General features: G+C 39.2%; 2 protein-coding genes and 1 long non-coding RNA gene across 10 annotated transcripts; all 3 read left to right on the forward strand.

Annotated features, from left to right (window-relative positions):
• The first annotated feature begins 4,210 nt into the window (after positions 1-4,210).
• Positions 4,211-63,978, forward strand: atp13a3 (ATPase 13A3). Of its 5 annotated transcripts, XM_057840433.1 has the most exons (35): positions 4,211-4,449; positions 20,322-20,395; positions 25,476-25,535; positions 26,505-26,579; positions 26,693-26,866; positions 27,935-28,162; positions 28,358-28,428; positions 29,794-29,877; positions 30,074-30,143; positions 30,234-30,368; positions 34,466-34,538; positions 34,722-34,853; positions 34,962-35,144; positions 36,132-36,289; positions 42,291-42,479; positions 43,405-43,466; positions 43,832-43,982; positions 45,506-45,622; positions 45,814-45,831; positions 46,142-46,295; positions 46,463-46,583; positions 46,767-46,891; positions 48,044-48,204; positions 49,453-49,581; positions 49,657-49,736; positions 49,846-49,888; positions 49,974-50,083; positions 50,175-50,271; positions 50,348-50,420; positions 50,495-50,672; positions 55,783-55,961; positions 56,042-56,130; positions 56,206-56,286; positions 56,877-56,960; positions 60,245-63,978. In XM_057840433.1, exons 4-35 carry the CDS (start codon positions 26,526-26,528, stop codon positions 60,431-60,433), a joined length of 3,792 nt encoding a protein of 1,263 aa, XP_057696416.1. In that variant the 5' UTR covers positions 4,211-4,449; positions 20,322-20,395; positions 25,476-25,535; positions 26,505-26,525; the 3' UTR covers positions 60,434-63,978. The 5 variants fall into 5 exon arrangements, 4 of the variants coding, with proteins under 4 accessions (XP_057696416.1, XP_057696415.1, XP_057696417.1 ...); XR_009063790.1 differs by lacking the exon at positions 25,476-25,535 and having other exon boundaries at positions 56,354-56,960; positions 60,245-60,318; XM_057840432.1 differs by lacking the exon at positions 25,476-25,535.
• A 5,059-nt stretch (positions 63,979-69,037) lies between these two features.
• On the forward strand, positions 69,038-95,203 carry opa1 (OPA1 mitochondrial dynamin like GTPase). 4 transcript variants are annotated; one of them, XM_057840436.1, is made up of 30 exons: positions 69,038-69,225; positions 70,805-71,129; positions 71,437-71,533; positions 71,675-71,782; positions 72,680-72,733; positions 73,633-73,709; positions 79,306-79,461; positions 80,634-80,687; positions 82,068-82,172; positions 82,293-82,379; positions 82,604-82,717; positions 83,100-83,180; positions 83,252-83,326; positions 83,422-83,493; positions 84,343-84,442; positions 84,542-84,672; positions 84,801-84,873; positions 84,955-85,027; positions 85,118-85,233; positions 91,238-91,302; positions 91,498-91,574; positions 91,812-91,977; positions 92,206-92,358; positions 92,454-92,562; positions 93,247-93,326; positions 93,999-94,139; positions 94,221-94,337; positions 94,416-94,509; positions 94,601-94,711; positions 95,117-95,203. In XM_057840436.1, the coding sequence occupies exons 1-30, from the start codon at positions 69,164-69,166 to the stop codon at positions 95,179-95,181; spliced, it is 3,138 nt and encodes a 1,045-aa protein (XP_057696419.1). In that variant the 5' UTR covers positions 69,038-69,163; the 3' UTR covers positions 95,182-95,203. The 4 variants fall into 4 exon arrangements, with proteins under 4 accessions (XP_057696419.1, XP_057696420.1, XP_057696421.1 ...); XM_057840437.1 differs by lacking the exon at positions 72,680-72,733; XM_057840438.1 differs by lacking the exon at positions 79,306-79,461 and having other exon boundaries at positions 69,039-69,225.
• An 11,845-nt stretch (positions 95,204-107,048) lies between these two features.
• On the forward strand, positions 107,049-121,205 carry LOC130919361 (uncharacterized). The gene is made up of 3 exons (XR_009063950.1): positions 107,049-107,221; positions 120,949-121,101; positions 121,174-121,205. It is a non-coding gene; the product is annotated as an uncharacterized LOC130919361 (long non-coding RNA).
• The last annotated feature ends 22,974 nt before the right edge of the window (positions 121,206-144,179 follow it).

The following is a 144,179-nucleotide window of genomic DNA, read 5'->3' on the forward strand; positions in this document are numbered from 1 at the left end:
TGTCTTGATGAGAAGCATTGTCTGATGTGCGTCATGGCTCGGTCAAAAGAGCTGTCTGAAGACCTGCCATCAAGGATTGTTAATTTGTATAAAGCTGGGAAAGAATACAAAACCATCTCTAAAAGTCAGGGTGTTCATCAATCGACAATCAGCGAACTTGTCTTCAAATGAAGAGAGTTTGGCACTGTTGCTTCTCTCCCAAGGAGTGGCCGTCCACCAAAGATGACGCCAAGAGTTCAGTGCAGAATACTCAGTGAGGTAAAAAAAAAAAAACCCTAGTGTCTGCTAAAGATTTACAGAAATCATTGGCACAGTCCAATATCTCTGTGAACACATCAACTAATGTTCACAAAAAGGTACTTGGACACTCCCCAGAATTTTTGGCAAAATATTTTGTGGACTGATGAAACCAAAGTTGAATTGTTTGGGAGTAACACGCAATTTCATGTGTGGAGGAAAAATGGAACAGCTCACCTCAACACCTTATACCCACTCTGAAGCATGGTGGAGGGAGCATCATGATTTTGGGTTGTTTTGTTACCTCAGGGCCTGGAAAACTTGCAATCATTAATGGAAGAATGAATTCAAAAGTTTATCAGGATCTTTTGCAGGAAAACCTGAGGCTGTCTGTCAGACAGTTAAAGCTAAAAACAGGATGGATGCTGCAACAAGACAATGATCCAAAACATAGAAGTAAATCAACTTCAGAATGGTTTCAGAAAAACAAAATATACGTTCTGGAGTGGCCAAGTCAAAGTCCAGACTTGAACCACATTAAGATGCTGCAGCATGACTGAAAGACAGCGATTCATGCCAGACATTCCAGGAATCTGACTGAACTAGAGCAGTTTTGTAGAGAAGAATAGGCCAAGATTAGTCCTGACTGGTGCAAGACTGATCTGCAGCTACAGGAAGTGTCTGGTTGAAGTTATTGCTGCCAAAGGGGGGGGGCACAAAATGTTAAACATGATGCTTAACTTACTTATTATCCCTCTTCTGTCATCATTTGCATGCTGTCCTCATTAAAATATGAAAACCTATAACTGTTGGTTTTAGTTAAAGCAGACAGTTTTTCTTTTTGTGATTTTGACAAAGCTCCCGTCACATTTGATGGCGATTTTATGCAGAAATGTGAGAAATTCCAAAAGGTTCAGATACTTTTTCATACCACTGTAATAATATGACTAGAATGGATCCTTGAGTTGGGGTTGAATTTTAGAGTAAACATGGAAGAATTGGAAATAAGTCAATAAGAGTCAAAGTGAGTCCGACTTACTGAGCTTTGCATAGACTATCTTCGATAACAGGACTAATGGGGAATCATATTGTGTTAATTTGGGAACTTTGTCAGAAAACTTTGAAAATTAAATTAAAGTTGGAATTCTTGGAATTTGATAAATATTTTCCAGAGAAATGTTTTAATACATCCCAAGATTAAAAAAAAAAAAAAAAAAAAAAAAAAAATCTAAAATGAAGGATTTTTTTTTTTTTTAATTGGGAGTTTGCTGTGAAGTCTAAAATCTAGCCCTTTCAGGGACAGTGGTCACAACTGTTCAAAAATTGGCACTCAAGACCTTTAATCCTTTAGGGCAAGTTACTATTTTGGTCATTATTCTTATTTATTATTATTATTAATATTTTATTTTAAATATTAGCTATTATTATTATTATACAAGTTATAATGGATCCGTGAATTTTTTCATGTATATATATTTTTAATTATTTCTGTGTTAATAAAAACGAAGTTCATAAAATTAGTATGAATAAAAACTGAAATAGGCCTACACACAACTTACGGCCCCATGTAACTTGCAAAAGTTGCTAGTTTTCCATAGTATTAAATTAATTGCATGCCTTTAATGGCGATAGACATCCAATTAATTTAAACCGTGAAGACTGGCTGTGAATGTTTGTTTCAGTGCCATTGACAGCGCCAGATCCATTTTGACTGGGAGAGTCAGCGTTCATTTGCCCCTACCAGTCCAAACGGAATAGACGTCTAGGGCTGTCAATGGCCCTAGACCAGTGGTGTCCAAACTTTTTGCAAAGGGGGCCAGATTTGGTGTGGTAAAAATGTGGGGGGCCGACCTTGGCTGACGTGCTTTACATATTTATTCAAGCAAATTTTAGGAAGCCATTCAGTGTAGCACATTTGCTGTATTATTATTTTTTTTTTAATTAATAATTTCAACAATCTTGAAATTAGCCTTTGTGACGTTCTCTTTCGACTCTCAGGCATTTGCGAAATACTGCTGCTGTGAAATTAAACTAGCTTCAAGTTGCTTCAATTTCTCGCTGCGTATCTTCCCTGTAATCTTGTCGTACATGTCAGATAGTCTTGTTTGGTAATATCGCATAACATTGAAATCTTTAAAAACAGCGACTGTCTCTTTGCAAATGAGGAAGACACAGTTGTTGCGTATTTTAGTGAAGAAATAGTCCAATTTCCACCTATCCTTGAAGCGTCGGCCGTCACAGCCAACTTTTTTTTGTCGCCATTTTAGAAAATGGAAGTAATGGGTCACACAGGGTAATGTTGCTTAGCCCTTAAATACCTGCAACATGAAACAAATATCAGAGAATCCCAACATTTGAAAAATAAGATCCTTATGAAACCTTATTTCAAATTTGTAAAAAGAAAAGTCAAAATGAATATGTGTAATAAGCGATCTAATATCTATAACCAGGGGTGCGCATAAGTGGTCCGCATGCGCGCATGCGTACTGGACGTAGACAAACGCACTGGCCCTCAACGGCTTCCAGACGCTTTTGCGTACCGATGGCTGACCACTGTATTTGCGGCGGACACGAGAAAATAACTTCTCAAAATGTCGAAGAGGCAGGCCACACTGAGTAATTACTTCCGTGTTCCCCCACCCCCGTCAAAAGACAGACAGACGAGAGAGACGTCACCGGAGCTACCGAAAAAAAGGACTTTTGCTGAAAAGTGGCTACAGGAGGTACCATGACTAGAAGCAAATGATGCTCGCACGGAAATGCGGTACAAAATGTGCCGTGAGAATCCCAATGTCGCCGATAAGAGCAGCGCATTTTATGTAGGGTCAAAGAATTTCAGCCATCCAAACTTTGAAAAGCACGAAAAAAACAGAGCATGTGGCAATTAAGCAAACTATCTATGTCAGACAGGACCACACTCGCCCTATGGACAAGTGACGGAATAGGGCGGAATAAAGGTAATGAACAGCGACATACACTGACAAACGTGTTTTTGCTCGCATTTTACAAAGCTAAACATGCACGTTCAATGAGGTCTTATGAGGAGGACATCCCACTTTTAAAAAGGCTTGGAGTTAATGTGGGAGCCGCATAATGCCCTTTATTTTGAATTGATGCTTTTTATTTCTTTACATTTCACTTCAAAGTAATGGCAATTTTGTTGTGCCAGTTGATGTTAATCAAGCATTAATTGTTAATATAATTAATTAAAGTTAATTGGCTCTAAGTAAAGCTTGTCATAAATTTATCGCATCAGGCGGGTTGGCTCTCAAGCTCAATGAGGACCAAGTCACATCTCCAGGTCCTCCTCTGAGAACCTAGGCAAAAAAATTATGTGCACCCCTGTCTATAACCCATACTAAATCATGTTTTTTTTCTAATGGAACCTGCAGATGCATGTGTTGACTTGCATCCATCATTTTTTTTTCCCAATAAGAAATGTCAAAATTCTAAATCAGTCTCAAAATCATTAAATTTTAGGTGTATCAAAGGTGATAAATTTGGCAATAAAGGGTTAAAGTGCTGCTGCCTTTTAGTGGGTAAATGAGGAGCAGCATTTCGTGTGTAAGCTACTTCATATGCTGGTTGCAGTACTGCTGACCAATTTATTAAGTCTGTGTGCGGGCCAGATGTTATTGATTTTATGACAGAGGCTGGGGGCCGGATGAAAATTGACCACGGGCCGCATTTGGCCCCCGGGCCGGACTTTGGACATGTCTGCCCTAGACGTTGAATGAGTGCCCTGTAAGGATGATAAATTCATAACTGATATAAATAATTGATTTCTTATTGGAATAGGGTAAATATTAAAATTTGAATTTATCATATAAATGTCTGATTTTTTTTTTTTGGTGAAAAGTTTGGAATAGGTCTAAAAAATTACGTACGAACAATGATGACGAAAATAATAAAAGTTGACATTATGCTAATTTGAGACGCAGAGTGCTTGCGTGGTTACCCTTGACGTAACAGACGTCACATCCTGTTGTTAGAGACACAGCCGGTTCAGGCCAGTTCACAACGCGCAAAAGTGGAGTGCCTCGCTGAGCCGAGCTGTCAACACAGCTCCGCCTCTGCATTGGCACTGCGTTCACGCAGCATTTTCTGTCAAACAGCCCCATCTCTTCTTCAACGACGTTTCCCCCAAGATAACAGCTGCTCTTATCTGATGATGACTCGAAGGTGATCTTCAGCGTGTCCAGGTGGTTCTGGGTGAGTCCGATGTTGAGTTGATTGTGGTGGCTCCTGCTGTCATCGTCACACATGTGTGGCACTCTACCGAGCAGTTGCTAAACGCTTAAAGCTAACTGCCTGAGAGCTCTTCATGGCTGATGAAACACTACAACATGACTTTGGTTGGCATTTCAAGTAATGACACGTTGGGCCGTTCTTTGGCTTCGTATTCAAGCTGTTTTTTTGGGAGGTGGGTCACCGGTCTGTCTTCGCCAACATTAGCCAGCTAGCTCGCTAACTGTATAGCAGTGTTTCCCCCTAGTTCAAAGCCCGTTCTACTTGTCACAGGCTTGTGCCAGATTCTGTCAATACTTGTGTATCGTTTATTTCTTCCTGGTGTTTGGAATGTTGACAACGTGAGAATTTAGTTTATGGTTAACTAAAGCAAATTCAAGATTCGAAGATTTATTGTACCATTAGTTTGCTAGCGTAGCTGTCTAAATGATTTAACTTAATGTCACATTATTCAGCATACAGTGTTCAGTATATTACTTTTGGCTTATCCCGAAAGGGTCCCCCCAGCCTACCCACCACATACCCCACGTAAGCCCAGGTCCTGCACCCTCACCCCCTTCTAAAGTGCCCTCGTGTCTTCCCTCACTCTATATATTGACCTTTTCGTCCTCCAGCTCTCATGTCTAGCAGTTTCATAGTCATCGTTTTACCATTACACTCACTATCGCTCATTTAGACATGGATACACCATTAACCGTTACCTGCCATTGACAATGATAGACGTCCAATTGATTTGTACTGGGAGTACTGGCTGTGAATTAGTGTTGTATCGGTCGCGAACGATTCGTTCTTTTTGAACGAATTGTTTTGGTGAACGAGACCGAACTAATCATCATCTGCACTGATTCGTTCTATGAAGGTGGTGCTTGTTCGCTGCGTGGGAGGGCGTTGAGCAAGCGGCAGCGTCTTCTGACATCGCACACGACCAATCAGACGCCAGCCTCATCGCGGGCAGGGGAGGGACCGGAAACAGAATCAGGGCGTTTGTCACTCACGTCCACGTGTGGCCAATAAGCAGCCAGCGTGCAGGCAGGGGGGCAAGACTGAGTTTTGTCACTTCCCGTTCAGTGACTCGGTCCTCCGGTTCCTGACCTAGCTTGCTGCTAACTTGATTTTCCAGTAATGACTATGCGGTGAATGAATCAGAAAATAAAAGGAAATGACTTTGTCACATATTTGTTAACGTGGAGCCTATCAAATGCTGCTCAAACAGACAAAAACACCACACAAATCTAGCGAGCATTGTTTAGAGTAGTACTTTTCTCAACAAACTCGTGACTGCCTATGACGACATACTATCAAATTTACAGTAATTTAAAACACGGGTAGCTACGAGGCAAGCAAAAGCTGAGCTGCGGTCGCGTGACGGCAGTGAAGCGGGCAGAGAACTGTCACTATATGGAGGCTTCATGGCAGCGATATTTACCTCATATGTGCACAGAAAAAAATATTTAGTATGATCACCATAATACTGATTTGCAATGAAACTGTATATACATGTCAATTTTTCCCCGAGTGTTTTATTTTTTTTTTTCGTGTCAGCGTGTCGGGTGTTGGTTGGTTTGACAAATTATGTCAATCCGTCCATCATGTGCTACTCAAGCGCCCAAAACAACGCACGTAGACACGGAGATGTCGCAATATGTCTACATTTTTCTTAACAGACTAATGAGAGTAGAAAGGCGACATCGTAAAGAGCTAACAATTATTTCTCGTCAGCATTTGACGATCTGAGATGCGGGGACGACAGGGGAGCTGACCGGATTATTTTATTTATTAATACCAGTGCAAAAAAACAATATGATCACCATAATACGGATTTGCAATGAAACTGTATATACATGTAATTTTTTTCCGAGTGTTTTTTTTTTTTTTTTTCTTCGTGTCAGGTGTTGGTTGGTTTGACAAATTATGTCAATCCGTCCATCATGTGCTACTCAAGCGCCCAAAAACAAAGCACGCGGACACGGGAGATGTCGCAATATGTCTACATTTTTCTTAACAGACTAATGAGAGTAGAAAGGCGACATCGTAAAGAGCAAACAATTATTTCTCGTCAGCATTTGACGATCTGAGATGCGGGGACGACAGGGGAGCTGACCGGATTATTTTATTTATTAATACCAGTGCAAAAATTCAACACGATCATCTTAATACTAAAAAACAAAAATACAACAGAGCGAGATGTAAATATGATGTGTTGGTCGTTCCATATTCAGAAATTAAACTTTCGATGTATTTTTATTTTCGTGACAGCAAACATGCTGTATATGTATGTGTGATCAAGAACCTGCTAAAGAAAGTCCGTGCGCCCCCGCCCCCTACTCCCCTCACAAAAGGAAAATGTTTAACCGTGTCCTAAATCAAAATGCAAGCACGAGCCATGACTTTGAGCCCATAGAACTAGGACAGACGACGCGGAAGTTCTCCCTCGCTTTTGCAGCAGCAGGAGGGAGACGAGGCTGTCTGTGAAAGCAGAATGATACCGCCTGTCACTCATTTCTGAAACTACGACGAGTGGTCAATGTGGAAGAGAGGGAGGGACCAAGCAATGTCACTTCCCGTTCAGTTATACTGCGAAGCGGTCTTTGGTGATTCGTTCGGCAACGTCACTTCCCGTTCAGTAACCGAACGATTCGTTTGGGCGGGGAGGGAGATGAGGGGGGCGAACGATTCGTTGAACGATTTGTTTGAACGAATCTTTTTACTGAACGAACCGGAATGGATTCGTTTGCTCAAGTGAACGACAAATCTCGTCACTACTGTGAATGCTCATGTTTCAATGTGAGTGACAGCAGTAGACTTCCAATCCATTTTGACTGGAATGGCTGGCAGAGATTACTTGCTGCTATTCTCTCGTAGCAAAGAGTTAATCTGATCTCTGTAAACATTTAGGCTTAGACATTTAACCTAGTCTAATGATTTCGAATCTTATCCAACACCCAATAACTCCAAAAGCAAACCTCGACATCTTCATTTTCACAACCGCCAACTCGGCTTCCTGATTTTCTTCATTGTCGCCATCTCTAAGCCGTATATAATTACTGGCCACACCTCTAATTTATCTGAGGAGAGACCGTTTCAATTACGTAGCACAACTACTGTACTTTCTGCCGCCATTCAAACTATGCCTGCACAATATATCTTTTGAACAGCGCCATCGCAATGTGTGCATGCACAATAGTCACATCGCAGGATGTGCAATTGTTTTTTGTTATTTTTGACATGTAAATGTTTGTTTTACGTCATACAAGCGGCAAGTGTGCAGATCTCGGATCCCTTTTATATACAACAAGCCTGGATTAAACGGCATTATATAAATTAGGGATGTCTCCAATCTGATGATGTGATCAGAAATCGGGCCGATTGCGCTGTTTTTCAGAGGATCGGAATCAGGCGACAAGGATCAGGTTTTTAATTTTAAAAATGTTTGTTTTTCTGCTTCATGCTCGTAGAACTCCACAGCCTCACACTCACCCACCAGCTAAGCAGTGCGACCAAACTGTTTTTTCTTGGTCACCAGTGCAGCTGGCGTTTGGTTCTTAAACTTAACGATGATTGTTAGTTTTGTAGCTTTGATATGGCCAGAGAAGCCTCGGTAGCTCTACAATCAAAGGCCCAAATGTGTTAATCATCGTTAAACTTGCAGCCCAGTTTGTAATTTGCTGTGCCAACTAGACATATGCCGATTACCGGTTTCAAGGTACCGCGGTATTAAAACGTCACGGTTTCAAAACCGCAAAAAATTTCCATCATGCCGTTACTAGGGCATTGGCTATTTTTCATGTCTCACAAATGTAGAAAGCAATTCCTCGCTTTCAGCTGCAAGGCTCAACCCTCCCCACCGGGTGTTGCTCAGTGTGTCAGCTTTGCTATACGATGGCTGGAGGAGGTCAAACTTCTGAACTGTTTCCCCTTCGAAGAAAATGAAATAGCTGGTAAGGGAATACTTCTGCTACGGAAAAGTTAGACGGTCGCGGCTTCGAGGAGGAGGGCCAACCGACATGTAAAACATGTTTGCGGCAAGTGGCTGCCGAGGAGACAATATCTCCTATATGATTTTGCACTAGTACAAAATTAAAGGTTAGTAAACACTGTCATGAGCGTTTCCCACCAGTTACGAGAGTTAACTCCAGCGTGTTTAGTGTGTCTAGCAGTGTTTTTTTTCTCTCTGGCAACTGTGTTGAGAAAGTGTGTGTATAATGTAAACATGATATGAGTCATACACATGTGCTTTTTATGGAAAATAATTCAGTTTTTTTTTCTGATGGTAATAATGTTGAGCTGTGGGTTTAGGCTCCTGTTCAATGGAAAAAAAGTCTTTTTTTTTTTTTTTTTTTTTTTTTACCCAGTTATCTCATAGTAACACATTTTAGAGCTGTAATTACAGTACCGTGATATTTTGGCTTAAGGTTATCATACCGCCAGAATCTCATACCGGCACATGCCTTGTGCCAACTCATTCAATGTGTAAGTGAGAGGCTGTTCTCGGCAGTGTGAGTGAATTTGAGTGGACTCACTCAATGAAGCATTTAATAAAGACATGCATTTTGTACGTTATTCTTGTTTTAAATAATTCACATTATGAAGGTGGCATGGTGGGACATTCCAAATTATCCGTAGGTGTGAGTGTATGCGTGAAGGGTTGTGCCCCTATAGACCCTACCCACCGACGTCACAAAATCACGTGCTCGCTGTATGGTTCCGCCTTCTTGTCCGTCATTTTGTGTCTGTATTATCAATGGTCTCAATTGATCGAGCAATTTATAATGCATTTCATGGAAGACCTGGTGCTTTCGGATGCCGTAAACTCACTTGATGCGTTGCATAAAAGGCGTTATGTGGAAAAGCTTCAGTTTATCCATTCGCCAGATCCATATTTGATGCCTAAATCGATGTTTTTCGACCCGCTGTCTCCGCCGTATTTGCCTGACATCTGCTAGCTACCCTGATATGTACAACTATCTTGTCCACACAAAATCAGCCTATTCTCACGAAAGTTAGAAAAACTTTAAGAGCTTGGAGGCTTATAAATACTTTGTTGCTGGTTGGGTGAAACAGGTCCTCGTCCACGAAAATTCGGCAGGAATCTATCTTGTGCTTGGAAAGGTGAGTTACGAAATGTTCACTTCAAAATCTTTTGTTATTGCTAACATCCACTGTCAAGTCTAATGTATTTCATGTCGTTTGTCAATGGAGTTAGGGCTTTTAATGTTTATATGGTTTAGCGATAGCACTCTCACTACATACATACGTGTATGTTGTCGGCGATTAGCCTAGCAATGATCTTAATTGTGGTTGTCAGCCCAAAACCCTCTAAATATATATTAAATGCATCTTACCAGATATAAAATGACTACTACATAATCTGTGGTAATCGTTTGGAGCCCAGTTTTCTCATCAAATTGCAGCAGCCCATCTCGCTCTCTTCTCTCCGGGTCTCTCGGAATCCGGTAGAACTTCAAGTCTCTCCGTCTTCTCCGTCTATCTTCTCTGTTATTGCAACCGACCGCCACACACGCCTTCACCATTTTGATTATTAATGTTAACGAGCACAAAAACACGTCGTAAATAGGAGGAATGTACGTAGCCGTAACAGGTAAACATGATGTGTTGACGGACAATTGGGCGGCACCAGTCAGGAGGAAGGAGTTGTGACGTCACGTGGGTAGGGTCTATATGTCCCTTGCGACTGGCTGGCAACCTGTTTAGGGTGTACCCCGCCTTTGGCCTGGAGTTAGCTCTATTAAGCTCCAGCACTCCCGCAATGCTCATGATGATATGCGGTTCAGAAGATGAATGATTAAATGTATGGTGTTAAAGGTGATGCAATGAAAAATGTGGGTGCACCTTAAGAAAAAAGGCGCACCAGTGCACCCAATGCCAAAAGTAAGTGTGGAGCCTTGGCAATACATATCGCAATGTTAATTTTTTCCAATATCTTTCAGGCCTGTCCCAAACAGAACTTTTGAGGTTATCTGGTGAAAATTCTTCTAGTTTTAATATCGCAAAGACACAAACTCTCCAACAATTGCAATGAGTTAAAAAAATTTTTTTTTTAAATCCCTCAGGCCTAATCCAGACTTATTTGGAACCCATCCTTCATTGTGGTAATTTCAATAAAACTGCAAAATGTCCATGGTTTAGGAAAAAATATCTAGATTTGGATTGTAGGTCATTAAATCTTTTGCCTGGCACAGCCAGACTATAGACCCTACTCACCAACGTCACAGAATGACGTGTCGCTGTATCCGGCCGCCATATTGTCCGTCATTGTTTATCAGTATTCTCAATGGTTTCAATTTGTCGTGCAATTTATAATGCAATTCATGGAAACCCCGATGCTTTCAGACGCTGTAAACTCATTGGATGCGTTGCATAAAAGGCGTTATGTGGAAAATCTTTAGTTTATCCATTCGCCAGATCCATATTTGATGCCTAAATTGATATTTTTCGACCCGCTGTCTTCGCCCTCTCTGCCTGACGTCCGCTACCCTGATATTTACAACTATCTTGTCCACACGAAATCAGCCTTTTCTCACGAAAGTTTGAAAAACTTTAAGAGCAGCACTCTAAGCAACATTACCCCGTGTGACCCTTTACTTTCAATTTTCTAAAATGGCGACAATCAATAAAAAAAAAGTTGACTGCGATGGCCGACGCTTCAAGGATAGATGGATATTGGACTATTTCTTCAATAAAACACGCAACAACTGTGTCTGCCTCATTTGCAAAGAGACAGTCGCATTTTCAAAGAGTTCGATGTGACGGGATAATGATATTACCGAACAAGACACGCTGCCATGTACGACAACATTACAGGGAAGATACGCAGCGAGAAATTATAGCAATTTGAAGCTAGTTTAATTTCACAGCAGCAGTATTTTGCAAGAGCCCGAGTGTCGAAAGAGAATGCCACAAAGACGAGATTGTTGAAATTATGAATAAAAAAAAAATTGCTAAAATTTGTTTAAAAATATTGTTCTATGTAAATCAGCCAAGGTAGCCCCCCGCATTTTTACCACACCAAATCTGCCCCCCTTTGCAAAAGGTTTGGACACACCTGTTTAACTGATGATCCGTGGACGAGGCCAGCTTCTTTCACTTGTTACCAGCTAAATATTATTCAAAATATAATGATGGTGGAAGAAATAAGCATCTTGAATTTGAAACTGTATGTTGTCGGCGATTAGCCTCACAATGATCTTAATTGTGGTTGTCAGCCCAAAACCCTCTAAATATTTATTAAATGCATCTTACCAGATATAAAATGACTACTACATAATCTGTGGTGATCGTTTGGTGCCCAGTTTTCTCGTCGAATTGCAGCAGTCCATCTCGCTCTCCTCTCCGGGTCTCTCGGAATACGGTAGAATTTCAAGTCTCTCCGTCTATCTTCTCTGTTACTTCAACCAACCGCCACACACGCCTTCACCATTATGATTATTAATGTTAACGAGCAGAAAAACACGCCATAATAGGAGGAATTTACGTAGTGATAATGCGTAAACACGACGACCTGACGGACAATATGGCGCGGAGGCATGGTTGTGACGTCATGTGAGTGGGGTCTATTGTCCCTGTATTTTTCAAACACTGTGAGAAAGGTACAAAGGTACTCGAGCAAGGTACAAAATCAATCGTCCAATCAGATTCGCTTATTTGTGTGACGTGTTCTTAACGAGTAACGTCACTCTTGCGCGCCGAAAGTCGTGTCTACAATAACACAGATGGCGAACGGGAGAGCCGAGAATATGTTCCAATTCGCGGTAAAACCAGTTTTAAATTACCAAAAAACACATCGAAACAAGTCATTGACAACAGTCAACATGGCTCGCGCTAGCCACGTTGAATAAACTTCTCCATTCTCCACTCACGCCAATTACTTGTTGCTTTAACAACGTCTGCCCGTCGCTGATTGGTCCACTCCACTGTCTGTTTGCTGTGGCTTGATCCGCCCTTGGAATTTGATCCGCCGAACGGTCGCCAGACTCTATCGCTGGAACAGCGGTGAGTCTGGTATACCAAGCAAATTAATCTTATGATGAGCCGCTAATTTGAATCATTGCTTCCGCGTGATCTCGTTCCAGGCACACCTCTACACCAAGCACGCTCAGCCACTCTCTTACCTCTATGTGCCAACTAGACTGGCCGTGCAGCCAATGCAATCATTTGACATTGCAACGATGATTGGACAAATGCCCTATGTGACTGCAGTACTATGGAACACGGAAACATTTTTAACAACAATCTGTAATTGAGGTGTACAATTTTCAACTTAAAATTTCCAAATTTCAATTTCAGTTAGAATCAGTTCTGTGTTGGAACAGGTTAGTTCTACTGTAAAAGCGGTTGTTGATTTCCCACCCTGTGTAAATATGCATCTGTTAAATTTACATAACACTGGAAAAAAATGTAATACTTAGGATACTAGGGACATACCTCAGCTCTTAATGCACAAATCCGATTTTTTTTGTGTGTGTTTTTCCGACAAATCGAAATTCATGCAGCAATTACCGGTACATCAGCAAAGAGGCAGGGAGGATGGCAGAGATGGAAGTGTGCATTACAGTTGGTGTCTAGCTTGAACTCTGCTTTTAGGCAGGAGCAAGGCGGGCTTGACCACAGTCATAAAAAAAAAAAAAAAAAAGACGTGAAAAAAAAACAAAGGATAAACTTGAGAATGCTCTGTTTTCTTTCTGTGTACCAAATGAGCAATATTTCAATATTGCTTCCATGGCTGAGTGAGAGTCGGGGCAATGTGATCTTATGTGTGTGCATACTGTTCGTGCATTTGTTCTATCAGTACATGAAAACTTGTATGAATGTAGGAGTAAACGGGGATTATTTATGTCTGTTATGTGTCCTCTATTTAGAAATAAGAATATGGTCACCCTAGAATAACGTAGACCCAGCATGTGTAGTTATTTGTTTTGATGCTTTGATGCTATTGCTCAGCGCGTGTGTAATACTTGAACGGGCTCAATAGAAAAATACAATCTGAACGGAAACGCCAAAAGAACAGAAAGGATGAAAAATCGGAATTGTGCATGAAGACCTGTGGTCTGAACCTAGCCTTAGTTTTGAATTTTGTGTAACAGATTCACAAAACGTGGAGCAAAATACATAGACAAATGTTGTTTTTGAAACTAGGGATGTTCCAATACAGATTTACCTCTGATCAGAATTTTTCATTTTTTTACTGATACCGATCCGTTATCTATTTTCTAAGAGATATCCCCGATCCGATAATGTGGTTGGAAACTGGGCCTGATTGTGTCAGTTTCAAAAGTTCGTAATGAGGTGAAAATTTTTTTTTTTTAATTTTAAGGGTTACAAAGCAGCAAAATCCAGATGTGCAAGGATTTTGACAAAAAGAACAAAAAAATGTTTTGCACTACGCAAAATCGCAACACAGCCAAAAAAACAAAGTAAATACTGCTGGTTGAAGAGAGAGTTATGGCAGCTGTAACAGGAAGTAAATAACATGCTAGAGTTAGACTGCCGGCAATATGGAATTATACATTTGGATATTTTTTTTTCTCAACACATTGCTGAAGTATTGGATCGGGACTGTATCAGCAGAATATTATAATAAATTATTTGGGTTGTATTGACCCCCGTAAAAAATACATAATAGAATGAAGTGTAGACTACTTCAATGCACTTTATGTTGTCCTTTCCAAGTCCTCTATTTCGCATCTGCAATTTGTTCAGAATTCTGCAGCTCAGTTTTTAACCGGTACATCGAGTCGTGAACATATTAGTTACAGTTACTAGTTATTAGAACATATATAGTTTTTGAATTTAGTGTAACGTTGGTGCGGTATGTTGCGCTGGATGGGGCATTTTATATCAATAATGTACATGGGACTTAACAATTGGATGTAACGGGGCACCCATTCTTTGATTGGCAGACAGTTTCAGTTAACAATACCAATAAGCTGGTCTTTGCCAAAGGTTCAAGTTCTTCTTTAAATCGACTCATCAAATTACTGACATTTCAAACAGCCCAAGTTTACCTAAAATTAGTGCAAAGTAGAACATTTTTTGGTAGAAGAGTGGGGTGGGCAGTACTAATACAGGATGTATTGAATACTGTATTTAGAATTTTTGTTTATTTTAATTTTCTTAGTAGTCAATATTTTGCATTATTATTGTTAATTATATTTTTGGAAAACTCAAGGACCAACTGTGTGGGTCAGTTTAGCTCAGTACGGAAAAAAAGCCATCAAACTTTTTTCACAAAGATGGAAGCTTTTCTAAAATGCCAGTATGAGAAGTATCAAAATACTTACTGTAAGTACCAAGCTTCTACTTTCATCTTTGTAAAACAGGTACTGGTAATCCTAGAGCATGTGAATGGACTTAATAACATCTGTTGGATTACTGTATTTTCCCAGGCTCAAACACCAAATTTACGAATTGTTTTCCTTCTGACTGCATCTTGAACCTCCTCCATTTGCAAGTTAGATCAAGCCTAAATATTTAATAATTCAAGCCAAATTAAACGTTATAAATTAAATTCAATTGTCGCTGTAAGTGGTTGCCTACCAGTTCGAAACATGTGATCGACTTCATCAATTCTGTTTGTCATTTGAGGGAGGAAGTAAGAAATGTGTCAGAGGTTCAAGATCAAGATGACCTGTTTTGGGATATATTTTGGGTTAAAAAGGTGATGAGCAATTGTCTAGTCATTTATAATTATAATGAATAAACCATCTTTCATGTATTTACACCAAAACTAAATGCATTATTTGGTTAACTGTTTGCTAATTTATCCGTTCTGTTATAATATTATTAGTAAGTTACAAATCCTTAAAGGTGCCAGGGGATGTCTTGTTTAGTCCATCTTGCAGACGAGGAAGGGTAGAGGTGGTCATGGATTTTTGGTTAGGCCTGTCGTGATAAACAATATAATTGGTCCTTGAAGGGGGCAAAGCTTTGCTATTATGGCCCAAGAATAGGAGGGGAAGTGATAAAGAAAGCACATTGAGTGCACAGCATGATGATAACAAAACGTATTTTCCTCCAAATGCTTCCATGAATTATGGACTTTGTCATTAGGTCATGGCTCATTGTTCACCCTTTCCTTTTTGTATCTCTGCTTAAGAACATTGCAGAAAGGTAGAAGTCATTTTGTGTAAATTGTAGAAAAAGTAAAGAAGGGGTTTTTCACTAAGAAACTAGTTTTGTTGTACTTGCCTGAAGCTGTTAACAATTCAAGGTAAAGCATAAAAAGTATAAATGTCCTTTTTCATCTGTCTGCTGCATTGACTGTTAAAAAAATAAATAAATCGACAAACGCTCAGGGATATCACTGGTAGCGGTAGCCAGCCTCCATTCACTACCCCTTTTTTTTTCCCCCTAAACTTTTCAGTGTGCCGTTGCCATGTTTTTTAACTGTGTTGGCAAAGCTTAAATATGGGGTATTCGGACGGGTTCATCTAGGTGGTGTTATTCACTGCCTCACAGCTACACTGTGGTCAACTGTATGTTCAAGTTAACTGAAACGTAATCCCTCATTGGCCACTTCCAAGTGGCCTCAAGAAATCGTGAAGGTTGATTAATAATAAATTCACGAGTAGACAGTGTGAACTCTGCTCCGGGCCGGGCGCGGGCCCAGAAAGTCATACATTTTGGCTGCATACACACTGGACGACGTGATGCCTTATTCAATTGCAGAAATAAATATGTTCTCTTCAGGAGGTCTTCACCGTCCCCTTTTTGGAGCCAAATTTTTAACATGATAGTTTCATGGGGGCTATCAAGAACGAAAAGGCACGGTATATTCTGCACCTTTGTTCGCATCTGTTGTTTTCATGAACAGTGGTGATGTGTATCAACTGTTGATGATGTATGGGTCGCGTTTATACAGATATGCTTTCATACTGCAAAGGTGTTGTTTTGAAAATTTGAAAAAAAATTCAAACTGGACTTCACAATACGTGAAGGAAAAAAAACTCAAGATACTTGTTGCATACAGGCCTGCTGTGTGAACTTTTTATTTTTTTATTTTAAAATATTATGACTTACCAATTTGTGGGGCCAAGGGTAAAAGTTTATATGTAGAGGCATTTCTAAGCATTGTGAAACTGTAATTGTGCTGTATTTTGGCACATTTTGCAGTGAGTGACTTCTTAAACAGAAGCGCTACAAGTCTATTTCCAGGTTTAAAGTGACAGCGAGCAAGCCATTCTATAACAGTATACATAACTGCAAACTTTTTTAATGGGTTACAACAATACCTAACGATAGTTATAATAGTAACTGTAACTTTGGAAAGTTTTCAGTCATTGAAGTCAAAATGTTTACCAGAGAGAAATGATATGAACCAGACATAATTTATCGTGTGAATGACAATGACTCGTAAAAATATCCTTCTCTTTTATATCACCCACATCACCACTTATATATTTCCAGTAACAAGTTTAGCACCTTAGATTTGTAATACATTTTTAAATGGTAAAGTTGTAGGGAAATTGTGAATTGTGAAAAGATAGTTAAAACTTACTTTAGTGCAGGCTAGCTCCCCAAAGAGTGCCACTGTTTATAAATGTTATTAAAACTGATGCAATGAGGTTGGAGCAAACGTCCCTCCGAATCCAGTGGGGCCGGCATGGTAGGCAAAGATTTTGTTTTGAGCAGCTGTCGGGGTTGGAAGACCGGTGATTGGGGGCCAGTTTTTTTTTTTCCCCTAACTTGCTGCAATTTGGATAGGCGTCATTTCTTGATTTTTTTTTTTTTTTGTTTATTTGTCAGACTACAAACTGCAGCTGAAACTAGTTTAACTTGTTCAGAACATCATATTAGTCATTAGCCTCTTATTTGTTGTAGAGCATGTGCTCGAGATGACACTTTCTTGAGGCATTAAATTCTTAAAGACATCCTTACAACCAGACCGAGGAATGGCTGTTATCCACTCAGGCCCCTTTTCCACTGAGCTGGAACTGGTGCTCGTTCCGTGCTTGTGCTTGAGGGAGCACCGGTTCTTTGTTTAGATCACCCAAGCACGAGCACTAGCCCATGAAAATGGGTGCTCAGTAGGCACCAACTCATTTCTGGGCCAGACCTTATCGATGGGCTCACTTTGTCAGGGGGTTAGGGGCGGGTTCATCGACGGCACATGGGCGTCAGGCAGGGTTGTTGTTCAGTCTCCTTCGGTGACAGCGAAGACTGGCAGCCTGGAAGAGTTGTTCTTGCATTTTGATGTCAAAATACAAACTGGCTAATCAACTGGGCCCATGCGACGACCTTCTCCATCGTTGCTGTGGGCTTCCTTCTTTGTTTTTTCTTCTACGTTTGCGTATTGACGTACTAACATATTCTGGCGAAGCATGACGTGGCCCCAATTTAGATCATTTGCACATGGGAAGCCAACTGGTGTTTGGGAAGCACGCAAAACGAACCAACAAACAAAGCATGCTCACCGGCACCAAACGAGGACTCTCATTCTTTTGGTGGAAAAGGGGTACCTCCTATGGCTTCCTTGAGTTCAGTAGTGGTTTTGTTTCGAGCTCGAGAGTGACCACCATTCAGAAAAGGCTAATGACTGTCATTAAAAGCAAGTTTTCTTTTGTATAGGCCCTGTTCTCGATGCAACTGGTTATATCAGTATGATGCTGGAGTGAAAGATAATAATAATAATAGTAATAATAAATTTTATTTATAGAGTGCTTTTACCGGTGCTCAAAGACACTTTACAGTTGAGATAAAGAAAAGGCTCACAAAACTTGCGCAGTACAAAACAATAAAGAAAAGAATTACAATTTAAAGCTATTTTAAAAAGGTGAGTTTAAAAAAAAAAAAAAAAAAAATGAATGGATGGAATGGAAGATCAGAACAGGTGCGGATGGTTCTAGGGAGTGAGTTCCAAAGTGAAGGGGCAGCAACGGAGAAGGCTCTGTCCCCCCAAGTACGGTGAGTTATTTGTGGGGGAAGTGCGAAAATGTTTACATTAGATGAGCGGAGGTGACGGGAGGGGGTGTGGGGACAGAGAAGGTCTGTGAGTATTGAGTGCTTTGTATGTGAGAAGGATGATTTTGAACTGTATCCTGTGTGAGATGGGAAGCCAGTGCAGTTTTGTGGAGGACGAGGGTAATGTGGTGATGGCCATAACAGTCTGGTACGGCGTTCTGGTAAAAGGTTCGGCGCCGGAAGGAGCCTTTGATCCTGAAAATATGACGGCAACTGTCAAAACCCCATGTTAAACCTGCAAGGCCGACACAAATGCATCGCCAAGAAGAAAATCTACTAATGTCAGATTTACATACACAAGTGTTAACAAAAGCCTCACAAAGTGTTTTTTTTTTTTTTGTTTGTTTGTTTTTTTTTTTTTTTTGCGTAATCCGTTTCAATCGCTATTTACCCATTTATTCCACGGAGTTATGCCCAGCGGCGCTGTCTCCTTGTATCCGAGTCTGAAGAGTTGCGTTGTGTGCATGTGCGACTATGTTGTTTAGTTGGCTGACAGACTGACGTGATCAGCATGGATAGTTACCTCTGATTGGTTCAAATGCATGGAACAACAACAAAGAGAAAAAAGAACAAACCAATGAGGTAACAAACAACTTGTTGAATTAATGCGATAAAAAAAGACTGCAACGGAAAATTGATCATATCTTTGAGAGAGTTGAAGAGGCTTGTTATTTGCTCTGATGGGAAGGTTCAGAACATCTTCCATGTTAGTGCACATTTTGACTTATTTTTGTTTATTTATGCTATGCTACTTATTTATTGCCTTACAATTTTTAAAAGTCAAAGTTTGCGTTCCCTTAAAAATATATTCCATTTCAATGTGTATAAATGTGTCATTTGTACTTGGTTTTTTTAATGTTTCATATTAATGTTATTAAAAAGTCAATGTTTAGTTTGTTTACATTTACCTTAATTTTAGTGTACATCCTATGTTATGTTCTAAAGTAGTTGAGGTTTTGCGTTTAGATGTGAGGAAATGAGGGCACATGATAATTAAGATATGGAGGTTGGGGATACTGGTGTTTTTGCACATCATTGAAAATATCCAATTTTGAATAAAAGCTATGTATGCCTTGTTACACAGTAAGTGTAATGTAGTAGCCTCATGCATGTGTAAAACTTGTTGTGTTCTATTATGTGTTGTTGGTATAACTGTGCCAAAAGCAGTTTTATTTGCATTTCGGTATTTCTTTTTTTAATTAAAAATTCTAGCTCCGTGGTGATCTTTATGTTAGGGAGTTCTGGCAAGACATTCTAGCCACTTTCACCCCTGGTATGATGGCATAATTCCTACAATTGGCCCGTGATTATCAGCGTGACAATTATCGTGCATCCATCCTTGCCACCTTTGTTTTCGACCACCCTTGTGACATAACACACTCAGATAATTGTTAGTTTCTTGTCAATCTTTCAATAAAAAAAATGCACACATGAAGTCCATTTAAAGAATTGAAATTAACACGTCAAAAGAGCTGAATGTTTTCCTGACTGAGACAAGTATTGGACACATGTTCCTTTTCATTGAAAAAAAAAAAAAAACAAAAAAAAAACTTATTACCCAGTACAGTACCTTGTTTTAGCTATGCAAAGTCATGCACAAATAGTGGTTTCCAGCTGAGGCTGAGTGATCTCTGGTAAAAGCAAGTTGGGCAAATCCTCCTCCAAAATTCCAAGTTTTTTTCTTTTCACTATCACATTTTGGTTTAATGATTCATCATTTTTTCTGAAAGGTGAAACACCTATGATTACCCCCATATCTTCCAATATTTCTATCAGCCTTCCTACTACTCATCGCTAGCCACTTGATATAATTCCTCTTCTTCATAATGAAGTTTCTGTTACCTTTTCTATTCCTGCAGGGTTCCAGGTTGGTGTGGTAAGAGCAAGCTAACTGCAGGAGACCACCTGGGGCAGGTCGTCCTAGGTTCTCAAGGTAAAAGTTTACCAACCTCAACTTAAAATGTATGTATTCTTGGGGAAGTGATGAGATGCGCTCATTTTTAAAAAAGTTGTTACAGCACTGTTGAATACAAAAACTTATACTGTAATTTTCGTACTATAAGCCACTACTTTTTTCCCTCAGTTTGAATCCTGCACCTTATGGTAAAGTGCAGTTTAACAGTTTATTGGCTTAATAGGTAACACTTTATTTTGCAGAGGTGTCCCAAGACTGCCATAAGACCGTCATAATCATGACATGACATAGTCATGGACATTAATGAATGTTTATGACCAATGTCATTAAGTGTCATCCGGCAAATTATGACACTATAAATTTGTTTAGCTTGGATCTTATCCATTCAAAGTGAGATAAGTTGCCAGAAGGCGCAAAATGACATCTGCCATAAGCATTCATTAATGCTCATGGCAGTGTCATGTCATAATTATGATGGTCTTATGGCGCCACTGTCAAATAGTGTTATTAAATTCAATAACTAGTAATTTATGAAACAACTGGAACGGTAACTGAAGAAATGATTTGCACAGAACATGAATTATAATTGTTATTTACATCTGTATAAGCAATGAAGCTTTGCAGCCAATTGGTGCAAAGCTTAATGGTGGTTTATTTGATCTTTTGACAGTCTCATGATGCCACTGTCAAAGAAAGTGTTTCTGGTCATCTTTTGGTGTTAATATCCTATAATGCAGTGAGGACAGCTGCAGCTTATAGTCCAGAGCTGCTCATCTAGGAAAAAAATGCCGTTATCTTGTCAAATTTGGTGGGTGGCGGCTTATAGTCAGCTGCACCTTATAGTCCGAAAATTACAGTCCTTAAGCTTTGTTTCGTAAAGTATTTACTGATTTTCCCGCCATTGTCAGCCTGTTGGCAGAACAACTCATTCAAGCTGTACAGCACCTGTTCATTTTAGCTGTTGAATACACACTAGGAAGCCTATTTTTCCAGGTGACCAGAGGTTGCGTACAATACGTGAACTAGCACAGCAAACGTTCTCTCAGTGACATATTTTTCAAACCCGAGGTTTTGGTATAACCAAAAAGAGAATACTCTTTTCAATAACATCTTTTTTTTGTTGTTGTTTTTGAAGCCTTCTATGAAAAGTTAATTGTGGTACCTTCACTCTTTATCTCAGTTGGTTGGAACATAGAGTAGACTTTCAGCACTATCTTTTAAAAAATAAAATATAATGTAATACAATTCCCCAATACTTTTGCTAATTGGAAAAATGGGTATTGAAACAAAAGGTGCAGTCTTTAGATTTGTCATAGTGAGATCTAAATATGTACTCTACATAGAAAAAAGCAAAATTTTAAATTATATATGGCGGAAAACACAGACAAGACTGAAAAAGCATTTTCTGCTCTTGCACTCCTCTTTAAAAGAAACTGTGGTATTTTAAGCCAAAACAACTGTTATGTTTGATAGAACAATATGTCTATATGCTGCCATCGCAGATTCATAGCGCATTAAGCCCCCAAACTATTTTTAATTTGTCCGTTTTACCATGAAAACCCCCGTTTACAGACGGCACACAACCGCTTTTGTTCAACCCAGCCATAAAATGAAGGTAATTATATTTATTATCCAAAATGTCTATCGTATTTAGCTTAGAATCATTAAGTGATCTCATAATTCGTTTAAAAAAATAAAATAAAAAAAAACCACTTTAAAGAATTATTTACTCACATATTTTAAACTTTTAAACAAATTATGTCACAATGAAAAAAAATGGTGTCTGCTCTCCCTTAGAGATAGGTTGGGAGGAGCTGGTTGAAGTGGCTGGGGAGAGGGAAGTCTGGGCTTCCTTGTTAAAGCTGCTGCCCCCGCGACACGACCCCGGAGCGAGCGGAAGATGATGGACGGATGTAAAAAAAGTCATGGATATCTACCGAGTAACTATAGCTAAATTGTATTTTTATTGTTACTGTCGCATTTTCTCCGATATGTTAGATGATAAATAATCGATTCAAAAAAAGAAAAATGGGAAAAAAAACGTTTAAAGGCTTAAATATATGAAAATAAAAATCTCAACCACTCCTTGATGTCTGCGATTTCTGCATCGCGACCCTTGTTATATGACCATGTTTCACCCATAAAATCCCCCCAAAAAATCCAGCTGTGGCCATTCACAGCTGTGTCTTGACACTTAGTGATACATGCTACATGGAGTTTTTGGATCGAAACAAGGTAAGTACGTGATAATATCTCGTTAAAGTCATGGCGTCTGTAATCCTGCTCTCGTGTGCTCTCACCTTCAGATAGGGTTTTGCTGATGAAAAAACATTTTTGTTTTTAAAAATGCCCTCCTGTTCAAAATTTTTATTCCCCCAGAAAATTGAGATTTTAACGATGTATCACACATGCGTATCGGACAGTTTTGAAAGTTGGCCAAATTGGGGGTCCCAGAGCGGAACATCAAGTCACCTGAGTGTTTTCCGCCATATATAAACGTATTTATATCATTTTTATTTATTAACAATGACCACATAGCTTTATTGTTTACAGGAAAAGTGAAGGAATTGTCATTTGTTTCTGTACTTTTGATTAGGAGTCTACACTTCTTTGCTAGGCTCACTGATAAACATACCTGAATTTACAAAGACATCCTTGGAGGAAGTAGTACCAAATAGATGACTTGTTAAGCATAATAACAACAAATGGTAAACCAGCTGTTAACCAGCCGAATATAAACCCTTTTGTCTGTCTGTGTGACTCAGCTTTTGGCAGTTAGGCTTGCAGTTTATTAAACACACTTCTAAATTTATTACAACTTTACATTAAATGCAATTCGAGTTAAAATGTCTATCATAGATTATAATTATAACGGTTTTAACCTTAGATTTTCCTACTTACAGAATCCTGTCATTTCTGTTACTTGGCATTACTTTTCTGATGAATTATGATATATAGGAATACATGTGCACAGTGTTTTTCTTTTTAATTCTTTGCGTTTAACTGATCTTTGAATCTTTGAGTCATATTTATCATTCGATTTTGGAAAAATAGATAAGAGAAGATGTGTTTTTGCCTTGTTCCTGTTAGAGAACTGCTATTGTCCAATACTAGGAAGGGTTTGGTCCAAAGCAAAATATTCCGCTGGATGCCAGACCTCCCACCCATCTATAGTTTGGTTGATAAGATCAGCCTGTGGGCGGGAGCTGCAACAGTGGCCCATTAAATTTACCATGTCATGCTTGGTGACACTTGCTGGTTTTGCCTTTTCATTCTTCATTCAATGGAAAAACAAAAACGGAACTGAGTAACTAAATGAGGTGAACAGTATATATCATTAATAGTGAGAAAAAGAATAGCAACAAATTCTTAGATGGTTAGATTTTTTTGTTAAACAAGTTTGTTTGACATTTAACTAATTAGGTATACCACAAGAGGATGTCCTTCTTTCTCAGAGTCAGCATGTCTACAATTTGCTATCATCAAATGCCAGAACAATTGCCAGATGATTAGTCAAACTCTATACCAGGGACCCAAGGGGCAAGGTGGTCTATTTATCACTAACAAAATTGTTCTATCTATTTTTGGGTCAGGAAAATTAAATTGGCGTTCATATTTATTATCAAGTTTGGAGCAATCTTTAATAATTCTCCAAAACAATAGACATGTCTCAAATGCTTTTGTGATCCAGTAGTGTGATGATAGCAGAGTGACTGGGGACCATTTTTCCACTTGAAAAATTGTGACTTTTGTCGCTCAATATGTCAGAAACATTTTGTTGTTGCTTAAAGTGAAATGTAACAGTTATTAAATCGATTAAAGACCCTTGACTCTAATCGAATGGTGGCAGACTTTGTAATATCAGCAATTACTGTATCGTATCGAATTGGTATCATATTGATTAATTAAACCTATGCCGAAAGCTATCACAAAACCCCTTCTAAATTACTACTGTGTTTTTTTAGAGGTTATAATTTTTGAGGTAACATAATTTTTGCCTCTCACACAACTGGTTTGTTAAACACATTCAATGGTCCCTTTAACATCATTAAGTGTAATGAATCAAACTGTTTCAAACACACATTCACCAGACTCTTCGATATCAGATCCTAAAATAATTTTCTTCAAATTGAAAACGAATAAAATTAACTACACATTTGTAGACAAAGTCAATATGACAAAACCAGTATAACAGGAATTTCACACAAAAATAAATAAAACGTAGCATAAATGAAAATATACTATAAGTCATTTTAACTTTTGCCTTTGACTTCCACCTTGGCAAGAATCACTCATATTTCATTTTCAAGGCAAAATCTATTCCATTTCTCGGTTTTTATGTTAAAGATTCTTATGCTGTTGTCATGCCCTTGCTGAACAGACTTGCTCACTGAACCTATGAAGTTCAATCAAGCCACTGCTCTATATAGTGATACCTCAATAGAGAATGGGACATACTACGTCATTGTTTGGATATGCCGCCATGTTGTTAACATCATGTACTTCCGTTCCGGCAGACTCTACGCGGATTGTAACTTGTGGTAGTCATTTCATTTCATCACAATTCATCATTTCATTTGCACAACTACCTAGTTCGAGTTCACAGCCAAACAAAAGAGAATTACTACCCAAAATGATATAAAGATATACCAAAGATCACAGCAAAGCTACCATCTCAATTTCTCCAGACGTGGCATTTTCTAGTTGTGTTTTAGAATTACTACCTAACTTTACAGCACAACATCAAATGCATTCAGACAATACAACAGATATGGTGCAGCCGTCCAGAAAGTCTGGTCACCTATGGTCAAGAGCCTGGTGTCCAAAATGAGCCTCACGAAATGATAATCCTGATGCACAGACCGTAATTTTCGGACTATAAACTGCTACTTTTTTCTCCTCATTTTGAATCCTTATATTCCAGTGCGGCTTATTTCTTGATTTATTTGAAATAATAGGCAACACTTTAACTGACAGCGGCATCATAAGACATAATTATGACATGACACTGTTATTGGAATTAATAAATGCTTATGACAGATGTCATTAAGTGTCATCTGGCAAATTTTGTCACTAACTCCATTTATGTCCATTCCAGATCTTTTACATCCATTCAAAAGTGAGATCATTTGCCAGATGACCCTCAATGACATCTGCCGTAAGCGTTCAACAATACTTCTGACCGTGTCATGTCATAATTATGACTGTTTTATGACGCCGCTGTCAAATAGTGTGACCGGTTAATATCATTTGGTATAACTATCCTATAATACAGTGAGGAAAGCTGCAGCTTATAGTCTGGTGCCCCTTGTAGTGCGAAAATTACAGTACATGCATTTTATCTGCTATTTGTTTGATTTTTGAAAAATAAAATTGTCTACACTGCCTTTTTCTGTTGAAAGACAAACATATAACACACATTATATGTGTTTTTTGGTTGTTATATTAGGAATTCTTACATAAAGGTGATTAGATGCAAGTTACAATTGTGCCCCCGGAAAAACCAAACTATTAATCAGACAATACACATGCAAACTGAGTCAAAATGCCTGATTGGCAGCTTTGCTACTTCACAGAGCAGGCTGAATGGAGGAAAGTGGGAACTATATGTAATTCAAGTAAATGCACAAAAGTTCATTGGGGGTGTTTTGAGGTCATGCAGCAATTCGTTCTGACCATTATCTCTGTGTGTAGATAATATTTTCTAAAATAGTTAACAAGTTAAAACTTTAATGGGTGCACTAAACCGGTTTTGTTTACATAGGTTTCCGTAACCTTAGATGCCCTTTCACTGAATTTGCTTGTCAATTTGTGTTGAAGTGCCCAGAATGTCATTTTTCCCAAAGTATTTTAGTTGGTCCTTTTTTCCAGCTTTCTGTAAAGTCGTGATTCTCTTTAATATGTGCCTGACTGGATGCAATTTGAAGATTCAATATTTAAATTTCAACTCTTTGCTCTGATTGTGCTGTCAGTGGAGGGTCTTTGGGAAGCTTGTGAGTGTTGGCAATGTACTGTATCTGTAATCAAGTTTGTCGAAATAAAGGTTTAAAATCAATGTTTGTAATTATTTCTATAACAATACAATGTGTGAGAAAACAAAATAAATTGTATGTTTTTGTCTCTGCAGTGACAAAAGAAGGTGCCTTGCATGATGGAGAAGGAAGACTTAAAGGTCATCAACAAGGGTGAAGATGAAGAGATGGTTAGCATCACTAGTTGCTGCAAACAAGCCCAAACTGTTTATGCTCAAACTGTTTATGCAAATTCTTGTCTTACGAATTTTCACACCGTGGCTCCCTTTCTTTTACTTTCAAGGAAATGCAAGGCTACCGTTTGTGCCGCTGGCGATTGGCACTGGTGGGTCTTGGGGTACTCTGTTCAGGGGGCTTCCTACTACTGCTGCTCTACTGGATGCCAGAGTGGTGTATCAAGGCCACCTGCATCCCTACCACAGCCTGTGATGCCGAAGTGGTGTTGCTGCGATCTACGGTTTGTAGTCATTGTTAAGAAAGCACAGTAAGACTTTTCCCTTTGAATGAAATGTGATGTGATCAATGACATCGACCATCCAGTGTGGTTCCATTTGCATTTAATGTACTTTGTGCAGGTATGTCGATGCTACTGTAGTCAAACTTCAATTTAACAGACCCGGAGCTAAGTCTCTGGCTTTAATGGACAAAATCAGGAGAACTACTGGTAGTTTTCGGGCGAAAACTTAAAATACCTGTGTACAGCGAACAGTCTAGTCATTGAATAATTGTCTGCTGCTGTTTGCTTGACGCAATGAACAGGCAGGGCATGGTGCTGTAGCTCCTCTTCAAGCCGCTGTGAACTAAATTGCACACACACAGATGTCTGTTGAGCATTCTATACTGATTTCGGGTACAATTGGTACTTGCTATGCCGTTCCATTTAGAATTGAAACATACTGGAGTGTGAAACTGGTGCATCCACATTTTTATTGATGACAAATTGGAACTTGTTTGAGTCATTTCTATGTGTCACTACTGTGTGTGTATAGAATAATTCCAGATGTGTTTATAGGTAATATAAAAAAACTTTTTTTTTGCCAGGAAGAAAGGTTTAAAATGAAGACGTATACCCCCCAACACTCATGTTAAATCGAGGTTGTGCTGAATTTCATTTCAGTAATATGGTACAATGTAACACATTGCAATGAAATAATTTGCAGTCTTATTTGTTGCCTCAGGAGATGGATACAAAGGAGGTATTGTTTATGGCACATTGAAACAAAGATAAAATCATAAACCTATCAAGGGTAATGAAATGAAATGGAAGTAATGCGCAGTATTATATAAAACTGACTTAACATGTTCCAGTAATCTTTGCAAATGACGTCACATTGGTACTTGTTAGAAAGAAAACGTTGCTCCAGATCTGGATCGAAGTTTGAAGAATTTAATACTTTTAAATGCGCTCATACTTGGCTCCTTTGCCCTTGCACACGGCATTGCACTAGTTCCTAAACTGAAGCCAACAAACATCTAACCTGCAGTCATCGTTCTGTTTGGCAATTAAAGATGTTGTTTTGACCAGGATGAGTTCCGGCGCTGGTTCCTGGCTAAGGTTCGTGTGATTCTAGCCCCAGGAAGCAACCCCTTCCACAACCTGGAGACCCAGACCACCTCCCCCTCCTCTCCTTGCACCCCTTCCTCTCCCCTTTCTTCCACCACATCTATGGCCAATGGAGACACACACCACCCTTCTGATGGGATCCCCACTTGGGAGCTCATCAGAAGGTATGTTGACTACCAGCCCACAAAGGTAGGGACTATTGTCTTCTTGGTCCACTGCATTCATATGCATGTTCTCTGTACGTTATCAGTACAATTTTGATTCATCCCCTCATCCAAACCACTGACACGAGTACGTTTGAATGTACTAACTAATGGATGAGAAAATTATGTTACACAAGCTGTCAATTCATGGTAATTATACTCCTCCTTTTTTGTCTTACAGATTCGTTATTTTACCCTCCATAGTACAAAATATTATTGGAATGACAGAGTTCAGAACTTTGAAGTGCTAACGTAAGTGTTTTTTGTTCCAATGTTGTTGTTAAATGTGGAGTTGCCCAAAGTGATCAACTACATGTAATATATAAATTCCATACTTTGCGTCAGCCTCTAGTTTTACAGGGAACCTCTGATTTAAGACTTGTAGGCTCTAATAATCCACAATTGTTCTCTTTTACTAAAATGTGTTATTAGAAACACACATTATTGCCATTGATTTAAAAATCTATAATATTTAGTACATGTTTTTGTCTACGGAGGGCACCATGTTTTGTGCGCGCAATGCTCGCTGGGGGGTGATGATGCGGTTGGGCTGGACTGGAAGAATAGCTGTGCTAGCTAGCAAGCGATGCTAGTAAGACGACTGGCATAATTTCGTCACATTCTGCTGCTGGTTAGAATGTTTTGTTACAGAGCTATGGGATGAGTTCCCAAAGTCGTACCTGCATCCAATTCCAACTCAACAGCAGTGTCTTTAAACTGATCCTAGGCGGCTTGCAAAGATAGTGATTTGCTGCTATTCAACAGTTTGTACAGTATATCCTTATGTTTCTAGTTGCATCTTTGCCTTGTTTTTTTCGTTTATCTGCCTCTCACCGCGTTTAAAAAATTTTTTTTTTTTATTAAATTGATCCCGACCTACTGTCATTGACCCTGTCTCTCCCTTTTCACGATTGCGTGTTTTTCTGTGTGTTCAATAAACCCCTTTTACGCAATCCCTATGTTATCATTGTCTTCTTGCTGTCCGAAGTGAGCTGCATTTTCGAATTCTGTGGTCAAGCCAGCCGCACTTTCTTTACAGTTACGTTTCCCTATGTGGGTTGCGATTGCTTTATAAGGAAAATCATGACTCCAACATCACATGGAAGCATTCTCCTGTGGTCTACGTGCTGCTCTGTCGCAGGGGAATCCCGCTGGAGACCTTCATTTAATTGCTTTTGCTGTTCGTTTTGTGAAATATCGACAGTGCTGTCCTCCTTATCACTTTTCTGCTCTGGTTCAAATTGGAAGGGCAGAACCGACGACATGTTTATGTACAGTAGCTAATGAGTGACCCGATGGAAGTACGGCAGCGATGCCCAGTGATGTCACCGCCCAGAGGGCATTGCCTTGTTAACAACAATGGTGACTTAAAAGTTAAACTAATGTTTCAAATTTCATAAAAACAAAACTCATTAGGGGAGGAGTTTGAATATCAAATTATTATAACATACTAACATTTATCGTTTAAGAACTACAAGTCTTTCAGTCCGCGGTTCCCTTTCAAAATATGTGTGTCTTTGTTGAATAATTTTAATGATACTGTATTCCATAATTTGCTGTTAAAATGAAGATTTGGTGTTAGTAAAAATTGTGAATTGCTGCAACTTTGTCCGACAGCGGGCTTGATGATCTCCATGTCACCGCTGCCACTCTCCATTCAGAGCACAGCAAAGGCCTAACCAGGAACCAGCAGGAGTACAGGTAAAATCCACTTGACATAAAGGTTGTTTTTCTCTGCATGTCTTGAATATTCATAAACTGGCGCTTACTGTGGCTTCTAAAAACAAGTTAAATGTGATTACATTTGGTCACCTTTGTCATTTTTTTTTTTTTTTTTTTTTTACCCATACTTAAAATGTACATTAAAATGTTTTTTCTCCCCCTTTTTTACCTTTAGAAGACTGTTTTTTGGAATGAATGAAATTGAAGTGAAAGTGCCTTCTGTTTTCAAGCTGCTTATCAAAGAGGTAGGACCCATGAGGATGTTTTAAAAACATTTCAACTGTTAGGATGTCCTAATTTAATAGCTCCTCTTCCATCCCTTTCTTCTCTTACAGGTCCTAAATCCTTTCTATATCTTCCAGCTCTTCAGCATTATTTTGTGGAGTGCCGATGAATATTACTATTATGCTGCTGCCATTCTCATCATGTCGTTTATATCCATAGCTACCTCTCTCTACACCATCAAAAAGGTAAGCACATGAACTTTTGAAAACATGTAACCAAACTCTTTCCAAGAAAAAAAAGTGCGCCGCATTCAATTTATTAAAATATTTGACTTTCTTCCACAAAAATGATGTTAAGTGAGATAATCTACAGAAAATAATTTGGGTCAATGATAAGACCTTGTTTTTTTTTTTTTTTTGAGACAGAATCAATTCATTGTAATTTATAATTATGATTTATTTTTAACTGTCGGCATAGGTTAGTAAAACTCAATGACATGTTCTAATTTATACCAAATTTGTTGGCACAGAGCTCAGTTATAGACCCTACTCACCTACGTCACAAAATGACGTGTCGCTGCATCCGGCCGCCATATTGTCCGTATTTTTTAGACCTATTCTCATTGTTTTCAATTAGTCATGCAAGTTATAGAGCAATTCATGGAAGCCCCAGTGTTATCTGACGCCCTAAACTCATTGGATGCGTTGCATAAAAGGCGTTATGTGGAAAAGCTTCAGTTTATCCATTCGCCAGATCCATATTTGATGCCTAAATCGATGTTTTTCGACCCACTGTCTTCGCCATCTTTGCCTGACATCTGCTACCCGGATATTTACAACTATCTTGTCCACACAAAATCAGCCTATTCTCACGAAAGTTTGAAAAACTTTAAGAGCTTGGAGGCTTATAAATACTTTGTTGCTGGTTGGGTGAAACAGGTCCTCGTACACGAAAATTCGGCAGGAATCTATTTTGTGCTCGGGAAGGTGAGTTACGAAATTTTCAATTCAAAATCTTTTGTTCTTGCTAACATCCACTGTCAAGTCTAATGTATTTCATGTCATTTGTCAGTGGAGCTAGGGCTTTTAATGTTTATATGGTTTAGCGATAGCACTCTCTCTACATACATATATAATATGTAATAAATATGAAGTGCGATAACACTACTCCAGATTGTCCCTAGTTGAATTTATTTTTTGGCTTTTGACCTCAATAGTGAAATTGTAAATTAATTGTATGACAACTGTCTTATTATCCCCTTATAATTATATATTTTCAGGTAGTTCATTCACAACGTCTGAGTGTATGTTGTCGGCGATTAGCCTAGCAATGATCTTAATTGTGGTTGTCAGCCCAAAACCCTCTAAATATATATTAAACGCATCTTACCAGATATAAAATGACTACTACATAATCTGTGGTAGTCGTTTGGAGCCCAGTTTTCTCGTCGAATTGCAGCAGTCAATCTCGCTCTCCTCTCCGGGTCTCTCGGAATACGGTAAAACTTCAAGTCTCTCCGTATATCTTCTGTTTTTGCAACCGACCGCCACACACGACTTCACCATTTTGATTATTAATGTTAACGAGCAGAACAACACGCCATAATAGGAGGAATTTACGAAGCGCTAATGCATTAACATGACGAGTATACGGACAACATGGCGCGGGGGCGTGGCTGTGACGTCACGTGAGTAGGGTCTATACACTGAGGACTTCCTATGGCGTGATATAGCTTCTCAATTTGCAAATTGCATTTACCAACACTTAATCCCAATTCCACTCTTATATAGAAAGTACAGTACGTTAATTTTAGTTCCGTGCATAAAAATAGACTATAATATTCGGTGTAAAGGTAAGTATTGTCTGTAAAAGGAACAGACATACTTATTGCGGTGTAGTTTTATTGCCAACCTTTACTGTATTGCAGGGGTGTCCAAACTTTTTGCAAAGGGGGCCAGATTTGACATGGTAAAAATGTGGGGGCCGACCTAGGCTGACGTCCTTTATGCAGAACAATATATTTAAGCAAAATTTAGCAAGCCATCCAGTGTGTCACATTTGCTTTATTATTTTTTTAATGAATAATTTCAACAATCTCGCAACTAGCCTTTGCGGCGTTCTCTTTCGACTCTCGGGCTCTTGCAAAATACTACTGCTGTGAAATTAAACTAGCTTCAAGTTGTTTCAATTTCTCGCTGCATATCTTCCCTGTAATCTAGTCGTACATGTCAGCGTGTCTTGTTTGGTAATATCGCCTCACATTGAACTCTTTAAAAACAACGACTGTCTCTTTGCAAATGACGCAGACACAGTTGTTGCATATTTTAGAGAAGAAATACAGTAGTCCAATTTTCCTTGAAGCGTCGACCGTCACAGTCAACTTTCTTTTTTTTGTTGATTGTCGCCATTTTAAAAAATTGGAAGTAGAGGGTCACACGGAGTAATGTTGCTTAGCCCAGTACTTCTCAAATGGTGGGGCGCGCCCCCCCAGGGGGGCGCAGAGCGATGCCAGGGGGGGCGCGAGTGACCTCGGGGAACATGCTTTTATTTTTTTTATTTTTTTTGCCGTACTAGAATAAAGTGTACTTGCACATCCACTCCGTGGGTGGCAGTGGCGCTCTCATTTTCAAAGTGCGTGCAGTATTTTTGAAGTAAGCAAGAGCACACGGAAGAGAGTCATGCAGAGCTGGACTCACGCAGCGACCCACTGTCTTCTTCGGTTCTCACGTGTCCGGCCGAGAAGTGCCGTTTTCGGCTTGGGATCGTCACGACCACCGCCCTCACCTACGGTTCTACCTCGGCCGCCGAGAATGCGCTTTTTTCGGGCCGTTTGCCTTTGACTTTTAATATAGTGGGAAATGAGGAAAGACCACTGTTTACTGAGTCTAAAAATGATTATAGCGGAGAAGCCAAATCAGTTAAGACGCCACTTAAAGACATTAGACCTCAATCTCATTGATAAGCCGCTTGATTGTTTTTCAGCGAAAATGTGCCGAATATTGCCAATTGTCACAATCGTCCCGCTTTGTCAGTGTTATATCAGTAAACCAGTGAGCACTGTGGTGAATCAGCGAAAATAAAAACTTTCCTTCTGTCCAAAGACTTTTTTTCCCCCCTTCTATTCAGTTTTGTTTTTCGGTCAAATTTTTTGGCACGTTGTCCTGAAGAGTAAATGTTTCTAATCAATTTGAATTTGTTATTATTTACTGATTTTATTACATTTTATTTTTCAGTATCAAATGGTCAAAAATGTACCTTGAGTGTATTTTTACAGTTTGGATGTGACTTTTTTTTTTTTTTTTTTTTTTTTAACTTCAGGCAAATTGATGCGCGTTAAGTCTTTTCTGTTACAAGCAACACAATGTTAAAAAAGTTATACTTTATTATAAGTTGATCTATGTTACTTTTTTTCTTTAATAGAAAAAAAAAGGACACAATGTTAGGCTGAGGCGTACTTATAATAGTAATATAGACGAATGATACTATTTACAGTGGCGGCAGAGAGTTGGGGGGGCGCGAAACATTTACGTCTTCCTTGGGGGGGCGTAACAGAAAATAATTGAGAAGCACTGGCTTAGCCCTTAAATACCTGCAACATGAATCAATTGTCAGAGAATCCAATATTTGAAAAATAAGTTCCTAATGAAACCTTTTTTTTCAAATTTGTGAAAAGAAAAGTCAAAATGAATACGTGTAAAAGCGCTCTAGTATCTATAACCTATGCTAAATCATGTTTTTTTTCCTCATGGATCCCGCAGATGCATGTGTTGACTTGCATCCATCATTTTTTTTTCAAAAAGTAATGTCAAAATTGTAAATTAGTCTGATAATCATGAAATTTTAGATGTATCAAATGTGATACATTTGGCAATAAAGGCTTAAAGTGCTGCTGCCTTTTAGTGGGTAAATGAGGAGCAGCATTTTGTGTGTAAGCTACTTCCTATGCTGGTTGCAGTACTGCTGACCAATTTATTAAGTCTGCGTGGAGGCCAGGTGTTATTGATTTTATGACAGAGGCTGGGGGCTGGATGAAATTTGACCACGGGCCGCATTTGGCCCCCGAGCCGGACTTTGGACATGTCTGCTGTATTGCATTTAGCAAATAATGCTGAAGACCCCGCCCCCCTAGAAAAAAAATTGCATGTTTAATTGCAATTAAAATATTTATAAAAACAAAAATACCCAATTATATTTTTCCTAATTGGTGCCTCAATAGTTTTAATCTGCCCCTCATTGGTTAAATGCTTATTGGATTCCTCCCTGTGATTACATTTTTTTGCAACGTTTTTTTATGTCATCAAGACATACTGTGTAATTTATTTTATCCTGTCTTTTCCTCTAGCAATATGTCATGCTTCATGATATGGTGGCAGCTCACAGTATTGTCCGTGTATCTGTATGCCGAGCCAACAACGGTTTGTAAAAATGTTTTCTCTATCACCAGCTTCTCTTGCTTCTAATGTTTGAGCATGACATTATTGGGAAAAATTGTAGTACGTGCTGCGTACTTTAAATTTGCTTTAAGTTCCAGATGCCTTTTTTTCTACATCCCTGAAGGAAACTCATAAATGCCTTGTATGCTTTTTCCTTTGTGGCAGATATTGAAGAGGTTATGTCTACTGATTTGGTGCCTGGAGATGTAATAGTCATCCCCAGCAATGGGACCATTATGCCATGTGATGCCGTATTGGTCAGCGGCACTTGCATTGTCAATGAAAGCATGCTTACAGGTCAGAAAAGAAATCTTGATATTTAAAAAATAAGACCCAAGCATGCAAAGAATGCATGAAACATGCAATGGGCTAATGCTGTGCTAATACTGGTTTCAATTTCAACAGGTGAAAGTGTTCCAGTGACAAAGACCAACCTTCCAAACCAGTTGCTTGGGGAAAGTGGTGATGAGCCTATGATTTCTTACAGCATAGATGAGCACAAGAGACACACACTCTTCTGTGGCACACATGTCATCCAGACTCGTTTTTACACTGGCGAATTGGTCAAAGCTGTAGTTGTCCGCACAGGTAACATATCACATTTTTCAAAGAGGGGTCTAACCACTGACGAACGTAAACTGTTCACTTATGTTTTAATATTTTGAATATGTAATTAGGCATGTGCCGGTATGATATTCTGATGGTATTATAACCTTAAGCCAAAATTTCACGGTATTGCAATTACAGCTCCAAAATGTGTGACTGTAAGATAAGAGGGTTTAAAAAAACAATCCATTGAACCGAATTTTTATTTTTCAAAAGATATTAGCATATTGGAACATATAATGTTAGCATAAAATTAAACAAAAAAACCCTGAAATTTTATAAAGAAAATTAGTCCTTTAGGTGAGCGTAAACCCAAAGCTCATCATTTTTACCGTCAGAACAAAAATAATTGAATTATTTTCCATAAAAAGCATGTGTGACATTATATACACTTTCTAAACACAGACAGTTGCCAGAGAAAAAAATCGTATATTATCACCGCTAGACACACTAAACACGCTGGAGTTAACTCATAGTTGATGGGACACTCATGACACTGTTTACTAACCTTTAATTTTGTATAAATGTGAAATCATATTAGCGATATTGCCTCCTCGGCAGCCACCCTCCGCAAACATGTCGGTTGGCTCTCCTCCTCTAAGCCGCAGCCACTGGTAACTTTTCTGTAGCCGAAGTGTTCCCATACCAGCGATTTTGTTTTCTTCGAGGGGGGGGGGTCAGGATTTTCACCTCCTCCAGCCATCGTGTAGCACAGCTGACTCACTGACACTGAGCAACAACCGATGGGAAAGGGTTGAGTCTTAATGCTGCAAACGAGCATTTTTGGGACATAAACATAGCTAATAATTAGGGTCGGTGTGACAGAAATTTTTGGCGGTTTTGAAACTTTGACGTTTTTATACCACGGTATACCTTGAAACCGGTAATCGGCACATGTCTATGTGTAATTCAAATGACTTGTCATGTTTAACACACTACATGTTACGAACTTCACCTCATCTTACCTAGGCTTCAGCACAGCTAAAGGCCAGTTGGTACGCTCCATCCTTTACCCCAAACCCACAGACTTCAAGCTCTACCATGATGCCTACCTTTTTCTGTTGTGTCTGGTGGGTGTAGCTGGAATTGGCTTTGTCTACTCCATCGTCCTGAGCATCATGAACAAGGTAATTTTTGTGAACAAAGGTAGCGCAATCTGGAGTCACTTCGACAAGCCTAATCTTTTATTTATTTATTTCTTTTTAAAGTTCTAAACATATACAGTGTATCACAAAAGTGAGTACACCCCTCGCATTTCTTTTCATGGGACAACACTGACAAAATGACACTTTGACACATTGAAAAGTAGTCCGTGTGCAGCTTATAGAGTTAAGCCCGCAAACGGTTTGCTGAAGACATGTCAACAAAGCACATGGATTACTGGAACATGTCCTATGGTCTGATGAGACGGGCGGGCTTTCTTGTGTACCGTCTTCAGAAGAGGCTTCCTCCTGGGGTGACAGCCATGCACACCAGTTTGATGTAGAGTGCGGCGTATGGTCTGAGCACTAACAGGCTAACCCCCTACCTCTTCAATCTCTGCAGCAATGCTGACAGCACTCGTGTAACGAGTAACATGACATTTTGGAGGGAAAATGACAAGCAGTAATCAATTTGAATATTTAGGGATGTACAGTGGGGCAAATAAGTGTTTAGTCAACCACCAATTGCGCAAGTTCTCCTACTTGAAAAGATTATAGAGGCCTGTAATTGTCAACATGGGTAAACCTCAACCATGAGAGAATGTGGAGAAAAAAAAGAAAATTACATTGTTTGATTTTTAAAGAATTTATTTCCAAATTAGAGTGGAAAATAAGTATTTGGTCACCAACAGACAAGCAAGATTTCTGGCTGTCAAAGAGGTCTAACTTCTAACGAGGTCAAACGAAGCTCCACTTGTTACCTGTATTAATGGCACCTGTTTTAACTCATTATCGGTATAAATGACTGACCTGTCCACAATCTCAGTCAGTCACACTCCAAACTCCACTATGGCCAAAACCAAAAAGCTGTTGAAGGACACCAGCGACAAAATTGTAGACCTGCACCAGGCTGGGAAAACAATCGGCAATAGGTAAAACACTTGGTGTAAAGAAATCAACTGTGGGAGCAATTATTAGAAAATTGAAGACATACAAGACCACTGATAATCTCCCTCGATCTGGGGCTCCATGCAAGATCTCACCCCGTGGCGTCAAAATGATTACATGAACGGTGAGCAAAAATCCCAGAACCACACGGGGGGACCTAGTGAATGACCTACAGAGAGCTGGGACCACAGTAACAAAGGCTACTATCAGTAACACAATGCGCTGCCAGTGACTCAAATCCTGCATTGCCAGACGTGTCCCCCTGCTGAAGATAGTACACGTCCAGGCCCGTCTGCGGTTCGCTAGAGAGCATTTGGATGATCCAGAAGAGGACTGGGAGAATGTGTTATGGTCAGATGAAACCAAAATAGAACGTTTTGGTAGAAACACAGGTTCTCGTGTTTGGAGAAAGAATACTGAATTGCATCCGAAGAACACCATACCCACTGTGAAGCATGGGGGTGGGAACATTATGCTTTGGGGCTGTTTTTCTGCAAAGGGAGCAGGACGACTGATCTATGTAAAGGAAAGAATGAATGGGGCCATGTATCGAGAGATTTTGAGTGAAAATCTCCTTCCATAAACAAGGGCATTGAAGATGAGACATGGCTGGGTCTTTCAGCAGGACAATGATCCCAAACACACAGCCAGGGCAACAAAGGAGTGGCTTCGTAAGAAGCATTTCAAGGTCCTGGAGGGGCCTAGCCAGTCTCCAGATCTCAACCCCATAGAAATCTGTGGAGGGAGTTGAAAGTCCGTGTTGCCCAACGACAGCCCCAAAACATCACTGCTCTAGAGGAGATCTGCATGGAGGAATGGGCCAAAATACCAGCAACAGTGTGTGAAAAGCTTGTGAAGAGTTACAGAAAACGTTTGGCCTCCCTTATTGTCAACAAAGGGTACATAACAAAGTACTGAGATGAACTTTTGGTATTAACCAAAATACTTATTTTCCACCATGATTTGCAAATAAATTATTTAAAAATCAAATAATGTGATTTTCTGTTTTTTTTTTCACATTCTGTCTCTCATGGTTGAGGTTCACCCATTTACAGGCCTCTCTAATATTTTCAAGTGGGAGAACTTGCACAATTAGTGGTTGACTACATACTTATTTGCCCCACTGTACGTAGTTTCTAAGGGGTGTACTTACTTTTGTTGCCCGGGGTTTGGATATTAACCCTTGTGCCATGAAATTTTTTTGAATGCGCGAAAGTTCAAATTACAAAATATGTAACATCTACTTTGAAGAGTGATAACTCAGTCATTTTTCAATATTTTTTTCCCGTCAATGACTCAAAATGTTCATTGGAATCAGACCTATTCATACATATGTAATTTTTAATTTTTTTATTTTAACCCCTCCACTTAGCCCATTCTTTGGGTTTGTGTGGTCCTATGAAGACAACTAACTGTGCTGTATATATATGTAAAAAATAAAGTAATTTCAAATATGTCATATGACATAATTAGAGCTTTGAATATGGCAAAAAGTCACAACAACAAAAACATCTATGCATAGAATGTTTTTTTTACAATAACTGTATAACAGAAAATACCCTTTGTGTGTTGAATTTACATAATATGTAATTGCTTCTTTGAAGAGTGATAACTCAGTCATTTTTCAATATTTTTTTTCTGTCAACCACTCAAAATGTTTATTGGAATCAGACCTATCCATACATATGTAATTTTATTTTTTTTATTTTACTCTCCCCACTTAGGACCACACAAACCCAAAGAATGGGCTATGAAGACAAGTAACTGTGCTGTATATATATGTAAAAAATAAAGTATTTTCAAATATGTCATATGACATAATTAGAGCTTTGAATATGGCAAGAAGTCACAACAACAAAAACATCTATGCATAGAAATTTTTTTTACAATAACTGTATAACAGAAAATACCCCTTGTGTGTTGAATTTACATAATATGTAATTGCTTCTTTGAAGAGTGATAACTCAGTCATTTTTCAATATTTTTTTTCTGTCAACCACTCAAAATGTTTATTGGAATCAGACCTATCCATACATATGTAATTTTATTTTTTTTATTTTACTCTCCCCACTTAGGACCACACAAACCCAAAGAATGGGCTATGAAGACAACTAACTGTGCTGTATATATATATAAAAAAACAAAGTAATTTCAAATATGTCATATGACATAATTAGAACTTTGAATAAGGCAATAAGTCACAACAACAAAAACATCTATGCATAGAACCTTTTTTTTACAATAACTGTATAACTGAAAATACCCTTTATGTGTTGAATTTACATAATATGTCATTGCTACTTTGAAGAGTGATAACTCAGTCATTTTTCAATATTTTTTTTCTGTCAATCACTCAAACTGTTTATTGGAATCAGACCTATCCATAATTATGTAATTTTAATTATTTTTTTAAATTTACCCCCCCCCTCCCACTTAGGACCACACAAACCCAAAGAATGGGTTATGATTTTGAATAATTTCAAATATGTCATATGACATAATTAGAGCTTTGAATAAGGCAATAAGTCACAACAACACCAAAATCTATTCATAGAACTTTTTTTTTTACAATAACTGTATAACTGAAAATACTCTTTGTGTGTTACATAACATGTAAATGCGACTTTGAAGAGTGATAACTCAGTCATTTTAAAATATTTTTTTCTGTCAATCATTCAAACTTTTCATTCGCATCAGACTTAATCCATACATATGAAATTTATTTTTTTTAAATTTTGCCCCCGCACCCCCACTTAGGACCACACGAACCCAAATAATGCGCTATGAAGAATGGCCTCCTCAAAATCCTCTTCCTCCTCTCCTTCAAGTGGCTCATAATCGTCATCAGAGTTGGACAATGCACAATCCTCTGACGCATCATCCTCTTCATTCATTTAGTCTGTGAGAAATTCCTCCTCCAACACCATTCTTCTTGCCTTGCCTCCTCAAGAGAAATTATTCTCGCCATTTCTGCTCACCATCAGTCACAGGGAGTAAAATGGCCGTTGAGCCGTTGGACCCCATATAAAAAGTTGTACACAAACCTGACCATTCACTGAGACAATGGGAGGAGGAACAATTAAAACATTCTACCAGTAAGAGTTGAGATTGAGTAAACAACTGCATTCTGAATAAAAACTTGACCATTCCTGGCTGGACCAATAACAGAAGGAAGAAATTCAAACATTTTACCAGGAAAAGTTGAGATTCAGTAAACAACTGCATTTTGAATTAATTCTCACGCTGCAGAGTCAAGTGCTTTCAGTGCTTTGAAGTCGAACAAGCAACGCGCGCGAACACACACTCACTCACGCGCGCGCACGCACACGCACTCAAACACACAAACAAACAAGTGTTCGTTAGTCCACACACTGGCCCCTTCGATCAATCCATGACCAATGAAAGAGCATGATTTCAAGCAACGTGCATGTGTGGAGACGCACACAACTGCATGATTTCAAATGAGACTAAATTTCAATAACAACTTATAGAATTCAAATTTCCTGCAAAGCAATACACAAAAGTACAAGCACACACACATACGCGCACACACTGGGTAACCTGAGAGTGCGCGTGCATGTACAAACGCATACGATTGTTCGCACAGTTGCGTCATAGTCAACCGTCACATATGTCAACTCATTCTGTCCCATTTACCAAGCAACGCGCGCGCACACACACTCACATATGCGCGCGCACGCCCTCACACACAAGTGTTCGTGAGTCCACACACATCCTCAACATGATGAAAGAGCATGATTTCAAGCAACGTGCATGTGTGGAGACGCACACAACTGCACGTTGCTTGAAATGCTTCAAATGACACTAATCTTTAGTAATAACTTATGGAATTCAATTTCCCTGCAAAGCAATACACGTGACGCGCGTGCACGAACGCTCGCGTGCATGCACGAGCGCTCGCGTGCATGCACGAGCGCTCGCGTGCATGCACGAGCGCTCGCGTGCATGCACGAGCAGGTGTGAGCAACCATCAGCATGGCAATACCAAAAGTAGCGGAAAATCCACCTTTTAAACAGTATGGAGTTTGCATGCAAAATCATTTAGTGGTCTCTTGCGCCACCTGCAGGGTTAGGAGTGTAAATACACGCTATACGCGTCTCACATGTTATTTGACCGTCGTTGAAAGGATTGATACGAAAATCACGGAAATTGCAATGAAATACGTCAGGTGTACAATAAATCAAAATTTATTAATTATAATGGTAGTCAATGGTTACATATTTTGTAATTTCGAGTCACGTGCATTCAAGTTATTTTGCTACTTAATGCAAAGGTTTAGAAATGACGGCACGGTTGCATTTTGAACGTCTGCCTGTTTTAGGAACCTCGGAAATATGTAACAGTCGTACAGTTTTTTTCCCTATGCTTTCTCTTTAATGTAAAAACAAAAACCATCAAAAAATTACATATAATGTAATATTCGGCACAAGGGTTAATGGCTATATTTTGAGTTATTTTGATGGGAAGATGAATTACCTCTATTATATAAGCTGCATACAGACTACTTTTCATTGTGTCAAAGTGTCATATTGTCAATGTTGTCCCAGGAAAAGATATACTTAAATATCTGCAGAAATGCGAGGGGTGTACTCACTTCTGTGATACACCGTACTGTATATAACTGAAACTTTATGTGTGACTGTGTGTGTGTTAGTTCCCTATGGATTCCGAAACGGCTCGAACGATTTTCTTCCCCATCATTTTCAAAATCATGGGGAAGCCCTGATTCTGAGTTTTCTTATGTGTCCATTTAACATACCTTGGCCCCAACAACCCAGCACAAATAAGCCGGGCAATACTGTTTGTGTATATATAATTACACTTTATCAAACAATGGTAACAATCCAAGTAAAATGTTTATCGCACTCACACTTTCTTAATACTGTTTTATTACTAGACTACATTGGATTTGTTGGCAGTAAAACTTGAATAGTCCCGTCAAAACTTGCAATATATTTATGTATTGAATGCAAGATACTAGTATACATAACACGTGGATCTCTCCTGGCTTCCCAGGTGTCAGCCAAGACCATCATCATCGAATCCCTAGACATCATCACCATCACAGTTCCTCCAGCGCTCCCCGCAGCTATGACTGCTGGTATTGTGTATGCCCAACGACGCCTTAAAAATATTGGCATTTTTTGCATCAGCCCACAAAGGATAAATATTTGTGGGCAGATCAATCTGGTTTGCTTTGACAAGGTGGGTACAAAGCCAAGTGTATAATGACTGGTTTGTTGCATCAAACTGTGTGTGGGGGAGGGGGGGGTGTATTATTATACCAAAATTATTTTAGGTTTACCTAACGTTGCAGTGGTTACTGAAATGCTAAAAGTACACTACCGTTCAAAAGTTTGAAGTCACCCAGACAACATCAAATTAGTTGCCAGATGAATGGAAAATACAGTCAAGAAAACTCAAAACCATAACATTTTTTCCAGGTGCTCTTGAAGGTAGAAGGGATTTTGAATAGGGAAGGCTATCATTCCATTTTGCAACATCATGCCATACCCTGTGTGTCGACAGCGCTCGATTGGAGCCAATTTCATTTTTAAAGCAGGGCAATGACCCAAAAGATACCTCCAAATTATGCGAGAACAAGAAGTGCCCACCAAGACTATCCAATTTATTGAAATGATTTCAGGCAGCATGGGGTGAAATTTTTCCTTTTTATTAATCATCATTATTCATAATAATTACCTATTTGTTTCTTACATGATTTATTTATTATTATGGTAATATTGTTATTTATTACTTTAGCAAGTTAGCAGAATAATGAAGGTCAGTCATGCTGTATTTGCTGCAAAAGCATTCATTGATGAGAATGAAGTTTGAACAAATACAATTTTAAATAAAAATCATTATTCCTAACCCTTTCAATGTCTTGACTGTTTTCTATTCATATCGCTACTCATTAGATTAAAAAAAAAAAAAAAAAAAAATCATGGGGAAAAAAATGTCTTAGATGGCTCACAACATTTGAACGGTACTGTAGATATTTTTCAACTATGTATTCTGCCTGACAGGAACTCTCATCTAAAACATATTTTGTGTATCATTTTCATTTTCTCTTGTTTGGTTATTAAAATGTTAAATATCCTTAATTTGTACTTCAATCTTCTCACAGACGGGAACTCTTACTGAAGATGGTTTAGACCTTTGGGGAGTCCAAAGAATAGAGAATGGCAGGTAAGGTCATACTACTTGTTAGGTTTTGTATGTTTATTGCAGGTTTCCTTCTTTCAAATTGTCTACTGTAATTGGCTGTTTTTGTCACTCTCTGCTTTTAATGTGATGTACTTTGAATTACCTTGTTGAATTTTGCAATACAAATTAAATTGCCTTACCTCACTAGATAGATGTGAGTATCTGTAAAGCACTTTGAGTACTGTGATGATGTAGATAAATCGCTGTATTACACACTCAATTTAGAAATTAGTTTTATGGTCCAGAAATTGTTTATTTTCCTTCCAAATTAACTGAGTGTTTGCGTTTTACCAGCATCAAACGCATTGCTGTTGAAAAATTAACCTCCTTGTTTTTTAACTTTTTAGTTTCCAGCAAACAGATGAAAAAGCCTCCAAGGAAAGTCTAGTAAAGTCCCAGTTTGTCGCTTGCATGGCCACCTGCCATTCTCTCACTAAAATTGAGGGCCAATTGTCTGGAGACCCACTGGACCTCAAAATGTTTGAGGCTACTGGCTGGGTGAGTTCTGTACCTGCATAATTATCTACAGAATCCAGTAAAATGCTATATTTTCTCATTAGGAATAAGATTACCTATGGGTACCACATTTCAGACTGGTGCTATTACTGGCTCTTAACTTGAATAATCAAAAGGCATACTTTGAAGATCTGTTTTACTTTGTCACATGGTACACACATACTTCTGCAAACTACAACAAAACAAACTTTGCAAATACTGTACTTACTCTATCTGGTTGCTTGTAAATTAAAATACCTTAATGTGTCTGACTTCCAAACCTGTGAACTTGTGCCACCTAATAACCTCGCTCCATCAGGTCGCAAAAAAGAGCTGATCTCAGATCTGAGATGGTGTAACAATACCATCAGTTAGCGATTTTTTTTTTTTTCATATTAACCTTGCCGACAAGCTTCAAAATCCACGTAGAGCACCCCGAGACATTCTAGCACACTTTCCTTTGAAAAAGCATAGAATACATTAAAAATAAATGTGTGTTGTAGGAGTGGGAACCTCTTGGTACCTCACGATACGATTTGCGATACAAAGCTCACGATAACGATGATATGGCGATACAACGATTATCGATACATGGGTCAGGAAGTCATTCTAGGATATTCTACAAACAACTAATAAATGGCAAAACAAGCTTTTGCTGTGAATTGGAATGAGTTAATCACTAGTAGATGTCCAATCCCTTTGAACTGGGAGGGAATGTTTATTCGCTGCCATCCCTCCCACTTCAAACGGATTGAACATCTATGACCGGTAGTGGCAGCCAATGCCAGGCAGTGAGGTAATTTTGGGCCATTTAAGGTCATTTACCTTTTGATTTTCAGTTACTTCTTGTTGATTTTGGGGTATTTTATGGGTCTCTGCCTGTTTATTTAGAGTTACAGAACAGGAAATGACCTGGGAATCATCCAAATGAATAGACAGTGACTCAAACTCAACAGAAAATGACCTATGAATGCCCTAAAATGAACAGCAAGCGACGTTTTAAATGCCCTGAAAATCGGACAGAATGACTGTGAATGCTCTGGTTTCGAATGAACGAACATTCCAAGTCTATATGGATTGGGCGTGGAGCACAGTCAATGCAGCCTTAGAGTTCACTGAGACACTATTATGGTGGAAGATTTTGGTACCAACATGTTTGTTCATTTTTGTTTTGTTTTTTAGACATTGACACCTTTTCAAAACGATATCTCGAGTCTTGGCAGGAGCATATCGATAACCTTTTGGAATACAAAGTATCACGATATATCACCATTTTGATATTTTGTCACACCCCTAGTGTGTTGGGCATAATGACCTAAGGACCCTGTTAATGCCCTTGGCACTTTATCTGATGTTCTTCTGTTTTGTTTGGCAGTATGTAGCAGTACTCTGTGAATAGCCTACATGACTTTCCCATAATAAACATTCTTACATTGGTGCTTTCTCCAAAGAGGTTATTTACTTCGCATAAAATTGTTGTTTTAATCAGATTTTTAATCAGAAAACATTTTTTACAAAATTATCAGATCCTGGAGGAAGCCACTGAAGAAGAAACTGCTTTGCACAAGCATATCATGCCGACTGTCGTCAGACCCACGAAACAGCTGTTGCCGCCACAGCCCATTTCCCCAGAGCAGGACATGGTAAGTAAGTCATGCAACACTCTCATTTGGTATGGTTGTCATTAAAAAAAAGCCAGACAACCCACAAAAATATGGAAAAAAACAACAGAAACTATATTTTCCTTATATTCTAGTATGACTGACTCTATCACAATTTCAGAAACCGGCTGTTTTTTCTAATTCTGTTCCACTCTGTCCTTTTCACATTTTAGGAACTTTATGACATGCCTGTAAGTAACGTCCTCTTTTCTTTAAAATAAAAAACAAAAAATACTTCTTGATTTTTTTTTTTTCAATTTTGTCTATTTTTCCAGTAAATATTAATCTAATACTGTACTTTTTAAAAGGATCACATTTATTGGATTTTGTGTTCATGCTTTTTGAGATTTGAAGAATTCAGTGAATTTACATATTTTGTATAAATTTCTGATTCTTATCAACCCTGCACGTGTAATCGATGGTCTCTGTAAAGACTTTAACTTCTCCCTGCAATGTCCTAGACAATGTTGAGATTGACTGTATGTTTTGTTCTTTGTGTAGTCCCAGTATGAGATAGGTATAGTGCGGCAGTTTCCATTTTCCTCTGCACTCCAGAGGATGAGTGTGGTTGCACGGCTGCTAGGGGAGAAACGTATGGATGCCTACATGAAGGGAGCACCGGAGGTGGTGGCTCGCTACTGTAAGACTGAAACAGGTGAGAGCTATTGACTTGCCTTTGTCAATGAACAGATTACCAATGAATTACATTGATATGCTAGACTACTGTGCTGTCATTGTGTAATAATTAAGTTTCCCTTTATTTTTTCGCCCAAGTTGAAACTGCAATGCTCTTCATTACTGTAAATCACGGTTTCTTTGTAGTGCCACTTAATTTTGCTGATGTCTTGGAGGGCTATACCAAGCAAGGTTTCAGAGTCATAGCTCTTGCTCACCGTCGTCTTGAATCTAAACTCACGTGGCACAAGGTCCAGAATGTAAGCAGGTATAGTGCTTTTTAACTTGGACGAATAAAATCTTCACAGGATCCTTAAATTTTCTTTTTGTTCGCACTGCTGAAAAATTCCACTTAACAAAATAGCTTGCAATATTTTATTTAATTCAAATTGAACAATGTTGTGGGACTGATTCAAAAGCCATCTTTATTTGTTCATCTTTCATGTACTAGAGATAACATTGAAATCAACATGGAGCTCCTGGGTTTAATAATCATGCAGAATAAATTGAAAAAAGAAACACCGGCTGTGCTGCAAGATCTCCACAGAGCCAACATTCGTACTGTCATGGTTACAGGTAAGAATAAACTGCTGGACAGCAATAAATAATTTGCCTTTACCATTTTCCAAAAAGCAACAATGTGGTTTATTTTTTATGGAAGATGACATAAAACTAGATGCTTTATGACCATTCTACAGTATATTTTTTGGGTGTGTGTGTGTGTGTGTATGTGCATTTTTTTATTTTGTTTTATTGTTGCTTTAGTTTAGGACTGTAGGATAAGTCTCTTTACAAAGGGATAGACTATAAAGTACTACTGCTCGTCTACAAAACACTTAATGGCCTTGGACCAAAATGCATGCTTGATTTGTTAGATTCCTATGAAACATCTAGACCCCTAAGGTCGTCTGGAACCGGTCTCCTGTATGTTCAAGAACAAAAACCAAGCACGGTGAGGCAGCATCTAGTTATTATGCTCCTCACCTCTGGAGCAGGTTACTTGAAGGTCTGAAGTATGCTCAAACTGTTAGCGCCTTTAAATCAGGGCTAGAAGTATTGATTTAGCACAGCATATCCATAACTGTCGAAATGTTTCAAGCTATTTGTTTTCTATTCCTCTTGTGCTTTATCGTCATTGCTTATTTCAATTATTATTAGTAGTAATAATAGTATTTTTTTATTATATCGTATTATATTACATCATATTATTTATTTATTTTTTTTAAAAATTCTATTCGTGATTAAATACCATTTTATATATAATTTCCTATTTCAATGTCTTAGTTTTTACATTCTATTGATTTAATGTGATTATAATCTTCATGTGATGTAAAGCACTTTGAATTGCCCTGTGTTGAATTATGCTGTATAAATAAATTTGCCTTGCCTTGCCTTACACATTACATTATCCTCCGAATAAGGACCCCAACATTGGAAAATGATACCATGGGGAAAAAAGTGTATTATGGGCAGATCAGGTTGTAAGACTCTCCCGGAAGAAAAAGAGTGTGGCTCTACTCCAAAATGTGACTTGACTGTTTTGTTTCAAACAATAACATTATAGTGCATTAAATAATATTTATTGCTTTTTCATCCTGTATGTTGCAAGATTATAAATATTGTCCAAGAAATTTTACAAGGAATCATGGAACTGTCGCCGAAGCATTTCTTTGGTGTAGTAGTTTGTTTCTTGCAATTTTTTAGACTCTTTACTCTTTGCGTTTTTAGGCGATAACATGCTGACTGCCATCTCTGTCGCTCGGGATTGTGGAATGATCCTTCCACAGGACACAGTCATAATTTCGGATGCTTTCCCCCCACACGATGGACAGACTGCCAGAATCACCTGGAGGTGTGCCGACAAGCAAAATGTCGTATCAGATCTGGAGGTGAGGCATTTGCAGAGACACACAAAAATGACCTGCCTAGTCGGACACAAATGTTTTAATTTATCGTCAAGTTCCATGCATTTTCTCCCGCTTATCTGGTCGGGTTGTGGGGCCATCAGCTCTAACAGGGAAGCCCAGTCTTCCCTCTTGAAGGTGTTCCCTGGCTAGCTTGGAGACATTGTCTCCCCTTCTTGTCCTGGGTTGACCCCAAGGCCTCACCAGGGAGAGGTCCAGTAAGCATCTTAATCAGATGCCCAAGTCCTTTCATCTGGCTACTTCTGATGCGGAGGAGCAGCGGCTCTACTCCAAGCCCCTTCCGAATGACCGAGCATCACTAAGGGAGAGCCCAGACACCCTGTGGAGGAAACTCATTTCGGCTGCTTTACTCCAGGTCTTTCGATCACGGCTCACAGCTTGTGACCATTGGTGAGGGTAGGAACTTAGCTCAACCGCTAAATAGAGGACTTCTCCATTCAGGTCTGGTCCTTTTTTTGCCACAACAGACTGATACAGAGTTTGGGTCACTGCAGACAGCGCACCGATCTGCCTGTCTCCAACTCCATTCTTCCCTCACTCACGAACAAGATACTTTAACTCCTCCAGTTGGGGAAGGACCCATCTAACCCGGAGATGGTATTCCAACTTTTTCCAACTGAGCACTGCAGTCTCAGATTTAGATGCCGTTTCTCATCCTGACTGCTTCACACTCTGCTGTGAACTGCTCTAGTGAGAATTCAAGATCACACATGTAGCAAGCAAAACTACATCATCTGCAAAAAGCAGAGATGCAATATTAATGGCAAATCAGACCCCCTCAATGCCTCAACTTAAATATTGTGTCCATAAAAGTTATGAACAGAATTGGTGGCAAAGGGAGCAGCCTTAGTAGAGTCCAACTCTCACTGTGAACGAATCAAACTTACTGTGCGGACCAAATTCTGACACCAGTCGTACAGTGATCAAACCGCCTGTATCAGGGGTCATTAAATATCCCCCACAGAACTCCCTAAGGGACACCGTCAAACGCCTTTCCCACAAAAGTCCACAAAACGCAAGTAGACTGGTTGGGCAAACTCCAATTGGTGCAGGCACAGCCAGGCGCACGCCATGGTGCCCCACCTCTAGTCTCTTAAATTTGTTTTACAAATATCAGTGCTAAGGGACCATAAAATGTTAAACAGTTTGATTTTACTATAATCCAATAAAGCTGCTAAATTTATTCAGCATTTCATTACTATTTTTTTTAAGGATGTAAACATTAGCCTTGGGAAGAGCTGTCATGATGAGAAGCCCAAAGAACAAGAGCGGTACCATTTTGCCATGAACGGAAAGTCATTTGCAGTCATCTTGGAGCATTTCCCAGACATGCTTCCAAAGGTATAAGGCCTTCCTTACCAATGAGACTTGTTGAAGAAAATCAACTGCTAATACTCTTTTATGTTTATCTTATAGTTGGTGTTACATGGCACTGTGTTTGCTAGAATGGCCCCAGATCAGAAAACCCAACTCGTTGAGGCACTACAAGATGTAGAGTGAGTTTATATTTTTACAAAAAGGATAATAAAACTAAAAAGCTGTCTCACAATGTAAAATGAAACATTTTGAAACCCAAGTCATTATTCCAATGCCATTTTCTTACAGCTACTTTGTGGGGATGTGTGGAGATGGAGCAAATGATTGTGGGGTATGTTACAGACCTTTTAGTCAGCGAATGCAAGAGTGACAATAGTAAACATTTTACTAAATTCACATTTTCCCATTCTGTTCAGGCTTTAAAAAGGGCTCATAGTGGAATCTCATTGTCAGAGCTTGAGGCCTCTGTAGCTTCTCCATTCACTTCCAGAACGCCGAACATTTCTTGTGTCCCAAGTCTCATTAGGTATGTTTTAACTTCATTTGTGTACTTTGAAAAGCTTTTTTCCGCTTTTTTGTCTGAGATGGCAAAATTAATTCTTTTTGGCTTTTTACAGGGAGGGTCGTGCTGCTCTCATCACATCCTTTTGTGTGTTCAAGTTCATGGCCCTTTACAGCATTATCCAGTACATTAGTGTCACTCTCCTCTACTCTGTACGTAATGCCTTTCCACCTTATCGGAAAATCAGTCAGTTACTTCATTCAAATCACATGCTCCCTTTCCCCTTAGATTTTGAGTAACCTCGGGGATTTCCAGTTCCTCTTCATCGACATAGCCATCATCCTCGTCATTGTTTTCACTAGTAAGTTTGGGAAAAAGGTTAAGTATCTTAGAAAAGAAGTGGTATTTATTGCTGAATGATTTCTCCCTTTTTAGTGAGTCTGAACCCAGCATGGAAAGAGCTAGTTGCACAACCTCCTCCATCAGGCCTGATCTCCGCGCCTTTGCTCTTCTCTGTGTTGAGCCAGATCCTCATCTGTTTTGGTTTCCAGATTCTTGCATTTATTTGGGTCCAACACCAGCCCTGGTACACAGTCTGGACACCTCTTTCAGAGTAAGAACATGGCATCACTTTTCACAAACAATTAGGAGAAATATGAATTTTAAAGGGATCCACGGATCAGAAGACTTGCAGTTCTTAAAAGATAAATGTTATTATGAGTTGAAATAATTTGATATGGAAAAACCCTCTTGATGTTTGGTTTTTATAAAATTTGTAAAATTAGTTTAACTAGTAGGTCGCCATTATTTTTGACGTCGCAGGTAGTGTTGGGCATCGTTTGAAATTGAACGATTCCGATTCCATGTTTTGATTCCGGTTCTGAACGATCCTTTATTTCGATTCTTTTAAGAGGCAAGGTCAAAAAATCCCGGAAAAAAAGAGGCAGGCTCCCAAAATTTAGAGTTAAAAATGTATTAGTTTATATTAATGTCTTCTGCATGATTTTTTAAATTATATGAATTTTAAATTATTATTTTATTTTTATTTATTAAACTTTTTATTAATACAATTATTATGAAATTTATTAATTATATGAACTTCTCACAGGGCTATTTTTACTTGTATATAAATATCAGTCTTTGAACTTGAATGTGATGGTTTCATTCCACAGGAGTGCACTATGTACCTTAGGTGGGAGCTACGACGAAGCATTAGTATAAATTCTTCTATTGATTATAATTTGAAGATCTTTTAATACTGTTAATTTTAACGGAGGCATCTACTGATTTAAGATGGCCGCTGTTTGCTAACGCCAGCGAGTCTGTCATTTCACATCTAGTTTTCCATACATGTGCTACTGCTGCCGACTGTTATTTCGCATCTACAGTGCCTTGCAAAAGTATTCGGCCCCCTTGAATCTTGCAACCTTTCGCTACATTTCAGGCTTCAAACATAAAGATATGAAATTTAATTTTTTTTCAAGAATCAACAACAAGTGGGACACAATCGTGAAGTGGAACAACATTTATTGGATAATTTAAACTTTTTTAACAAATAAAAAACTGAAAAGTGGGGCGTGCAATATTATTCGGCCCCTTTACTTTCAGTGCAGCAAACTCACTCCAGAAGTTCAGTGAGGATCTCTGAATGATCCAATGTTGTCCTAAATGACCGATGATGATAAATAGAATCCACCGGTGTGTAATCAAGTCTCCGTATAAATGCACCTGCTCTGTGATAGTCTCAGGATTCTGTTTAAAGTGCAGAGAGCATTATGAAAACCAAGGAACACACCAGGCAGGTCCGAGATACTGTTGTGGAGAAGTTTAAAGCCGGATTTGGATACAAAAAGATTTCCCAAGCTTTAAACATCTCAAGGAGCACTGTGCAAGCCATCATATTGAAATGGAAGGAGCATCAGACCACTGCAAATCTACCAAGACCCGGCCGTCCTTCCAAACTTTCTTCTCAAACAAGGAGAAAACTGATCAGAGATGCAGCCAAGAGGCCCATGATCACTCTGGATGAACTGCAGAGATCTACAGCTGAGGTGGGAGAGTCTGTCCATAGGACAACAATCAGTCGTACACTGCACAAATCTGGCCTTTATGGAAGAGTGGCAAGAAGAAAGCCATTTATCAAAGATATCCATAAAAAGTCTCGTTTAAAGTTTGCCACAAGCCACCTGGGAGACACACCAAACATGTGGAAGAAGGTGCTCTGGTCAGATGAAACCAAAATTGAACTTTTTGGCCACAATGCAAAACGATATGTTTGGCGTAAAAGCAACACAGCTCATCACCCTGAACACACCATCCCCACTGTCAAACATGTTGGTGGCAGCATCATGGTTTGGGCCTGCTTTTCTTCAGCAGGGACAGGGAAGATGGTTAAAATTGACGGGAAGATGGATGCAGCCAAATACAGGAACATTCTGAAAGAAAACCTGTTGGTATCTGCACAAGACCTGAGACTGGGACGGAGATTTATCTTCCAACAGGACAATGATCCAAAACATAAAGCCAAATCTACAATGGAATGGTTCAAAAATAAACGTATCCAGGTGTTAGAATGGCCAAGTCAAAGTCCAGACCTGAATCCAGTCGAGAATCTGTGGAAAGAGCTGAAGACTGCTGTTCACAAACACTCTCCATACAACCTCACTGAGCTCGAGCTGTTTTGCAAGGAAGAATGGGCAAGAATGTCAGTCTCTCGATGTGCAAAACTGATAGAAACATAGCCCAAGCGACTTGCAGCTGTAATTGGAGCAAAAGGTGGCGCTACAAAGTATTAACGCAAGGGGGCCGAATAATATTGCACGCCCCACTTTTCAGTTTTTTATTTGTTAAAAAAGTTTAAATTATCCAATAAATGTTGTTCCACTTCACGATTGTGTCCCACTTGTTGTTGATTCTTGGCAAAAAATTAAAATTTTATATCTTTATGTTTGAAGCCTGAAATATGGCGAAAGGTTGCAAGGTTCAAGGGGGCCGAATACTTTTGCAAGGCACTGTAGTTCTGTATACATGATATCAACCGTAGCCCGACGTAATAATGCGACGTATTCTCGCATTTTCTATCCCATCTATCTATCCATCCCATCCACCCACCCACCGCTTAGTCTGGGGTCAGATCGCGGGAACAGCCGAAGACAGACGTAATATAGTGTTTTACTTACCTTTCTGACTGGTTAGGGGACCGGCGCGGCACTCAGCTATGCTACTCGGCATTTGTATCCCATGAAGCCGGAGGTGTTTAATCATACTGGTCGTGCAGCCACCTTTGCATGTTATAGTTGTGTTGCAAATGTTGCACTGAGGTAGCTGGTCTTTTTTTTTTTTTTGTAAAGTTGAGCCAAACTTTTGAGCGCCGGCACACCGTGTCCATGGTTGTAATAAAGTTGCAGTGCACAAACACGCGCTTCTTGTGGCTTCTTCTTCGTGGTTTTTGGCAGCAATTTTTTTCCTCTCGGCGGTCAGGGCATCGAAACATTTAAAAATTTGAACGGTTCAGGGACTATCGGAGTGTTAGAACCGGGTCCCATCGATGCTCGATGCCCAACCCTAGTTGCAGGGCAGTAACGTCACATAGTTACGCTGCCGGGCTTCCAGAGTATGACTCTAGCGACATAAACATGTCATCTGTTTAACCCCTTTCAATTTGAACCCAAGAGGAATGAGCATGACAGCGTTGTCGATATTTCACAAAATGAGCAGCAAAATCAAAATGAAAAGGAAAGACGGGATGACACAAGACTTGGGTAGGGAAAAAAAAGGTGTTCTGCCAAAATGTGCTACACCGGCGAAAGGTCCTACAAGAGGTGAATTTGACACCCAAAGTACTACCGTGCAATTTCAGCTTGTTTTGTGTAGATATATACAGACAGAACATACTAAAGATGCCTTCAAAAAATACTTGAATGCTACATGACTAATGTGGTCAACAGATCAACAATCTGCTTTAAAGCTACCACAGGAAATCACAATGCTTAAGCTGCAGACTGGGCTTAAGTTTATGTGAGGGAATTACATGCAAAAAGTATTTTGAGGCAATGAGAAGGTAATAAGACTCTATAAAAACACAAATATAAGTACTCGTCGCATTTAACCCATGTGCGCTTGTGTTGGACGTCTCGCCACGTAGAAGGAATTGTAGAAGACTGTTAGTGTTCGTCTAGTGACCAACTATGTCATCACCCCGAGCGTCCATTGCACTCATAAAACATGGCGCTCTCCATAAGTCAAAACATGTACTAAATACTAAAGATTTTTAAATCAGTGGCAATATTTTATGTGTTTCTAATAACATTTTTTACTAAAAGAACAATTGTGGCTTATTAGAGCCTGCAAGTCTTTTAGTCTGAGATTCTCTTTAACACCGCTTTAAACTATGATGGAGGAACTAAATACTGTACTTTTCAGACTATAAAGCAGACTGGATTATGATGCCCCCCCGCCCCCTTTACAGGGCCCCAGACTAAATTTTTTCTAGGAGCACAGTGGCCCCGAACTTAAAATTCAGGGGCGCACACTGTTAATCGACATGCAAAGTTTTCCTCAAATTTTCACTGTTTAACTGATACTTTCATAATAATTGCATAAAACTACAAAGTTATGAATCTATATTTTCTCTATCAGGTTTGACATCAACGAGTATACTGCTTCGAAATTAGAATTAGACATTATTTCTGTCGCCGACATGACAACCAATCGGCAAATCACCTACAAGGACACTGGCTAATAGAAAATTGACATCCAGACTTTGTCAGCAAGGAGGAGCGTATTATTTTAGCAGTGTGCAACCAGCACATAACTTGGCTTGCGGCAGGATTTCCGGGACATAAATAAAAAAGCAGGATGGGAAGTTGTTGGTGCTCAGAAAAGACCGGAAATTTATTATATAATAATATTATTATTCCCCCCGTCGGCTTCGTTTGAAATAGTGCCGGCGGGTTTGTTGGCAAGAAAGTAGTCATTTATTGTCCCTTTCGCGATGTCAAGTTTTCCCACACATCGCTACCTCAACCTTCTTTTTCCTCTTTTGTATTTTCCCTTGTTAGACCAGCTCAGTACATTGTCACCATCTAGTGGATTTAACCGTGAAGGAGTTTGTCAGAAAAAAAAAACACTCGAAATGATACTGGTCACGCATTTGCGAGTAGATAAAAAAAAAAAAATACTTGTACTGGCTCTAATTTTAGTCGCAAATGCGACTATCTTGTCACAGTCTGGAGCTGTGCTCAATGAACGAGTTTATATTTTCATACATAAGGCGTACCTGGTTATAATATACACGCATTGGGGAATCATTGCACAGTAGTTCTCATTTGTTTTCTTTATCGTTTAGTATTCTCATTATTGTTTTATTTATTTATTATTTGTTTTATCATTTTGTTTAGGGGTTTGATGAATGAATGAATGTGTGTCTTGATCACTTTTCTGGAGCGGTTTAATATAGTTATGCGCCAACAAAATAGCATTGATGTCATTAATAACAACCAGAAATCATACATCGGGTGCACTGGATCATAAGGTTCATTGTAGATTTTTGGGAAAAAATAAAGGATTTTCAGTGTCCCTTACTGTTCGAAAAATATACAACATATTTTGAAACAGATTAATGTGTGTAACTTTGAGCTGGAAAATCATTACTTATCAAAAATGTACAAAATGGTTATGAAAATGTTTTTCATGCTAAGTGTTGTTCCTTTTTTCCCCCCCAGTGCCTGTAATATGTCGTCACACAGAAATATGTCTGGCCTCAACGACACTGAAATGGATGACCGCAACATCCAGAACTATCAAAACACCAGCCTTTTCTATGTGTCCTGCTTCCAATACCTTATTGTTGCGATTGTCTTCTCAAAGGGCAAACCTTTTAGGCAACCAAGTTACAAGAATTGTATGATCATGCCTTCTTAACAATAGCAAATTTAAAATACGTTGAAATTTTCCTAATGTGTGTTTATGTGCTCCTGCCAGGGCCTTTTGTCACGACTGCTGTGATTTTGTACATTTTCCTCCTGACCAACATGTTCTACCCTGCTGAACCCATTGATGAATTCCTCCAGGTGAAAGCATTAAAGATTTCAGAGGACACTGATAAATGGAGTTTCTTGTTTGAACATTTTTACTGTTCTCTACAGATTGTTTGCATTCCACTAGATTGGAGACTGAAACTCCTCCTTATTATTGTGGTCAATGCTGTCGTGTCTGTTGTGGTAGAGGTAAGAAAAATATGGTAAAAACTGGTTGTTGTTGATTTTCTCCATGAAGTTTTTGTTTTTCATGCAGTGTCCTCATCTTCGTCTCGTTCCCTTGACAGCAGGATTGCTTTAAAAGTTATAAAATGCTCTTTGTTCTTCGGCTCCTACTCATATGTATCAGAAAAATGTTGTTTTGATGAAAGAATTATTTATTGACGTTAAAGTGTATGACAATGGCTAGTCGATGCATTCTTGCTTCACGCAGTGGAGCAGTCTTGACTGAGCTTCCTAACACTTGGCTGCTTTTGCATCCACGCCATGCTTGGCACACATCCTAGATGGTGCTGTTTTGCTAACTGCAATCAAATTTTGAGTAAAATCAGACAAAATCGTTGGACTTTTAATCAAGAATTGTGCTAATTGTCATTGTTTGTGAGATAATACACCCATGCATTTTCCTCCTGTGTTCTTTTCCTAATGATGACATGGCAGTAATTGTAAAAAAAAAAAACTGAGAAAACAAAAATATGAGGCCCTGAAGAAAACAAAATTCAAAAAAAGAAATCAAATTAGCCTTTTTGTAATTCTGTCCCCTACCCACTGCGCCACAGACCTTCATCACTGACTTCATCTTATGGAAGTTTGTGTTCAGCAGAGACAAGCAGGGCATCGCGCCTGCTGCCTCACCACCACAGGTTGGGAATAAATGACCTCTTATTCTAGCCCTTTCATTTTCCGTTTGTGTGGTGTTCCCTCCCCCTTTTATTTTGGCACATCATGATCAATAGTGATAACTTAGTTGTTTAAGTGACCAAGGCTTTTTCCTCCGGGACTTACGATTGCATACCCCACCGCCTTCCTCAGTCTGCTACACCTCCCTTTGCAACTTGCTGGCCTAAAAGCTCTACTTACTGCATTTGCCTCCTCACTCCTACTTCTTATCAGTGCTCATCTATTTATCTTTACCAGTCAGTTACGAATTCCTCCACCTTCGGTGAAATATTTTTGAAGAAAGATAATCAATGTAAAATGTCTAGGTACACAGTATATAAACAACTCATTTACTTAAGATTTGAAGATCTGCTGTGAAAATTCTTTATCTGTTACTCCATATGCTTTTTTTTTAAGTTGAAGGGTTTTGTTGGACGAAAAAGCTTTCACAGCAAGTTTCTTTAATGTCATGCTCAATTTTGGGGAACTGCATGCAAATCTGTTGTATTGAAACAGTACAACTCTTATTGCCCAAAGCGTTTTAAATGTATTTATTTGAAGTTCAGAAAGGTAAATGATTCCCAGTCTGTTTCCTTATGGCTTCTGTCTACTAAAAATACAATTTACCAAATCATATGTTACTGATTGAAGAGCAATACAGTTCAGGTTGGTGACTTTTATAGGTCTTCAAATGATGAAAGAAGATGGAGGAATTTACTATTGTTGATTGTTTGTCAAACAGCATATCATTTCTGTTGGGTGTAATATGAATGAGCAACAGCCATGTGACCCTCAAATGTCATCAACCTACAAATGCATTGCACATCAGTATACTTACCATTTACCATTATGCACTGGTGCATTTCAATAAAGTGTGATATAATAGAAAAGTTCATTTTTTTCAGTACAATACAAAAAGTGAAATTAAAAATATAGAGATACAGTGGTACATGTGTGTGTGTAGTGATACGATCACTTCGACACACAATCTTTTCGTCATCCAACGTAAAATTTGACTCGGCATGTGTTTCTACATCCGACAACATGCTCTAAATGCGATGACCTCTGACAGCACCGCAGTTTGTTTCTTTTCCCGCAAGACAGACGCACGGCGGCATTTTTTCTTGTGAGAGAAATCAACATGCGTTCCAACAATGTTAGTGCAGGTGGTGAAAAAAAAAAAGGAAAAAGGTGATGCTTACCATTGACATGAATATGAATATGATGGATAGTAAAATAAGAGCGTGGGGTGCGCATCAGTGATATGGCTCAACAATACAGCTTTAGACGGTCTATCTCGACGGTCCTCCTCCCTTTGCCAGTCTTTATAAGTTAAGGTGGCAATTATTATTGTGGTAACATCGCCAAAGAAATCGCCAGCTTCGTCAGATTTATCATTTATTCCATCAACTTGTGCAACACAACACGCGTAGTGTCCCCCGCAGCAAGTACCGTATTTTTCGGACTACAAGTCGCACCTGAGTATAAGTTGCACCAGCCATAAAATGCCCAACGAAGAGGAAAAAGACATATATAAGTCGCACCTGAGTATAAGTCACATTTTTGGGGGAAATTTACTTGATAAAATCCAACACATAGAACATATATGTCATCTTGAAAGGCAATTTGATATAAAAATACAATAGAGAACAACATGCTGAATAAATGTACAGTGCATGAACAACGAAATGCGAATATACTGTCCTCACCAGGACGCTACGGCTCAGTCCTGGCTATACAGCGAGGTAAACTCCCAAATGACGAAGTTGGACGTCTGGACGCCCGTATAATTTGCTGAATCAATTTTGTCCTCGATACCAAACAGGTTTGCATCAACGTAAATAAATGATCATTAGGTGCTATTACAGGATTGACATAAACGGTTAGCACGCGTTTGCTAGCAAATGTTCAAACAACCACACAACTGGCTCTAAGTGTCTGATCGCGGGTGGAAAACACACAACAACAGAAAAGATGATACACACAGGTGTTGCCTCTGTAGAGATATTCCTACAAGCATAAACAATGAACGTTGGTTCGCAGCCGATTTTCTCTCTCGTTAACTCACCCACTCACTCGGAGCTACGTAGCCTTCCGTCTTCTTCTGGTGTGAGAGCTCTTCTTCACGTAAACAAGTGCGAATGCGCCCCCACGTGGGCGTGAAAGCGCCACAAACTAAAAGCATGCATTTCAATATAAAAAAGTCAATAATACAATTGAACACACATTGCCAAAGGCAGAACGCGAACGTGGCCATAGCTGTTAAGAGTTATTCAGATTAAAAAAAAGCATAAAGAACATGCTAACAAGTTTACCAAACCATCAGTGTCTCTCCAAAACACCAAAATAACATGTGAAATGATATCATAATGTGTTAATAATTTCACACATAAGTCGCTCCTGAGTATAAGTCGCACCCCCAGCCAAAATATGAAAAAAAAACTCGATTTATAGTCCGAAAAATACGGTAAACAAAATGAAAGTAAAAAGGCTCACTCCATCAAGTCAGCCACGCGATGTGTTCAGGTACACCACGCAAACACATTCGCCACATTAGAACCTGGTTTGTTAGATTGTTACAGGTATTATTACAATTATTATTATTCACATTCATAATTTATGTTTTGCTCTTTGTAATTGATATTTGCTATAGTAACATCAGTATTTATTATGAACTTAGTGTAGGTTTTCGGGCTGTGGAACGAATTGATGGAATTGTAATGTATTCTTATGGGAAAACCCTGCCCGACATACGACTATTTCGACTTACAAACAAGGTCCTGGAACGAATTAACTTCGTATGTAAAGGTACCACAGTACGTCCCAAAAAAAAAAAAAAAAAAAAAAAAATCCTTTCTATTTTTAGATTATTGATTAATATGTAACCTAATTTGTTGAGAGATTAAATTTGGATCTTTTGAAAATGCAAGGTAAACTTAACACAATTAGAAGAATTTAATAGTTTAATCTTGAGTACCCCTTTTTGAATTGAAGTGCTGAAACAAATGAAGTTGTACCTAAATGCTTTGACATGCACCAGGATATTAAAGGTTTATTTTAAACAGTACATTTCTGCTTTGGGCAATATTTGTATAAAGAGTAGCACATTTCTTAGTTTCATGTTGCATGCAAATGAGTATGCCTTTGTCTCCTGTGATTCATATTTTAGGAAATACTCCACATTGGGAGACATTAGCCAAGTCCTACTGTTTGATTATACTTTCTGAAATAACTATTTTATTCATGTGTGGGATTGTGGACATTTCAGAATGGGATTGAGCTGACAGCAGAAAAATGTCTGTCCTGCCCAAGCAAAGTGAACCACAAAGCTCGCTACATGCATCTGGCCCAGGAGCTCAGCGTGGACCCAGACTGGCCCCCCAAACCAACCACTACTACTGAAGCCAAGGCCTGTCCTGAAAATGGCTCCGCTCATCAAAATGTGTGCATTTCCTAGCATCCCTAACCCTTCCATTAACTAAGACTTTCCATACAGGAACTATCAAAGAGAAGAGTATGTTTGCACATTAACTGAAGCACTCGCCTAAATCCGCTTGTCACTGGCGTTGATGATTGTATACTACCGTAGCTCAAAAACTTAAAACACTCAAGCACACATTTTAATGAAACCGTGCAGTTGTCACTTGTGCGCTTAGGGTCGTCATTGAAATAATTTTAACCTAAAGTTTCAGTAAAGCTTGGTGGAGGTCTTCAAACCATGTTCAATTAGTTTGGTGAGTTCCATACACACAGGGCCTATGGTTAAAACCTTGGAACAAGTGTGTTCAGTTTTCATATAGACAACTTAAATGTTATTTATGATGATTACCTCCAGCTGCTGTATTAAGAATCACACTATGATAGAGCCCAATGCCAAATTGGACACTTGGAAAGATACGCCACTGAAGTGCCATTTTTTTCTTTTATTTTTTCCTACTCTTAAATGGTAATTCTAGAAACAACAGTTGATGTTTCGGTCCCTTATGTCATATTGCTCAATTTCAGTTTTGTGACACATTTGTGCTTTTAGTGGCACTTGTATTTTTGTTAAGGCATTAAGTCGCAGACCGCAGTAAATTACAAAAATACTTTTCCTGGTCACACAGTGCTGGTCTAGTCACTTAAGAATAGATGTGGGGGTCTCTATCAAATCTGACCAGGAAGAAACTGGAATTACCTTGTCTTCCACAGTTGATCTTGTCACCACAAATGTTATTTGGCATTTTTCAATAATAGAACAAAGCCTAAAAAAAAAATACACTGGATTATTTTTTACTTGATCCTATTGAACATAGAGGGAGCGTGTCCCTACTGTAGCAATAAATATCCTTTTTCCTACTTTGTTATAGGCCTTTTGTTGACGGACTTAAGATGATTAACAATTGACATCTTGGGCAGTGAGATTTTTGTACTGCAAGTGTGAAAATATTTTGCTTGGAAAAATTAACACATGATTGCCATTTAACTTTTATACTGGCGCGGAACTATATTCGGCACTGCTCAGTTGTCAATTGGCGTGAAAGTGAATGACAAATTCCATAGGATGTCAAATACTGATGGGCTCACATCAGTCTGAATACTTTGGAACGAAATAAAACCAAGTTAAAGAACAGTTACCTTTTGGGACACCCAGTCTTTCGAGTTAAGACGCCTGGCTGTTAGTAAATCATTTTAGGAGCTTGCAAATTGTTTATTGAATCTCATGAAGAACTGTGCATACTGACTAAATCTATTGGCTTTCTGAACAGTTTTCTTGAACCATTTGTGGGTTACTGACAGTGGTAAGAATTGTTATCCGTAATTTTGCGAAATGGCTTTTGCTTTGCTGCTGCTCACTCGCCAAACCATTTTGCTACTGACCTGAAGTGTGATTATTAATACAGTATATTGGAATTTAAAGATGAAACTGAAGTCATCACAGTGGCAAAATGATTTGTTGATTTAGAGACTGCTTGGTTATAAAAATACATTCAGGACGAATATTTTCAGATGTTAGTGACTTCGACCTGTTGCCCCCAAGCAAGGTTAAAACAAGTTTTGTTTTTGTTTTTTAACACTTTGCTCAAATCATAGTAATCCCCTCATGGATGAATCCCTAAATGTGCAATGGTTGTGCATTCTGTATTTCATCATCTCACTGCTTTGAAATGTTGGAAGCAACCCTGATGCAACACTGAAAGTTATTTTTAATCCACATAGATGCTTTAAATAAGGGCTATCTAATATTGTCAATGCTCTTATATTTTAAACCAATGCTTCTCCCAATATGGATCTGCTTCTCTGTAAATAATACCTGTTGCAGACAGTAAATGTTTCTAGTCGTTGTTGCCAACAATATGGTGAAATATTTTATACTGTATCTGCAAACAGTTAGCAATGGAACTGTTTGGACTTTGTCCGTTTCATGCCGCTAATTCTTTGCATTGTACAAGGACAGTATGTTTTTTTTTTTGTTTTTTTTTGGCTTCAGTATTGCTCTTAAAAAGAGAGAAGAAAGCACAGTAAGCTTTTGGCTGCAATATCTAAAGTTCATTCCGAAGTTCACGGATGACTGTATTCTCAAAGTCAAACAAAAATGTAACAGCATTGTGCATATTTTGCTTCGACTTTATGTCACAATACACATGTAGCTTCCATACTCAATGTTTGTCAAGTATGAGCAGTGTTGCAAAGCTTTTCGGTGGCATTAGAAGTGCCAAAGTTGCTCTTAAATGCCATTTTTAATTTGGCAATGTGAGATATTTTGACATCAGTGTAAAAATCATGTGTTATGTATACTTCATCACAATAGTTGGGATTATTGCTTGCAGAAATTTAAAATAAGAGTCCGGAAATTTTGCCAGTTGACCTGATGTGCCCAAACTTTTTGATATTTGGTTAATGGACCTACCACCTGAGGTACAAACATATTGATATAAAGGCAACATGGACAATACTGATGCAAAGCAGTTATTTTATTGAGAAATGTATTTTTATTGATGTTTGAGAAGCAGAATAAGACATACAAGCCTAATGTATATGGTAACTCTATTTGAAATGAACAAAAATTGAATTCTGTCTAATATAGTTTGAGATGTCCTTTTTCTGTGTCTTCATAAAACTCCGAATGTATAATCTAAAAATGTGGATCTTTTTGGACTTTTAAGGGCTGGTGTTATGGTACTTTTTTTATGCAACCAAGTGTGGTTCATTTATACATCCTTTTCTATTTATTTGTATCTTCACTTTCATATCAAGATATTCATTTGCAATTTTACTCACTGGGAATGAATCATGGGCATTTTCTTTCAGTGTTTGATTGCCGTATTGTAAGATTGGAACATGATTGCTGCTGTTGCATGGGTCTATGGGATTTGTGATTTTAAAAAAAATTCTACTGTACAAGTTTAAGAAAGTGGGAAACTGATAAATCAAACCTCCACGAATGGACTCACTTGCCACTGTTCTGTAATTTGTTCTGACTGCACCTTCATGATGGACGTTTAAATTCTTCTACTGAATGTCATTACTTTGGTCAGTGTAAATATTCGTATTCCATGTGACAAATTTGCCTTTTTTGTGACAGCTGTATCAAATCAATGGCTTTATGTAGAGATTTCTTTAACACAGGTACAATAGTATGCTGACTGGTAGGATTAGTCTCCTCTTCATGTTTCGTTGATAAACTGCTGATTGGCATTTAAGTAAACCACTGAGTGAATGTATGCTCGAGTGGATGTTTTCTCAGGGGTATGTGTGTATAGTGAACAAAGAACAAGATCAGAGTTGAAACTTAAAAAATGCAAAAAGGAGGCATCTTTGATATTACTGACCATCTGAACAGCGAATTGGATATGCTATCTATGATTTTTGTTGTTGTTTCTGCACATCAATCGACACATTTGGATATATATTTTTCATCAGCAGAAATGTACATTGTGTTGAAATGTTTCTACTTAATAATTTATTGTATATTTATGTTTTCCCCTGACAATTATATTTTACTTATTTTTGTTTCAATAAATGTTTTTAAACTATTTAATGTTTACAAGTACTTTGTCATTTAGTCCTATGGATTACAAAGCATGACAATTTTAACTATGATTGAGTACATGAGAAAATGTAAAATCTTGAAGTATTCAAAAAACTGATGCTCCTCACAGCCCTTAAAATCCACCTTGTCGTGGCAGGCAAATCCAAGGCGGATCTGGCTACCGAATTATTTTATGTGGCGAGGGAATACTAAAATTGAAACATTTTTATTAAGGAGCACTGGGCGATGTTTAAATATATATTTAATATCTGGCGTCTGATTTCAAAGCTAAGCTCATCAGTTTGTTTTCACGTGTAATAATTTGAGGCTATTCTACATTTATATGGGTTCACAGACAAAGCACCCCTCCAGATAAACCATAACTAAGATGTGGCCCGCAACAAAAATGTCTTGACAATATTGCCTTAAATTCCATGCTTACAGATTCAGAGACCACAATTTAAGTGATTTCAAGTATTGTCTATTTTTACATAATTTGGGCTTCCAACTCATGAGGGAAAAAAAATGAAACCAGAATCTCGAAAATTAGAATACAGTACAGTACAATACTGTACAGAAATCACCATTTGTCTTTCAGTGCCTTAGCATCAATGGCACTGAAAAATGAACATTCACAAGTCTTCCTGGAAGAATGAACATTCACAAGTCTTCCTGGATAAATGAATTGGATGTCCACTGCCAGCAATGGCATGCAATGAGTTTCTGACATGGACTTGTTTCTTCAGCATTGTCCACTAGTTCTCAATGGGGTTTAAGCCAGGACTTTGGGAAGGCCATTCGAAAACCTTAATTCTAGCCTGATTTAGCCATTCCATTACCACTTTTGATGTGTGTTTGGGGTCATTGTCCTGTTGGAACACCCAACTGCACCCAAGACCCAATCTTCGGGCTGATGACGTTAGGTTATCTTGAAGAATTTGAAGGTAATCCTCCTTCATTATCCCATTTACTCTCTGTAAAGCACCAGTTCCATTGGCAGCAAAACAGCCCCACAGCATAATACTACCACCACCGTGCTTGACGGTAGGCACGGTGTACTTGGGGTTAAAGGCCTCACCTTTTCTCCTCCAATCATATTGCTGGGCATTGTGGCCAAACAGCTCGATTTTTGTTTCGTCTGACCACAGAACTTTCCTCCAGAAGGTCTTATCTTTGTCCATGTGATCAGCAGCAAACTTCAGTCGAGCCTTAAGGTGCCGCTTTTGGAGCAAGGGCTTCCTTCTTGCACGGCAGCCTCTCAGTCCATGGAGATGCAAAACACGCTTGACTGTGGACACTGACACCTGTGTTCCAGCAGCTTCTAATTCTTGGCAGATCTGCTTTTTGGTGATTCTCGGTTGAATCACTTGACCAATCTCCTGACCAATTTTCTCTCAGCAGCAGGTGATAGCTTGCGTTTTCTTCCTGATCGTGGCAGTGACAACAGTGCCATGCACTTTATACTTACAAACAATTGTTTGCACTGTTGCTCTTGGGACCTGCAGCTGCTTTGAAATGGCTCCAAGTGACTTTCCTGACTTGTTCAAGTCAATGATTCGCTTTTTCAGATCCATGTATGTATATTTTTGACCCAGCAGATTTGATCACTTTTTCTGTTAACCCATAATAAAGTCATAAAAGAACCAAACTTCATGAATGTTTTTTGTGACAAAGAAGTATCTTTTCCAATCACTCTATCGGAGAAAAATCAGAGTTGTAGAAATAACTGGAAACTCAAGAGAGCCATGACATTATGTTCTTCACAAGTGTATGTAAACTTTTGACCACAACTGTATACATATACTCTAGACTGTTGTATACTTTAGACTGTTGTTTGGGTCTGTAATCACTATTTTTTTTTTAGTTCAATGTAATTTCATTAGTTTTTACTAGCACTGTATTTCTTAATGTTTTAATAATTATTTTTAAAAATTAAAAAAAAATACAATCACTATTAATCATTAAAAATAATACTAACATTTTGTTAATTTAAATACCCAAAATAGTCACTTGCTCTTTAAAGATATAAATTTCTTAAAAAGACTTCTTTAAATGTCAACTTTTGAATAGCTGTCTACTGTAGTAACCACTGTCCCTGAAAAGGTTAAATACATGTACATAATACATTATTTACTTAATTTATATTCTACTGCTGTTACAGTTATTATGTGATCCTTAAATGGAGAAGGGGTTGGTGTAGGAATAAATAAGCAAATGTGACTCCTTTTCGAAGATGTTTATATTTTTCCAAATGTTTTTAATCAATATATGGCGGAAAACACCCAGGCGACTTGAAGTTCCGCTCTGAGACCGCCAATTTGGCCAAATTTCAAAATTGTCTGATATGCATGTGTGATCCATCATTGGAAAGGTTAAAATCTCAATTTTCTGAGGGAAGAACAATTTTGAACAGGAGAGCATTTAAAAAAAAAAAAAATAGAAAATTTAAACAGCAAAACCCTAACCGGAGGTGAGAGCACACGAGAGCATAATTAAAGACGCCATGATTTGAACGAGATATTATCATGTACTTACCTTGTTTCGTTCCAAAAACTCCATGTAGCATGTATCACCGAGGGTCAAGACACAGCTGTGAATGGCCACAGCCAGATTTTGGGAAGATTTTATGGGTGAAACATGGTAATATATGCCTGAAATAAAATCAATCAATATAACAAGGGTCGCGATGCAGAAATCACAGACATCAAGGAGTGGTTGAGATTTTCTTTTTCATATATTTACCCTGTTGAACATTATTTTTTATTTGTTTAGATCGATTATTTATCATCTAACATATCGGGGAAAATGTGACAACAACAAAAAAAATACAATTAAGCGATAGTTATGAGGTAGATATCCGTGACTTATTAACAGACACCAATTTTTTCATTGTGACGTAATTTGTTTAAAAGTTTAAAATATGCGAGTATATAATTACTTATTATACCTTATTATACCTTCTTTTTATGGCTAGGTTGAAACAAAAGTGGTTGCGCGACGTCTGTAAATGGGGGTTTCCAGGGTAAAATGGACAAATTAAAAATAGTTAGGGGGATTGATGCGCCATGAATCTGCAATGGCATTGTTCTATCAAACACAACAGTTCTTTTGGCTTAAAATACAGCATTTTATTTTAAAGAGGGGTCCAAGAGCAGAAACTGCTTTTTCAGCCTTGTCTGTGTTTTCCGCCATATGTATTTTCATTTGTTTCCTAGTTAACATTGTTTTTTGTTGTTGTTGTTGTTGTTTTTGTTTTTTCCCATTTTTCTTTTACTACCATTGTCATGTTTAAAATAAAACATTCATGCATTCAAAAACATTCAGATTTTGAAAAGTGGGGAAATATTTTTCCAAGAGACTTAATGCATGTTGATTACATTTACAACCGTGCCATTATTAATTTAATATGAATGAAAGGTAGTTGTAATTATTTTATATTTCCCATTTTAACAAATAATAATCTGCTTTATTGAGTATTTTTATCCATCCATCCAACCATTTTCTCCCACTTATTTATTCATTTATTTTTATTAATTTAATTTATCGTTCATATATGTCAGACATGTCCAAAGTCCGGCCCGGGGGCCAAATGCGGCCCATGGTCAAATTTCATCCGGCCCCCAGCCTCTGTCATAAAATCAATAACGTCTGGCCCGCACACAGACTTAATAAATTGATCAGCAGTACTGCTACCAGCATATGAAGTAGCTTCCACACTAAATGCTGCTCCTCATTTACCCACTAAAAGGCAGCAACACTCGAAGCAACATTACCCCATGTGACCCTTTACTTCCAATTTTCTAAAATGATGACAATCAACAAAAAAATAAGAAAGTTGACTGTGACGGCCGACGCTTAAAGAATAGGTGGAAATTGGACCATTCTCCAAAATACGCAACAACTGTGTCTGCGTCATTTGCAAAGAGACAGTCGCTGTTTTCAAAGAGTTCAATGTGAGGCGATATTACCAAACAAGACACGCTGACATGTACGACAAGATTACAGGGAAGATACGTAGTGAGAAATTGAAGCAACTTGAAGCTAGTTTAATTTTACAGCAGCAGTATTTCGCAAGAGCCCGAGAGTCGAAAGAGAACGCCACAAAGGCTAGTTGCGAGATTGTTGAAATAATTAATTTAGGGCTGTCAAACGATTAAAATTTATAATCGAGTTAATCACAGCTAAAAAATTAATTAATCGTAATTAATCGCAATTCAAACCATCTATAAAATATGCCATATTTTTCTGTGAATTATTGTTGGAATGGAAGGATAAGACAAGACGGATATAAACATTCAACATACTGTACATAAGTACTGTATTTGTTTATTATAACAATAAATCAACAAGATGGCATTAACATTAACATTCTGTTAAAGCGATCCATGGATAGAAAGATTTGTAGTTCTTAAAAGAGTTATAGGAATTTTATATTAAAACCCCTCTTAATGTTTTCGTTTTTTTTTTTTGTGTGTGTGTAAAATTTGTAAAATTTTCAATCAAAAAATAAACTAGTAGCTCGCCATTGTTGATGTCAGTAATTACACAATGCTACTGGTGCTGAAACCCATAAAATCAGTCGCACCCAAGCGCCAGCAGAGGGCGACAAAACACCAAAAAACACAAGTAACAAGTGGACATGACACTGTACTGTCATTTTAATTTGTTTGACCGGGGCATGTGCGTTAATTGCGTCAAATATTTTAACATGATTAATCCAAAAAATTAATTACCACCCGTTAACGCGATAATTTTAACCCTAAATTAACTAAAAATAATAATAATAATAAAGCAAATGTGACACACAGAATAGCTTGCTAAAATTTGATTAAATATATTGTTCTACGTAAAGGACGTCAGCCAAGGTCGGCCCTCCACAATTTTACCACACCAAATCTGGCCCCCTTTGCAAAAAGTTTGGACACCCCTGATATATGTGTTGCTTTCGAGTACGTTGTACGGTTCAAAAGTTATTGCGTATGGCTCGCGATTCATGAGGAACTATTGTTGTGGTGTTTGTGGGTTCGTGTGTTACGTCAGTGCAAATTTGTTGCTAGGACCGGGATACCGGAAGTGGGCTGTCATTGTAGCCGACAGTGTCCTTTAGCTAACGAGACAGGCGAGTGCATATCTTCTGGAAGATGCATTGGGCTATGCTGATTGTGTGACTTTTAAATGCATCTGTGTCATCTTGCTGGTAACGGCACCATGTTGCGCGTTGGGGGTAAAGTTATTTGGTAAGTTTACGTTTAATGAAGAAAAGGGCAATATTCTTAGTATCAGGCAGTCGTCTATGATCAGGTAAATGGCAAGCAGAACTAGCTTAGCGAAGACTGTTTTAGGAAAGCCATATTATTTTTGTTAGGTTTTCCCATGAAGTCCATGCTCAAGTATACGTTTGTAATCCCCAAGAATACGATTGAATGTCATGATTTAGACGGTGAACTGGCCTTGTCTGGGAAGATTTGGACGTTAGCTCCATCAGACCAGCGGCTAGCTCGATAACGAATGATAGTACTCTTTTTATTGATTGTCAGATTTTCCTCGATTAAATTACGTTGTAATGTATTATTTTCACTCTGATATAATACCATTATGAACAGCAGAATGCATATGTCAATGGTTTTATATTTGACCTATTATGTTTTTGTGTAGGCACTCGCTAATCAGATTCGAGCACCAAATCTGATTAAACACCGGGTTTACAAACTAGTGTCACGGCAGCAAAATTATGACTGCAATGTAATGCCTGCATTAAATACCTTGATACATATACAGAAACTATGTCATTTGATAAATCTGAAACGTCATTAAATGCAGTCGAGTCATTGCATGATCAAGCAATTTACATTTTCCTATTAAAAGCAATGCGAGGCAGTGTTAGTAAATAATTATTTCTTCCCTCTCAATAAAATTAAAGCTTCAGAAAAATAAATAGCAGCTGAGATTGTGAACAGAGTGTGAGATTGAAACTTGCTTCACAGAAAAAACACTTGTCCAAAATACATGTGAATAGCAGCACTTATTTCTTTTTATTTTTTGTGTATTCAGTTATTTGTGTGAGATTAAGTCCATGTAATAGTATTTGGATCATTTATAATTTTTTTCATCCAAATGATTCCACTCATAGCCTACTGTAGTTTAGACAAACACGAATACGTTTTTTTTTTTTTACTTTGGTCATATACTAGTAGGAAGTTGTATAGGTAATTTTAGATTGTCTTCCCATATGTCGTAATGATAGAATAGAGCCTACCATTATTAAGTGAATTATTTTCAGACTTTATCCCTTTTCACTTGCTGAATGTGCCGGTCCATTTTCTCCCCCCCTCAAACGAACATTTGGTTGGCTGATGGCTTGAAGACCCCCCGTCCCACCACAGTGACACACACACACACATACTCACACAGCCCCGACAGATTCATGCTGATAACATGCCGCTGCTGCCTTTCTTTTTTTCGGCCAGCAGCAGCCACTGTAAGTCATGTAAAAAGACGTCAATTTTGTGGATGTGGGGGAAACACCACTAATTTTGCTACTGAAACTTCTACCTGCATCAAAGTTAGCATAATACTAAACTTGCTAACCTGCAAAACTATTGCAGTCAGGTGAGCCTCCACAAGGAACAAAGGGAGTCAAGGTAGCCGTCTCCTATTTGAATCATTGTTTGCATTATGTGCATTACGGTAATATCGTCCCCACCAATGTTGAGACTAAACCTACGCCCTAGTATCTAATCCAAACTTTTGTTTGGTATTGTTGTTTATAAATGATGGCATGTAATGTAATCATGTCAAATTGTTCTTTTGTGTCAGCACGGCTTGCAGGAATCTGGTCCCTACCAGGGCAGGGGTAAGATTTCGCATACCGTTTCAGAAGCTTCACCCTCTGTACCGTGCCATCCACCACCGTTACTATGGAAATACCAACTGTCAGCACCCACCTCACCGCACAGCGTCCCGCTATTTCACCTCCATGTCACGGTTGCCAATGCGACCATCGAAGCCACCTCCAGGGTCAGGGAGCCGTGGTTATCAGCAGAAGCGCAACTTCTGGGTGGCCCGACTTGCTGCGAGACTGCTGAAGCTGCGATACATTCTCCTTGGCAGTGCAGTTGGAGGAGGATACACAGCTAAGAAGGTATGCGGTCTGTTCATGTGTTGAAATGGTAAACATTAGTTATCGCTACTTCTCATCCAGTGCAAGGTTATTGCTTAAAGAAAACATAAGTCCTTTTTTCCCCCCAAAAAACTCCAAACAACTTCGAGGTGTTTAAACTGACTTTGTGAAATGCTTTTGTTAAAATTTGTTAATATACAGCATGTATTATCATAGCAATGCATTAAAACAATACTGCAGGGCATAAGTCCTTCAAAAAAGTTAACCATAAAAGCTATTAATCTTTGTCTTATATGACGCTTGCTCACTTTTGTCAATTTATATGCAGACCTATGATGAGTGGAAGGATATGCTGCCTGATTTTAGCGAATACAACTGGGTTATTCCTGATTTTGTGTGGGAACTTGGCGAACAAATAGATCTCGGTAAGTTATTCCATTGTTGTGTCCTAAAGTAAAAGACAAAAACAGACATAGTCATACAGTGTGATAGTATTATAATGATGGTAAAATTACGCTTACATTTAATGGAATTATTTTCTGATTTGCCAATGTTTTAATCCTTAGATAAATTGGCCAAAGCTCTACCGGAGATGGAGGAAATAGCCAAACTATTGCCTGACTTTGACAAGATAAGAGAGAACTTCACCTTCATCAAAAGCCTACTGCCCTCTGGTGAGTCAAGAAAGCCTCCACCATGGCTTTTTATGAAAAGTCCCAACAAAACTTGGAGGTTGAACAGCCATCATGAATGACGTCATGCAACAGTTCTCCAAATCCTGAAAAATTTGACACTTCTAATGGATTCAGTCTTATGACTGATGGGGAAAAATAATTTGAAAACGAGAATAACTTGTCGTTCAAACAGCGCCACAGAACAAATTGTGTACGACGACTGTATTCGTAGTTTTAAATGCTTAAGTAAGGAGGGTGCTGTGAATGGCCTTGTACAAAATACAACAGAAGTCAGTTATCAAAATGAAATATGAAATCCTCTTAGCGAAAATCACAAAGTGTGTTTGTGCTGTCAGTCATGGGTTTGGTGGCAAACTCAATTTGAAGTTCAATTAGCCTATACGCTAGCTAACTTTGATTTACAGTAGAAGCCTAACTGTAAATCACAACAATGGCTTCCTTTAAACTGTTCCGAGGCCAAATTGTAATCATAAAAGTAATAATAGTATTTGAAATATCTCTATAATTTTTTTTAAAATGTTCCTTTTGGATGGAAATATAAAAATTCAAAATTTTCAGAAAATCACTTGAATGCCTAATGAGAATGGTATTTGTTCTTACCGTAGGTTACATTTAACTGTGGCACAAGTGTCAATAGAGGATAACCATTCTGAAGTGATTAAATATTGGTATATTTTTGTGTTTATGGTATTTTTTTTAACATGCATTACACGATTTAACAATTGCTGAAGCATGTTTTGTTTTGCACATCATCTCAATGTGGCCCTGCATTGATCATCTCCCCTTTGCTTCTGTCTTTCATGATTATTTTGTTTCTTGTGCTGTTCCTCCTCTCACTCTCCCCTGCCCTTCTTTCCCCCTCCACATTATTCGCAGGTGTGAGTTTGGGTAGTGAAGTCAAAGGAGCTTCTGGTCTGCTTCTGTTGTTAGGTGTGTACACCAAAATCTCATTAGCGCTGCCCACCTAACTCTTTTCTTTCTGCTGGTATTTTAATTAAACTTTTTGTGGGAGGGAGGGGCAGAATCTTAGTGCGTTGTGTAGTTCTGGCCATGGTGAGATGTTTGTTTCAGTTTCGCAGCAATCAGCAGTTGTTTTTCCTCACAACACATAATTTGACCATAACATGTCGAAATTCGCAAGCATTGTTTTACATTTACTTTGAAAGTATCAGTCCCGTGATGCAAGTTCTAACAGAACATGGATGGCTTCAATTTATCTGATTAAAATCATTGCAATGCAAATCCATGATGATTTCCCTTTTTTTCTCTCCTCTAAACCTTTGTCTACTATTGTGTTCATACCTCCTTTGACTTCACCCCTCATTATCCCTTGTTCTAAATGTTTTGTTTTAAACTGTTTTCATCTTGCTCTGCTTTTAGTAACGCTCAGATGTTTGGAAAATACATACTTTTCTGTTTTGAAGTTGTTATAATTTCCAACATCATATTAAAACACGTAACTGTGCATTTGCTGTGAGTCATGAAACGGAATGTGGTGTCATTGGGTGTGACTTGTCTATATGCTTACCGGTAACGGCATTCGTTTATTATTAACATTCTATCAGCAATTTTATTTTTCAAAACATTGCTCTCCTATGTTGGTATTCTTTTATCACCTCCAAGAGTTGTTTGTTTTAATTGCAATGTGCTTTAAATATGGTGAAAGTATGTTCTTACTGAATTTGACTCTTGTTCATTTATTTTTTAACACCCAACATTTCCCAAACATCTGACATTTATTTAGCAATCGAGATCGTGACCTGAGAATTGTATGCGTTGGGCAAAAAATTATTTCACACAAACTTATCTGATGCTGTTGTTTCTGTTAGAAACTTCAGGTGAACCACCGTTGAAGGCCACCGACGCTTCTACAGCAGCCTTACAAGATGACAAGCAGTACAAAAAGGTGAGTTTACCACCTCTTAGCTTCAAATGTCTGCTCCCTATGACTTGGTTCTTATTGCAAAGCAGCAAGATAAGCAAGTGAAAAGCTTTCTATTTGTGATAATTAATTTAGCTTCTGAATATGGATGACTGTACTTAGTCAGACAAATGAGCTTTTAGGATATATATGCGCAAAATATTTGTATGCCTATTCTGGGGAATAAGCGGTGTGCACATAGTAATTTTATACCTTTTAACCGATTTTTTAATGTGAAAAACATGTTTTTATTACTTTTATAATGTATGGTGTACTCCGGCTAAACTCAACACCCATACATATATTTTTATTCAATTTATTGTGCCAAAATTGACCTATGAAGGGCGGCCACAGGGCATCCATACTCTTTAGAAAATGGAAAGTTGCATAGACGTGATTAGTAGGGTGAAAAATAGACTTAATTAACCAGGGCCTAAAAATGAAGGAAATGGATTAATCTAATGATCTTGATTATTTTGTTTAATGTTTGTCATGTCAAATGACTTAGGACCGCCAATTACAATTTTTGTTTTGTTCTTTTTTAAATGTGTTTTTATATGTGCTACAAAAGGGTCTGATGCAACTCTTCCTCAAAGGATTAATCTGGAGAGCAATTCTACTTCCCCCAAAACGGTCAGCAGGTGGCAGAAGTGCATTGGATGCGCAAAGCAAGCGTCAATAAATATTGGCAAAGTTGAGTGATGCGGCCAAAATGGATAAGTAAAGAAAAAATTAACACGAGGGATGTTTGGGAAATAAATTTTCATCGCCCTTAAAGTGTACATAAAGTTTATTCATTAGTTTTTAATAACCATGTTCAAATAGATAATTCAATTCATTACCGAGGCTTAAACTGTGTTATAAAGAATTTTTTTTTTACTTTCACATACACGTATGCTCTCATTCACAGATGCACAATAATGATCATGCACTCACACATGCACATACTGTACACACGGATGTGCAGTGTAGAGCTGGGAATCTCTGGGCACCTAACGATTCGATTACGATTAAGATTCAGAGGTTTCGATTCGATTATAAAACGATTATTGATGCACCCCCCCTCCTTTTTTTTTTTTTTTTTTTTTCCAATGTTTTGTACATTAGTTCCAAAACTGTTCAAAAATACTCTCAGTCTAAACCAAACTACTATTTCAGTATCAAGTTAACATATAGCAGTAAAAAAATATACAAAAATAACAGTAAATAAAAAACTCCAGTCCTTATTCTGTATCAGCAGCTTTAAACTACATTCAATGGCGTACCGCAAGCAACACGTCACTTCCGCTCATTAATATTCATGGCATTAGCTACTGTTGCTAAGCAAGGACAAGCCGCCGTTTGTCCCTAATAGGAAATGAATGGAAATCGTGTACGAAGGAGATGTTTACAGCGCTAAACCTACCAATTCTCTCCGAAAATGATGTGCCTGGTGCCAAATTGACTGGCATAGATGTGGAAGAACATAAAAATGTTCAGTTAAAGAGATGGCTTTAGTGTCGAAGGCTGAAAAAGACGAAAAAAAACGAGCCGACCTAAGCATAGCTTTAGCTTTTTTTTATCGACGCGACTGACAATGACATTCTCCGGTTTCAACAAGCTATCCTTTACCATCAACCCTGTCTTTCTTATATATCCTCTGGTTGTCCTACGTCTCTTACCGTTCTTGGGGGTAATTTAGTTAGCTTTGTGTAGCGATCGCAAATGCTACTCAGTGACAGCCAACGAACACTTTTAATTTTTTCATTGATAACACATCTTAATCCTATACTTTATTTACACTTCCCCCTTACTAAAGTTGTTTATATATATATATATATATATATATATATATATATATGAGTATATATATATATATATATATAAAACAGAAACGGTAACAGTGGCAGTCAGATACCATTGTAATTTTTTTCAGGTCATTCATTGTCAGACAGAAGCAGTACGGCACAACATTACGCTAAAAAAATTAAGTAAAAAATATAAAAATGGCTTACCTCTTTGTCCTCTGAAAGACCATGCCAACCCAACATAATGTTTACTGCTTATGAAACGTGAATGGATTCGCCGAGCTGGTGTTAAAGTCCGCGCAAGTTGATTCGGTCTTCACATTTTTTCCTCCCGAGTTTTTGGTTTCCGGGAACTTATGAAGAAAACATTCTTTCATGATCGTAATGTCTAGAGTCGTTTCTACAAGTTCCAAAAAAAGCAATGCGTGATCGGCATGTTCGTTTTTGAAAGATTACCGGCGAAAAGTAGCACTTTTTACGTTGGGTCTATGCGAGGGCGGGTCTATAATGTCCCACTTCCGCTTTACTTCCGCTTTACGATGAGACGTCACGGTCTAAAAATAGCCTGCGTGCGGTACACCATTAATTGAATGTTGTGAATCAACCGTTATTCCATATATTCCCGTTATTCCATATTTTCCCTTTTGTCTACTTTCGACATGTGAAAGTTTTAAAACTATTTTAAAGATAGATTCAAGTCAATATTTTACCGATTTAGGAGTATTTTAGATAAAAAGTTAATTAGGTTTGCTTGGAAGGTTCGCTACAACAGCCTTGCAGGGAAGTGTACTGCTTTAAGTTGGCGGCCGTTTACTAACGCCCGCATTTAGCTTTTTGTAGATGTGCTGCTAACGCTACCGAATCTATATATCATCTAGTCCTATATAAATGATATCTACCGTAACATTATGTGGATGTACTTTGTAGCAGCTTTTCGGCAGCAGTCAGGTATGTTGTTGTGTTTTTTTATTTCGTGGCATGAGTTGAGCTAGAGCCGTGAGTTGAGCATTGGCATTACCCGAGGGGCTGGGTAATGAGAAGCATGATGTTTAGCTACTCTCGCTCCGTTCCTCATTGTCCCGAAGACCGCGCGGTGCGCTGAGTGTGTTGTTCTTCCGCTTTACTAAATTGGCATATTTCAATAATCGGAATTTGGATGTTTGTGAATCGTTCTCGAATCTTCCACGGCCGAATCACGAATAATCTAAGAATCGGAAATTTTGCACACCTCCAGTGCAGTGGTACCTCAAGATACGAAATCCATTTGTTCGGTAGTGGCTTTCCTATCATGTTTTTGTATAATAAATTGCGTCTTACATGTAAATCACCTAATTTGTTCCAAACGCTTCTAAAAAACATATTAAATGTAATAACCATTTTAAATGTCCTCTGACTGCTTGTCTTTATTTGTAATGCTGTGACCAGCTGGCAACCAGTTCAGGGTATACCCCGCCTTCTGCCTGGAGTTAGCTGTGATTGTCTCCAGCACCTCCGCAACCCTCGTGAGGAAGATAGATTACTGTAATGAATTTTATGGAGAGTGATTGTTAAAGGTGATGCAATGAAAAATGTGGGCAAGCCTACATTTTGTGCTGGTGCAGCTTAAAAAAAATGTTAGGTGCACCAGTGCAACCGATGTAAAAAAAAATAAGTGCAGCCTTGGTAATATATATCACCATGTTAATTTTTTCCATGTTAATTTTTTCCAATATCGTTCGGACAGGCTTATCCCAAACAGAGATATTCAAGTTATTTGGTGAAAATTCTTTGTTTTAATGTCGCAATATATTGTGCCCCCCCCCCCAAAAGATCGCAATTAGATAGTTTTTTCCAATATCATTCAGGAAGATTGAACCAGAAGCTTGCCAGAAGCTTGTGGATGGCTACCAAAAGCGCCTAATTGAAGTGAAAATGGCCAAGGGACATGTTACCAAATATTAGCGCTGCTGTATGTATATTTTTGACCCAGCAGATTTGATCACTTTTTTCTGTTCACCCATAATAAAGTCATAGAAGAACCAAACTTCATGAATGTTTTTTGTGACAAAGTATCTGTTCCAATCACTCTATCAGAGAAAAATATGAGTTGTAGAAATAACTGGAAACTCAAGAGAGCCATGACATTATGTTCTTCACAAGTGTATGTAAACTTATGACCACAACTGTATGGTCTTATATTGGCTGATCTTGAAAAAAAGTTCCATCTATCGACCAGCCAATGTCGGTCGATCTTTATAGGAAAGATCATGACCCAAACAGTGAACATAACACTTATCCTATTGTATCAGCTGAAATCGGGCAGTGTTGTAAAAAGTCAATATATTGGCCCAATATACTAGCCGGCCAACAAATCTGTCGAACTTTATCAGAAAGATTGGCACCCAAAAAGCTTACATAAGTTCTTCTATTATATCGGCTATATATTGGCCGGTGACAGATCTTGGAAAAAAGGCCATATATCAGCTGACCGATATATCTGTTGACTTTTTATTATACTTATTGTGCGGCAGTATTTGTTTATGTACACTGCTGAGGATTTTTTTCATCTGGGTCATCTTTGCTTCATCCCATTTATATTATGCTTTCACTCTTCTTTGTCCCTTTTTCCTAGGTGTGTGTTATCCTGTTGTTGAATGTTACTTATTTTTCCCTTGATGTATTTTTTTTTCTTCACCTGCAATCATCTCCAATATGACACAAAGAATAATACACAGTCAACATTCAATACATAGATGATTTTGAGGCGCTCCAAGTTGTCATGCGGTAACAATGTCCTCTTTTTGGAATAGGTTTATAGCACCTGGCTTGATTGTTCAAGTCATCTTAACATGTCTGGTTGAATTATTCCCCAATAACCTCAACCATGCTTACATTAATTCTTTTTGCTTTGTGTATATCATTGTCCAAAAGGTCAAATTAAGCATCTGGTCAACGCATTAAGAGTTTGGTCACAAACGTGACAGCAGAATTGATGTTATCTAATGTGTTGTTTACAATGCCTAGAGGTTGCAGAATATGTTGTCATGTTGGGGATAGAGCTTTTTGAGCTATAGTCTAGTACGGGGTAGCCAACTCTGGTCCTCGAGGGCCCCTATCAAGCATTTTTTCCATGTCTCCCTCCTCCAACACACCTGACTCAAATAATCAGGATCGTTATCAGGCTCCTGCAGAGCTTACTGATGAGCTGATCATTTGATTCAGGTGTTTTAAAGGAGGGAGACATGGAAAACAAGCTGGACAGCGGCCCTTGAGGACCAGAGTTGGCTACCCCTGGTCTAGTATGTCTTTCAGTCTTCATCGAATGACTTGCTGCACTTGCTTAATCATTGTCATCTTCAGCAGTATCACCAACCTCTTTATTTAGAGCTTTCACCCATTGTTTCATTCTGTATGTCAGTCTAACCACAGAAAACACATACTGTTGTATCTTGACTAGCCAACCAACAAATCATTTTATAGTGTTGTAGCTCCTCTGTTGCGATGGGCTACGGCGGTGATAAGAGGACAGAATGATTCCACTTGCTGAGAGATGCGGATTGTGATATTTATTGCTAGTTGCCTCTTCTACAGTCAATCTTGCTTGGCCTCAGATGCACTGATGCACTCAGTTGCACTGATGATAATAGGAAGATGCCTCAACTGTATGATAATTCTCACAGCCTAGAACAGCAGTTCGTTCCAGAATGGTACGCTTTGCCTTTGTCCTACCTTGGGATACAGCAATGGCCTTGTGGGCTGGTTGCTGTGTATATTGCTGCTCCTGCATGTCTCTCATTATGACGTACCCCCGGCAGGGTCTGCTGGGCGAACTTATTCTTATTCAGCAGCAGATCCAGCGGCACGAGGAGGAGGTCCGGCGGGCAGCTACAGCCAATTATGCGCGTTCACCACCGCCAGAGCCTGCTCCCAGTCCGCCTCCGAACCCCAGCCCCCCTCATCACACTCGCAAGGTGAAGGTCCCACAATGCTTGGATCTGCCCATCAGAAAAATCACATGTAGCTATCAAATCTTGTGCCCGACTGCATTCTATGATAGAAAACACACAAAAAAACATATTAGGGCTATTTATGGTCATTGCACAATGCACGTTTTTCATAGCAGTGAAATATATAGATATCTGTTGGTGCCTCATAAATATGCACATTGACTTCAAGCAACAGTTTTAAAAAGTTGAGCTCCACCAACTGAAAAGAAATAGAAGTCATTAGTTGATACAATACTGTAGATCAGATCATCAAATTGAACCAAATAATTCTAATTGCAACATTTCTATCGAAGTGCTGTGCTCATAGTTAATTCATCACAATGTACAGGATATACGTTTGCCCATCACCTACACATATGATTGTCAGGCTGTGCGAGTAGCTTTTTGGCAGACCGTATGTCGAAATTAATAATTTGGGCCCACATGGCACTTTTTGTGTATGGGAGCATGTGGGAAAACAATGGAAAGCCGGAGCATGGTGTGATCTATACTTTTTTAACGTTACACGATGAATGTGATTGGGGGTGCCTTGATGTCAGGAGGTGTGCAGGATTCTCACTTCTTAATGCAAGTACTTCATATTTATTAACATTTTAAACACACTTGCACTAATTATGCATTTCATCAAGACATAACATACTTCGATCGCTCTCTAGTTGTCTCTTTGTCTAATCCCATTCTCTTCTGTGAGCTGTCTCTCCTGATTTGTTGGTGATCATTCAAACAAATCTGCTGCACATGTACCATATTTTTACTCTAATTGGATTTAAATGAACAATCACCCTTTACTTGCCTGTGTGTGATTTTGGGATCTCTGAATCAATGAAAGATCTTGTTGTCGTTTGGTGTGACCTGTGAACGATATTTTTGTATCGCTACTTTTGTATCGCTACAAGCAAATGAAACAGAACACTAGCAGAATAAGGACTGTCCGCCTGATTTTTTTCCCCTTCCCCACTGTTTCTCTATTCTTTATTATACACTTGAATTCTTGTAAATATTAAATTCTGCATGTGAGTCATTGCTGTGTTGGAAATTGTTACATTTAATTTATTGCGGATGTGACGGAAGTTCGACAGTAAAGAATTGCTAACGCAGTTTGTTATTGTTCTTTCTTTGTTTTATTTTAATATTAGTCTTCAGATAAAGAAAAGATCGACCAGCTCCAAGAGGACCTGCTGCGTACCCAGGTTAGGTTACACATAGGCATAAACTGTTCTTTTTAAGGTTCGGTATACAGTGGTATGAAAAAGTATCTGAACCTTTTGGAATTTCTCACATTTCTGCTTAAAATCTCCATAAATGTGATCTGATCTTTGTCAAATTCACACAGATGAAAAAAGTGTCTGCTTTAACTTAATCCACCCGAACATTTATATGTTTTCATATTTTGATGAGGATAGTATGCAAACAATGACAGAAGGCGAAAAAATAAGTAAGTGAACCGTTACATTTAATATTTTGTGGCCCCCGCTTTGGCTGCAATAACTTCAACCAGATGCTTCCTGTAGCTGCAGATCAGTCTTTGCACATTCTTCTCTACAAAACTGCTGTAGTTCAGTCAGATTCCTTATTTGTCTGGCATGAATCGCTGTCTTTAGGTCATGCCACGGCATCTCAATGGGGTTCAAGTCTGGACTTTGACTTGGCCACTCCAGAACATGTATTTTGTTCTTCTGAAACCATTCTGAAGTTGATTTACTTCTGTGTTTTGGATCATTGTCTTGTTGCAGCATCTATCCTCTTTTTAGCTTCAACTGTCCAACAGACGGCCTCAGGTTTCCCTGCAAAACAGCTTGATAAACTTTTGAAGTCATTCTTCCATTAATGATTGTAAGTAGACCAGGCCCTGAGGCAGCAAAACAGCCCCAAATCATGACGCTCCCTCCACTATGCTTCACTGTGGGGATGAGGTGGTAATGTTGGTGACCTGTTGTTTTTTCTCCACACATGATGTTGTCTGTGACTCCCAAACAAATCAACTTTGGTTTTATCAGTCCACAAAATATTTTGCCAAAACTTCGTTTGCGTGTCCAAGTGCCTTTTTGCGAACATTAAACCTATGAAAACCTATAAATGTTTGGGTGGTTTTGGTTAAAGCACTGTTTTTACATCTGTGTGATTTTGACAAATCAGATCACATTTGATAGTGATTTTATGCAGAAATGTGAGAAACTCCAAAAAGTTCAGATACTTTTTCATACCACTGTACATATTGACGAATGATAGTATGGCCCTGACTCATGAATTAACGCATATATAGAGTGCTTTATTTCTTATTTTATTATTTTTGCCCATGCTTTATGAAAACAGTTATAAAATAGAGACTGAATGACACTGATCTAGGGCATATACCATTACGATACTTGGCTACATTAGGAAAGTCAACCGATTGACCAGGTGGTGGTGTTCGGATCAGGGTGATTTCATAAATTATCGGGGATTGATAATCGACCAATCCCAAAAATTTAACCAAAATTAATTTAATAATAATTATATACTGGTATTATGCACCTAGTGATGTGTCCTTCGACTGCTAACACCCGCTGTGTTCTGTCATCTGTTCATAGCTTAAGTACCAGCGCATGCTGGAAAGACTCGAGAAAGAGAACAAGGAGCTAAGAAAAGTGGTTCTGCAAAAAGATGATAAAGGCATCCACCAAAGGAAAGTGAAGGTTGGTTACCCTCTGTAACACCTCTAGAAACCCAGCCATTTTTCAATTTGATACTTATTAAGTCAAATATACATTATTGGAATATCAAAGTAAACACATTTTACGATGTCCTTTTTGTAGAAATCTCTTATTGATCTGTATTCTGAAGTTTTGGACATCCTGTCTGACTATGACACTAACTACAACACACAGGACCATTTACCCAGGGTAAGAAGCATACACTGCTGCAAATTGTGTGAGTTTTCAGTTGGATGTGGCCTCATCACCCAAAGTGCCGCAGGCATATAGAATGTGTATGAGAATTAGAAAACATAAAAAAAATATGTTGTATTAGGTTTTGTGTCTTTACATCAAATTTAAATTTTAGTTTTGTTATGTTGGCAAGGGGAGCAACCTTTTCCTACTTTTCATCTCACTTACTTTCCTTAAAGGTGGTTGTGGTGGGTGATCAGAGTGCTGGAAAGACAAGTGTGCTGGAGATGATCGCACAAGCTAGGATTTTTCCCAGAGGTTCTGGCGAGATGATGACACGCTCTCCTGTTAAGGTAGACTGAACTTTATTGGGATGTGATGGTTTTACAGTATGGTGATATATATTATATAAACAACATGCTAAACAACCAGGAAATTTATGACCTATTATTTAACCATATTATCGTAATTTCCGCACTATAGAGTGCACCTGACTATTAGCTGCACCCCCTCCCCAAAGAAAAAAATCCATATGCTGTGATACGAAGGTATTTCCCCTCCCACAAAAAAAAAAAACATAGGTTTTTAAGCTACCGTAATTAATGGCTAATGGTCCGAAATTATAATTTTTTTTTTTTACTTTCTTAAAATTTGTTATTTTCTGGGTATTGGAGTAAGTTCAGAAATGAAAGTATGGTGGGACCGTAGTTTGTATTTCTCATTTTCTATCTGCAGGTGACCCTCAGTGAAGGCCCCCACCACGTGGCTTTGTTTAAGGACAGTGGCCGTGAGTTTGACCTCACCAAGGAGGAAGATGTAAGACCATTTCTGTACATCTGGCACAATTATTCACAAAATCTAAGCTTTCGTTTTTTTGTTCTGCGCAGCTGGCTGCTCTGAGGCATGAGATTGAGCTGAGGATGAGAAAGAGCGTCAAAGAAGGACAAACCGTTAGTTCTGAGGTTTGTACCTAAATTTTTCATTTGAACTGGACACACGAATTGTTGGTTAACTATGTAAATTTTAAGGTGAATTTGATTGTGTATTTTATGAACAGACAATATCCTTGAGTGTCAAAGGTCCAGGAATCCAGAGAATGGTCCTTGTTGATTTACCAGGTGTCATCAGTGTGAGTAAAGCTGTCTGCAGTCTTTTACTGTCCAAACATCACAAAAACGTTTGTTTTCTACTTATCCTCACTGTAGTCACGGGTTAGCCGGCACCTCTCCCAGCTGACTTTGGGCGTTAGGGATGGAAAACCACAGAATAATTTCCAAATAAATAGATAAAAATAACCATACTCACTTATAGTTTACGACTTTCTTTTTATTTAATCGATTTACAGAGATTTTTCGAAGGGGTCAGTAATAAGATGCATGTATTATTAATCAAAATATATACAGTGATCCCTCGCTACTTCGCGCTTCAAATGCAGATGAGCTGTCCCGAGCCGATCACGTAGTCTCACTCTCGCTCCCTCCCTCTCTCTCCCTGCTTTGTTCGTCAGGCAGTGCACATGCACTGAAGTCGCTTGTTAAAGTTAACGATGATTGACAGATGTTTGTTTGATCTTGCGAGAGACACGGACTTCAGAAGTGGCGCATGCGTCAATCATCGTTAAACAGTTGCTGTGGCAACTCATTGTAAGTGAGCAGCTTGAGCTGATTTGAGTGGACTAATTCAATGAAGCGTTTAATAAAGCCAAGCATTTTCTATTACTTTATTCTTGTTTAAAAATAATTTGGTAGGACAGTAACATCTGAATAAATACATTGAACACACAAAAAAAAATTGGGTGGGGTACGCTACTTCATGGGTTTTCCACTTACTGCGGCGGTTTCTGGTCCCCATTAACCGTGAAAAACGAGGGATCACTGTATTGAAAAATAATCTATAATACTATTATTATATAAAGTATTAAATAAGTAGTTGATTTAAATGCAGTCATTAAAGTTATCTTTTTCTGCATTCTTCTCAGACGGTGACAACAGGCATGGCATTAGACACTAAAGAGACCATCTTCAGTATTAGCAAGGCTTACATGCAGAACCCAAATGCAATCATACTCTGCATTCAGGGTGAGCTGTTATCATGCATTGCAATTAAAATGACTTAATTGAAGCCAGCAGGTAACAGTGAGTAGCATTGTGAATCCTAATGCTAGTCTTCCCATCCAGATGGCAGCGTGGATGCAGAGCGAAGCATTGTCACTGATCTAGTTAGTCAAATGGACCCCCAAGGGAAAAGGACCATCTTTGTGTTGACTAAAGTTGACTTGGCTGAGAAGAACCTGGCCAGCCCGAGCAGAGTAAGATGAATACAGAAATATTTGGTCCGGAACTAAATGCTATATTTTGCTCTTCCAAAGGAGCACACATCGCAAATTTAATCTGAGGCTCATAGATTGATTTGAAAAAATATATTTTTTCCCCACAGATCCAGCAGATAGTTGAGGGCAAGCTGTTTCCCATGAAAGCTCTGGGATATTTTGCTGTCGTGACAGGAAAAGGTCATTTCCATCAGACCGTACATTACTTGAACAAGAATGATAGAAATGACTGAATTTCTCCTGCTGCTGACCCATGTATAGGAAGCAGTGGTGAGAGCATTGACTCGATTAAGGACTATGAAGAAGAATTCTTCCAGAGCTCCAGGTTATTGCGGTAAGTTAAACAATGCAGTTTGAGATAGTTAGATGCCATATTTTGTGACATCCAGTGTGTAGCTTTTAATCACTTGTTCTGCTTCACTAGGGATGGCATGTTGAAGGCCCACCAGGTGACCACAAAGAACTTGAGTCTAGCTGTATCAGATTGCTTCTGGAAAATGGTCAGAGAGTCTGTAGAGCAGCAAGCAGATGTGTTTAAAGGTAGGATCTCTCTTTGGCAGGCAATGGTTGAAGGTTAGCTAATGGATAAGTACATGCAATTGTTATATTTAAAAAGAAAATATCAATAAATTAAAAAATATGCACTCGCATTCAATCGTTTGCTGTTTCCGGGACTACATCATGCCTTAATGATTTAAAGCTACGGTATTAATCCACAAATACACACAGCATCATGTATTAGAGTAAGACATGACAAATGCACACATATGTATTTGGCGAAAAACACTCATGTGACCAGAAGTTCTGCTCTGAGGCCCCCAATTTGGCCAAATCTCAAAATTGTCCTTTATTCATGTGTGATACATCACTGGAAAGATTAAAATCTCAATTTTCTGGGGGAATAAAAAATTTTAACAGGAGGGCATTTTAAAAAGAAAAAAATTTTTTACCCATAAACCCTAACTCGAGGTAAGAGCATGAGAGAGCATAATTGAAGACACCATGATTTTAACGAGATATTATTGCTTACTTACCTTGTTTCAATCCCATAACTCCATGTAGCATATCTCACCGAGTGTCAAGACACAGCTGCGAATGGCCACAGCCGGACTTTTCGGGGATTTTATGGGTGAAACACCGTAATATAACAAGGGTCGCAATGCAGAAATAGCAGACATCAAGGAATGGTCGAGATATTCTTTTTCAAATATTTACCCTTTTAAACTTTTTTTTTTTTTTCCAATTTTTGTTTGGATCGATTATCATCTAAAATATCGGAGAAAATGTGATGGGAACACACACAAAAATACAATTAAGCGATAGTTATGAGGTAGATATCTGTGACCTATTTACTGACACTATTGTTTTCATTGTGACGTAATTTGTTTAAAAGTTTGAAATATGCGAGTGAATGATTTTATTGTCTTTTTTTTTTTCTTTTTTTTTTAAAATGTTAGATATCAATTATTCAAAGGTAAAAATTATAGACATTTTGAATGATAAACATAATAACATTTCTTTTTATGACTGGGTTAAAACAAAAGCGGTTGAGTGGTGTCTAAACGGGGGTCTCCAGGATAAAATGGACAAATTAAAAATAATTCGGGGGGTTAATGTGCCATGAAACTGCTATGGCAGCATATAGACATATTGTTCTATCAAACACAACGGTTCTTTTGGCTTAAAATACAGCAGTTTATTTTAAAGAGGGGTGCAAGAGCAGAAACTGCTTTTTCAGCCTTGTCTGTGTTTTCCGCCACTTACCAGGGTACCCGCGGGTTATTAAAAGTATTAAAAAAGCATTGAATTTAGTTTTCCATTATTAAAGGTATTAAAAGTATTAAATTAGCTGTTGTAAGTCTGGAATTTTTTCACCGTGGTCTTAATTTTCAAGAACATCTCAGTGCAACCTAAATTATATCCGTGACGAAGTTTCTTTTTTTTTTTTTTTTTAAATCCTTTTTTTAAAATCCATAACGAAGATGACGCATATAATTTTTACGATGCACTGCACTAGAAATCGGAATGCAACTTGTGCGTGCCAAACCACCACAACCGGCAAAACGGAGAATCCATCCACCTCTGCATCGGGAATGCGTCCGTTTGTCGGTGGAACGAAAACCCTGCAGGCAGAAGTATTGTGGATTCTGAACACCAAAACAGACCACTATTCATATACTTCAAATGAGTCCATTGGTGATCTGTTTCGGATATTACGTCATTTTTGGTCGGCATCGGCTGTCACAATGTTGGTCATATTGCGTTTTGTTCCAGAGGGAGTGTCCCGATGTCTTAACTGTCTTTTGTAACGAATTTTCAGTTGGCAGAAAAAAAACCACACATCTTCTTAATGTTTAAATAGTCTACATATTTTTATGACCATTATAAATGCATTTACACAATGAAATAACACTGGAAAATTTTGTTAAACATAATGTTGCTCAAATCGTGTTTTTTTTTCCGGAGGGAGCATTCCCGACTTCGTAACTGCAGCCAATTTAAGCTCGTCAAGAGGTCAAATCGGGCCTAAAAAGCCCAGCCCGACCCGAACTGGTCCGCGGGTATTAAAGCCCGACCCGCGTTTTGTGTGATAACATTTGTGACGATGTCTGCATAAAAGCGTGTCTTTTATAACGAATTCTCAGTTGGCAGAAAAAAAAACACACATTTGCTTAATGTTTAAATAGACTACATATTTTTATGATCATTATAAATGTATTTACACAACGAAATAATGCTGGAAAAGTTTGTTAAATATAAATAAACAGATGCGGTTTTGCGGACTCGTAGAGGGGAAGATTAAAAAGGGCGGATAGGCACGCTCTGGCTCATCAATGACCATACAGTGCCTTCTTTTTTTTATCCAAATTATTTTATAACAAGTATTCCTTAGTTTATCATTCATACATCGTTAATATATAGTTATTTCAAAAAGTTAGCGAGAAAGAACCCTGGCCCGACATAATAATTGACATTTTAATTTTGGTCATGTTTTCAGTTTAATTTAGCTGTTTCCAGCTTGCTATGTTTATAATTGCGATGTTTGTTTACCGCTTTTCCTCTTACTGCGAAGAGGGAGGAAGTTACATCGGCCGCCGCTATGATATTTAAGTCATCAACCATCTGCTGTGACCCGGGAATTTAACGCCTGCTTTCACGCACACTGCTTCCCATGTCAGTCGACACGGGAAATTGTTTTCACACACAACTGCTGCACGGTTAAGTCCCCCGATATTCCCGTTGTTTTGGAGTATGTGATATGGGCTCAAGTTACATCCAGAAGAGATACTTTAGGTTGCAGTTTATGGGTCATGCGAAGGCAGTGGACCTGCTTAAACATTTTGGTTTGCCTTTCGAATTAATGTGAATTTCGCCGTTTTAACTCGAGAGTTAGCCATGTTCACTGGGGTCTTGGCAGGTGCACTAGCGGCTAGCCTGTTACAGAAGATGGCTGGTCTGAGTCCTGTCCTCCTTCTCTTTTTGTCCATAATTATTGTGTGCGTGTGTGTGTTTTAAAAAATTCTGACAGACTTTATAATGTTACTTTAAATGTGTTGTAATTGTAGCTTCAATATATGTGCATTCTTTTGTCAAACACACATAATTGAGGTTAAATTTGATGTTCAGTGCTTTATTTATTTAATATGATTCAATATGATCTAAATAATGGGTGCGAGAAAAGTATTAATTTTCAGTTGAAATGGCATTAAAAAAGGTCTTAAAAGTCTTGAATTTAGATTTATCAATCCTGGGGGGACCCTGCTTACAAACTGCATTTGAAGGGCTTGGTGTGGCAACCCTTTGGCCAGAAAATGTGCTCTTAAGGTGAGTGGGTGTGGAGGAAGCACAAACTACTTGCATAATTGGCTGCAGTGTGATGTCAAATTTGCTCCTTTGCAGCAATGTTGTTCTTGGCAGCCCTTTTAATTTTGTCTTAGTCTTTTGGACGAAAATACTTGCTAGTCCTAGTCAAATTTGAGTCATTTCGAAATGTGTTTCAAAAAATTGCATATTCTCTCTTGCCAAGATGAGAAACATCTTACCATGTGTTTCCAAACAAACTACATGGAGTGCAGCCTCGCTTGAAACACATACTAAACTCAAGTGAGGAGAGTGAGGGAGAGGCAATGCACATCTTACATGAGTGACACGACCTAAACACTGCTATAATATAATCAATATTACAACTATACTACAATTTATTTCAACAACAATACAACATGTTATGTTGTAGTCTCCCAAGCAATGTTTTTAGTTTATCGCCATGAAAAAATTGTTCATCGACAAAATATTTTCGTCATTGTTGACGAAAACAAGAATGGTTTGCTCACCAGTTTGATTTACTGATGTGGTGGAAATCACAAACCCCATACCTGACAAACGTCTAGGTCACACACTAACTTTTGGTCTTGCAAGAGGTCATTTTTAAATAAACCGCTAACAGACACACCACAGCCTACTACACTGGCCATACTTTGCCCTATTGTGTAATGCTTCCCGTATTAGCCTTGCCCACCCTGCAGCAATTAGTTGAGACAATCAGAGATTTATGGTCATGCTCCTGCAGCTACCATCGGCCTATTGTCTGCTGTATCGATCCACAAGCCATCAAATCCGCCACAGCCAGCCTCCTCTGTTCTCCACCACTGAGCCCCCCGGCCCACCAGCTACGTTAGCCTAATCTCCAATTTAAATTGGGAGCAGTGCCTTGGCATTGGGTTCGTGTAGGGCTGTGTACGTTCAGAAGTGTTCATGTAAATGAGACAAATCACTGACTTTTGACAAGTGTGTGGAATGGTCTTTGTGTCTCTTGTCCTTAGGGGTGTAGTTTCCAGAAAGTGTGTTATAAGTGTAAATCACCACCAGATTTAAAACTAGTGATGCCGATCGATCGGGTCCGATCACGTCATTTTTAAAGTATGGGAATCGGGAAAAAAATATCGGCCATACCTTTTTTTAATATATATATATATTTTTTTTTTAATTAAATCGTTTTCTAATTGTATTTAATGTTACAGACATAATATGTTACACTCATCCAGAGTCTTTAGTTTAGGCTTGGTAGGGTTATCAAATTGATCCCGATAATGGCGGCAATTATTTTTTTAAAAAATGTGTCTCTTAAAATATTTAACGCAATTAATGCATGCGCTGCATGACCCTCTCACTCATTGTCGCGCTGAATCTGTAATGACGCGGTTTTATCTATATGTAGAGATAAAAGGCAGTGCAAAATGAGTAGAGTGAATTTTGGCAGCCTTTGGAGCCTTTCTGTAATTGGCTAAAGCCTTGCAATCCCTCTCCCTATGATTAGAAATATAATGGGAAGCAAGGTGGCAATTGATCTTTGTCTTAACACCTTATGTTATTTCCCAACGCAGAGAAGATATATCAATTGGTAGCCCTACGCACAGTCATGGTTCCACTTCCCGTCATGCATTTGGGATGGCCACAGTACTTATATTTATATATATTTACTGAAAGCTGAACAAATACACTAGATGGCGATATTTAGTCACAATATACAAAGTCACAAGTCTTTCTATCCGTGGATCCCTCTCACAGAAAGAATGTTAATAATGTAAATGCCATCTTGAGGATTTATCATAATAAACAAATACAGTACTTATGTACTGTATGTTGAATGTATACTGGACTGTCTCAGGAAATTAGAATACACAATATTCTAATTTTTTGAGACAGTCCTGTGTATATATACAGGACTGTCTCAGGAAATTAGAATACACAATATTCTAATTTCCTGACTGTCTCAGGAAATTAGAATATTGTGTATTCTAATTTCCTGAGACTGTCTCAGGAAATTAGAATAATGTGTATTCTAATTTCCTGAGAAAGTCTCAGGAAATTAGAATATTGTGTATTCTAATTTCCTGAGACAGTCCTGTATATATACACAGGACTGTCTCAAAAAATTAGAATATTGTGTATTCTAATTTTCTGAGACAGTCCAGTATATTCGTCCGAGTTTTATTCATTTTTTTCTTAATGCATTGCCAAAATGTATATGATCGGGAAAAATTATCAGGAATGATTGGAATTGAATCGGGAGCAAAAAAAAGCAATCGGATCGGGAAATATCGGGATCGGCAGATACTCAAACTAAAACGATCGGGATCGGATCGGGAGCAAAAAAACATGATTGGAACAACCCTATTTAAAACCAATTTGGACCAGTTTGTTGTTGAATTCATTTGCCTTTATTGCATCAAGAACATTATAGTTAGCCTAATTAACACCACAACATTTCACTAGTCTCAGATCAAAATGACTAAAGTATGAATTAAACATTTTTTAAGCAAAATTAGCATTCCTGAAAACCATTTGAATTTATGTGCAGCCACTTAATAGTTTACATAACATGACACCATCTGCCACGTATATTGACGTACACTATTACATTATATGTTTCAAAGATTCACAATTGTTCCTTGTTAGTCAACTCAATACAAACTGTAATGTGCTGAGGTGTTTAGACTTGAGTTGTAGGTTCATGATTTAAGTATTATTCATGTTTTTTTTGCAGCATCCCGCTTCAACCTTGAAACAGAGTGGAAAAACAACTACCCTCGATTGAGAGAATTGGACCGGGTGAGACAAAAACACACACAATGTAACTTTTAAATATGAGCAAACATTTCTCTGAAATATAACTTTGTGACAAGGATACGACACATGAATATATGGTATGAACTGTCCAAAATACAAAAGAAATAATGGTTTAGAACCAAACTGAATGTGTCTGGTATTTAAAAATGGATGGCTGATATAGATGCCTTTTTGCAGAATGAACTGTATGAAAAGGCCAAGAACGAAATCTTGGATGAAGTCATCAGTTTGAGTCAAGTAACCCCACAACACTGGTAAGATAATTTAACATTCCATTTTATTGAGTCTTTGGAAGTTGACTTTTTTATTTTATTTTTTGAATTCATTTCAGGCAGTTGCGTTCATTATACCTCGCATACTGTTCAATATTTTTCCAACTGGTTTTCATTGCAAAGAACACAAACTTAGCAAACAAAAACTAAAAACTAAACAAACGCCTGAATAGGTGTGGGACAAAGAGAACTTACATTTTACATTTTGTACTTTCACAGGGAAGCCATCCTGCAAAAGAAGCTCTGGGAACGCGTGTCCACACACGTGATTGAAAACATCTACCTGCCTGCTGCACAAACAATAGACTCTGGGACCTTTAACACCACTGTAGACATTAAACTGAAGCAGTGGACTGACAAGCAGCTTCCACACAAAGCCCTCGAGGTATAAACTAACAAAACTCCTTCCTAATGTACTAATTTTAGCAATGACCTATTTAATTAGCAGGTTAATATTTTGATATATTGTAGTTAAGACGCGAGACTGACACATTCGTACATAGATTTCCTTAATTCCTTTCACGGGAATCATCAAATCTATCCATTAAAGCAAATCTATTAAGCTTAGAAACGTTACTTCAGTTTTGATTGACAACGCTGGTCTTGTTTTTAGGTTGCTTGGGAGACGCTGCAAGAGGAATTTGCTCGCTTCATGGCGGAGTACAAAGGCAAAGACCAGGATGACATCTTTGACAAGCTGAAGGAGGCTGTAAAGGATGAGAGCATCAAAAGGCACAAGTGGAACGAGAGGGCCATGGACAGCCTGGTAAACACACTGTCAGCATATTCTGGCTAAGGCCAGATGTGTCAGCTGGCCTTTTATAATGTTCTCACAATGTTCTTATTGTGGTTTGTCATCAGAGAGTGATCCAGCACAATGCCTTAGAAGACCGTTCCATCACAGACAAGCCTCAATGGGATGCAGCAATTCAGTTCATGGAGCAAACCTTGCAGTCACGCCTCAAAGACAGTATGTGCTGCACTTCATGTTGAAAGCTTTTTTTTAATTGGCACTTTAAATATATTTTGATTGTTAAGCAGTAACCATGTATGTCCAAATTTGTTAAATTAAATTACAAAAACAAAAACAGCGGCACAGTGGCTGAGTGGTTAGCACGTCCGTCACAGTTCTGAGATCACGGGGTTCAATCCCGGGCTTCGGCCTTCCTGCGTGGAGTTTGCATGTTCTCCCCGTGCCTGCGTGGGCTTCCTCCGGGAACTCCGGTTTCCCCCCACATCCCAAAAACATGCATGGTAGGCTGATTGAGCACTCTAAATTGTCCTTAGGTGTGGGTGTGTGAGTGAATGGTTGTATGTCTCCTTGTGCCCTGCGATTGGCTGGCAACCAGTTCAGGGTGTCCCCAGCCTACTGCCTGTAGTTAGCTGGGACAGACCCTCGTGAGGATAAAGCGGCATGGAAAATGAATGAATGAATAAATTACAAAAAAAAAATATTGGTCTTTGCCCACATTGCCCATTTGAAAAGCAGTCATCCTGGAGATGACTATCCACCTATATTCCACCTATAGCAATGATATGAGCTGTTGTACTTTTGTGTGTCGTGAGTGCTACTAACACTGAGTATCAAAATGTTCTCTATTTTAATCTTTAATTTTTAGTCAGTTTAATTTATTATTATTATTGTATTTTGTAGCTGAAGCTGTAATCAAAGACATGGTGGGTCCAGACTGGAAGGAGAGGTGGATGAGCTGGAAGAACCGAACACCAGATCAGGTAATATTTCGACTGGGCATGGGTGATATGTTTTACTTCTTTGTTTTTTTAGATACCACCAGATTACCGTATTGGCCCGAATATAAGACGGCCCTGATTATAAGACGACCCCCTCTTTTTCAAGACTCAAGTTTGAAAAATACTTTTTTGAGCACCAAATTAATTTTTATGCAGAAAACAATTACAATACATCTGAAACAAATGATTGTAACAATATATTTGAGAGAAAAAGCATGTTATTTTGCCTCATTCAAATCTTAACATCTGAACATTTAAATATGTAAACTAAAGTGCAATCACGTTTGTAAATGAATGGCTTCTGGTTTTTGAAATGTAAATAAACCAATCTATTGTGATAAAAAAAAAATGTAATAACTGCATTAACCATCAAAGTGAAGTCTAACTGTAACTAGTCTTGAAACAAATCTGAATAAGGAAAAGCATTGCAATAAAATAATGCAAACTGGTTAAACTTGAGAGTAGCTGAGATATGTCATGACAGAAGATCACTTCAATGATATCTGGCGCCATCTAGCGTCGTGAATGGGTATAACGTCTAGACTGCGAATATAAGACGATCCCCAATCTTTCAGTCTTATTTCAATGCAAAAAACACCGTCTTATATTCGGGCCAATACAGTAATTAATTCCTCCTTATCACTTGTTTTGCAGCACATCCGTAATGAAACTAAAACGGAGCTTGAGCGCTTGCTGAAGTTGCATGACGAACACACGGCTTACCTGGCCAATGACGAGGTCACCACGGTCAGAAAGAACCTGGAGGGACGATCGGTTGAAGTAGATCCCGTGCTTGTGAGCTCATCATATTGACATTTACTTTTTAAATTGTTCTACAATGTGGTCCACTGAGTGACTCCTTGATTTTTATTCCAGATCAAAGACACATGGCATCAATTATATCGACGGCACTTTTTGCAAAAAGCTCTGTCCCACTGTAACCTCTGCAAAAGGGGCTTTTACTACTACCAGAGGCACTTCGTTGACTCTGAGGTGAGAAGAACAGAGGAAAGGGTGCTTTAAAGTTGTCATTGTCAGCTTAAGTTATTCAAATTTGCTATTTTTCCCCAGTTGGAGTGCAACGATGTGGTTCTGTTCTGGAGAATTCAGAGGATGTTGGTCATCACAGCCAACACACTACGACAGCAGCTCACCAACACAGAAGGTATCATCCAATCCATAGTGGTCTTCAATGTTTTTATTTGTCCATTTGTTAATTGCATTATGGGTGTGATTTGTACTTGTGCACTGCTCAGTACGCCGACTGGAGAAAAACGTGAAAGAGGTGTTGGATGACTTTGGAGAGGATTTGGAGAAGAAATCCCAGCTCATCACTGGCCGCCGAGTACAACTAGCTGAGGATCTTAGTAAGATACAATTTGAATTTAGTTGAACATCCATTTGTCTCTAAAGATTGCAACAACTGCAGGAGGTCGTGAAGTGGCCAGTGGGTGGCAGCACTGTTTAAGGAAGAAGCTCATGGCCAGCAGTTAAAACGAGCAGTTTACTGAGGCAGTGCAGTTATTGCATTCATATTACAGCCAATAAAACATGAAAACAAGAACACGGCTGTTGTGTATGTAGTCAACATTGACACTTACTACAATGGCTCATGGAATTTTGTTACTTTAATGTCAGCTTCCCACATATTATGTGGCAGTGTGTCCTCAGTTTATTTGTTGTTAATCCCTCTGTAAAATGGATTTGTGGTTTTTCTCAATGTGTGATTGTTGACTGTCAAAGCAGAACCTGATTTTCGTGATTCTTTGCAGAGAAAGTTCGGGAGATCCAGGAGAAGCTTGAAGCTTTCATCGAAGCTCTACACAAGGAGAAATAAATGACTCTGGTAGATTAGTCAGGTAGTTGTAAAGCCATTTTTACATTACATAACATATTACATGTACAATAGCTCATGTCTATTTTGCTTTTCTGCTTTAAAGAACCTTTCGGAGTTAATAATAGTTATGCTGTTCTCGCAGAAAAATATAACGCACTGATGAACAGAATTTGATCATCATGTATTGCTGGGTGTCACACGTCATCCTCAACCCACTCATCGGATTTTAATATTCGCACCTGTCGCTCCCTCACCTGGAATGAAAAGCTGGACCTTAAATGAAGAACGATTTGCCAGAAGATTTTCTCTTGGAATATACTTTTTTTTTTCGGGGGGGGGGGGGGGGGGGGGTGTGAGGCTGTCAAGAATGGGGACTTCTGGACAGGACCTCTCATAGTTCAATCTAGAGGAAGACATTGAAGCAGAGGAAGGCTGAATGTTTGTTGCTGTTTGCCCCTATTGAGCGTCCGTATTGTTTAGTTGCACTAAAGTTCCAAAGTATTTGTGGTCTCTCTTCAAGCTTTGTGTCACTTCGGATCCACATCCATCATAATGGTACCATTTGGATAGAGTCAACTGTGGACATGTACACAATATATTTCAAAGAATCATTTGTGCTGCATTGGAATTTAAGGAAGCACTTATTAGTAATTTATGTCTATAAAGCCCATACAATATACCCTCATCTTGCATATTTTGTAAATCTGCATGTATGTCTGTGTGCACGGCATTGTCGCGTCGTTTTCACGGACGACTTTGTTTCAATGCCAAGTATTTGTTCCAACAGATTTTACTAAAATAGTTGACTATTTAATTGTGTGTAAATACAATTGGTGAAGATAATAAAAAAGTATTTGCACTGCATTTTTGCGCAGAATTGGGACAAATCAGAATACAGTAATAGAACGAGTATATTCATGGGAAAAGTACTGCATTTCTTCCTGGTCTCAGTTGAAAGTAGCGATATTATTACTGTAGCAAGAAGGATGGCTTCCCAAGGAGATCGGTAATGGAATTTAATTCATGAGAGTAAGATATCGTTTGTGATTGTTTTTAAAAGTGGTGAAGTGCACTGAATCTTAGGCATCCAGAGATATTGCTAATTATTTGCACTTTTACAACCACAATAACATATTAAAAACCAGATCAGGTTTTCTTCGTCACCTTCATCTGGACCACTCTCAATCTCAACCATGTAAATATCAGTTCTTCCTCCTTTCTGAATTGGACAGAAAGGGCGTGCTTACAAGCTGTTTACACCAATGATTAATGTTATGTAGTGTATGTAGTGTAAATGTGTATATGGGTACAAAGGCATAAAAAGTTGTGCTTTTTCAAACAGGTGCAGTAATATTAAATTAGTGCCACTGATGTCACAGCATCATACATTTGAGGAGCCAACACACTTGCTGAAACAATTATTGACATGGTTGGTAACTCATCTTTTATGTTAAACATCTTGTTTGCATGACGTGACCCATCGATTGTTCTTTATTTATTACATTTGTGTTCAAAAGGAAAATTAAAATTCGAAAAATGCAAATGATTTTTTTCTCAAACTTGAGTACAGTCCTTGATATCCATCTGTTAATTCACACTGGCGGGTATTCATAGTCATGCAGTCATTTGGACATTCTTGTAAATGACAATACTGAAAATATAAACTGGAATGTTGTTCTGGAGCAATAGGGTGTCTTCTGAAGTCAAAACACTTAAAAATGTTGCCAAACCAGCCTGAATAAGCATCTAAGCAGCCATTCCTAGTTAACGAGAAGTATGCCTGCAGTGTGGAGGGACATCAGGACATCTACTTACTACAACCTCTTGTTCTTGGGTTCTTTTTTTTTTATACGCATGTGTTCGTCCAACAGATCCAGATTGAGGTAAATTGTGTTAATATTAAACCTAACATCTAACCTTACCATCCAATTTTATATGTGACTCAGTGGCGATCGACGAGCAATTGATTTTTTTTGTTTTTTGTTTGATTAGGCAGCAATTGTTCAATCGCTGTCAAATTGGATTGGATGTCTTTCGCCATCAATGGCAGCGAAACATAACCACTCAATGCCAGCCATCCCAATGGCGTACCCCAAGGAGCACGTCACTTCCGCTCATTAATCTTCATGAAATTAGTTACTGTTGCTAAGTAGGGACAAGTCACCGTTTGTCCCTAATAGGAAATGAATGGAAATCGTGTGCGAAGGAGATGTTTACAGAGCCAAACCTACCAATTCCCTCCGAAAATGATGTGCCTGGTGCCAAATTTACTGGCAAAGATGTGGAAGAACATAAAAATGTTCAGTTAAAGAGATGGCTTGAGTGTCGAAGGCTGAAAAAGACAAAAAAAAAAACGAGCCGACCTAAGCATAGCCTTAGCTTTTTTATCGACGCGACTGACAATGACATTCTGCTGTTTCAACAAGCTATCCTTTACCATCAGCCCTGTCTTTCTTATATATCCTCTGGTTGTCCTACGTCTCTGACCGTTCTTGGGGGTAATTTAGTTAGCTTTGTGTAGCGATCGCCAAGGCTACTCAGTGACAGCCAACGAACACTTTTTTTCATTGATAAATCTTAATTCTATCATTTATTTACACTTCCCCCTTACTAAAGTTGTGTTATATGTATGTATATATATATATATATATATATATATATATATATATATATATATAGTAATTCTTTTCAGGTCATTCATTGTCAGACAGAAGCAGTACGGCACAACGTTACGCTAAAAAAATAAGTTAAAAATATAAAAATGGCTTGCCTCTTTGTCCTCTGAAAGACCATGCCAACCCAACAAAATGTTTACTGCATATGAAATGTGAATGCATTCACCAAGCTGGTGTTAAAGTCCGTGCAAGTTGATTCCGTCTTCACATTTTTTGGTTTCCGGAAACGTATGAAGAAAACATCCTTCATGTGTCGTAATGTCTAGATTCGTTTCTACAAGTTTCAAAAAAGCAATGCCTGCTCGGCGTGCTCGTTTTTGAAAGATTACCGGCGAAAAGTAGCACAAATTACATTGTTTGTATGCGAGGGCGGGTCTATAGACCCTACCCACCAACGTCACAAAACCACGTGCTCGCTGTATGGTTCCGCCCACTTGTCCGTCATTTTGACTCTGTATTAGCATTGGTTTCAATTGATCGAGGAATTTAAAATGCATTTCATGGAAGACCCGGTGCTTTCGGATGCCGTAAACTCACTGGATGTGTTGCATAAAAGGCGTTATGTGGAAAAGCTTCGTTCTATACAGTCGCCAGATCCATATTTGATGCCTAAATCGATGATTTTTGACCGGCTGCCTTCGCCGTCTCTGCCTGACCCTGATATTTACAACTATCTTGTCCACATAAAATCAGCCTATTCTCACGAAAGTTTGAAAAACTTTAAGAGCTTGGAGGCTTATAAATGCTACGTTGCTGGTTGGGTGAAACAGGTCCTCGTACACGAAAATTCGGCAGGAATCTTGTGCTCGGAAGGTGAGTTACGAAATTTTCAATTCAAAATCTTTTGTTCTTGCTAACATCCACTGTCAAGTCTAATGTATTTCATGTCATTTGTCAATGGAGCTAGGGCTTTTAATGTTTATATGGATTAGCGATAGCACTCTCACTACATACATACGTGTATGTTGTCGGCGATTAGCCTAGCAATGATCTTAATTGTGGTTGTCAGCCCAAAACCCTCTAAATATATATTAAATGCATTTTACCAGATATAAAATGACTACTACATAATCTGTGGTAATCGTTTGGAGCCCAGTTTTCTCGTCGAATTGCAGCAGCCCATCTCGCTCTCTCCTCTCCGTGTCTCTCGGAATCCGGTAGAACTTCAAGTCTCTCCGTCTATCTTCTCTGTTATTGCAACCGACCGCCACACACGCCTTCAGCATTTTGATTATTAATGTTAACGAGCAGAAAAACACGCTGTAAATAGGAGGAATGTACGTAGCCGTAACAGGTCAACACGATGTGTTGACGGACAAGTGGGCGGCACCAGTCAGGAGAGCGGAGTTGTGACGTCACGTGGGTAGGGTCTATAATGTCCCACTTCGGTTTTACTTCCGCTTTACGATGCGACGTCACGGTCTAAAAATAGCATGCGTGCGGTACGCTATTGAAATGGTCCAGTGCAGTGAAACAATTAAAGGATTAAAAACACTGATTATGTGCATCCCAGCGGGGAAAAAAAATCTTGTTTAATAATATGAAAATTCACATTATTTCATTTTCCTGATTCTTGATCATGTCTATCCTAGTGGATAGACCATTTTTCTGGTGTAGTGGGGAAAAACGTAAACATAATGTGGCAACACGTGGTAATTGGAAGATTAAAAATTTGCCAGACAACGCCACCCTGGATTTGTCCCAGGGAAAAGATTTTAAATTTAAGGTCAGCAAGGTTCGTGCTGCAAGGAGAGCAAGAGGCAGTTCTGCGTGGTACAAATTGTTTATTTTGTGAATTAAAATAAATAAAAAAAACTTCCAACATAAAGGGATAAACCCACGGGGCTGGGACTTACCAGTGGTAGGAGGGGCGAACCCCAAGAACACTACAAAACAAACCCAAAACCAAAACAAGATGTCACTGCACAACAGGGGTCGCCAAAACTCGCACGCCACCAACCACTGGAAGCCCCAAGCCCTAAAACAACGGAAAACGAAACAATGAGGATCATAAATAAATTGGCAACAATCTCATTTGGTGAATTACAGAAAGGCAAAATAAAATAGCGACTAAAATTGGACCCGTATCCGGAAGTCCAAGGGACGTGGTACGTGCGATACCAGTTCTTTAAACGCGGTAGAGCCGTGCGTGCACGCAGCCAGACAGCCCCGCAAGGTGACGTCCACTCAGCACGGCGATGACATCCGCTCCGCCCAACCCGGAAGAATTGGGCATGAGCTTTTAATGTAGGCAAAGCAGCAGTGTCTCGTATTAGCAGTCGCCACGCAACCTGGCCAGCCTGCAATCACTCCATGCGATCCGAGTCAGTGATCCTGCATGACAAAGTTAGGAGGTGGATTCAACTTTGTCTCACGCTAAATAGCGCCAGATGTCACGCATTTACACCAACGGCAGCAGGAGGAGATTCTCGCTGGTCGTCACAAAACTGGCTGACAGCTGAAGGAGCACAAGTGAGGCAATAGGATGTGGGAAACCTCGACACCAAAGAGCAATTGATGGGGTCAAGATAGTTCCCTCCTTATATAAGAGGGTTCTACCAGCTGATTGGCATTCAGGGCTGATTAGCCCAAAGTGACAACAGATGGACAATCTGACCCTACTGCCACAATCTGCCCCCCCCAATTGCATCGACGCCCCGACGATGCACAGACAACTCCAAAAATTAACTCCATGGTCTAAACAGTGATGAAGCTATAGTTGAAACCGAGCCCGTGGCTGCAGGTCCCGAGTTCCTAGTAGACCTAGGTAGATGGTGTGGATTTGAGTGTTGGCCAGCTGTTGACCTCAGTGTCCGACGAACTGCCACCTCCTCAGCACTAGAGGGCAACGCCAACGGGGTCTGATCCATCTCCACCCCAACTGGGGGAGAGGCCATTGGTGGAAACCTTCCCTGGGAAGCATCTCTGGTCACTACAACGGTGGGGATGGTATGAGGAACTTCCTGCCTCACCAAAACCAGATCACCCTCATATTGAAAATCATCATTGTCAGAGGTATCATGAGGGGACGGGCCAGGGGCTGCGGCGCCTTCTGGGTCGTCCACTCCAACTGCAGCCTTCAGGAGGGATCGATGGACATTTTTGGTTTTACTCTGGTCCCCCACCGGGGCAATCGTGTACACAGAGCCCCCTGCTTTTGGGGCCTTGAGAACCCTGTAACACGTTGCACCCCACAAATCCTGGATCTTATGTCGGCCTTTGGCACTAAAATTGCGCAACCACACCAGTTGACCCTCTTTCAGTGCAGTATCATGGACATGTCGGTCATGGTTGTTTTTGCGCCGTTGAGCAGAGGCTCTCAGTCTTTCTCGGGCACCTTCAAATGCTACCTGTAAACGAGCTTGATGTTCTTCAACCCAATCGTTGACACTGCCACTAACCGGGTCTTGAACACGTCCCAAAAAGAAATCGACTGGTAGCCGAGGCTCCTGCCCAAACATCAAAAAATGTGGACACTCACCAGTCGATTGATGGGGGGTAGTATTATAAGCATACAAGAGCTGGGGGAGGCAGGTATGCCAATCCCGCTTCCGAGAAATGGGGAGGGTTCGCAAAAGATTGTGAAGGGTGCGATTGAACCGCTCACACTGTCCGTTACCAGCTGGGTGGTATGGAGTAGTTCGAGATTTCTCGACTGCATACAGCTGACAGAGCTGCTGAATCAGGGTACTTTCAAAATTTCTTCCCTGATCAGAATGAAGTCGTGCAGGCACACCAAATTTGCAAAACCATTCATTTGCCAAGACTTGAGCCACAGTGGAGGCTCGTTGGTCACGGGTCGGAACAGCAACCGTGTATTTGCTGAACACATCAGTCATAACTAAAACATTCTCCAGCCCAGTATGGGTGGGTTCCAATACCGTAAAATCAATGGCCACGATTTCATTTGGCCGAGAAGCCAGCAAATGCCCCATGAAACTACGAGCTACAGGCTGGGCATCTTTAGCGACCTGGCACCTCTCACATGCCTGACACCATCGTGTCGTATCAGCAGACATACCCGGCCAGTAGCAACGCTGTCGCAACAACTCCAAGGTTCTTTCAATGCCTTGGTGACCCTGCCTTTGATGGACTTCAGTCAACACCTCGTTTTTGAGGGCCGCTGGCAACAGCAGCTGCCAGACTACTTCCGCACCATCGGGACGCAAAACCTGGCGATACAATGTGCCATCCTTTTCCACTAAACGATCCCATTGGCGAAGTACTGCCAAGGCCGAGGGAGACAGTTGTTTACGCTCCTCCTGGTTCGGACGTCGCTTCAGAGCCCAAAATGCCCTGACTTCCTGGAGAACAGGGTCGGCCTGCTGGAGTACACAAATCTCGTCAGGGGCACGACAGGGCAAGGCCACCATGGCAGCTTGAACTGCCCTAGAGTCTTGCCCCCTCAAAGCCTCCTGCAAAGGTGTCGGAATGGAGGTGCTTGGTAGCATTGCCAGCATGTCCTGTGAACCAGGAGGGTGTTGACGAGACAGCGCATCGGCATTTTTGTTGCTGCGCCCAGCGCGATACTTGACTTCAAAGTCAAATATAGCCAACTGAGCTGCCCAGCGCTGCTCTGTGGCACCAAGTTTAGCAGATGACAAATGGCTGAGTGGGTTGTTGTCAGTAAAGACAATACACTTATTACCGAGCAGGTATTCCCGGAACTTCTCTGTCATGGCCCACTTAAGTGCCAAAAACTCCAATTTCATGGAGCTGTAGTTGGACATGTTGCGCTCAGTGGGCCTCAGGCCCCTGCTGGCATACGCGATGGGCCTGACTATACCCCCTTGCTCTTGAGACAACACCGCTCCGAGGCCGCCATAGCTTGCGTCAACCTCCAGTATAAAAGGGAGGGAGAAGTCGGCATACGCAAGAACCGGTGTCGTAGTCAGCTTGCGTTTAAGCATATCAAAGCTTTGCTGACAGTCTTCCGACCAGTCTTCCACAACAGCACCCTTTGATCCCTTTCGCGATTTGGAGCCATCGCATGCGGCAACTAGCCGATGTAAGGGGGCAGCCAACTTGGCAAATCCCTCCACAAAACGACGATAGTAGCTAGCAAATCCCAGAAATGACCTTAGTTCTGAGACCGTTGCTGGAGGTTGCCAATTAGCCACCACCTCCACCTTGCTAGGATCTGTTGAAACACCCTGCGATGAGATCACATGCCCCAAGTAGCGCACCTCCTTCTGAAAGAAAGAACACTTACTCAGGTTTGCTTTCAGGCCTTCATGCTGTAACCTCCCCAGTACTACTTCCAATCTCTCCAGGTGTTGCTCAACGGTGGGGGAGAAGACCACGATGTCATCTAAATAGAGCAGCCAAGACCGACTTTGTTGGTCTCCAAATATTCGCTGCATCAGCCGTTGAAAAGTGCTGGGAGCATTACAGAGGCCAAAGGGCATGCGATTCCATTCGAATAAACCGAACGGGGTACAAAAGGCAGTTTTGGGCCGGTCACTTGGGGCCACTGGGACCTGGTTGTAACCACTGGCCAGGTCCAAGGTTGAGAACCACTGAGCACCGGTCAGTGCGTCAAGGGACTCCTCAATACGAGGAAGGGGAAAGGCGTCCTTCCTGGTCTTGCTATTCAGCTGTCGGTAGTCAACGCACATCCGAAGACTGCCATCCTTCTTCCTTGCAAGCACAATAGGAGATGCGTAAGGGCTGCTACTTTCACTGATTACTTGAGTTCCCAGCAAGTTGTTGATATGCTCTTTCACAACCTCATATTCAGAGGGTGGAATACGCCTGTAACGCTGCCGGACAGGGGTATCATCATTAAGAGGGATCTCATGCGCAATCAGGTCAGTGCAGCCAATATCGCTGTCGCCAGCTGAGAAGACCGAGGAATACTTTGAGAGGAGAGCCCTCACCTTACCTTGCTGCTCCACAGGCAAGGTGGACAAATCCATCGTTGCCATCTGCTCAGGAACAGAGGTCATCACCAACTGTGACGCCATGAGTGCAACCTTAGATGGCATTTCGGTCACACCTGCCGGTAGGCTCACCACATTGACCTCTTCCAGACTGCCAACAGCCGTACGAGGATACAATAGAACATCCGTTAACCCGACATTCACGATAGGGATATAAGCGGTGCCCCTTTCCACCCGTACCAAGGCCGGAGAGGCAAGCAGTCCAGCCGGAAGGCCTGACTCTAAGGGCTCAAACAAAACCGTCGTTCCAGAGTAACGTTCCGAACACGTGGCCGCCACCATTTTTGTCACTCCCCCAGGGATCCGCCATACCTTCTTGCCACGCACCCGAACCCTACCAGCGACCGGCAGTGGGGCCTGCATGGTTGCTTGGTGGCACCTCTGAAGCGCCTGCAGGATGAAGTCTGGGGCCTCAGATACTGCAGGCGACTCAAATAAGGCTGGTCCATGTTGACCGAAGAGTTCTTGATAGCATCTCCTAAGCACATTCATTCCCAACACCCCAGGGACAAGATCAGAGTTGCCATCAGGAGGATCCCTAACCACCAACACACCACAATGTGGCATAAGCTTTCCACAGAGCTCAATTTCAAGCTCCAAATAGCCTAGATACGGAATGGCCAGCCCGTTAGCGGCCCGAAGCTGTAGCCAATTACAAGAATGCAGCTTTTCTTGGCCCCAGGGCTCAAATTGACCACGGAAGCAGCTTTCTGTTATCGTTGACACCATGGATCCAGTGTCAATCAAACAAGGGACACAAACTCCTCCCATACTTACACTCAGCTTGGGGCAAGAGGACATTAGCTTTACCATGTCAGAGCCAGTGGCTACACCCCCCGAACTGTGGCTCCGCAATTCGGCGGGTGCTAGTTTTCCGATGGCTGAGGTGTGTGAATCTGCTGGCTAAACCTGGGCAAAGATGTAGGTTGTTGGGTGCCAGGAGGTGCGCGAACCCCATCACACTCTCTGGCAAAATGGCCAGGCTTCCGACACCGTCTACAAATGATAGGACCACGGGAAGCGGGGTGACAACGTGGAGTGATCTGGAGTTGGGCAATTGTCTGGGTGAGTCTATTCAACTGCTCTTGTTGGATTTTAAGCATCTCTCTCAACTCGCTTAGGTCAGAGGCCTCAGGTGGATTGGTCGTTCCTGGAAGACTTCTGACCCCATATTGAAGGCTGAGGACAGAAGGGACGGAATGACTTCTACTCTTAGTTCCACCCGGGCTACCCTCACGCTCCCATCGAATTGCCTCACCCCGCACCTCGAGCAATGTAGCCGTAGGCTGCCTACGCACAAACTGTTTTAATTCGCGCCGCAAAGCACCATCAAGTACATACTCAATAAATTGGTCGCGCAGCAGGATGTCCGAATTTGGCATGTCAGTGGGTGCACAATGTTTTACCGAAGCCATGAGAGTCATCAATGCCAGGGAAAACTCCAGCAAGGTCTCCCCCTCCTGCTGCCGCCGAGAAAAGAATGCCTCCTGCAAGGCCACATACGAGTCAGAGCAGCCGTACAGCTCCTGTAACACGGCAATAATTTTGGCAGGGTCCGCTCGCTCGGCAGTAGATCGAAATTTTATCTCCTCCCGGGCCTCCCCCTCAAGGTGATCAAACAAGAAAAACGCCTGATCGGCTGTAGACAAATGGCGTGCTCTCATACATGCTTGAACCTCTTCCACCCACTCTGTTAAACCCACCCCTGTTCTTCCCCTAAACATTGGACATCTACGGTCCCTGGGAACAAACACTAATCTCTCCATAACGGTGGCCGAAGATTGTGCAGAGGCTGACTCGGAAGTTGAGGGCCCCATGTTAGGGCTAGGCCTAGCCATGGCCTGTTCCCGCCGCAGCTGTTCATTTTCTGCTCTCAACTGGGCAACTATATCCCTCAACTCCTGCATTTCGCCTTCCATAGCTGCACCGTTTAAAAAGAAAAAAAAAATTTGGGGGCAGTTATGGCTAGGGCGCTACCACGAGCAAAAAAAAATATATATTTGTAGAGTGGTGAGGTTTACCGTTCTAACCACAGATAAAAACAAATGTTTAAAAAAAGTTAACCCACGAGACCGACTGCTGCTTTGCCTCTCGAAGTTAAAAGACACCCTCCTCAAATGCAAAACCAACGAGGGGATTAAAAAAAAATAAAAATAAAATAAAATAAAATTTAAAAAAAAGCCTTTGCTCTCAATGCACAGTCCTGCCAACAACGCCAGAATGTGGCAACACGTGGTAATTGGAAGATTAAAAATTTGCCAGACAACGCCACCCTGGATTTGTCCCAGGGAAAAGATTTTAAATTTAAGGTCAGCAAGGTTCGTGCTGCAAGGAGAGCAAGAGGCAGTTCTGCGTGGTACAAATTGTTTATTTTGTGAATTAAAATAAATAAAAAAAACTTCCAACATAAAGGGATAAACCCACGGGGCTGGGACTTACCAGTGGTAGGAGGGGCGAACCCCAAGAACACTACAAAACAAACCCAAAACCAAAACAAGATGTCACTGCACAACAGGGGTCGCCAAAACTCGCACGCCACCAACCACTGGAAGCCCCAAGCCCTAAAACAACGGAAAACGAAACAATGAGGATCATAAATAAATTGGCAACAATCTCATTTGGTGAATTACAGAAAGGCAAAATAAAATAGCGACTAAAATTGGACCCGTATCCGGAAGTCCAAGGGACGTGGTACGTGCGATACCAGTTCTTTAAACGCGGTAGAGCCGTGCGTGCACGCAGCCAGACAGCCCCGCAAGGTGACGTCCACTCAGCACGGCGATGACATCCGCTCCGCCCAACCCGGAAGAATTGGGCATGAGCTTTTAATGTAGGCAAAGCAGCAGTGTCTCGTATTAGCAGTCGCCACGCAACCTGGCCAGCCTGCAATCACTCCATGCGATCCGAGTCAGTGATCCTGCATGACAAAGTTAGGAGGTGGATTCAACTTTGTCTCACGCTAAATAGCGCCAGATGTCACGCATTTACACCAACGGCAGCAGGAGGAGATTCTCGCTGGTCGTCACAAAACTGGCTGACAGCTGAAGGAGCACAAGTGAGGCAATAGGATGTGGGAAACCTCGACACCAAAGAGCAATTGATGGGGTCAAGATAGTTCCCTCCTTATATAAGAGGGTTCTACCAGCTGATTGGCATTCAGGGCTGATTAGCCCAAAGTGACAACAGATGGACAATCTGACCCTACTGCCACAATAAGCCAATATTTCCCGGCAGTGGGCAAAACGTCACATTTTTAGCCAATCAAATGTGAGTATCTCAGCTTGTCCCACCCAATTATCACAAATTGGCTACCCACTGTGCTACGTGGAGCTAATGGGGAAACGATCTTTATTGGACCCACAGAGTCAAGCAAGTTTTGTGAATCTCTGACTGAGAAAGGTGGAAAACTGCAACATTGAACAGGTACAGAAACTATGAAGAGTGTGTCTTTCCTCAAACACTTTTTTTTTTTTAACATCTGTACGTGCTTGGTGTGACTGGTGGCACGTTTGTAGCGCGAATGACTGCTTATTAGCTTGCTCAATTTTATGTGTTTAAAGGGTATTTTCTCCATTATCAGAGGCTTGAAATACGCGATTTGCGTACTTCAATTTCTGCATCAGTCATTCACATGAAGGTTAAAAGAAAAAAAAGTTGAATTTTCTCTTTTTACAGGTTCTTTATGAACAGGAGATGACACACAATTCAGCAACAAAAAGAAGCAATGAGTATCTAATAAATACATTTATTGAGGAAAGAATAATTCAAAGCTGGCCAGCCAGGACAAACGTCCCCGGACCCCCACACAGGTGCCCTCGAGAAGATCTGACCCGAACTCTCAATGCATACACTTTTTATTTCCAATGCGAATAGGTAGGCCCCCATGTTAACCCATGGAGTGGCTCACTAGAAGTGGAATTTTACTAGGCAGCTGTGTTACCTGTTAATGACCTTAGATCAGAGAAGAAGCTGAGAGCTGTGTAGATCTTATCTGGTACATAATGATATAGAAATAGTGAACCAAGTACAATGAACAATCATATGGCAACAAATATCTCTCCAAGGTATCGCTCAAATGGTACAGTGCCTGCTTAGCATGTGAGAGGTGGTGGGATTGATGAGATGGAAAAAAAAATATTGTTCAAGAAGTGTGACATTTCAGGCAATATATTTGTTTTACAACGTCCCTTAACTTCCAACTGCAATTAGTTTAAAAAAAAAAAAAAAAAAAAAGCGGGTTTGATTCCTCTACTAGCAATGCTTTCAATTGAATACTTTAACGTAATAATGTAACGTGACCAACAATGTTAAGTCCATAGGTTTGCGCAGTCGGTTCTGCTATGAGGCTTGGTCATTCGATGGTTATTCTACTATCTTTGAACACTTGTACATTCAGGCAAAAATATCGGCACTGTCGAGGACACTGGTGAACGTTAAAAGTTTGACATCTATGCCTTAAACACTTGGGAAAAATTCAAGCCGTGCAATAGATACAAGCAAAAAACTGTAAAAAACTAGGATTAGGGATGTCCCAATCGCATATTTTGCATAGGAGTCACCTGATTTTGAGAATCTGCGGACGCAGAGTCCCGATCCGATACCGGAGAAATTTTTTTGTTTTATTTGAACAAAAGTCTTCCGCTTTTTCCGGGAGTGTTGCGGAGTATAAAAAGTATGTATTTTTGTATCTTTTGGCAATGTCATTGTATTTCTGTATTATTGTGTTACCTTTTAGCACTTAAAAAGTAAAGAAAAAATAAGGCCTGAACAATATTGTAAAAAACTGACATCGCGATATATATTGCCAAGGCTCCGCACTTACTTTTTGCATTCGTTGCACTGGTGCACCCAATTTTTTTCTTAAGATGCACCAGCACAAAATGTAGGCGCAGCCACATTTTTCATCGTTTCACCTTTAACGCTATACTTTCACTCTCCATAACATTCATTAATCTTCTGAAACGCTTATCTTCACGAGGGTCCTGGGGGTGCTGGAGCCTAACACAGCTAACTCCATGCAGAAGGCGGGGTACACCCTGAACAGGTTGCCAACCAGTTGCAGGCACATATAGACACAGAACCATTCAAGCACATACGCACACCTACGGACAATATGGAGTGTTCAATTAGCATACCAGGATTTTTTTTTTTTTTTTTTTAAAGATGTGGCAGGAACCCGGAGAAAACCCACACAGGCAAAGGAAGAACATGCAAACTCCACACAGGAAGGCCTGAGCCAGGATTGAATCCACGATCCCAGCACTGTGCGGTGGACTTGCTAAACACTGTTTCACCGTGCCACCTTCATAATGTGAATCATCTATAAACAAGAATAATGTAGAAAAATGCTTAACTTTATTTAAATCTTTATTGAGTGAGTACACTCAAATTCACTCATGCTTTGATGCTCACAATGCCGAGAACAGCCTCTCTACAACAAAGATTGAATAAACGATGAGTAACACATTTGTGCCTTTCATTGTAGAGCCACCGAGCCTTTTCTCGCTAGATCAAAGCAACAAACCTGTCAATCATTGTTAACTTGAATTAAAAAAGGCCGGCTGCACTGATAACCAAAAAAGCAGCAGGAGGGAGGGTGAGAGGCTGTATGAGCATGAGGCAGAAAAACAAATACAGTGGTACCGTGACATTCGATCATTTCGACACACAATCTTTTCGACATCCAACGTAAAATTTGACTCACCATTTGTTTCTATATCCCACGACATGCTCGAAATACGACAATTTTTGACAGCGCCACAGTTTCTTTGTTTTCCCGCAAGACTGAGGCACAGCAGATTTTCTTGGGAGAGAAACCAACATAGGCTCCAACAATGTTGGTGTAGGTGGTGAAAAAAGGTGACACTTACAATTGAAATGAAGTTGGAAATCATAGAAAAAATATGAGCATGGTGGCCGCGTCTGTGAACTGGCTTGACAAATACGGCTGTAGAATGTCTAGAATCTCGACGGTCCTGCACCGAATGACCTCCGTTCGCTAGTCCTCATAAGTTAAGGTGACGATTATTAAGGTGGTAAGTGGTAACATCTCCAAAAAATCGCCAGCTTTGTCAGTTTTTTCATCATTTATTTCAGAACCTGTAAAACACAACATGCCTACTGTCCACCCCAGCTGAACAAAGTGAAAGTAAAAAGTCCTCCCTCACTCGGTGAAGTATCAAATCCGCCACGCGGTGCGTTCAGGTACACCACGCAAAACACATCCGCCACATTAGAACCCGATTCGTTACATTATTACAGGTATTATTATTACTATTATTATTAAGGTTGTTCCGATCATGTTGTTTTGCCCCCGATCCGATCCCGATCGTTTTAGTTTGAGTATCTGCCGATCCCGGTATTTCCCGATCTGGTTGCTTTTTTTTTTTTGCTCCCGATTCAATTCCAATCATTCCCGATAATTTTTCCAGATCATATACAGTTTGGCAATGCATTAAGAAAAAAATGAATAAAACTCGGACGAATATATACATTCAACATACAGTACATAAGTACTGTATTTGTTATTATGACAATAAATCCTCAAGATGGCATTTACATTATTAACATTCTTTCTGTGAGAGGGATCCACGGATAGAAAGACTTGTAATTCTTAAAGGATAAATGTGACTTTGTATATTGTGACTAAATATTGCCATCTAGTGTATTTGTTGAGCTTTCAGTAAATGATACTGCAGCCATTTAACTTCTGCCCAAATGCATGATGGGAAGTGCAACCATGACTGTGCGTAGGGGCACCAATTGATATATCTTCTCTGCGTTGGGAAAGAACATAAGGTGATAAGAAAATGATCAACTATTACTACTACCCTTCTTCCCCACATTGCCTCCCACGTTGTTTTTAATTGCTGAGAGAGGTATTGTTAGGTTTCAGCCACTTAAAAAATTGTTCCAAAGGCTGTCAAAATTCTCTGTAGAAAAAAATAAAAAAATAAAAATAAAAAAATGCATGTCCGATATTTTTTTGCCAATTCCGATACTTTGAAAATGACATGATCGGACCCGATCGATCGGGATGCCATTAATATCTAAACTCCTGGCAACAAAAGTGAGTACACCCCTTTGAAAAAACGTACATCCCTAAATGTCCAAATTGAGTACTGCTTGTCATTTCACCCCCAAAATGTCATGTGACTCGTTATAGGAGTGCTGTCAGCATTGCTGCAGAGATTGAAGAGTTGGGGGGGGGGTCAGTCTGTTAGTGTTCAGACGGTACACAAGAAAGCCCGCCCGTCTCATTAGACCATAGGACATGGTTCCAGTAATCCATGTGCTTTGTTTACATGTCTTCAGCAAACTGTTTGCAGGCTTTCTTGTGTACCATCTGCAGAAGAGGCTTCCTCCTGGGGTGACAGCCATGCACACCAATTTGATGTAGAGTGTGGCGTATGGTCTGAGCACTAACAGGCTGAACCCCCACCTCTTCAATCTCTGCAGCAATGCTGACAGCACTCCTGTAACAAGTCACATGACATTTTGGAGGGAAAATGACAAGCAGTACTCAATTTGGACATTTAGGGATGTACTTTTGAGTTATTTTGAGGGGAAAATAAATTAACTCTATTCTATAAGCTGCACACAGACTACTTTTCATTGTGTCAAAGTCATTTTGTCAGTGTTGTCCCATGTAAAGATATACTTAAATATCTGCAGAAATGCGAGGGGTGTACTCACTTTTGTGATACACTGTATTTAGGATTCAGTGTAGGTTTTCAGGCTGTGGAACAAATTAATGGGATTATAATGTGTTCTTATAGGAAAATCCTGCTCGACATACGACCATTTCGACTTACAAACAAGGTCCTAGAACGAATTAACTTTGTATATAGATGTATCACTGTTACTGTATATATTTTTTTAAAAATCAAATTCCGATCCTTTTCACATGATTCCAATCCTCTGAAAAATGGCGCGATCACGTGATCGGATCGGGACATCCCTACTCAGGATAGACCTGTTGGCATGAGGAAACTTTTGCAGTTTACAAATACATAAACAAGTAACTTTAAGGACACTTCGTGTTAGGTAGGATTTTCACCTTTAATCTGACACATTATAATTAGCAATTGCTCATTGTCAGTCATGTTAATTTTCTATTAGCGTCTTTTATAAAAAAAAAAAAAAAAAGTGGTTGATTCATCATTATTTAAAATAGGTAATGTCGCCGTTAACGCTTTCTTACGGTGTTCTATTGCAGCGACAGAGCAAGGTGATTTTCCTTTTACTGAACAGGTACTATTTTTCCCAACTTTCCTTCGCTTTTCCTTTCCCTTCCAAATTGACTGGCTGTCCATTTCCTACACTGCCATTTTCCCCGTGTTAGCCTTGCCCTGCTGCAGCAATTAGTTGAGACAATCACAGGCTAAGAGTACCAAAGATTTATGGCTATGCTCCTACAGGTCCCATTGGCCCATTGTCTGCTCCATCGATCCACAGCCCTCAAATCAAACTCAGCCAACCTCCATCCTTGTTCGGCGCCACTCTGGCCTCCCAACCCAGCAATTAGCTTAATCGCCACTGTGAATAGGGAGAAGTGGCCAGGCAATTCTTGCATGTGTGTGAGAGTGAGAATGCATGGAAGAAGAGTCCACATAAATGAGAACTAAACCACTGACTTTACAAGAGTGAGCGATTGTCCCCAACCCCTCTTGTCCTTTGGGGGTAGTTAATTGTCTTAAAGTGTATAAGTCATCACCTGATTTTACTCGTACTGGCACCATTAACAGTCTGGGAGTTTCTGTTACATCATCCACATAAAACACACCCTGATTATCTCATGTCTGAATCGTTCTTGATTGGTGATTTGCAAACCCCAACTTTGTTTAAGTGGGTACTCCATCAGAATTTGAACCTTCAACATCATCTAGTCATAAACATCAGTGAGATTATATTTTGGCATATACAGTGCCTTGCAAAAGTATTCGGCCCCCTTGAATCTTGCAACCTTTCGCCACATTTCAGGCTTCAAACATAAAGATATGAAATTGAATTTTTTTGTTAAGAATCAACAAGTGGGACACAATCGTGAAGTGGAACAACATTTATTGGATAATTTAAACTTTTTTAACAAATAAAAACCTGAAAAGTGGGGCGTGCAATATTATTCGGCCCCTTTACTTTCAGTGCAGCAAACTCACTCCAGAAGTTCAGTGAGGATCTCTGAATGATCCAATGTTGTCCTAAATGACCGATGATGATAAATAGAATCCACCTGTGTGTAATCAAGTCTCCGTATAAATGCACCTGCTCTGTGATAGTCTCAGGGTTCTGTTTAAAGTGCAGAGAGCATTATGAAAACCAAGGAACACACCAGGCAGGTCCGAGATACTGTTGTGGAGAAGTTTAAAGCCGGATTTGGATACAAAAAGATTTCCCAGGCTTTAAACATTTCAAGGAGCACTGTGCAAGCCATCATATTGAAATGGAAGGAGCATCAGACCACTGCAAATCTACCAAGACCCGGCCGTCCTTCCAAACTTTCTTCTCAAACAAGGAGAAAACTGATCAGAGATGCAGCCAAGAGGCCCATGATCACTCTGGATGAACTACAGAGATCTACAGCTGAGGTGGGAGAGTCTGTCCATAGGACAACAATCAGTCGTACACTGCACAAATCTGGCCTTTATGGAAGAGTAGCAAGAAGAAAGCCATTTCTCAAAGATATCCATAAAAAGTCTCATTTAAAGTTTGCCACAAGCCACCTGGGAGACACACCAAACATGTGGAAGAAGGTGCTCTGGTCAGATGAAACTAAAATTGAACTTTTTGGCCACAATGCAAAACGATATGTTTGGCGTAAAAGCAACACAGCTCATCACCCTGAACACACCATCCCCACTGTCAAACATGGTGGTGGCAGCATCATGGTTTGGGCCTGCTTTTCTTCAGCAGGGACAGGGAAGATGGTTAAAATTGACGGGAAGATGGATGCAGCCAAATACAGGAACATTCTGGAAGAAAACCTGTTGGTATCTGCACAAGACCTGAGACTGGGACAGAGATTTATCTTCCAACAGGACAATGATCCAAAACATAAAGCCAAATCTACAATGGAATGGTTAAAAAATAAACGTATCCAGGTGTTAGAATGGCCAAGTCAAAGTCCAGACCTGAATCCAATCGAGAATCTGTGGAAAGAGCTGAAGACTGCTGTTCACAAACACTCTCCATCCAACCTCACTGAGCTCGAGCTGTTTTGCAAGGAAGAATGGGCAAGAATGTCAGTCTCTTGATGTGCAAAACTGATAGAAACATACCCCAAGCGACTTGCAGCTGTAATTGGAGCAAAAGGTGGCACTACAAAGTATTAACGCAAGGGGGCCGAATAATATTGCACGCCCCACTTTTCAGTTTTTTTATTTGTTAAAAAAGTTTAAATTATGCAATAAATTTTGTTCCACTTCACGATTGTGTCCCACTTGTTGTTGATTCTTGACAAAAAATTACAATTTTATATCTTTATGTTTCAAGCCTGAAATGTGGCGAAAGGTTGCAAGGTTCAAGGGGGCCGAATACTTTTGCAAGGCACTGTATTTGCATTGGTTGACATACAGTATCATAGTCATTAAGAAAATGGCTTTTGGGCAGATTGTTAGCGTTAGTAAGCTTTACTGCATGTTATCAGCAAACTGTTAACTGACTCAAAAAACCCTATATGATTTTTCACCCTTTACTTACTAAAGTTTTTCGAGTGCTGAAGAGGAAAAGTTCTTTAGGTCATGGGGGAATAGATTGGATTTGACAAGGATCGCCCACATTTTAAGGTTATGGCACCTTTAGTGCGCACTTGACATTTTATTGGACAGGAGAGCACACGTACAGTCTCAATGAACTTTTCAATCTAGGTCCACGCATTTTCTAATTGTGAATGAACTTCGTATAGGTAGAAGACGATCGTAGACAAACTTTGGATGTGTGTGACAATCAGTAGATCCTAGTCACTGGAATTTATAGCAAAGTGTTCTGTTTAAGGTGAGCATTTAAGTAAAGTAGTATTGTACTTTTTCGTAAAGATGCATTATAAATAGGGGTCTGACATTTTGACCAAAGAAAAAAAGTAGTTTCACACCCTGAAGTTGATCAATTAGGTCGAGGAGCCTGAGGATAGCACTGGCTGACAGATTGACTGATATAATGGGTTGAGAAAAGGGCTTCTGGTAGTTTATAAAGCAGTCTGAATGCTACGATATATTGGACAGTAAAAATATGCAGTCCAGAAATAATACACACTGCTGGACAAAAGTATTGGACCCCTGCAATTCTGTCAGATAATGCTCAATTTCTTCTAGAAAACGATTGTGATTACAAATGCTTTGCTAATAAAATCTTCATTTATCTTGCTTGCAATGAAAAAATACAACATAGAATGGATATTTTTTTTTTTGAATCATTATCATTTTATACAAAACTCCAAAAATGACCCGGAAAAAAGTGATGGCACCCTTTGAAAACTCATGTGATGCTTCTCTAATTTGTGTAATTAACAGCACCTGTTACTTACCTGTGGCACATAACAGATGGTGGCAATTACTAAACACACTTGCAGCCAGTTAAAATGGATTAAAGTTGACTCAACGTCGTTCCTGTGTGCTCGTGTGTACCACATTGAGCATGGAGAAAAGAAAGAAGACCAAAGAACTGTCTGAGGACTTGAGAAGCTAAATTGTGAGGAAGCATGGGGAAACTCAAGGCTACAAGTCAATTTCCAAAGACCTGAATGTTTCTGTGTCTACCGTGCGCAGTGTCATCAATAAGTGTAAAGCCCATGGCACTGTGGCTAACCTCCCTAGATGTGGACGGAAAAGAAAAAATGATGAGGGATTTCAACTGAAGATTGTGCAGATGGTGGATAAAGAACCTCGACTAACATCCAAACAAGTTCAAGCTGTCCTGCAGTCCGAGGGTTCATCAGTGTCAACCCGTACTATCTGTTGGTGTCTAAATGAAAAGGGACTTTATGGTAGGATACCCAGGAAGACCCAACTTCTGACCCAGACATATAAAAAAGTCCAGCTGGAGTTTGCCAAAACTTACCTGAGAAAGCCAAAAACATTATGGAAGAATGTTCTCTGGTTAGATGAGACAAAAATATAGCTTTTTGGAAAAAGGCATCAAGTTTACAGGAAAAAAACGAGGCCTTCAAAGAAAAGAACACGGTCCCCAGAGTTAAACATGGCGGAGATTCTCTAATGTTTTGGGGTTGCTTTGCTGCCTCTGGCACTGGACTGCTTGACCGTGTGCATGGCATTATGAAGTCTGAAGACTATTAACAAATTTTGCAGCATAATGTAGGGCCCAGTGTGAGAAGGCTGGGTCTTCCTCAGCGGTCATGGGTCTTCCAGCAGGACAATGACCCAAAAAACACTTCAAAAGGCACTAGAAAATGGTTTGAGAGAAAGCTTTGAAGACTTCTAAATTGGCCAGCAATGAGTCCAGACCTGAATCCCATAGAACACCTGTGGAGAGATCTGAAAATGGCAGTTTGGAGAAAGCACCCCTTCAAATCTCAGAGACCTAGAGCACTTGATAAAAGAAGAATGGTCTAAAATTCCAGCAGAGCATTGTAAGAAACTAACTGATGGATACCGGAAGCGGTTGTTTGCAGCTATTTTGTCTAAAGGTTGTGCTACCAAGTATTGGCTGAGGGTGCAAATACTTTTGTCTGGCCCATTTTTGGAGTTTTGTGTAAAATGATAATGATTTATTTTTTCCCCCCATTGTTTTTTGTTTTTTCATTGCAAGCAAAATAAATAAAGATATTACTACCAAAACATTTGTAATTGCTTTCATTTTCTGGGAGAAAATGAGCATTATCTGACAGAATTGCAGGGGTGCCAAAACCTTTGGCCCGCAGTGTAGTGTACATAGTAGCCCCACTCGATTAGCATTTTTTGACAAAAAGAGATTTTTAAGGATAGATGTATGCCTACAGGATTTGCAGTTTCCAATCTGCTTGCCATCATTTCTTTTCAATCAATATTCTTGATAAATGGTCCATGGACATGAACAGGGGTGGCCCTGTTATCCAACTTGCTCTATTGGAGATCATGCTTATTGACAGTAAAGATGGCTATCTAGAACAAAGGGAGCCATATTGAAATATGAGTATCCATTTGTGATAAATGAGTCACAACTCTGGTTTGGTCTCATGGGGACACGGTGCAGTACTGCTCCATTGTCAGAATGCCATAAGGGAATACAGTGGTGAGACTTAACCGCTAACAGGAATACAGTTTAGGGAAACGGTATTGGTATATACAGTCAAGTACAAACACAGCTCTGGCAATACACTTGGAAGTGAGTCCGCTGAAAACATTTCACTTCGTCATCCTAGCTGTGCCGCGCTTTGGTAGATTCAGTTTGGTTACAAACATCCATGGTTTAGCAAGCAGCATGTGATGCCCAACGTAACCACTTCCATAAGGTCTTTTTTTTTTTTTTTTTTTTTTAAATAATACATCAAACTTGCGGTGTATTTTCATCAACAATAAAGTTTTGCACTGTTCAAAGATAATATTTGTGTAACTAAATAGTAAAAAATACCAATTAAAGGTAATTTTTTTTTGGACAATTTAGTTCACAGTATCGTGTTTTCAAATTGCAACGTGCCCAAGAACATATCTTATTTTGAAACGGTGTTCTGCCAAAATATGCTGCACGGCGAAATGTCCATGTGCGCTTAAAAGCAGCAAGTACTTATTATTTTCGTTTTTGAGTCTTTTTTTTTAACCTTTCCATTGCCTCAAAATACTGTGGGTGTGTGTCTTCCTCTGATAGCTTTTAAGCTTTGTGTTTTCTTGCGGTAGCGTTTAAGCAGAGAGTTTATCTCTTGACCACAGTAGTCACATAATGCATTTAAACCAACCTTATTTGATATTATGTTTAAGTATTTTCTGAGGGCATGTTTTGGTACGGCATCTGAACAAAACAAGCAGAAAGCGCACGGTAGTGCATAGCATGTCAAATTCACCATTGGTAGACGTTTTGCCAGTGTAGGGTATTTTGGCAGAACAACGGTATTAACAAAGAACATTTCCGACAAACAAAATTCATAAGAACAAGAATTTTTTTGTGTTTGAATTGTTCAAAAGAAGTGAATTCTTTATAAGAGGAACAACTTGAAAAAGTTCAGCTGCAGTTATTTTGTTGAGGAAATCGTGCTCTTTCGTCTATTCAATGTTAAAAGGTGTCTGCCGTTTTGGCACGTTTGTTAGCACTGTTGTAAATGTTGTTGTTGTTTGGTGTGCCCCTCACTGTTGAAGTGAGAGAAAACACCATGGAGAGATCAAAGGAGCTGTCTGAGGCCCACAGAAAGAAGCTTGTAGACGCTTATGAGTGTGGTAAGGGATTTCAAAGGATCTCAAAAGAATAGAAAATCAGCCATTCCACTGTCCGGAAAATGGTCTACAAGTGGGGGACATTCAAAACAACTGCTAACATGCCCAGGTCTGGCCGTCCAAGCAAGTTCACCCCGAGAGCAGACCACAAGAAGCTAAAAGAAGTCTCCAAAAACCCTAAAATGTCATCACGGGACCTACAGCAGGCTCTTGCTACTGTTATGGTGAAAGTGCATGCCTCTGCAATCAGAAAGAGAAGTCACAAGTTTAACCTTCATTGGAGGTGTGCAAAGAGGAAACCTTTGCCCTCCAAAAAGAACATGAAGGCCAGACTGAAGTTTGCCAGAGTGAATGTAGACAAAGACCAGGACTTCTGGAATAATGTTCTATGGACAGATGAATCTAAAATTGAATTATTTGGACACCAGAACAGAGGACATGTTTGGCATGAAACCAATACAGCATTCCATGAAAAGAACCTCATACCCACTGTGAAGCATGGAGGTGGAAGTGTCATGGTTTGGGGATGCTTTGCTTCACCAAGACCTGGCCAGCTCACCATCATATAATCCACCATGAATTCCATAGTGTATCAGAGGGTGCTTGAGGAACATGTGAGATCATCTGTGGAAAAAAATTAAAGCTGAAGCGAAACTGGACCCTGCAACATGACAATGACCCAAAACATACCAGTAAATCCACCAAGGACTGGCTGAAAAGGAAGAAATGTTGAGTCCTGGAATTGCCGCATCAAAGCCCAGATCTTAATCCCATTGAGATGCTGTGGAGTAGGCCTGAACGATATATCGTTTAATCATCGCCATCGCGATGTGCGCATGCGCAATAGTCCCATCGCAAGGACGTGCGATAGTTTTTTCATTTCATTTTTTTTTAATCCACAAACATTTGTTTTGAGGAAGGAGAGCGCACAGCTTCTCTTTCCCTCCAGCAAGTCATCGGCTCCTCCCCCTCCTCCTGCGACAGCGGAGTGGAGGGAGGAGGGGCCGAACAGCAGAGCGGAGGGAGGAGGGGCCGTTCTCAAAGTGAAAGCAACCAAGCAACACGTTAAAGTAAGGAAACGAGGCAAGACCGTCTCCAAAAGGAGTTTTGGAAGTATTTTGGCAAGAACAAGACTATAAGGGACAAAAAAACAGCCCTGTCGACAGTGCCTCGCCGTGGTTGCCTCAACAAGAAGTAATCTGTCGAACATGTGGGACCATTTAAAACGCAGGTATCTATGCATTCCTGCTACGAGCTTCCCATCAGAGGCTTTTTAGTACAGGTGGGAACATTGTTACGTGCCAACGTTCTTGTCTCAAGCCTGCAATGGTGAATAAACTAGTAGTCTTGGCCAAAAACCTATGAGACCCAGTTGAGAATTGCTGAGCAAGGAAGGTGGACGATATGCAGACAAATACATAACACAGCTGCAGAAATGTCTTTTCTTCTTTTTATTCATGTGACAGCTGTCAGGAAGGCAGGAAATTTGGGAGTTAAAATGGTTCTGTTATTCATCAGTTATTTGCAGTTAATCAGTTCAATTATTTACAAGTTCAATTGAGTTTGTTTCTTTTATATTTAAATTGATTGTAAATCGTATTTTTCAAATAACTATATATAGTACTGCTGCACATAAAGTTTTGACACTTAATATTTTTGTTTAAATATTTTTACAACTTTGTTGCCGTTTTGCAGTTTTATATTGTAATATTTTGTGTAAACAACTCAGGGGACTAATGCACTTGCACTTATATTAGTCAGATTTAATATTTAAGTTCAAATATGTTGACAACTGTTGTTTTACTGAGGTTTTTATTTATTGTTATAGTTTGTGAACAACTCTTTTATTTGTCATATTTAATTTTTTTGTTCAAATATGTTTACAGTACAACTTTGTTGTTATTTTACAGAAGTTTTTATTTATTGTTATATTTTGTCAAAAACATAGGGGACTAATGCACCTGCTCTTTTATTTATCATTTAATGTATTTGCTGCTGTTGAAGTGTAAAATATTGTGTTCAATAAATGATCGATTTTGTGCAGACATGGCTTCCTGGATCCCTTCATACAGCAATCTTCATCATTCACAAATGAAACGGTATTATATGAATACACTGTGGTCACAGTGTGTCATATAAAGTATTTCCAAACAGCTATTCGAGTCATCTAGTGAAAATTTCTTTAAAAAAAGATATATATATATATTTTTAATATCGCAATATAATATCGCAATATATTGCAAACTTTAAAAAAAATCGCAACAATAGTTTTTTCCAATATCGTTCAGGCCTACTGTGGAGTGACTTGAAACGGGCTGTACATGCAAGAAACACCTCAAACATCTCACAACTGAAAGTATTCTGCATTGAGGGGTGGGGCAAACTTTCTTCAGACCAATGTCAAAGACTGGTAGCTGGCTACAAAAAGCATCTCACTGAAGTTATTTCAGCCAACACTAGCTATTAGATGGTATGGTGTCCTCACTTTTTCATCAGTTAGAATATGCAATTTTGTTGATATACAGTATTTGGTTTAATGAGTGAAACAATGTTAATTTTTGTTGTTTACTAGCAATTAAATCACTTTCTTTTCCAGAGATAAAGAAAAACAAGATCAGACATTTGATATCTGAACATTTCTTAATAAAGAACAGAATATTTATTGGGGTGTCCTAATTTTTTTCAGGACTGTATATTTGTTTTATTTAGACATGTATATCTGTCTACAAAATCACAAGTAACTTTCCCTATGGGTAGTCTAGCTTTGATTGATGACACTGGTCTTGTTTTTAGGTTGCTTGGGTGATGCTGCAGGAGGAATTTGCTCGCTTCATGGCTGAGTACAAAGGTAAAGACCGGGATGACATTTTTGACAAGCTGAAGGAGGCCTTGAAGGACGAGAGCCTCAAAAGGCACAAGTGGAACGAAAGGGCCATAGACAGCTCGGTAAACACACTGTCAACATATTGTAGTTATGGCCATTTTTTTGGTAATGTTTTTACAATGTTCTTTTTGTAGTATGTGTCATCTGACAGTGACGTCAGACAGACGTGAGTAACTACAACCACTAAATGCCAAAATGGTTCATTAACATTCATCATTTTGCTGCATTCATTTGTAAATCACTATTCATGTTGTAAGGTAGGTTGAAGGAAATGATTTATTTCATGTATATTATCAATTCCTCCACTGCCGTGGCAAAAACATTTAAACATTACATGCATCTATCAAATGGCCAGAGCACAGATTTATGCCAAGTGTTATGCTTTTCATTTAAAAACGTGGGGGAAAAGAATGTACATATTAACCCTGCATAGCTGGGTGTCAGCCCCCTATATTGTACTTGCTTTCCTGGGATTCCTCTGGCACATTTATAGAAGAGCATTATCACTTATAGGTACATTAAAAGTGGCCAGTAGGTGACAGCAGTGGCTAAGGTAGCAGCTCATGTGAAACTATTCAGCTAGCGAGTCAGACCTTTTGGTTTGTTAACAAGATTCTTAAATACAAAGCAGCAAACCTGCCTTAAAACCAGGAGTAAATCATTGGGGGGTTTAGACATAAATTAAAATGGTTATTTTATTCTTTATCGGGATCACAAATATATTAAAAAAAAAATACAATGAGAGAATTATTTTTTAATCTATAGAATGAAAATACAAAATCTCATGTTCATGCTCCTTTCACAATGTACATCCTGATAAGGGATCATTGTGAAATGCTCCCGTTGATCAAGGTAAAAAAGGCGAGTCTGTCTTTACTTTTTGTTTGTTGAAGACAAAAAGTCATTGACTTAAAAACAAAACTAAAAATACTTTGTTTTGTTGTTATTTCTGTCTGTATTTTGCCATACTGAAACATGCGTGTTAATATCATTCAAGAGGATGCAAAATTTATAGTTTTTCTAAGTTCGCAGATCCAGTGTGAATTTTATTCATAGCTGAGCTGTTAAGAAACTCTTCCAACCAACTACATACAAGTCAGGTTAGCAGGGTGAGGTTTTTTTGGGGGGGGAAACACAACTAAAACACATTTCTTAGTATAACAAGGAACTAAAACGCTTTTTTTACCCTAAACTTATACACACCAACACCAATCAGTTAACTCAGTTACCTCATTGTAAGAGTAATTAATTATTCAGTAAAGTAACTGACATTACTTTCCTTTTCTTCAGGTTATTACTAAGTTGCACCGATCCCCTTTTTGGGCACTTATAAGGTACCGATACCTGGCTGTGCAGTATCGGCCGATACCGATACCACTCCGTTTCAAATACAGTGATACCTCAGCTCATGAACGCTTAAGCTCACGAACTTTTCGCCTCAAGAACATTAAATTCGCGAGCATATAGTCTCTGCTGACGAACTAGTTTTCGGCGGACGAACCAAACCACGCGGTCGAACAGCGCCACGAGAAGCTGATGCACGCTCATGGCGTCCCAGTTCGTCCCCTCCCTTTCGTTGAGTGCGGACGTGGTTTGTGTTTGATAGACATTTTGGACCATATTGGGTGTACTTTTGCTATTATGGGACCGAAAAAGACCCCACCACAGGCTAGTGTTAAGCCTAAGAAGACATTAAAGAAAATAAGGTATATTTTTGTGTAGTTTTGAATTTGAATTTATTGTCATTGTCATTTGTCATCATCATCATCAACATCATCATCATCATCAACATTAAAATCAACGTAAAAATCAACGTAAAGAGAAAAGTTTTAAGGCTTATTTAGTAGAAAATTATGTTTTATGGGGACCTGGGAACGGATTATTCTCATTTTAATGGTTTCTTATGGGAAATACATGTTCGGAAGACAAACTTTTCGCCTTACACACACTTTCTGGGAACCAATTATGTTAGTGAGCTGAGGTATCACTGTATACACTTTTTATTGGAAGAGCTACATACTTGGATGTAAATTCATTGCTATCATGGCTTTGTCAGGCTGCTGCTTACATTTGTGAAACAGGAAAAAGACTAATACAAAGTGAATCCAGAACTTTTTATTGCATAGCTGGTATGGGTGCCAAATAACAATAATTTCAGCCTCCTTCTCTCAGCACCAGCAGCAACATAAAAACTCCCATCTTTATAGCAACGCACAAACGCAAGCAGTGCACGAGTGAGTCTCTCTCTCACTGACACACGCAACTTAGCCACTTAGCTTAGCTTACTTTGCTTACTTCTACAGCACTTTTGAATAGGCTTGCCACCCGTCCCTTGAAATAAGGAATTGTTCCGAATTGGGAATTAAAAGTTGCGTGCCGTATTGAACCAATACGGAATATACATAGATAGATTTCTATGCATTTTTGGAGTTTTGGGGATGTCCCTTTTTTTTGTCGCCTGGACGACTTTGGGCACAAGGGGGGCATCCCTTATTTCTATTTCTGAACGGTGGCAACCCTACTTTTGAAACAGGTCTCAAATTACTGCGGCAATTATTTCAGTAAAAGACAATAAAAGTAAAGTAGACAAAGTGAACTGACCAGGATTTGTTGCTTCGGTGCAGCCCCTTTCCTCTGGATAGCATGTTTCGTCTTCAAATGTTTTATCAGGTTCGAGGTATTGAAACTGGCCAATTTAACTCCACCTCTCGAAACTTTCAGGCCACAAATCTTGCTTGCAGGCATTGTACTTGACGGAGATTCTATGCTGAAATATTTCCAGACCGCCGACATTTTCCTCTCCTAGTTTGTTTGCTTTTCCTCCATTTGAAAAAGCTGCCCCAGCATTGGTTAAGAGCGCCTATTGGCCCACTCTCATTGGTCTGGAGCAGGTCAATAGCGGTAGCTGCTTGGCATACAAAGTGATCACGTGTATTCACACAGCAAAGAAGTGTAGTGAGCGTCACGAAAAAGAAGGCTGAGGTCAAGTGTTATAATACTTGACCTTTAAATGGTATCGGCGGCCTAGATGTTGGTACTCGCCGATATCGATACCACCATTTTAGTGCCGTATCAGCCCCGCCACCATACTAGTATCGGTATCGGTGCATCATTACTTATTACTAATAATTTATTCTCAAAAGCAAACAAACAAACAAACAAAAAATCTGCTGTTTAGCTTGTTTAGCCAGAGGTCACCTAAATTTAAACTGTTCACCATTGGACTATAGCTGAAACTTTTTTTTTTTAATTCATACCAAAAAACATATTTTTAAGTCAGTCAGGGTAATGGTTGAGTGGCAGTTCTGAGTCATTAGCTGTCTGACACTTCTTCTGCTCAGGATTTTGTTTTTGTGTGCCTGTGTGCATATGTGGGCCCCATCAGTCTAATCTCAGCTGTGTATGGCGGATGGTCTGGCTCATTGACACGGCCCAAAGCACAATGGTTTCTTGGAGCAAACTGCAAAAGTCTGCAAAAACATTTGACTAGTATTCTTTTAAGTACACTAGCAGGATTGTAGCCTTCTTTATGGTTTGACGTAGTTGCCCAAAAAAAAAAACGCTAGATAATTCCCACAGGCTCAGTGAATTGATCAAAAATCAATAGAGGATGTCGCAAAATTCAGCCATCCTTATCCTTCAAATGAACCAGTATTTTAAAACTGCTAGTTACAGACTGACAAATGACGCGTTACTGTAGTCTGATAACTTTCTTTCAGTAATGAGTAATCTAACGCGTTCATTTTTCCAAACCAGAAATCTGATTAATGTTAGTGTCCTTAGTGTCTGTGCGTTACTATTTTGTTATTGCCTCATAATGTATGTAGAGTGAAGAATATTGTAGTCATGTACAAAGAGCATTTTGAATAGAAAATGTAAGAAAGGTTCCCGCAACGTGTTCGTTTCCATGATAAACGCTCGTGTTACGTCCTGTTTTGGTCTTGAGTCACATGCGTTATGTGTTTTGGGACTGACAAAAGGCGAATGCCAGCGTGGGTGCACATTAGAGCCGAGTGCAGCCACCTGTTGAGATGTGCGAGGGAATGTTGATCTGTGTGCGTACATGAATGAACATGAGTATTTTTCCTTCATTCTGGTGGGTTCCAGCGATAGGTTGGAGCCGCTGCATGCGCGGCTGTTCCATAGCTTTGTTGTTGCAACGGCGGGTAGTAATCGCTCCAAGTTTACAAGCATTTTTTACATCATATTCGTGTTGCACATTTATGCCGTGAGGTGACATGTTCGTTTAGTGTCTTTGGGATGAGTTGTAATTCCGCTTGAGTGTAAAGTGCTTAGTGCTGCCACGACCAAATTGACCACGTGTGTACAGCGTACTTCCGGGTTGTGCGTGCGCATCCGCACCCGCCCCCACCTTTTTGTTTATTGCACTGTGCATTTTTCATTTGTGTGTTGTTGATTATTGTGCAGTCAATTTGCATTGTTTTACATTGGCAATGATATGGTGTTAACTCTAAACCCTAACCCGATATTCAGAATTTTTGACAGTAGGCTTAATCTTTAGTTAGTTGGTGGAGTTGATTTCAACAAATTCCATGCAGTTTTTCATTTGTTAGATTCAGGGCTCCGGATTGGCTAAGCTAGCGCGAGTCAATGGTGGTTGAAATAAACTCAACAATTAAACCTCCGCTAACTTGAAGACTAAGCCGTATGTGAAAAATTCTGCTCTTCCACTTTAAATTCGGAAATTATCGGAAAGTCAGTTACATGCGATGACATTTTTCTGTTGTCATTCTTATGTTGAGGCGGCAAACGGAGAAAAAAATTGGTAAAAAAGTAACCGATAAATTACTTTTAAAGTAACTTAATTACTTTGATAATAAAGTAATCAGTAAAGTTACCAGATTATTTTTTAAGCATAATCAGTATCAGTAATTGAATTAATTTTCAAGTAATCTGCTCTCTCAATGCAGATGCGACAGTATAGTGACAATAGAATAGAATAGACCTTTGTTGTCATTATACAGTTGTACAATGAAATTGTGGAGCATCTCCCTTTACAGTGCAGGACAAGTAAAAATCTCGAAAGTGGCTTACAAAAATAAAAGTATAAAATCTAAATAAAAATAAAATATGTATTAGGTAGTCCAATGTTTAGGCAGTGTAAATAATTGAAGTAGCAGCAGTTGACAGTGAAGGCATTGAATATTGCACATTAATATTGCATGTAAATAAGTATTGCACATAGAATATGTGTGAATAAAAGTTAAGCAGCAGAAGTTGACAGTGAGGCATTGAATATTGCACTTAGTAAGTATTGCATATACATATTGTACTGGACAAAACTGGGTGCTCAGTACAATTTGGCCAAAGCAACAATGATTCAATTGCATGTCTTCTCACCTTAACAGAACTATCCCGTATTTTCACAATGCATGTGGAATATAATTCATAGTGGTCAGTTTGGACACAAACTCCTCTCCCAAGCCTCCTGGTGAGCCTACAAATACCACAGTTACGTGACCCAGCACTCGTACTTTGCTTCGCCCATGCGTAAGCTTTCTATTCAGCTCTTTAGTTGGCTCTGTCCAGTTGACCCCTGTGTCCATATTCCTCATTAACAGCAGTCTCCACCTTCACCTGACCACCCTCTGCTACGAGCTCAAGAGGTGGAATAACACAGGAAGAGAAAGGAGGCATGAGAAAGAGTAAATACACTTAACAAAGGCAAAAATCTGCTCTTAGGGCCAGTCTGCTGTTAAGCTCAATTTGCCTCTACTTGTAGGAAGGCCAGCTACATCTCAGGTTACAAATAGAGGTCAGGTGTGTGCATTAGTGAGTAAAAGCGTGAAAGCAGCGATAATCAGTGGTTCAAACTACAATGCACGATGACTGTGTGTATGTGTGCATGGATGGTACTGAGCGTGTGCCAGACCAGCTGTATGGCACCTTGCCTCCACTGGAGCAAAGCCCATGCTGTAACGTGCAAGCACAGGCCTTTTGGAGACCCATCGGGATGTCGCTTGACTGTTGAACTGCACACCATCCAAATTATCATTTGTGCTAGAAAAAGGCGTGCGCAATACTAACGTGTTTCCATAATGGCTGCTTTCTAATGAAGTGTGAGTTACATCATCAGTATTGAATGCAGATGGTTATTTGAAACAATTTTAGCGTTTTAAACAATGTTTTTTGGGACTTTTTTTTACTTGAATATAAACATAATGGAATGATTTTAACCTGTATTCCAATTGAAAACGCTATATTGAGCTCTCATTTGGAATTTGGCTGCAGCATGTCACAAAAAACCCTGTGACAGGGCCAACAATATCCTGTGAAACTTGAATAATCCTAAAAAGAAAACAACACCAACAACAATTGATTGAGTGTTAAAGGAGCATTCCTGAAATATATATATATGATCTTTATTCAGGAGTCACACGGGGTGTCCATATCACACAAATCAACAGAAAAATGACATAAGAAAACACAGAAACAGAAACTGAAAAAGCAAAAACATGAAAAAGGCACAAACTATCTGTGCACAACAAACAGGCTTTTACTCCAATGGCGCCACATGCTTGGCCTACATCTATAACTGTTTTTAGGATCCGTTATTTTTATTAAAATACTATTTTCAGACTTATTTAACCGACACATGAACTTATACATCAGATTTCTTAGTAGCGCTTTAAAGGTGGGTAACCCAGAACTGACAAATATGAAATGAAATGATCAGTTGCTCGCAAACATGGATAAAACAGTAAGTAACAGTAAGTTCACAACTTTGGGATAAACTGCGTGACACCCATAAATGAATTCTATGCTTACAATTACTGTAATTTTCGGACTAAAAGCTGCTACTTTTTCCCTCATTTTGAATCCTGTGGTTTATAGTCCATTGCGGCTATTTCATGATTTTTTTTTTTTTTTTTTTGGTTTTTGTTAATATGTTAACACTTTATTTGACAGTGGCGTTTTAAGACTGTCATAATTATGACATGACACTATAATAATGAATGCTTATGAAAGATGTCATTAAGTGTCATCCAGCAAATTTTGTCACTAACTCAATTTACCTTTTGGAATTTCTCACATTAATGCATAAAATCACCATCAAATGTGATCTGATCTTTGTCAAAATCGCACAGATGAAGAAACAGTGTCTGCTTTAACTAAAACCACCCAAACCACCTTCGTAATTTAATGAGGATAGTCTGAAAACAATGACAGAAGAGGAAAAAATAAGTAAGTGAACCATCACATATTTTTTCTTTTTTTCAAACCTCTTCAACTACTGAAATGCAAAGAAAACTGTTTTAGCACAGTTATTTCTATAACACATACAAAAACTGATTTTCATTCAAAATTGTATTTTTTCAATGATTTGCAAAATAAAAGTTAACAAAAACAGCAATAACCCCAACCTCCAGCTCCTAATTTTTATTTTCCCTCATTTCCTCACATACTAAATGCCAAATCACAATTTTAATTACTTAAGAACATAGGATGTATATTAAAGTTGAAGTTAATGTAAATATGTACTTTTTGGTTGTTTTTTTAATAACAAAGATATGAGTAACATACATTCAGAAAAATAAGTACAAATGACTTGTATTATGCAGAGTGAAATGGAATATATTTTGAAGATCGCGCAAACATTGATTTTTTTTTTAAAATCATAAGGAAATGAATAAGTAGCCTAACATAAATGAACAAATTTAAGTCCTAAGTGCACATTGACAGCTCAGATGTTCTAAACCTCCCCATCAGAGCAAATAAAACTAAATATTATAAATAAGCCTCCTCATGTCTGTCGTTGCTCTTAAAGATTTGATCCATTTTATGTTGCATTCCCCTTTTTTGTCGCATCAATTCAACCTTTTTTCTTTTTTTTGCTGCTCCAGAAAAAAATGCACATTTGAACCAATCAGAGCTAACTATCTCTGCTGATCACATGTCAGTATGACAGCCAATTGAACGGATAAATGAGCCCCAGCGTTTTGCTTTGCTGCGTGTATTCGCACATTGACGTGACTCATCATCGTCAGACTCAGAAAACTGCAGCAGCTGGGGAAACCTCCATGCCGTTCGTGGAATAAAATAAAAAATAAATATTGGTGGGAACAGATTACGCTACACAAGCACTTTATTATCCTTGTTGTTAACACTTGTGTTTATAAATCTAATGTTGGTATATTGTTTTCTTCTTGGAGATGAAATGTATGTGTGGCAGCTTAGCATTTTTTTTTTTTTTTACATAGCGTTTTGACAGTTGCCATCATATGTTCGGAATCAAAGCACCATGTACCGGAACAGCATTCTGGCCCTGAATCTTATACCGAAACTGCGTTCTGGCCCTGTATCTTACACTGGAACTGCGTTCCTGACTGTTCTAGCCCACTTTCTCCCCTGTATATAATGAATATCTACCGATGCGATTGCGAGTACAGGGTAAAAACACATGTTTGAATGTGAGCTGATATTGCCAATGTACACTTGTAGTTTACACAGACCGCCGTATCGGCTTGTAAAATGAATAATAAAATTTGATACCAACATTATCTCAGATACAGTCCATAAAGAACAGTGAAAATGCATTGCTTCTCCACTTAGCTGCACACACTCACTTTCTCATCCTTCTTTATTTAATGGGGAAGAAGAGAATCCAGTAACGCTCTGGTTGTCTGGGCTTGCACACTGGAATGCCTTCTGTGCCTTTCCTTTAATCTCCTCCTCGGAGCAGTTACCTCCAGAGTGATTAGCGGAGGCTCAAAGAGAAGTGCTGCTCTGTTTTACTCTGCTCTTAAGGATGACGTATCATCTGGAGGTGTTGTGTGCACGTGCAGCTTCTTCTAGAGGACCTGTAGCAGCTGTTTCTTCTCTGACACAAAGCTAGACTGTGTACAGAATGCATCATTTTTCACTATTTTGGTGTTCATATGGGTATTAGCGGTAATGTTTGCGGTAAACATATTTTCTGGAATTTTGGCGATAACTCATTTTTTTCAACTTTGGGAGAAGTCAGCTGTTTCTGCAAATTGTAGCCAGACTTCGATAGTTTTTTTTTTGTGAGATGAAGTTTTACCACCTTACTTCATAGCTAAAATCCAATGTATGGTGAAGATGGGAGGTTGTTGTCACATTAACTTAACAGCAGTACTTGCTCCAAATTCCTGCAACTCACTCAGTGTTGCTGTTTGCTTCCTGACGGTAATTTCAAGCAGTTTTCTTCATGCAATTTTACCATTTGAGAGGGACTTTTGGTTCATAGCAATACATATTTTCTCAACTGGATATCATCACTGTGCACTACGGTAAATTTAATGCCTTACAAATACCCTTTCTACCTTTCTATTCCACTTTAGTTTGAGTGATGCGCAGTCACTTTTGAAGATCCTAAGTATTATTGAATTAGAAGACCACCAATGTTCCATCCTAACCTATTTGTTAGCCTTTATAATGTCAAGAGTATTACCCATGCCCACATGAAACATCTGGTTTGACTCATAATGATCAATATCTACTCATGCGTTTGTAAACAGCAACAAATTTTTAAAAGCTATTTATAATTATAACGTGAGCATAAATGCCCCCATCAGTTGACAAGACAGCTCCCACAGACATTGCGCCACGCCTTCCCGTAGAGGGTTGACCCAGGCAGAACATTGAGTTGGCTTTCACTGTGATAAACTCAGCTGCGCTCTAACGCCGGATTTAGATGGAAATAGGATGAAGGTTTTACTGCATACAAGCAAGCAGGGGTGTCTCGAGTGATTTGGTCGAGGTTTCAAGGTAATTATTATATTAAATAGCACCACGCATGACCTTTAAAACGTGAGAAAAATCAATGGATAAAATTAGTGTTAACTTTGGCTTGAAATGTTTACGTAAAATGTAGGATAACTGCCCGTTTTTTGCTTTTGAAGAAGAATCTAGATTGTTTTACGTTCATATCTATATAAATTCTGTGATTTAAGCATTTATTTACAAGAATTTTCAACTTAAAAAGCTCTTTGTTTTGTGACAACTGCCATGTCGGATTTTGTATCGCTACACAATAGCGGAATTCAACCTCAATAAGTTGTGATTGTATGTAGAAAAATGCTAATTTTGCTTTCGTTGAGTGATTTTTGTGCATCTAGCATGAAATGTGAGAACTTTATAGCCATTTTAAGTTTTGTTATACTTGTATAAAAAAATAATCTAGATTTTTTTTTAGGGAACGACTTTGAATTTTTGATGTCCCTGCTCATGGAGACCATTATATGCCTAAGGAAGGTGCCTGATTTTAGGTCCCTAGCGGCTTTGGTTTTGAAAATGTTTGAATTTTAAGATTTTTAAAATAGGTCCTCTACCGATTGAGCCCGTGTCCCGTCAACTGATAGTGATGTGAGATTTGCCCCTTATATATTTAGCAGTTTTCGTTATGTGGGCATTGACTTGTGAAGGTTTATGACAGGATAAGTTGCAAATACTATGTTTGTCAGCATCAAATCCTCAGGTCCATGTGTTAATGCAAGATTTATTTTGACTCGGCTTCTCTAAAAGTCATGGGAAACGTAATGTAAGGGACTGGTCGAATTTGAACAATTATTTTGCTCATCTTCTGTGACCTGTTTATTGTGAAACACAATTTTAATGGACATTCCAGTTAACCCATCCTATCAGTTAGACCCTTCAGTCATGGAGTTCCATCCAGGATATTCCCATCATTGCAACTCTTTGCTCTTCAAATAATCAGCCAATTCCTAAAAATACCAGGCAGCCTCTGTCCCTTTTTCCTCAGCATTTTACAGTGCTTACTCTATCTGCCCTTTGGGTGACCTCAAGCTTTAACCTCCTCAGACCTACGCATGTGTCTCCTCATCTTTGGCTGCTCTTTCCCAAGAATCTGTTTTCTAGATAAGACCTACAAGTCGGAGGGCTGATTCATTGCCCTGTCATTGACATGGTGTTCAGTCTATCATCACTGCTCAATGTCTTTCTGCAGTGGTGGATGAAGTACTCACATTTTTTTTTTTTTAAAGTAAAAGTACAGATACAGGTGCAAAAATTACTTTCATAAAAATACAAGCATCTAAGAAAAAAATGTGCTCACGTAAATTTACAAAGTACTTGCTTTAAAATTTACTTGACGAGTAAAATGTCTCCCATGCCAGAAATGTAATATACGTATACAGTATATAAACATAAACTTCACTATCAGTTGACGGGAAACGGGTCGCGGAGCCGCTCCGTAGGGGGTCTATTTTCAAAAACTTAAAATTCTAATATTTTCAAAACTAAAGCCGCTAGCAACCTAAAACCAAAACAGGCACATCCCTTTGGCATATTTGAGTCTCCATGGCAGAGCGCAGAATTTTTCTAAATTACTACGGTAGTTTTTTTGCCAAAAAACGGGCAGTTGGCCAAAAATTACCTGACTATTTAAATGTAAAATTACGCTAATGTGTATGGATACAAAATCCAACATGGCGGACATCACAAAACAAAGAGCTTTTTAAGTTGAGAATTCCTGTAAATAAATGCGTAAATCCCGGAATTTCTGTAGATTATATAACGTAAATATACGTATATAACGTAAAACAGTCTAGATTCTCGGTTAAAAGCAAAAAACTGGGCAGTTATCATTCATTTTATGTAAGTATTTTAAACTAAAGTTACGCTGACTTTTACCATTCATTTTTTTCACAACATTTCAAAGTGTATGCATGGTGCAATTTTATTTCATAATTACCTTGAATCCTCGACCAAATCCCTCTTCAGAGACTAAGGCTTGCTTTTATCCGCTAAAACTTTTGTCCTGTTTTCACCTAAATCCGGCGTTACAACGCAGCGTGTTGGAATTTATCGCTTTGAAAGCTGCCACGACGCTGTGCCTGGCTCGCCCCCTACGGTAAGCTGTGGCGCATGTCTGTAGGAGCTGTCTCGTCAACTGATAATGAAGTCTATGATATGATATAATTCATACATACAGTATATACATACATACATACATACAGAGATACATATACAGTAGAAGGAATCCGACCTTTCATCCAGATTCCTGGAATTACGCCAGCCGAACCGCCGGAACCACGCTAGCGGAATTCCAACGACCCGGGTCAGCCGAATGCCAACAACTCGGCGAAAAGGCCAAACTCCTTGCATTCACCTTAGTCTTAACCAGGGGTGAAAGTGTCTAGAATTTCTTGCCGGAACTCCCCGACGTGAAGGTCGCCACTTAGGCAGTTTTAGCATAGTTATTTCTATAACACATACAAAAACTGATTTTCATTCATAATTTGTTCAATGATTTGCAAAATAAAAGTTAACAAAAACAGCAATAACCCCAACCTCCATCTCCTAATTTTTATTTTCCCTCATTTCCTCACATACTAAATGCCAAATCTCAATTTTAACTACTTATGAACATAGGATGTATAGACCCTACTCACCTACGTCACAAAATGAAGTGTCGCTGTATCCGACTGACTCCATTTTAAAAGCTGGAAAAAGGCTTCGAAACACAAGTTGACAATTTATTCTAAGCAGAAATCATGCAGCACAGAGAGACCCAGGCGAGGAGGCAAACTGGATCCAGGGTCACCATATGACAAGTCAAAAAAAGATTCCCGGGAAAAATGACAACGATTAGTTAAACACTCAGTCTTTTAAAGACTCTGGTAACGCGGGCTGTGGTCCTGAAGAAGGGTGTGTTTGGGCGTTGTTTAGGATTATTCTCTGTGGGGATTGGGCAGGAGGGTTTGGGGCGTTAGTGTTGTCAGGGCAATATGAGTTGAGAGGATTTTTCCACCTCAGTGCCACGTGAGTGCTGAGTGTCAACTTCTCAGTTGCGGGTTCCTTGTTATCAGATGTTCCTTGTGGCAAGACAAGATGTCCCACCATTTCTTCTGGACTGTCCAGAAGAGCTGATTGTGGGATTTGGTGGTGCAGACGTGGGCTTGTAGATGTCTTGCCTATCACCTGCTTGTCAGCGTCAATCTTGCTCAGTCAGCTACATGACGCGTGCTTTGGGCTTCTGTGGTCAGAAGGCGTCCTGCATCTGTCCTTCCCTTATCTGCCCGTTGTCTTGGTGCTGCAAATTCTAATAATTTCAAGTCCAACTGTTCATAGTATCAAATATATTCTGCTTGTTTTTCTATGATATAACTATGATATAAATGCTATTTATTTTATATTGGGTGTGTTAGAGTAATACAAACAGTCAAACTGTAAATAGGAGAAAAGATACTATTCCCTGATTGGTTATATTAAGTGGGTTAGAGTAATACAAACAGTCAAACGGTAAATACGAGAAAAGATACTATTCCCTGATTGGTTATATTAAGTGGGTTAGAGTAATACAAACAGTCAAACAGTAAATACGAGAAAAGATTTCTTTTCATTTCTTGACTGCTCAGTTTTATTAAAAACTATGCCAAATGGAAAAAAAACTACAGTAGCTATAAAATGGACTACACTGTAAACAGAATATTACCAAGCTATTACTATTACTATTACTATTAGCTATTAATATTACCAAGCTCAAAAACTCGAAAACTTAGTTTAATGGCAGATTGCAAGCAACTATCTTACCCCACACAGCCACCTACTATACTTGGACAAGAGTGTGGTGTTTTTTATTGGTTAATATCTTGTTCACCTGCCAATCTTGCTTCCACTCGTGTTTCTGCCTATAGTGTTACGGTATAGTTGCACGGGGCTTATCAATTGCCCCGATGGCATGAAAACGAAACTAAGAAAAAAAAGAAAACAAAAGCAACGTGTAACGCAGGCAACAATTTGAAAAGTAGTGGAGAAAAAGTCCGGATACCTGCTGTAAAATGTAATGAAGTAAAAGTACCACTTCATATTTGTACTCATGTAAACTACATATTCACAAAAATTGTAGGGCGGTCAAATTTATCGCGTTAACGAGCAGTATTTAAATTTTTTAATTAATCGCATTAAAATATTTGACACAATTAACGCATGCAATGAATGACCCGTTCATGCGTTGCCTCAAACAGTTTACAATGGCGCCTTTTCAGCACACTGAGAGCGAAAAGGCAGAGAAACGCGAGAGGTCACAGGCGTTCATTGGACCGCGCCTTTTATTGGCTTAAGCTTGGGTAGCCACCACTAACAGTCATGGTTGCCCAACTTCCCATCATGCATTTGTGCGGAGCAAGAAACAATCTTTTTCTTACTACACCTAATTGAACACAACGCCGAACATACTATATACCATTTGCAGCCACCACTGACAGTCATGGTTGCCCAACTTCCCATCAGACATTTGGGCGGAGCAGGAGACGTTTTTTTTATTAACACGGCTAATTGAACACAACGCAGATCATACTGTATGACATTTGCAGCCACCACTAACAGGCATGGTTGCCCAACTTCCCATCATGCGTTTGGGCGGAGCAGGAGACGTTCTCTTTCTTAACACGGCTAACTGTACACACCACAGTACATACTGTATACCATTTGGAGCCACCACTCACAGTCATGGTTGCCCAACATCCCAACATGCATTTGGGCAGAACAGTTAAGTCGCTACAGTATCATTTAGTGAAAGCACGAAAAAAGTAATATTGCTATCTCTCAAAAAAATATAAAATTACTATAACTTGTACTCAAATTTATCTTTTAAGAACTACAAGTCTTTCTATCTGTGGATCCCTTTACAGAAAGAATGTTAATAATGTTAATGCCATCTTGTGGATTTATTGTTATAATAAACAAATACAGTACTTATGTACAGTATGTTGAATGTTTATGTCCGTCTTATGTCTTATCTTTCCGTTGCAACAATAATTTACAGAAAAATATGGCATATTTTAGAGATGGTTTGAATTGCGATTAATTACGATTAATTGATTTTCAAGCTGTGATTAACTAGATTAAAAATTTTAATCGTTTGACAGCCCTAAAAAATTTACTTAAGAACAGTAACAAAGTACTTTTACTTCGTTACATTCCTGACCTGCTTTTTAAGCTGACAATCCACTTTTTTTTTTTAAACACTGTGACAATCCACATTTAGTAACAAATCAAAACTGTGTGGAGACAAAAAGGGAAAGGTCTGTTTGTTACATTAGGAGATTGTATTTCAAAAGATGGAAAGAGTAGAATGTTTAACTGTTCCAGGTCGTCAGCTACACCGTGACCTTGGCGCTCATATGATGTAAAGTTTCAATGTCCATGATGACAAGCTGTGATTTGAACTTTATACTGTGTCTCTAGTGACCGTACTGTGAGCTGCTGCTGTTGTTGTCAGCATCTAGGCCTTAACCTTGGCACGTGACCAACTGTTGAAATCATTCTCTTTCTTTACTGCACTGGTCACTTATTTTTACCTCCAGTCAGTGAAAGTGGGCATCAATCCTAGAAAGAGGATTATTTTGTTTTTGCCTCTGGCTAAGCTGTGAGCCCGACTGTCCTTCATTCTCTTCTTTCCACTGGATGCATGTCCAGCAGGGCCATTAAGATTTATTGTGTAATAGTTATTTATTTATGAATGAAAGTAAATAGCTTTATTGGTTTATTGGCCTTTTTAAGTACTGCCTCAGTAACTCATTTCGGGTCTACATGGGAACTACCTTCATTTACTGTAGCTACAGTATTTAAAATATTAGGGGTGGGAACCTCTTGGTACCTCACGATCTTATATGATTTGCGATACAAAGCTCACAATAACGATGATATGGCGATACAGCGATTATCGATACATTCAGGAAATCATTCTAGGATATCCTACAAAACGACTAATAAACAGAAAAACAAGCTTCTGCTGTGAATTGGAATGAGTTTATCCCTAGTAGACGTCCAATCCATTTGAAGTGGGAGGGTGGGAGGCTGCCATCCCTCCCACTTCGAACGGATTGAACGTCTATGGCCGTCAGTGTCAGCCAATGCCAGGCATTTAGGGAATTTTGGGCCATTTCAGGTCATTATCTGTTGATTACTTTCTGTTGATTTTGGGGTATTTCATGGGTCACTCCCTGTTTATTTTGAGTTAACGAACAGGAAGTGACCCGCAAATCTCCCAAATGATTTGGCAGTGACTTAAACTCAACAGTAAATGACCTGTAAATGCCCTAAAATGAACAAAAAGTGACCTGGAAATGCCCCGTAAATCTGAAAGAACGATTGTGAATGCTCTGGTTTCGAACGCTCCCAGTCTAAATGGATTGTGCGTCAAGCACCGTCAATGGCAGCCACTCCCACCTCTATGGTCATCAGTGACAGCCAATGCCAGGCAACAAGGTAATTTTGGACCATTTCAGGTCATTACTTGTTATTTTCAGTCACTTCCGGAAGTTCCGGTTGGTTTTGGGGAATTTTATGGGTCTCTTTCTGTTGATTTTGGGTTACAGAACAGGAAGTGACCCAGGAATGAAATGACCTGTAAATGCCCTCAAATGAACAGAAAGTGACCTGTAAATGCCCCCAAAATTGGAAAGAGTGAGTGTGAATGTTCTGGTTTCGAATGAACTACCGTTCATTTGCCCTTCCCAGTTTTAACTGACTGGGCATCCAACGCCGTCAATGGAAGCCATATAGTTAACTGAGAAACTATTATGGTGGAAGATTTTGGTAGCAACTTGTTGGTCCCTTTTATTTTTTAAAAACTGACACCTTTTAAAAACGATATCTCGATTCTCGACAGGAGCATATCGATAACCTTTAGGGATACAAAGTATCACGATATATCACCATTTTGATATTTTGTCACACTCCTAATTTAAATTATAGTTAAAACCATAATTATTTACCTAATTTGAGCAATCTGAAGAGATTTGATAAAAGTACAAACATTGAACAAGATTTTTGACAAATCATACAATCTTTTTTGCATCAGACTAGAACTTCCTTTGGAATAAGAGCGTCTAGCCATGAACGTACCCAGCAAATGTAGTTCAAATTGGATAAGTTTTAACATACTACACATCCACCAGTCCTCCCTCGTGAAATTTGAGCAAAAAAAAAAAAAAAAAAAAGAAATCGTCGATTAATCAAAGTTGAACAAAAGAGGATAAACTGAAAATTCCAAAATGAAAACTTTACCTCCTTGGCTGAGGCAATTACAGGTCAATTATCAGCTTTCTGGTGGTGCTCACCTTCTGCTGCAGTCAGCCTATCGCAGGCTTAACAGACCATACAGAATAAGAGTGAAGGAGATATTTCATGTGGAGATCAAGCAGCGAAAAGTTCTTGAAAGAAGAGATTGGACTTCCCACTCTTTTTGTCAATGGGCAAGAAGCCCCCCAACCGCCATGGCCCACACATCTCCCAGCCTCTTAAAAGACAGGGCCTCCGGGATAGAAGCTAGAGGATTAAGGGAATATTCATGACGAAATAAAGGGACAGGCAGTTGAATGACTGTGTTTTGGGGCTCATCTCTTAAGTAAACAGGAGTCTAAAAGGAGTTTTACATCTCGACTGCTACAGGAACAGCAATGCTTTCTCTACCCGCAGTATTTTGTTGCCTTGCTGCTAAACAGTAAAAAGAAAGCCATTTTGTGGCTCTTTTTATTCCTTCATCCAGCTAATGAATATCTTTCACTTTTTTTTTTTTTCATATTAACTTTTCCTAAAGGCACCACTGCAGTTTTTGAAGTTTTTAGGTATTCCTACAAAAGGGATCGATGACTAGATTTAGTATTTTTATCCTGTTATTTCTGTGATAAAGTTTAGTTATTCACATTTAGTATGGAAAGCAAAATTCGTACAAACAACGGCTATTAAAGGAATCCACGGATAATAATACATTTAATTCTTAAAAGATAAACGTTATTATGAGTTAAAACAATTTGATATTAAACCCACTCATGTTTTTTTCATTTTCATACAATTTGTAAAATTAATTTAACTAGTAGGGTCGCCATTTTTGTTGCTGTCGCTGGGTGGTGACGTCACATGGTTTCGCTGTCGGGCTTCCAGAGTATGAGTCTAGCGACATAAACATGTCATCTGTTCAACCCTTTCAATTTGAACCCGAGAGGAACCTTAAGTAGCATGACAGCACAGTTGATAATTCACGAAACGAGCAGCAATAGCAAAATGAACAGGAAAGACGGGATGAGAAGTACTACCGTGCGCTTTCAGCTTGTTTAGATGCATACAGGCAGAACATACTAAAGATGCCTTAAGAAAATACTTAAACATAGTAATATCAAATAAGGGTGGTTTAAATACGCGACGTGACCAATGTGGTCGAAAGATCAACAATCTGCTTTAAAGCTACCACAAGAAAACGCTATGCTTAAAAGTATGAGAGGGAAACACATGCACAAAGTATTTTAAGATAAAAGACTCAATAAAAACACAAATAGTACGTAAGTACTCACCGCTTTTAACCGATGAGCGCAAGTGTTGGACGTCTCGCTGCTCATCAAACTACTCAGACACTCAAAGGTGAAGGACGCATTTTTCTGAGCTCCGTTGAATGTCAATTTTCTGCATCCTATATGGTATACTGGGGACGGGTTTCAATAAGCTTCGGCTTCTCCCGTCAGCCCTTTTCTTTTCGGGTTGAATTAATTATAAACACATATAAATGCTGTATGTTTGTTTGGATTTGTCATGCCTGAAGGGAAAATAAATAAATAAATAAAAAGTAGAAGGAATTGCAGTAACTAGTATTCATCTATCTACGTCATCACCCCAAGCGTCCATAAAACAGGCAAAAGGTAGGTAAAACTTGTACTAAATATTATAGATTTTTAAATCAATGGCAATATTTTATGTGTTTCTAATGACATTTTTTAGTAAAAGAGAACAATTGTGGCTTATTAGAGCCACAAGTCTTTAAATCCGAGGTTCCCTTCTAGCAGCAAATCTTGAACCAAGTAGCACTGAATTGTATGGGCAGTAGAAAGTGTAGTGTTTAGTCACTTAAGGAGGGTGGACTTTAGTCAGTTAACTAAGTGTGTGGTAGAAGAAATCTCTCTGATTTTAATTTGTATTCTAATACACTGACGATGTCCAACACAAGTGGAACATCACAATCAATTTCAATGACTTACTTATTACTTACTTAACGTAATTAACCAAAATTTAGGCGTGAATCGGAATGAACCATTTAAGTACCCTTAAATACCTCCCACTCTCTGCACTTCTTATTCTGTATAAATCTTTATTTGAACCATACTTACAATACTGTAATATCATATGGTGCAACACATATCCAACTTATTTAAAAAGCTTGAAATACTACCAAAAAAAAGTTATACATGCCCTAACATGGTATGAGTTTAATTCTCCAACTAAAATAATTTTTTTTACTGCCACCACCTTCTGAGTGTTAAAGACCCCAACTATTACCAAAATGCTTGTGTAATGTATCAGATTATCTATAGACTAAACCATAAATTAGGTGACCTCATCCGAATCTGTACTCCTCAGCCCACATATTCTACCAGAAGGAAACATCAAATCACAGGGAAAAAACGAAGGCTAAAGTGTACAAGCTTTAGCATTGTGTGCAAAGGACCACCGATTTGGAATGAACTGGACAAAACACTTAATATGTCACACTCCATCTCCATCTTTAAGAAAAAAACTCAAAACTCATCTACTAGCAATGTATATATAATATGCAGATTCTTTGAATAACACTACTGGTGTCTAATATCAAATCCAATGTAACCAAAATTTTGAAATTATCCACAGTTAATTGTATGTGTGTCTGGGTGTGTGTTATCCAACTGGGCTCCTGCTAAAAGCTTTAAATAGCTTCTCTGGAGTGTCCTATTCGCCCATCTTAACATGTGAACTGCTAGCGTATGTTCATGTACTGTATTTTGATGTGCGAATAAACTGAAAAAGAAACAAAAATCTCAAAATATCCAAAAACACGTATTACATACCATATAAATAAAATAAAGTAAAAAATAAGATACTGTACTTACCATCAATGCTGACAGGTCTTACTGTTATGTAACAAAAAAAAGACTGGAAACTGAAGTCCCTTTCAGATTTATATCCCACGAAATTCCCGTGTAATGTGATGCAGGATTTACCGATGTCATGGCTTTCAGACCGTGGGAGATGTACCGGGAATTACTTGGGTTGGACACTTTCAGACTTGTCCAGGGTTGGCGCCTCAGCGCTCTCTGTGCGGGGCTCTCTGCGACGAGATATTATAACACAGCCATAATGTCATTTTTGGTCGGCATGGGCAACAAAATCGCCCATTTCAAAAGATTGACTATTGACTTTCTCTTCTTCGGTTCTAAGATCCAGTAGCAATTTAGTTTTTGTTGTTTTCAGTTTATTTTGCTATCCCTCCAGTTTGCTATGTTGATAATTGCGATGTTTGTTTACCGCTTGTTGTCTCACTCCGAAGAAAGAGGAAATGACGATCGGCCCGCCATGATATTTATGTTATCAGCGTTCGTACTGACCCGCATGCCGCGTCCCGGTTAAGTCTAGGACATCATACGAGGACGTAACCCGGTTAATGTCTGTGTCATCTCTGTGTCAGTCGACCCGAGTTAAAATAACGGACGAGACTCCGGCCTTTTGAAGTCGAAATCCCATAAATCGGGTACGTTGTAACCCCGAGACTCCCTTTATATTGTTTAAACCCATTCAATGCTCTGTTCACACCTTGACTATGATCTTGACTAACTTGGAGAATATGAGTGGATGATTGGAAACTTTAAAAATTCAGCAGTTAATAAAAATTAGGGCTGTCTAACAATTAAAAATTTTAATCGAGTTAATCACAGCTTATAAATTAATTAATTAATTGTAATTAATCGCAATTCAAACCATCTCTAAAATATGCCATATTTTTCTGTAAATTATTATTGGAATGGAAAAATAAGACACAAAACGGACATAAACATTCAACATACTGTACATAAGTACTGTATTTGTTTATTAAACAATGAATCCACAAGATGACATTAACATTATTAACATTCTTTCTGTTAAAGGGATCCACGGATAGAAAGACTTGTAGTTCTTAAAAGATACATTTGAGTACCAGTTATAGTAATTTTGTATTTTTTTGAGAGATAGGAATATTACTTTTGTTGTGCTTTCACTAAATGATACTGTAGCGACTTAACTGTTCAGCCCAAATGCATGATGGTAAGTTGGACAACCATGACTGTCAGTGGTGGCTGCAAATAGTATACAGTATGTGCTGCGTTGAGTACAATTAGGCGTGTTAAGAAAAAGATCGTCTCCTCTGCCCAAATCCATGATGGGAAGTTGGGCAACCATTACTTTCAGGAGTGGCTGCAAATGGTATACAATATGTTTTACGTTGTGTTCAATTAGGCGTGTTAAGAAGAAGATCATTTGTAGTGCCGCACAAATGCATGATGGGAAGTTGGGCAACCATGACTGTTTGTAGTGGCTGCCAAAGCTTAGGCCAATAAAAGGTGGGGTCCAATGAACGCCTGTGTCCACTCGCATTTTTTTGCCTTTTGGCTCTCAACGTGCTGAAACGGCATCATCGTAAACTGTTTGATGCAACGCATGAATGGGTCATTCCATCCATGCGTTAATTGCGTCAAATATTTTAACGCGTTTAATTTAAAAAATTAATTACCGCCCGTTAACGCGATAAATTTGACAGCCCTAATAAAAATTTGTATAATGTGGGATGTGTCAACATTTGCAACTACATGAGATTTGTCATTTGTGCAAATTCTTAGCAACTATAATGGTCATGACCTCAGATTCATGCAGTCTTTACTGTCTACACTGTTAGTCCCTTTCCTCATCCAATTATTATTCTGGAAAATAGCCTCCAAATTTCAGTTTTTTTTTGGGGGGGGGGGGGGGGGTTTGTCTGTATTGTTGTGTGTCAGATTAGATCAGGATAAGGCTTGAGAGTTTGTTGGACTCGACTGTGTCATCCTGTAAACTACTGAAGGAGGTGCCCTACATCAAAACTGGATTAGTGTCTTGTTTCAATTCAATGGTGTTCACATGTTAATAAAATGAGACATGCTGCCATCCCCTACGATGAGTGTAAATGGTTTTGGTTTTGCAGACCCAAACCCCTCAATTGTAATTTCCTATTCCCCCAAGTGATTATCTCCTCTGGGCCACAGTTAATAGACAAACGTGTTCGTTTTAACCAGCTCTAAACAGCCAACTGAGGCTGTGTAACACCTCTATCGTCAGCCACATCAGTAGAAGTTAAGCTTTGAAGCCCGAGCTGGGGGCTTTCCCGTGTTTTGACGATCCCACAGTCGGCAGCCTACTTTTCTTACACCCCCAAAGTCCTTTTCATCCATGTGGACAGATGTTGGTAATCCCGCTCTGATTGGCCCGGATTGAGTTATGTCGTCCTGCGGTCACACTCGGATCACTCTCAGTTGCACTTGAGCCGAGCCTGTGGAGGCCCGCTTGCTGCTGTGGCGGCGCTCAGGTCATGTTTCATTCCAGCACACACCTGCTCCTTTGACTTATCGGCGTGCCCCCACGCAGGCGCCCTTAATGCATCCATTAGGTGTCGTAATCTCCCTCTAATGCCCTGCCACCTTGTCTGAGATGTGTTAACAGAGAATTAAAGTGTGGGATTTTAGTTCTTTACCCTAGAAAGGGGTTCCAACTAAAGTAGTTTTTATATAATGTCATTTGGAGTCTCTACATTTAATTTTTGGAAAATGATAGTTTCAGTTGTCAATATTCTTTGAAAATGATGTGCGTATGTGTATGTTTTATTTGCGCATTCACGTCACAGCCAATACAATAATGGCAGAACACAACTGTATTGTATGCATCATTTAAAGTGGTATGAAAAAGTATCTGAACCTTTTGGAATACCTCACATTCCTGCACAAAATCACCATCAAATGTGATCCTTGTCAGAATCACACAGATGAAAACACAGTGTCTGCTTTAGCTAAAACCACCCAAACATTTATAGGTTTTCCTATTTTAATGAGGATAGCATGCAAAAAATGACAGAAGGGGGAAAAATAAGTAAGTGAACCCTCTGCCTAAGGAGACTCAAAGAGCAATTGAAGCCTATTTTTACCAAAAAATTTAAGTCAGGTGTGTGCCCAATCACTGATGAGTGGTTAAGCTGCCCTGCCCACTCGAAAACACACACCTGGTAAAAATTGTCTTGATGAGAAGCATTGTCTGATGTGCATCATGGCTCGGTCAAAAGAGCTGTCTGAAGACCTTTGATCATGGATTGTTGTTTTTTATAAAG

The sequence above is a fragment of the Corythoichthys intestinalis genome, chromosome 7 (genome assembly GCF_030265065.1).
Source record: "Corythoichthys intestinalis isolate RoL2023-P3 chromosome 7, ASM3026506v1, whole genome shotgun sequence".
Lineage (NCBI taxonomy): Eukaryota > Metazoa > Chordata > Actinopteri > Syngnathiformes > Syngnathidae > Corythoichthys > Corythoichthys intestinalis.

Bases quoted from the DNA above. Each gene is read 5' to 3' on its own strand.
- atp13a3 (XM_057840433.1), top strand. From the start codon at position 26,526: ATGATGGAGAAGGAAGACTTAAAGGTCATCAACAAGGGTGAAGATGAA. The intron at 43,467-43,831 runs GTAAGGTCATAC...TTAACTTTTTAG, and splicing joins CAAAGAATAGAGAATGGCAG to TTTCCAGCAAACAGATGAAA. The intron at 46,296-46,462 runs GTGAGAGCTATT...GTTTCTTTGTAG, and splicing joins CTACTGTAAGACTGAAACAG to TGCCACTTAATTTTGCTGAT.
- opa1 (XM_057840436.1), top strand. From the start codon at position 69,164: ATGCATCTGTGTCATCTTGCTGGTAACGGCACCATGTTGCGCGTTGGG. The intron at 72,734-73,632 runs GTGTGTACACCA...TGTTTCTGTTAG, and splicing joins TGGTCTGCTTCTGTTGTTAG to AAACTTCAGGTGAACCACCG. The intron at 84,443-84,541 runs GTGAGCTGTTAT...CTTCCCATCCAG, and splicing joins AATCATACTCTGCATTCAGG to ATGGCAGCGTGGATGCAGAG.